At 41.7% G+C, this 129,758-nt stretch overlaps 2 protein-coding genes and 1 pseudogene across 2 annotated transcripts; 2 read left to right on the plus strand and 1 right to left on the minus strand.

Moving 5' to 3' along the window:
* The first annotated feature begins 4,433 nt into the window (after window positions 1-4,433).
* Window positions 4,434-71,375, plus strand: MARCHF6 (membrane associated ring-CH-type finger 6). The gene is made up of 26 exons (XM_024578640.3): window positions 4,434-4,686; window positions 17,416-17,512; window positions 18,439-18,512; window positions 20,974-21,117; window positions 28,542-28,614; window positions 32,755-32,923; window positions 35,004-35,193; window positions 36,808-36,869; window positions 37,667-37,699; window positions 39,858-39,909; window positions 43,561-43,619; window positions 44,864-44,944; window positions 45,182-45,250; window positions 45,330-45,404; window positions 46,266-46,400; window positions 48,189-48,308; window positions 49,211-49,311; window positions 50,352-50,489; window positions 51,482-51,686; window positions 53,346-53,415; window positions 56,515-56,696; window positions 58,416-58,550; window positions 62,252-62,341; window positions 64,522-64,654; window positions 65,739-65,874; window positions 68,190-71,375. Exons 1-26 carry the CDS (start codon window positions 4,668-4,670, stop codon window positions 68,278-68,280), a joined length of 2,733 nt encoding a protein of 910 aa, XP_024434408.1. The 5' UTR covers window positions 4,434-4,667; the 3' UTR covers window positions 68,281-71,375.
* A 5,341-nt stretch (window positions 71,376-76,716) lies between these two features.
* ROPN1L (rhophilin associated tail protein 1 like) lies at window positions 76,717-100,450 on the plus strand. The gene is made up of 6 exons (XM_045186178.2): window positions 76,717-76,838; window positions 77,034-77,188; window positions 80,402-80,525; window positions 81,425-81,586; window positions 89,909-90,084; window positions 95,748-100,450. Exons 2-6 carry the CDS (start codon window positions 77,058-77,060, stop codon window positions 95,809-95,811), a joined length of 657 nt encoding a protein of 218 aa, XP_045042113.1. The 5' UTR covers window positions 76,717-76,838; window positions 77,034-77,057; the 3' UTR covers window positions 95,812-100,450.
* Window positions 100,451-102,447: 1,997 nt separating this feature from the next.
* On the minus strand, window positions 102,448-109,631 carry LOC128779524 (small ribosomal subunit protein uS8-like; annotated as a pseudogene).
* Between the last annotated feature and the right edge of the window lie 20,127 nt (window positions 109,632-129,758).

Consider the following 129,758-nt stretch of genomic DNA (forward strand, 5'->3'; position numbering starts at 1 on the left):
TTTGCTTTTCTCACGTCCGTCTGTTCCTTCACTGGTGATGTTACCCGTGATTATATAGTCATGTTGATGCCTCCACTGTAAAGTTACTCTTTTTCTTTTGTAACTGTTGGAAAATATTTTAACAATGTGCCAAAACCCAGTGCCCCATTGAATTTTGCCCAGTTTTAGCCTCTATTGACAACTCAAGCCTGAATAACTATCATGTTTGGCAAATGATTTTCTAGTTACATCATTCTTTTTACATTTATTGGTTGACGTTATACTGCAGAGGAAGTAGTACAGACATGTGCTTTAATTCTGGTTCCTCTTCTACGTGTGTGGCCAAGAGCTAACTTAACAGCTATGAGTCTCAAATTCCTCATCTGTGAATGGGTATAATATTTATTTCACAGGCTTGCCATTGATGTTCATTGGACCTAATAGTGAGTTTGATTAATTCTTATTATAGGTAGTGCTCAAAAAATTGTACTGTCTTGATACACATGCCCTCTTGTTTATTTTATTGCTATAAGAAACCCAGCCCTGGCTGATGTAATATTGGTGTTCTCATTTGAAAACAATGAGAATTCTAATATAATGGACATCTATTGTTTTGTCCTTCTGTAATGGGGTGCAGCCAGGGCCCCTCCTCAAAAGAGGGATTTGTAACAGGGTCCAGAACTTGAGGTGTACAGGAATTATAAAATTAGGATATCCTCACCCCCACAAATCTGACCTGGGCGTGGGACACAAGAAGCAGGGCCCTTGAGAGTTATTTTGCATATCAACAGTGGGCTAGCTTCATACCTGATATACAAAAACGGTCATTTTACATATCTATAACAGCTGGCTAGCTTCATAGATAAGTAACTGTGGCTATGCTTTGAGCCAGGGGGATGGAAGTGACTTCGACCCAGGGCAAAACTGGAAGGCAGCTCCCCCTGGTTACAGCACCTGCATGAGAGCTTTGGAGATGATTCGCTCCATGCCATGGGGCCACGCCTGCCCGGACTTACCCTGGCAGCCCAGAAAAGCTCGGAAAAAAAAAAAAAAATGCGAGAGTGCTAGCAGGTGTAGCCAATTGTGGGAGGAGTCAGAAATGGGGTTGCAGAGGGACATTCTCAGGATTTAAACCCAAGCTCAGCAGCCATGAGGGGCTTACCACACAGTCTGGGGGGGAACCACACAGTTTTGGGGGAACCACATGGTTTTGGGGCTCCCTTAACCATGCAGCTTAGGAAGCATGAAAGCAAGATGTAGCAGCCATGCAGAGCTCTCTCCTAGCAGTTTGGAAGAACTCAGGAGAGACAATACAGGACTAGCGATGGGGACAATGTGAGACCTTGCAGAGCAGGAAAGGGGTGAAAGGATTCTCGTTGGTGGGCCATGAGAAGGTGCCACGTGGGTTTGGATTAAGGACTAGAGATCCCAGCGACACAGCTGATGGTGCTGGGAACTGCGGGAGACCTGCCAGCCAAGCACGGATGACTGAGAAGACCCTGGAGAAGTGAGCTGCAGACCTGTGTATTTTTCTTCTGGAAGACGGTACTTCTGACTGGCATGTTCTGAGACTGACCTGCCAGGGCAAAGTGGGGAAGGAAGGACTGTGTGAGTTTGTGGGTGTTTTAAGGGACTTTGGGATTTTAACAAAGACATTAAGTCATGACTCTAAGTCTGTATAATTTTGAATAAATAGTTCCTTTCCTTTTCACCAAATTCTGGCGTTGGGTGCCATAGTTCCAATTCCCTGGTGGTGGGCAAAGAATCCATAGTGACAGAGGGACCCCAGGTGGGAGGGAGTGTGTTTCAGTAACAGTACCTGGGCGCCTCCCCGCCCCCACCCCGCCCCTTCTGGCCCGGGCTGTTCTGTAACACTTCCCTTTTCATGGGAAATGTTTTTCCTTCACTTCAGTAATTTAGTCCAGTGGCAGCGGCCACGTTCTTTTGGTTCTTTTGGCAAAATCATTTGGTTCAGGAATGGGGGCCTCACTGAGTCAATGGACTGTTCTTCCCTTGGAATTTTTAATTTGGGACAAGAGATTATCACTCTCAATCTGTCTGATAGTGAGGCTGAAGATGTCACCTTGAGACCTATCAGTGGCCTTTTCTCCAGCCACATGGAGGAAGCTAGTTTGAGAGCATGAAGCTGATATGCAGTGAAGCAGGGCTTTGCGATGGGGGCAGCGAGGGGCACGCTGACTGAGAGCACTCCGTGACACCCAAAAGCCCACTACTTTTGTGAAAGTTTACTCATATCGACAGTGCGTTCATCCTGTTTGCTTCCCAGTTTATTTGGGTTCCTTTCAATGGCAACCAAGAGGTTGACTGACGCATCTCAAAGGGATGTTGATAGGACCAGTCCTGGGCATGTACCAGGGACTCACAAATGTTGGTTTAGTACTCTTACATTTAACCTCCAAGTGAAAACATATTGGGCAATTCTCGATTATAGAAGTAACTTTCCTTTGAACATCACCTAAAGACAAAAGGAAGGAGGCCCTCCACCCCCATCACAAACACACACATCCCTCCAATCCTAACTGGGCTTTGCTGACTGGAGGTTCACATACCTGCTTTGAAATATTACTACTTCAGTAAATCTCAGTCCAACCCTCTCTCAGAATCCTTCTCCCTTTCGCTACCCAACATCTGAGACTTGGTCTGGTGGTCCTGAATTGTGCCTCTGGCCTGAGCTGAGTGAGACATTCTCTGCCACAGGCCTTACAGGGTTTTAAACTCATGGGGGAGGGGTGATCTCAAGTTGGGATTGGGTGGAAGAGATCAGGATCAGGGAATGAGACTCTTTCAAATTCATCATGAAAGGCTTGAATATGCTCATTTCTAAAGGTTAGCCATTGAAAACAGTGGGTCTCTATTGTGTTAAAAATTTGCTTTCCTGCCCTGGCTGGTGTGGCTCAGTGGATTGAGTGCCTGCCTGTGAACTGAAGGTTCCCCGGTTCAATTCCAGTCGTGGCACATGCCTGGGTTGTGGGCCAGGTCCCCAGCTGGGAGCGTGCGCGAGGCAACCGACCGATTTTCTTCTCTCACTTCACATCGATGCTTCTCTCCCCTTCTTTCTCCGCTCTCTAAACATATATAAGTAAAATCTTTAAAAAAATTTTGCTTTCCTGCCTTGGCTAACATTACTCAAATCGGTGACATTAGTCTTCAACGGATGCTCTTTTTAGAGGACTCCATTTTCTTATTTTTATTCTTAGTTTTGTCCTGACTGGTGAGACTTTGGAGAGGAGTCTTCCCAATTTCTTCACTCACACAGATGGAAAAAAGTTTGCATCCTTCAATCTATCTGCATATTGGTTAAAATATATTAGGGTTAGAGACATCGTTGCTTCTGTTCAGGCAATTCAAGGTGGTGGCCTTTCTAATCTATATTTTCTAGTTATTCATTTAGAGAAAGAGCCAAGATTATGAGGAAAGGTGGCGCTATGATGGAGGCAGAGGTCAAATCTTTTATCAGGCCAAAGCGATTTAGGTAAGCATCCTTAACTCAGTATCTCAGGCCCTGTCCGCGTCCAAACATTTCTCTCTGGTTCATGTTTCAACCCCCAACCTACCCAGTTTACGGAAGTTATCCTAACCGCAAGCAGAAGTCTCTCTCCGTGGAATCTTGGTAAAGTTAACGCTTGTCTTACTTTCAGCACTACTTTAGCACTTCCTCTTACATTTCAGTGATATTTTAGTGCGATTTTCAACCTATGTATTGCAAGAGTATTTAAAACATGCAATACCTATTTAAGCCAGGGGGGCACTGACCCCTTTTCTCCTTGATTGTCAAATTCAAAAAAAAACAAAAACAAAAAACTCAGCCAACACAACAGTAGCCATCTGGTGTGAATCAAAATTATACCTACTTTTTGTCCGCTCAGTAAAAACTATTTTTTTGGTCTTCCTGCATAACTTTAGTAATTACTTTATGTGTGCCATGAAATGAAAAAGGTTTAAAATTACTATTTTTGTGCTTCCTCAAAACGTTCATCAGAAGTACCCTGGTGGTGAAAAATGCATCTTCTTGGGCCCACTCCAGGAATTGGCCCCTGAAACTCCGCGCGGGGGCAGAGAGGCACAAAACCCGTACTTTTACAAGCGCCCAGGGAATTCTTAAGCACCCCAGGGATGGTCTGTGGTTCCTGTTGGGGGCCGGCGCTGGGCTCCCCGCTTCACCGTCAGGAACTCGCACGCTGCTTTCCCCCCTTGTGCCCTCTGTCGCCTCCCGACGGGCCACCAGAGTTCAACCACTGCTTAGGTTACAGCCCTGTTGCCCCGCACAGCCCTCTGGACAAAGCCCAGATGGCCAGGTGCCTCCCGAGGATTGCTGCCACAGTCCACACACAGAGCTCATCGCCCCACGGCCGCCGGAAGTGACGGCCCTGGTCGTTGGGAGCATCCCGCCCCTTCCGGCCAGCGCCCCGCCCAGGCCTCGCCCCTCCGGTCTCCCGACCCCTCCCCCTCCCCACTCTCGCCCGCTTTCTGTCAGTCTCTCTCCCTCTCCCTCTTCCCCTCACTCCATCCTCTGGCTTCCTCACTCGCACCTGAGCACACGCACCTGCCCGGACCCAGCTCCGCTCTCTCCTCCCTTCTCCCTTCCCTTCCTCCCCGCCCTAGACGGAAGGCTCCGGCCTCCGCCGCGGGAGCCTCGCGGCTGCGTCACCACCGCCCTGCCAGACAAGATGGACACCGCCGAGGAAGGTAAGTCGACAGCGTCCGCGCCCTTGCACGGGAGCCCGGGGTCCGGCCCGCACCCCATCGGCCACGCTCCAGGCGTGAGCTGGGGCCCGGGCTGCACAGCGAGGCGCCTCCCCTCAGGGCGGGAGCGCGCGGTGACAGCGGTGGGGCCAGCGCCCGAGCCGTTTGCCCGTGGAGCAGTGGACGCGAGGGGCTGTGGACCGAGGTGGGCACGGGAAGGTGACCCCTCAGCTCCCCCCCCCCCCCCCCCCCCGCTGTTTCCCGCCTGTGGGCGCAGCGGTCAGGACCCGGCGGGACCTCTGGGCAGCAGGGACAGTGGCTGGCCCGGCTCCCCTGCCTCCTGCATCCCTCCAGGCCCCGGCGGGGGGACGGGGCGCTCGTGGCTGCTGTGAGTGTGGGGGCGTTTTTCACACCCTGCCCTCACTCGGGTTTGTCTTTCTGTTGTCTTGCGCATCGCTGTGCGGGGCCCTGCCCCACCGCAACAAAACTTCTTTGTTGACTGTGAAACTTAGCGAAAAATAGCCCGCCAGGCAACGGCCGAGTGGAGTGAATTGAACTGACCCCTATTTAAAAACCTTGCCTTCTGCTCGTGTGTCCTGATTGAAACGGGCAAGAGGAAGGTCCAGCTAGGGTATTCGAAGGAGGGAGGCTCTTTAGAGTTCTTTTGTTTTGGTGTAGTTTATTTTGTGTTTGATCCTCCCGACCCCGAGAGGCAGGGTTTCGTGTGTGCGCGTTTTGTCTTGTGAGTGCGTGTGTTTTGGATATGGTGGTTTTGGAACAAGCTGACCCTTGTAAACGGAGTACGTAGGTTTAAACACCAGAGTATTGAAATGCACTTGCTTATTGCTTATCTGGCTACCGAAGGTGGTAGGTTATTTTTAAGCAGTTACCTTTTTAGAGCCTGTCAAATAATTTAGTAAGTCTCTAGAGGAAATGCCTAAATTATCCTGTTTCTTGATGTCTTCTGGGTTGCGACTTTCTTTCGTGGTTTTGGATGAAACTCATGGAGCATTGTCATGGCGTGAAATAAATAATGAGTGATAAAATATTTGCTATTGTCTGTATATGTCATGAACTGATAGATTTCGATTTATCATTTTTTAAAGAAGTCTTTCATAAGCAGTGAGAACCTCAACTGTAGTAACGTTCGCATGTGACACTGACAGTTTACAAAGCATACTTACGTGCATTCACATTTGGTCTTCACAGGAGCCCTGTGGAATAGGTAGGTATTATCTTTTATAGACATGGAAATTCAGGCGTAGTTATTTTAATAGGTTGTCCAAGTTTCACACCCTAGTAAGAGAGCGATTTGAACCCGGGTATTCTGATTACAAGTAGAGTTTTCCTTTTATTATGCCTCCGTTGTTTGACAGACCCTTATTTTGTATTTATTATATGGAACTACTAGACATAAAATGAGAATGAATTTTAATACCTTTGATGCCTACTTTTGCAAAATTCTAAATTGGAAGTCTTCTGAAATTGTAAAAATTAATTTAAATTGGACTTGGAGAAACACTGGAAGGAAAGGGAGGATTACAGAGAATTTCATTATAAAAATGTTAGTCAAGATACCAAAAAGCTTGGAAACAACTGTTCTATTTGCTAAATTACAGATTATTTCTTTTTTTTTTACACTTTTTTAAAAAGATTCTATTTATGAGAGAGTGTAAGGGAAGGAGACAGAGAGGGAGAGAGAAAGTTGGTTTGTGAGAGCGAAACAGTTGCCTCTCATACGCCCCCAACTGGGGACCTGGCGCAGAACCAGGCATGTGCCCTGACTGGGAATCAAACCAGCGACCTCTTGGTTTGCAGGCCAGAGCTTAATCCACTGAGCCACACCAGCCAGGGCCAGATTTATTTCTTTTGTAAGAAATTATTTTAAATTTATTGATTTTAGGCAGTGAGAGAGAAAGGAAGGGAGGGAGGAGAAAGAGAAACATTGATTTGTTGTTTCACGTGTTTATTCATTCACTTACTCATTGGTTGATTCTTGTATATGCCCTGATTGGGGATCCAACCCGCAACCTTGGTGTATCAGGATGATACTCGCACCAACTGAGCTACCTGGCCAGGGTACAGATTCTTTCTTTTTTTTTAATTTTTTTTTATATTTTATTTATTTTTAGAGAGAGAGGAAGGAGAGAGAGAGAGAGAGAAATATCAATGTTGTGGTTGCCTCTTGCGCGCCCCCTACTGGCGACATGGCCAGCAGCTCAGGCATGTGCCCTGATTGAGAATAGAACCCATGACCCTTTGGTTCCCAGGCCCAGGCTCAATCCAATGAGCCAGCCCAGCCAGGGCAGACACAGATTATTTCTTAAATGAAAAAAATGCAGTTGGTATTTTTTCTGATTACAAAAGAAAGTCTTTTTGTAGTAGACTTGGAAAATACTGCTAAACATAAAATTAAAAAATCTCTTAATCCTATCACTTTATTAAACACTGATATTTTTATTCTTCTATTTTTTAATATGTTAATCTCAGCAAATGGAATCAGAATGCTACTAAAATATCAACTGTTCAAACATTGTAACTGGTTTTTAAAAATAGCATTTGCTTGCCTCTAGTGCTACCATATATTATGTTATAATGCTTAGAATATTTTGTATCTATACTAAATAGTACTGAATTCTGTTAGAACATTGATTAGTACGCAGATGGATTTTGGCCTTTCATATTATTTACCAGATTTTAAATATATCTAAAGTATTTAGTGTATTAAAATTTATTTTTCTAAAACCAACAGGTTTATAATATGTTTTCATAATACAAAGGGTAGATGAATCATTCTTATTGTTTGTATGAGTGCAGATGTAGTACATAAACTGTTGTCCACCATCAAATCTTTAAACTTAATAGCTGAGGAGACCATAGATATGGAGCTTCCTTGTTTTATGGATTAGGAGTCTGATCCTGCAATGCACCGAGATTTTTCAGTTTCTGGGGGAAAAAAATCTATCTTTTGCTCAAAGATAATTTAAAAAAAAAGTACCACATTATTTTTTTAGAATAGATGTTGCAAGCAAGTATTGATCTATGAAACTCTCATATGATATTAAATGTTTTGCCATCATAGTGCTCTCATTTAACCCAGTGATATGTAGAGCTGATTTTTTTTCATATTGCTAAATTATTCCTTATGCTAGCAGAACTTAATAAAAAATCTAATCAGCAGTTTTAAAAAAATGAAATGCCAAATCAATTGTTCTTTATGCTTTATGAACACATTCATTGGGAAGGTATGAAGCTGAAGTATATTGCAGTTGATCATGTTCTCTATTTACTACGGGAAAACCTGAGGTGATTTCCATATGGATGAGTTAAAAGGATGAGGTTATCAGAACCATACAGCTAGTTACCATCTTTCTAGAACTACATGGTTTTTCATCTCTATTTCCAGACATGTCTGCTTCATTCTTCTTACCACAAATCATCTTTCACCGCTTTGGCATGCTTATGACTAAACAGATACGCACTTCTTTGTCAAATATTTATTACCTGTTACAAGCCAGATGCACTATGTTATGCACCTGGGGTAGGCAAACAGCAAAATATACAAAATCTAAGACAAAAAACAAACCCAAAACCCTCCACAAAAACCATGTAGGAAATTATATGGCATAACTAGAAGGGTGTATGTGCTGTGGCCAACAGTAGATGAGGAGGGAATAAAGGGGTGTCAGGATATGAGGATTGGTTGCAATTTGAAATATGTCTCCTACCCACTGGGAAGGAGCAAAGGAGGAGAGGGAGTTAGACCTGCAATGAAAAGCTTTGTGGGTAGAGCATTCTAGGCAGAATGAATAGCCAATGTGAAATCTCTTAAGTTGGGAATATGCCAGGAATTTTCAAGAAATTAGTTGGGGAAAGAGTAAGCAAAATACGATGTCAGGGAGATCTTGGGGCCAGTGGGGAGTGTAGAGGGGGAGAGTAAGTTGGACTTAGTTGACTGACTTCTGGGAAATAGAGAGTCATGGGAGGGTTTTGAGCAGAGACAAGACATAAATTGTCTTGCCACTCTGTCAACTGGCTACTCCCTGAATATACAGTCAAACTTTGGTTCTTGAATGTCTCCCATCTCAAACAATTTGGTTCTTGACCAAGTTGTTCATGGAAAAAATGTCTCATTTATTGATCTGACAACCCTTTCATGCTGGTACCCATACGATCAGTCACACATCTCTCAGGCATGATTTGGTTTTTGAACAAATCACTTCTCGAACAGCCTTGCAGAATGAATAAAGTTCAAGAACTGAGGTTCCACCGTACCTCCTTCTGAATCCACTCTTATACCCAAATTTCTGGGAGCTAGAATCCGATTGGCCCATATTGGGTTGGTCAGGTGCCTACCTATGATTCAGGTAGCTGTCTAGGTGGTAGTTGGAAAGATAATGTAAGAATAAAAATCATGTTCAAAGGTACAAACTTCCAATATTTGACTAAATCCTGGGGATGTAATGTACAATATGGTGACTATAGTTAACAAATAATACTATGTTATTTATTTGACAGTTGAAAACAGAGTAGATCTTAAAAGTTCTCAGAATAAGAAAAATAATTTGTAACTGTGGTGATGCCTTTAACTAGACTCATTGCACAGTATATACATATATTAAATCTTTGTGTTGTACACTTTAAACATTTAAAAAATATTTTATTTATTTATTTTTAGGGAGAGTAGAAGGGAGGGAAAAGGAAAGGGAAAGAAACATGGATGGATTGCCTCTTGCATACCCCCAACTGGGGACCTTGCCTGCAACACAGCCACGTGCCCAGACTGGGAATCTAACTGACAACCTTTTGGTTTGTGGGACGATGCCCAACCCACTGAGCCACACCAGTCAGGGCTGACTGTGTATTCTTTAATGATAGGTTAACAAGGCATAATTTACACACAATATATTTACCTTTTAAAAACTTAAATTGTTTAAACATTTGTTATTTATTAATTTTAAAGAGAGACAGAGAAACATTGATTTGTTGTTCCACTTATTTGTGCATTCATTGGTTATTTCTCATGTGCCCTCACTAGGAATCGAACCCACAACCTTGGCATATCAGGATGATGCTGTAACCAACTGAATACCTGACCAGGGACAAAATTTACCCTTTTTAGTGTGCTGTTCTATTATACCACTTCTGAATACAATATTTGGAGATTCCTTGTCTTTGCTTTCTTTTCCATTTACCAAATAATTGAATACCTGCTATGTACTTAGGCCCTGTGCCAACAGTGTTTCCTATAGAAGTTTCATTTCCCCCACTCTCAGACATTGCAAAGTTCCTTAGTATCACTTTTATTGAATGGTACAATTTGAAGACCATTGGTCTTAGGATTCCTTTACACTCTTAAAAATTGAAGACCCAAAGGACTTTTGTTTAGGTGGGGCATGGGTGTGTGTGTATTTTACTATATTTGAAATGAAAACAACTTTAAACATGACACATGTAAAAATAACTTTATGATAAGTGTTTTTTAGGACAAACAGCCTTAATGAGAAGTAGCACTATTTTAATTTTTTGCAAGTCTTTTTTATGTATGGATTATTAAAGACAATTGGATTCTCATTTCTGCCTGTACAGTTACTATGTTCTCATATGTTTCGGTTCAAGTAGGTGAAGATTTGACCTCACACAGTTAGTTTGAAAAGGGAGACATATTTTCAGATAATTGGGATAGTTTGATATTTTGCCAAAACTCAACAAGTAGTAGGTTCTTAAGCAGCATTATATCTGGAAAACATATCAATCAAATGTTGAAAAATTAAATTAACTTAAAATACATTGGTCTGGTGGTTCAGGAAGGAAAGTCCAGAAATAGACCCATTGATATATGGACAATGGATTTTTGACTAAGGTACAAAAACAATGCAGTAGAGAAAGTATAGGTTTTCAACAAATGGTGCTGGATAATTGAATATCCAGTGGCAAAAAATGAACTTTGAGTCATACCTTGTACCATGTACCAAAATTAAGTCAAAGGGATATTAGACCAAAATGAAAAAAAACTAAAACTATGAAATTTCTAGAAGAAAATATAGGAGAAAATCTTTGTGATTTTGGGTTAGGTCAATATTTCTTAGGCACAAAACTAAAAGTATAAACCATGCAAGAGGAAATTGATAAGTTGGATGGTATAAAAATTCAGAACATCTTTTCTTTGAAAGACACTTTTAAGAGAATTGAAGACAGGCCACAGAAAGTGTTTGCAAAACATATGTCTGATAAAGGATTTATTTAGAGTATGTAAAAAACTCTCAAAACTTAATAAGAACATGAATAAGTGAATTTGAGAAATGGCCCAAAGATTTGGACAGACACTTCACCAGATAATATATACACATGGCTAATAAGCACATGAAAAGGTGATAAGCATCATTAGTCACTAGGTACATACAAATCAAAACTATAGTGAGATAATTCACACCTACTAGGATGGCCATAATCAAAAAGGACAGATAATCGGTGTTGGTAAGGATGTAAAGAGATTAGAACCTTCATTCATTGCTGGTGATAATGTACAGTAGTGTAGCTAATTAGCCTAAAAACATTAAACTCAGTTAACATATGACCCCACCAGCACTTTCATTCTTAAGTATATACCTAAGATAATTCAAAATACATGCTCATAAGCCGTAGAAACAACACATTGTTCACCAGCTGATGGATAGATAAGCAAAATGTGCTATATATATAAAATGGAATATTATTTGGCAATACAAATGAATGAAATGCCACTACTTGAATTAAACTCACAAACATGCTATGTGAAAGAAACCATTCATGAAATAACACATTTTATATGATCCAGTTTGTATGAAGTGTCCAAAATAGGCAAATCTTCATGAAGAGAAAGTAGGTTAGTACGAGGGCTGACAGAATGGGTATTAACTTTATATTATGTAAATTATATTTCAATGAAGTCGTTAAGAGGAAAACTATGAGATATTACTACATACCTGTTAAAATGGCTAGAATGGAGGCAAATCACACATCCATGTCTAATTTCAAGGTGGCAGAGTTCTGTCCTGCCATATACACAGAAAGTGGAATTCCAGAAATATTCGATGACCAATGCTAATGATTTCTATAGTCCCTTTAATTCTTACCTGGTTGGATGAAATGAATGTGCTCATTGGGACACATTTCATTCTACAGCTTCATTAGACTGCATTTTAGAGAGGGGGCAGTTTTTTTCATGTTGTCATTTGTTATTTCTTCCCACATGTATATTTAAACATTACTATAGGAAGTCTTGTTCTTTTAAGTTGAAGTATACTTTAAATACAGTAAAATTTACCTTGTTAATGTTCCTGAGTTTTTGACATACGCATAGTCACATAACCAGCACAATTAAGGTATAGAATAGCTCCATCACTCTCTAAAATACCACTGTACCCTTTAATAGTTAATACCACCCCCAGACCCTGGCAACCACTGGTCTGTTTTTATCTCTATAGTTTTGCCTTTCCCAGAATGTCATAGGTGGAATCATACAGTATGTAGTTTAACTCTGTAAACTTATGCCTTGTTCCAGATTTTTCTGTTGGAACATGGATTAGCAGGGAAGAAGCTTTCATTCCTTCTAGACTACACACAGATTAGCTAAAGAAATTTAGCTGAGGATATAGAGCCTGAGTGGGTACAACCTCTCTTCAGCAGCTTTTCCTGGCTACCAGTTCCCTAATAAGGTGCAGATATGCCCATGACACAGTCTAAGGAGGGCTCAGGCCTGCCAAACAGCCAAATATTTGCCTTACAAGTAATTAATAGCTAGAGCTTATCACCATTGTAGTTGATTTACACCAACAATATTTGCTTTTCCATTTAGGGGAATATTTATACATAAAGTCCTCTTGAAACAAAGCTCATTTAGTCACATCAGTGGGAAAAACAGTTGATACTGCAACAGAGATTTGTGATATTGTCCTTTAGAACAAATTCCATATTTGAGACACTTAGAGTAAATGGTTTTATCTTTTAAAAATGATTTATTTTCAGAGAGAGGGGAAGGGAAGGAGAGAGGGAAAGAAACATCGATGTATGAGAGATACTACATTGATGGTTGCCTTTTGCATGCCCCTAGCTGGGGACCTGGCCCACAACCCAGGCATGTGCCCTGACTGGGAATTGAATGCAGACCAGGGCTCATTCCACTTAGCCACACCAGCCATGGCCAGGTTAAATGGTTTTAAATTAGAATTGGGTGGTTGGTTGCTTTTATCTGCTTTTTTCCCCTGATGAAGATAGTGAAAATTTTATCACATTTTAAAAAACATAACCAGTGAAATAAGAAAATTGCTAATGTGAATTTTCAAATTTGTGTGCATGTTATATAAATCTCAAGCTAAGCCCTCTTGCTAAAGAACTTCATTGATAAAATCGGACTTGGTAGTGTCAGTAAAATAAAAGTTCAGCTATGATATTTGCAAATTGCACGTTTAACTTTTGTGTATTTAAAAAAGTTTTATTATGTAAAATTTTTAACACTTACAAAATAGACTAACTTAATAAACCTTCATATAACCAGCATCTAGATTCAACAGATACAAGCATATCCCACCTCCCTCCCCCACTTTGGATTATTTTAAAGCAAATCCAAGATATGCTATCTTTTCATCTGTAAATATGTATGTATTAAAAGAAATAACTTCTTAAACACATAACCACAATACCACTATCATACTGCTTATTGCTTTTATCCTTCAAGTTTTAAAATACCCATCAATGCTGTTATTAACATAATTGCTGAATTCTGCTTATGATTTCTTTGCAGTTCCTTCTATCTTAGAATGTAGCCTATTCAGGGTGTATGATCAATCATATTACTGTTTTAAAGTCTCTAAAATAATTTTCTTTTGTGGTTAAGTTTGATATGCATAGGTTCATTTGTTTGGTATTGATTTGGGTGTTGCTTATTTTTTCATTTTTATATGTTTGTTTTATAATTATGTAAAAGATTTCTATGGTTCTAAAGCAAGGTGATTCAAATACCTAATATTCTCTTTTCTTTCCTTTTATAGACTTAGTGGAGGCTTGTGGAGCCTCTGATAAAATAATGAAAAATTTGTTTATGTGTGTACTTTTAGAGAATCATAGTTACTCTGATTTTTCCCCAAAGGTTCCAAGAGCAAAAAACGCATTTGAATCACTACTTTGGAGCAGTAGTTCTTGAACTTTTTTGGTTTCAGGATCCCTTTACACTTGAAAACATGAAGTCTAAAAAGGGCTTTTATTTTCCATATGAGAAAGTAGAACAAAAAAATTGGAAATATTTATTGATTTACTTACCATACCCATTATTTTTTAAATAAACTTAAAAAAAATTAAAGTAACTATATATATTCTAAAGCCAAAATATTGGTGAGAAGAGTAGATTTATTTTATATTTGCAAATCTCTTAACTGTCTGGTTTAATGGGAAGCATCTGGATTTTTTTCATCTGTGGCTGTATTCAGTCAGCTGTCTTAACGTAGCATCTGGAAAACTCCACTGTACACTGGCAAGACAATGACAGTAAAAGACAGACAATGTCTTTCTGTTACAACCAAAATAGTTTTGACCTTGCAGAGGCTGGGTGAGTCCCAGTTTTTTTAGCTGGACTGTGTTAGGCAGAGCCTTGGGATTGATTTAGATTTGTTGTGTTTGCTTAGTTTTGGTTTGTCAGTTTGTCATTCAGAAGGATGGTCTTCTGAAAATCTGTGTCCCATTTTATTTCAGGTGTGTTACTCAGTCCCCTAAGTGGAGGTCCAGTGTCTCCAACCTCTTTTCCCTAAGCTGGCTGTTACGTGGTGTTTGCCACAATTCCCCCCAGCCACACGAGGCTGGGTGCCCTGGTGGATCTTGTCCATATCATAGGAGGAGCCCACCTGGATATGGTTCACACCTAGGTGGATATTGTTCCCAGCATTGCTCATGCATTCTGATGCCAGTAGTGTGCCAACAAGAAAAATCCCTGCCCTACCCCAGTACATTGCTTCATTTGTGGTGGCCTCAGTTTCCATGTTTACGGAGGACTATATGACAACTCTAATTTGTGTGATCGCAGTGTCCCATTGCCTTCTTCCTCTGCACCATGTTCTGCCTACGGGATACCTCCTTGCCACGCTGTCACTGCTGTGCTCTACCTACATCCACAGCTACCCTGAGAGCTGGCTGGGGAAACAGGCAAGGTGGGACTGCTTCACTACGTGTTTGACCAGCCCACCTCCATTTGTACCCAACTCATCCTGCTTGGTTGATCTGGCAGTAGTAGCATGTGCCTATTGCTCAAGTTAACCCCGGGCATCCAAATACTTGTGGCTGGTTGGGTGATGTTGCCAATGGCTTTGAGCGCTTGTTCCACTCCTACCTGGATAACTGTGGTAATGTTAGAACAAACACATGCCCACGGGTACCAGTGGCTCTGATAATTCTAGATCAGGGGTCCCAACCCTGGGCCGTGACCTGTTAGGAACCAGGTTGCACAGCACTAAGTGAGCAGTGAGCCAGTGAATCTACGCTCGCATTATCGCCTGAGCTCTTCCTACCTGTGCCCCCCTCAACCCGATCTGTGGAAAAATTGTCTTCAGCGAAACTGGTCCCTGGTGCCATAAAGGTTGGGGACTGCTGCTGTTTGAGATAATAAGATCGATTGAGAGTCCTATGGTCCTATAAGCTGTTTTAGGTGGAAGTCGTAGTGCCTAATGGTGGCGACTACGGTAATGGGGAAATCTGGTGATTGGGAATTGGGTTTGGTTCTGTGGAGAGAACCTAATAATCGACTATCCCAACCAAGGAAGGCAGAGACGTGAAAATTACCTATTTACGACTTGGAGAGCAGTGGCAAAAAACAATACTGGATTTCTTTGAGATCCTGTAATTGGAATGAATCCACTTTAAATCTTTCAAGGAGGATCCATTGCATGGCAAATCTGACCCTGGCAGCTGGGGTAATTCCGGCTTCAGTGCAGGGTATTGAATTCGTTGCAGTTAAATTGCTGTGCTTGGATCTCTGGCGCCGGTCCATGGTAGGGGGAACCTTGGTCCCCATCCCTGCACCCTGCCTATGTGCTCTCCTGGCTCTTAGCTGAGTTTCCTTGGGCTGAAGTGTGCACTTAGAGAAAATTAGAGTGCTCAAAGCACATGCAAGCCTGCATGCTGGCACTAGGTATCATGCAATGCAAGCATGATTCTATTTTTTTCTGTGTTGGGACTTCGTGGAAGCTGATTAGGCTGGATGGCTGGAGTGTTTGTTCTTATTGTACCACTGGCGCTCAAAGTCTTAGATCAGTGCAAGATGGATCAGAGTGGAAGCTTTTTGCCAAGAATGCTTTAATTAATCGAGGATGAAGGTGAAAGTGGGAGGTTTGAAGAGGTGCAGATCTCGTGTAGTTCTGAGTATAAACCATGCAAACCTCCCATATTATTCCCGTGACCTGCCAGCAGCTTCCAGGAAACCAATATCCTTCGGGTGGTGGTAGCTGGAGGTTCTTGTTCCAAAGCTGAACTGAAAGGCATGGCAGTGGAGTCTGTACTTAATTTGATATAGTGTAGACAATCTTCACCCCATTCCGGCAGGGACATGATTGGCACATGTATGGAAAGCTCTTCCGTGGGTTTCCTTTGCGGAGTGATTTGTCTGGCATATTGATAAGCAGGAGGACTTCCCTGCTTACCATTTAGGCTACGCTGAGTGCTCAGTGTTCCTCAACTTCAACAGGTTGTGTTCAGCTACCCGAGATTGAACAGTCGTAAGTCTGTGATGCTCTTAATGTCTGGGACTGCATGCCGTACTACTCAGTGGGCGCCGGGGCCTGTTAAATCTGTTAGTGATGGGCTTGGGTTGCAGTTACTCTGCATTAAGTGGAGTTCCCTGTAAGAGAATAGATCAAAAGTTGCCTTAAGTCCCTGCCCCTTGTACACACTGCTCCTCACCCCTCAGATTGTTCACTTGGAATTGGCACTTGACCCGCGCAGATCGCAGAGAAAATGGTCCAGAGTTCGGTAGGTGGTCCTGCAGGAGGAGCATTAAGGAGTGAGTGAATTTGATGAATCTGTTGCGATTCCTTCTCTCACACAGCTGTGTCCAAGAGCTACTTGGGGCAGTGGTTGGGAGGGTGAGGGATGAGCTGCTGCCCTCTGACTCTGGTCTCCGAAGCCCTGCGCTCGGGTAGCTTCTGCTTAAAGTGGCCTCTGGCTTGTCTCTCCCTGGCCTGGCATCTTCCTGATCTTGGAGTAACGCCCCCGCCACCCCCCAATTGCGTGTGTTTTTGTGTCCTGTCTGTCCCTCTGGTGGAGTGAGGTAAAGCTAAAGGAATGTCCCTCGTGCTGCCCACTGCTGTTACTGTGTTAAGTCCTTAGATGTGTTTTTATACAGTGTTAACTGTTAGGACTAGATTTAGGACTTAAGCTATTAGGACACTAATGTGACTTGATTTTGCATATTTTTACTTAGTATTTGTTAGTTATGAAGAGTGCAGTTTTAAATAAAAACTCATCTTCAACTTTGATGTACTAACAGACTTCATAAAAGGAACAACTGACCTTTTTATATATTAAGAAATTGTTTAGTTTCACATATATATTTGATTATCATCTAATGACAGTTTTTTGGTTTTCCATGCTTTTGATTAATGTTTTACCAAGTGATAGGCTCTTGCTTTAACAGGAAATATTTTAATTTTTGGTGGTCTATTTTTTAAAATTATAACCAAAGATAATGCAGATTTTGTTTTTCATTAACAGACATATGTAGAGTGTGTCGGTCAGAAGGAACACCTGAGAAACCTCTTTATCATCCCTGTGTATGTACTGGCAGTATTAAGTTTATCCATCAAGAATGGTGAGTTGTCCTTTTAGAAAATTTTATGTCTGAGCTTTAGTTTTTGTCATCTACATAAGAGGGATTGTTTCAGTTAACTTTTTCTATAATTAGTTATTAAGAAATTTTTGTTGTGAAATTTGTAAATTACCCATATTCCTTATTGCTGTGCTGTGTCATTTGGTATATCGTTTTCTAGGTGTATGTGAGTGCTGTTCATTTTATTTCTGCCATGGAGAGAGTTTGTTCATTGGAAACATTAGGTTTTCTAGTTTTGCTTGGCATGATAATAGCTTACATTGGGAAATGTTTGGTGCCAGGTAGTGCTCAGTGCTTTCACATATCTTACTCGTTAATCTTACAACAAAAACATGAGGTGGAGTAGTTACTATTATGTAGATGAGGAAACTGAAGCGTAGAAAGGTTAACTGACTTGTGCTAGGTCACACAGCCAGCACGTGAGTGACAGAACTAGAATTCAGACCTACATCCCAGGGTATTATCAGACCAGAACTCCTGTTGATGTTTGGAGATTCTTTCATATTCAGTTAGCTTTGAGATTACAATTTAAATCAGTCTGTTTTGATAGTAGGAGTACATACTGTTTTTACCTTTACTATTAATGTTTTGTACCTTAGAAGACATCTGTTATTAAAACATTTCGGAATATTTTAAAGTGTAAAAGCCCAATGAAATGTAACATATCAATAAAATAGAACATTGCCATATTTTGCCATGTATAATGTGTACTTTTTTGTCCAAATTTTTGAGGGAAAAATAAGGATGTGCATTATATGTGGGTATAATAATGGGTATAATAATCCCATGTGTAATGAGCACAAAAACATGAGTGCACATTATACATGGCAGAATATGGTCATTTTTAATTGAATCTTCCTATTTCCTTGTAATAAATACTGTACTTATGAGTGTATTTGTAATTGCAGCTTAGTTCAGTGGCTGAAACACAGTCGAAAAGAATACTGTGAATTATGCAAGCACAGATTTGCTTTCACACCAAGTAAGTTCTTTAGGAGTTTACACTGCTTTTTTGGGTTATAACTGGTCATATGAGGGTGTTTAACGAGTATGTAACAACTCCTGTTTTCAATTAGTTTGTCTTTGATAGTAATGGAAAGTATTGCTGTAGTGTTTTAGAAAATATTTTCAAAAATACGTATCAGCTCTTAACATACATACTGAGAGAGAGATTGATGTTTCTTTTTCTTTTTCTTATGGACAGGTTCAGATGTATGCAAAGCTATAGTGAGCTCACATGGACACATCACTCAGTTTGATCCGTTTTCATCTAATGGCCTTTACATGGCATTACTTATGCTCTTATTCTCCACCTTTCCATCCTTTTTAGAGCAAATGCCATTATTTATAATTTTATTGGTACATATTTTTGTATGTATCTCGAAAAAGTTAGGGTTCTTTTTGAAAAACATTAACTGTTATGTTTATGAAAATTAATAATGCCTTGATATTATCAAATATATCACTGTTCAGATTTGGGATATCTTTTGAGTTAAAAGTGTATAGGTTGAAATAATAATAATAATAATAATAATACAGACAAAGTTTTAACTCACTTTTTAAAAAAGATATTATTTATTTATTTTTAGAGAGAGGGAATGGGAGGGAAAAAGAGAGGGAGAGAAACATCAATGTCTGGTTGCCTCTCACATACCCCCTACTGGGGACCTAGTCTGCAACCCAGGCATGTGCCCTGATGGGGAATCAAACCAGCGACCCTTTGAGTGCAGGCCAACACTCGGTCCACTGAGCCACACCAGCCAGGGCTTAACTGACATTTTAAAATGAGACTTTTTAACCTCAATATTTTGTAAGCATATAGATATATGTAAATATTTTGTACGTGTTTAAAATTTCAATTATATTTTATAATTCCTGTACCTGTCGATTGTATTTAATGTTCATTGTAAACAATTAAGGGACTCTACTGGCAAATTATCAAGAATTTGAAGCATAATTTTTATTCTGGGATCCCTGTACATTGCCCTCTTTCCCCATACTTTTTAAAAAATTTGTTTGTTTGTTTTTAGTATCTTGAGTTGCTGAGTATAAATTAGTATTAGTTTTACTTTGTTTTCATGTGGTGAGCACAATTTATTAAAGTCATAATTTTACTTTTGGAGCTTAATATTCATCACCATCAAAATATCAGTTCTGTTGTTTCATAGTCTTTTATTGCAGGGCATAAAGACTTTATAGCTTAATTTTTTAGCAAACTGTAAGACTAAATAATTGAATGTCTTTATGAAGTTCCATTAGAAATACCTGTGAACTTTTTTACTTTGAGGCCAATAAATTTTAGTTTTCATTTGACAGTCATATGCTGTATTTATCTTTCTCAAAAACGGCCTGGTTTAATGACTTGTTATGTGTATCAGATATCTTCTTAAAGTAAGCGATCTTTGTGGGTATGTTGTAAAAAGTTGCTGTTTGTTGATTGTTTATTCCTTAATGTTTGTAGCTGGGAACAGTTTTATGATAGTATGCTCATAAATCTTAGACATTGATTTTAAAACTTTACACATCATAATTCTTATTTTGGCCTCACTGGAGAAAGATGTATTCTTTTACGTTCTTTTGCAGATACCTGTGTTTGAGCAGTGGTTTACATTTGACCATTTAAAAATGAAATCTTTCTAAAATATGGCAAATCTGCTTTCTCTCAGTGTATTCAACAATGTCTTACAGAGAGTTGGGGAGACCTGAATTTACATTTGCAGTGTTAACTTTGCTAACAGTGAGGAGTAGGTGGCTAACAAATGCCAGTTATCTGTTTGCTTCACATAAAACAAATCTGCTGCAGATTGATGTGCTTTTGAGTACTATCTAAGGCTTGTAATTGGAAGGAGGGTCTATTCTTGATGACCTGTCATCAGCTTCACCTTTTACTCCTGTTTACTTTATCTGCTTTTTTATAATTTGGGAAAGCAGATAATTATATTGGTTGAATGCTAAAGTATGTGTAAATTAGCTTTTCATGAAGTTCATAGCTATGAGTGAGGGATGCAAACTTCTCTTGAACTTTTTTTCTTTCTCATAGGTCTTTTTTTGTTTCTACATGAATGTGGTATTATTACAAGTATGTGTTCATTTTCTTATAGGGAAAATACTAAGTATAATACAAATATTGAAAGTTAAGCCCTAACTGGTATGGCTGAGTGGGATGGGTGTCCTACTGCAAAGCTTAAGGTTGCTGGCTTGATTCCCAGTCAGGGCACACGCCTTGGTTGAGGGCCAGGTCCTGGTTGGGAGTGTGGGAGAGGCAATCAATTGGTGTTTCTCTGGTACATCAATATTGTTCTTCCTCCTTTCCCCTCTCTCTAAAATTGAATAAATAAAATCTTTAAAAAAATTTAAGATAATTTCACATGCCTATTTTATATTTATGAATTAAGCTATATTTCAGTCTTTGTGAAATTATATGTACTTTTTTCCTATAATAGTTTATTCCCCAGATATGCCTTCACGGCTTCCAATCCAAGACATATTTGCTGGACTGGTTACAAGTATTGGCACTGCAATACGATACTGGTTTCATTATACACTTGTGGCCTTCGCATGGTTAGGAGTTGTTCCTCTTACAGCATGTGAGTATTCATTCCTCTGTGGTTGGAGTTAATTAAACATTGCATAACTGTTTAATAATACAGAGTTATATTGCATCATATTTTTGTTCAAATGATTTTTAATTATTTGATGTCATAATGTTATATATTAGGAAAACCTTACTTAGGAAAAAACATTCACCTGAATTAAGTATTTTTTAACAGGTCAGTTTCTTGAATGAATGTAGGAAATAAAACTATAGCATATAGAGGTTGACAGTAAAAGTTCATGAAAGAATTGAAAAAGCAAAGTCAACCCGTAGTTGGAAAGAACTTAAATTTTACCCCTTGGGCTTTGTTAAAGCTTTCAGGGATTGAAAAAGATGGGTTCTTTTGAGATTTCCCCCTGCTTTTAAGAGTCACTTGTATCCAATGGTCTTAAATAATTGGGAGGCTTATCTTTTAAATACAGGAAGGTTTCAGGAAGGTTGATACACTAACTCTTAATTGGTACTTTTTTTGGTTCTTTGTTGTTCTTGAAGACATGGAGAGGGATATATGATACCAGAGTATATAGATATGTTTCTTTTGAGTTACTTGCAAGTGATATATTTGAATAAATATTATTAATATTTTCATGTCTCCTTAAAATAAAATAAACTTGCTCATTTGTGAAAATGAAAATCTTGGGAGATATACCAAATAGCTGAAGTAGGTACTATTTATAAGAGATTAGTGAACTAGAACATTGAGCAAGGAGTTCTCTAGGATGTAACTCAAAGAGACAAGAATTTGAAGTATGAGGGAAAAACTGAGAGCTAGAGGCTACATTGATTTTTTTTTTTTTTTAGTATCTGATAAGTAGTTCCAGAATAAAAGAGATAATGGAGATGAGGAAATGATAGATGTCTTACAGATTGATAGCTGATCGTGATAAAAGAAAGAGACTTAAAATCCTAAATACCTTCTAAAGTTTTCCAGTTCTGAGTAAGGTGGTGAATAGATGTTTCACTTCCCACAAAGTAATTATCCCACAAAGTAATGAAAATCAGGTTAATGTCAGGCTTAAAGCAATGATTTTTCCCCTGAAACCAGAAGAAAGCATAAACTTGAAATTGAATGCTGGAAGACATTCAAAATTTGTCAAAATTTTTGAACCTAAAATCTTCTACCCACAAATTCTCAGATGGAAGGGCTGTATACAGACATTTCAATAGATGCAGTGCCTTAGAAAATTTATCACCTCAAACTATCTATGAAAAATGTATGTGAGAATATACTTTCCTTAAATGAGCAAGGAGTCAAAAAGAGTGAAAGATGTGAACTATAAAGAAAAAGAAACAAGTGTATTTTATAGCTAAATTGTAATTATTAATCTATAATAATTAATAACTTTTAGGTAACAGCCTGGAACTAAAATTCTAGATGATTTAACATGGGAAAAATTGTGAGGGTAGGATAAAAATGAGAGGTTTTTTTGTCTTATTTATGGGAGATGGGCTAGATGTAGATAGGAAAAATATAGTGTAACTATGCATTAAAAATATAGATGTAACCAAATAGAGTCCAGAACTAGACCCACACTTGCATCGCTACTTGATTAACAATAGCTGCTACCACTGTTGAGTGGAAAAGATGGTGTTTTCAGTAAATGATATAGCATCATTTGAATGGCCCTGTGGGGGGAAATGAATCATATCATTGTATCATACCTCACACAAAAACTAACTTGACATGCATCATTAGCCTAAATGTGTAAAACCAAAATCTTTTAAACAGTATAGAATTACAATAAAAGAAAATACTGATAAATTAGACTTTAATTAAAATTAAGAACTTTCTTCATGCTCAGATAGATACTCTTATGAGAGAAAGGCATGATACAGAGAGAAAATATTTGCATTACACATATCTAGCAAAGGACTTGTATCTAGAGTTCATAAAGAACTCCTATAAATCAGTAAGAAAAAAGTAGACTACCCAGTTAAAAAGTGGACAGAGGATTTGAGTAGGTGTTTTTGGAAAGATTATCTAAATAGCCAATAAACACAAGCAAAGGTGCTCATCATTGTTGGTCATCAGGGAAATGCACAAGATCTGTTACGTACTCAGCAGGAATGGCTGAAATTAAAAGACAAGACAATGCCAAGTGGTTCTTAGGATGCGGAGCATTGGGAACATGTGTACATTGATGGTGGGAGTATATATGATATAACTGCTTTGGAAAACTGGTGGTATCTCGCAATGCTAAATATTACAACTACCTTATGATGTAGCCATTCCTGGGAATATAGTTAACAGAACTGAGAGCATTGTATCTGCTAAAAGACGAATGTATAAGAATTATCGCAGAAGCTTTGCTAATAGTTGTTTAAAACTGGGACCACATGAATGCCTACCGAAAATAGTAGAATGGATACATTGTGATTTATCCAATACAGTGGAGTACTACATAGCAGTGAAAAAACAGCTGAGTATTGTGACATGGAATAGCATGGATGGATTTTACTTCTTTGAGAAAAAGAAGCCAGGCACAAAAGAGTATGGAGTGTATGATTGCATTTATGTGAAATTTAAAAATAGGCCAAATTGGTTTATGGCAATAGAGATCAGGTTACCTCTTGCCAGAGATAATGACTGTGAAGGGGCTTGAGGGAACCTTCTGGGGAGCTAGAAATGTTGAATATCTTGATCTGGGTGGTGGTTATCCAGATATGTACATACCGTATTTTGCTGTATATAATGCTTTCCTGAGTATAATGTGCACCCCTATTTTTGGCCCAGATGTTCAGGGAAAAAATCTTTTAATTTTTTTATTCAATTATTTATTTACATTCAGAAACAAAACCAATTCTTGTATTCCAAGGTATTTTGCATACAGATATTGTTATTGCTTTCTAGAGTCACACTTTTAATGTGTAAGCATAAATAAAAGAATTAAAATCATCCATGTAGATACGGAATTAGTATTACACATGTATAATTCACTGTCCATATTTTTCCCTCAAAAATTTGGGCAAAAAAGTGCACGTTATACATGGCAAAACACAGTATATAAAAATTTACCTGAATGTATACTTAAGGTTTATGTAAATTCTACTGTAATAAAAAGTAACAAAACTTAAAGGTTACTGCTAGAAGAATAGAAATAAGAAGATCAGTTTTTATTCTCCAGAGTGGGAGTAGGAAACAATAAGTAAAATATGTAAAGTCCAACAAAAGACAGGAAAGACAGGAAGAGAGGGCAGAGGGAGGGAAGTAAAAGAGAGGAAAGGGTAAGATTGCAACATTTGTGATAATAAGAGTTTAGATATCTCTTATGTGAGATAGCACGTCACAATTGTATACATTTAAAAGTGTTCCACTAAAAGTGATAATTATACTTCAAATTCCACTACAAATGCTAACAAAATGCAGGGAGAGTATTAATTAGCTAGATACATTTAAGATGAAAAGCTTTAAATGGGGAAAAGCCTAATAGTTCATATAAATAAAAGGTATAGTTCACTAATAAAATAAAACTTAAGAACTTTTATATACCAGAAAATAGGACTTAATAAACATGTAAAACAGAACTTCTGGTCAAGATGCAGGTGCAGGTAAACATGGCTTGCCTCCTCACACAACCACAGCAAAAATTACAATTAAAGTACAAAACCACTATCACTCAAAACCATCAGAAAATGGGGCTCCATGGAAGTCAAACAATCAAGGAATTAAAGAAGTCACATTCATTCAGATGGGTAGCGGGGGCAGAGACTTGGAGACATGGAACTAGCTGGTCCCACACCCATGAGTGGTGGATAAAAATTGGGAGGAATATCTTGGGAGCAAGAGATCCCAGCCCCACACCAGACCACCCAGCCCAGGGTTCTGGTGCCAGGAAGATAAGTCCCCATAACTTCTGGCTGTAAAAACCAGTGGGGGTTGGGGCTCTGGAAGAAACTAGGATTCTCAGGCATCTCTTCTTAAAGGGCCTGCAACAGACTTACTCAGACTCACTCCCTCTAGTCTCCAGCACTGAGGCAGCACCTGGAAGGGCACCAGTGGCATATGAGGAGGAACTGAAGTGTCTGGCATCCGGGTGAGAGTCGGGGGGATAGCTTCCTCCCAGACACAACCCAGAGTTCAGGTAGCAGCCATTGTTCCTTTTCTGAGCCCTCTCACACACAGAGCAGTGGTACCATATCCAAGACTCCATTTACCTGGTTGAAAGGAGTTGCCCTGCCCTGGTGATTAACTAAGGCCCTGCCCCATCCAACTTATAGGCCCACCCAAGTGGTTAACAGTGGCTTTTCTACATTAGGCGATGCTAGTAAGACAGGGAGTCAAAACACTTCTACCTAATGTATAGAAACAAACACAGGGAGGCTGCCAAAATGAGGAGACCAAGAAATATGGGCCAAATGAAAGAACAGAACAGAACTCCAGAAAAAGAACTAAACAAGTGAAGGTGAGCAATCTATCAGATGCAGAGTTTAAAACACTGGTCATTAGGATGCTTAAGGAACTCAGTGGGTACTTCAACAGCATAAAAATGATCCAATCAGAAAGGAAGATCACACTCACTAAGTGAAGTAAAGAAAAATTTATAGGGACACAACAGTGAAGTGGATGAAACTGAGAATCAGATCAATGATTTGGAACATAAGGAAGAAAAAAAAAACAGAACAAGAAGAAAAAAGAATCCAAAAAAACAAGGATAGGGTAAGGAGCTTCTAGGACAACTTCAAACATACCAATATTCACATCATAGGGGTGCTGGAAGGGGAATAGAAATAGCAAGAAATTGAAAACTTCTTTGAAAAAATAATGAAAGAAAACTTCCCTAATTTGGTGAAGGAAATAGACATACAAGTCCAGGAAGCACAGAGAGTCCCAAATAAAGTGTACGCAAATTGGACCACACCATGACACATCATAATTAAAAATGCCAAAGGTTAAAGATGATGAGAGAATATTAAAAGCAGCAAGAGAAAAAGCAGAGAGTTGCCTACAAAGGAGTTCCCATAAGACTGTCAGCTGGTTTTTCAGGAGAAACTTTGCAAGCTAGAAGGGACTGGCAAGAACTATTCAAAGTGATGAAAAGCAAGGACCTATAACCTAGATAACTCTGTCCAGCAAAGCTATCATTTAGAATGGAACGGCAAATAAAGTGCTTCCCAGACAAGGTAAAACTAAAGGAGTTCATCATCACCAAGCCATTATGAAATGTTAAGGGGACTTATCTAAGAAAAATGATAAAAAATATTGTCATTAAAATGGCAATAAATTTACAACTATCAACAATTGAATCTAAAAAACAAACTAAGCAAACAAGCAGAACAGAAACAGAATCATAGATATGGAGATCATTTGGATGGTTACCAGTTGGAAGGGGGGAGGGAGTGAATGGGGGAAAAGGTGCAGAGATTAAGAAGCACAAATTGATTCTAACAGAATAGGCAGGGGGGATGTTAAGAACACTATAGGAAGTGGAGTAGCTAAAGAACTTACACGCATGACCCATGGACATAAACTTAAGGGGGTTGGATTGCCAGAGGGAGTAGGGGATGCTGGGTAGAGGGGGGCAAACGGGGAAAAATTGGGAAAACTGTAATAGCATAATCAATTATATATAAATATATATATATATATACATGTTGTGTATGTATATATATATATAGACACATACATACGTGTATATATATAAACATGTAAAACATCCACAGTCATAGTGGAAAACTAAACACCTCTCTGAAATCAGTAGATCAAGTAATCAAAAATTAAGTTAGGACTTAACAGGATTTGAGTAACAGTTAAGAAGCTTGATTTCTGTTGTGACATGTTTATAAACACACACACAATCAACATCTAAATTATATCACACAAGTACATATTCTGTAACATTTTTTCTTTATGTTAGCAGTGTATCCTGGCTGTCTTTCCATGTAGGTACTTGTTGAGCTACCTTATTTTTTAATGAATGCATAGAATTGTTTAGTAAGGAAGCCTATTATTTATGAATTCATTTTCTTATCTGCAGACATGTAGTTTGTTGTCAGTTTTACAACAAACCGTTACAAGTTTGTTACAAGTGTACTTGCTTTGAATATTTATATACACATGTAAGTAATATCTGTTACAGAAACTTTTGACTTGGCTTTCGAAAACTGCCATTGAAGTCACTGAAAATTTATGATACAAGGCTATAGGGAAAGTTTAAACTAATTTACAGGTTCTGGTTTTACAGAAAATTTCAACTGTTTCCTTTTGGCCCCCACTTCCAAATCTATTCCTGCCTTTCCTGACTAAGAGGGTAAGGGGATGATGGCTGTACCTTCACCCATACCTTGTTTTTTCCCTTCATAGCCAGATTTAAGATTTTCTCTTTTTGAAAACTCTTGAATTTGTGGTTTTAAAAAATAGTTGTTAGTTTGCTGTTCATGGCATTGGAGCATGTACTCTTTTGAGAAGTCCCCTCAATTAGAAAAAATCTGTACTTCCAAAACAGAAATTCTTTAATTTCATGAGCCAGACTCAAGGAATTTTAGAATTCTAGGTTAAAAAAATTCTCTATATTGTTTTTGGAGATATTCGTACCTTAGATATTTTTGTCTTTTCAGACATTTAAGCTTTAAGCTTTCAATAAAAACAAGCAAGGGAATCCAAAATCTAAACTCTAAACATATTTGTGTAACTTTTTTCACTGTTGGTATTTTTATGCTTGACTATTTTTTAAAAATTTAGTATTTTGAGACTCATCCTTGCAAAGACTAACTTTATTTTAGTGGCATTCATGGTGTTACTTCACCTCTGTTCAGGTGAGCAACTGATGTGGACTCTGGCCAGCAGGGTCTATGTGTTGTGGCTGTGATGAACAAATTCATATGGACTTCAGAAGTCCTGTGGAGAAAAGGGCCTGCACAGCTGCTCCCCACAGGACTCTGACCCCTCTGAGAAAGGGCCCTGACCCCTCCCTGCCTGGACAGGCTTTTATTGCTTTTCTGGGCACATTACATTTATGATGGCCCTCATTTACTATGCACAGGTTGGCTTTAGGTGATGACCTTTTACAGATGACAAAGGAAAGAATGATGCTAATTATTTCAAAGAAAAGGATGTTGCAGATGCAAGGGGAAAAGTGGTTGAACTGGTTACACTCCATACTTGGGAGGTTAGCACAGATTTTAGGAAGTTACTTTAAAGATATGCAGTAAGCATTTGCTGCCTCAATTCAGAGTGAGGGAGTTTTAGCAAAAAGCAAGCCGCAAAGCAGCCTAGGTACAATGCAGGCCTGATTCCCCACGGGAAAACCGATATGTGGGCTTGGTTCCTGTGTGCCACCTTACTCCGCACCAGTTTTCCGAATCAGGCTGGGCTACATTCATTCGCCACTGCCATGCAGACTGGTTCCCTATAAGCAACTAACTGTGTGATTCATGACAAGAGCTGTGACTGTGTGCTGTTGTGCCCTTTTTTGGTAGGCCGCATCTACAAGTGCTTGTTTACTGGCTCCGTGAGCTCACTACTGACACTGCCTCTGGACATGCTGTCCACGTAAGTATGAACCTTGTGATGGTGGAAGGCTGCATTATGTATGTAGATGGTGCTTGTGTTTTCTCTGTGTATTTGTTATAACTTGAGAAGTTATTCTGTTCTGAGGTCAAATAATAATTTTTATATCTTATTTTAATAGTTATAGTACAGTAGAAATACCTCCTCTCTCTCTCTCTCACACACACACATACACACACATGTTCTTTGTTTTAAAACATACCTGTCTTGAGGGACTGTTTTGTAATAGACAACTTGTTAAATAGGCTGTCATGTGATGTGGGATATATACTACTATGTTCACATAGAGTTAATTTAAATGTGTTTTTAACAGTATAGATATTTGAATTCAAATTTATTTTTAAAATGTTCCTTGTGATTATTTGAGTATGAACTCTTAAAAACTTGTTCACTTGCTTTTTTTTCTGTATCATAATTTGACATTAAGCATTGTAATTGTGTTTTCTTCGGAAAGATATATGTGTTTATTTTTAAACAATCTAATTTAAAAAATTTATTTTTAGAGAGGGAAGGGAAGGAGAAAGAGGAAGAGAGAAACATCAATGTGTGGTTGCCTCTCATGTGCCTCCCCATACTGGGGACTTGGCCCTCGACACAGGCGTGTGCCCTGCCTGGGAATTGAACCAGCAACCCTTTGGTTCTCAGGCTGGCACTCATTTCACTGAGCCACACCAGCCAGGGCTATGTTTTATTTATTACGGATGTCAGAATTAGAAATACTGTAAATGATTGACTGTATCAAGATTGTTAGATTATTAGGCCTGCAAAAGATTATACCAGATTTGCCAAATCTTTTGTGCTCACCTTCCCTTAGTGTTCTGATCCTTACGTCAGTAAAGGTAAAGAGCAGTGGTAGACTCTTGTGGATCAGAAGCATTCACAGTATAGCACTATCAAAGTAGGCCACGTGGCAACAGAAGAAACAGGAGAGTATGCTACATTTCTCAGAGGACAGAAATTGAGGAGGAGATCTTTTAAGTCTTTTGTGTCTGTGTTATTTTAATCATGGTGGAAAATACTTAGAAACATTACCTGTATCTGCAACACATCTACTGGCTGCTTATATCTCTTTTTGGATAGAATGGGTGAGTCATGTTACATTTGTTTCTTTGACAGTGTAGGGAGCAGATAACATAAAAGGTTTTGCACTTCAACCCTATTTATATTAGAATTGTTTTTTGTTTTCATTATTGAAGAACAGCTTTGATTAAGTTAATATTTAGAAGTGGACACAGGCCTTGAAACTAGGGCACTGATTGGCCATGCAAAAAGGAGAATCAGTAATTTGACATACTTTAAAGGTTAGAAATGGTGGGAGAAGGTAACTCTTTGTATAAAAATATAGACCTTCTGTGAAGTGATGCAATAGAAACAAATTGAACAAAGTTCCTATTTCTAGACATTATATATATATATATTTTTTTTTTAATTACTTTATTGTTGTTCAGTTACAGTCATCTGCATTTTCTCCCCTAGACATTATATTTTTTATCTCGGCCATACACAGTCTTAGTCTAGAAGCCAGAAAAATCAGTCTTAAATGGCTCAGCTGTTATTCTTTGAATCTCTGTGTATATGACATAGTTCATCTTTGGCTTTCATCTAGGAGTTGTAAATAAAACAAAGATGTGTATCAGAAGTAGCAAGGGTGGTCAGAAAAAAGCAAGGGTGACTGCTGAGAGTGATGGAAGTTGTATTTTAACATCTATAAACCATTTCAAACAGGGCAGTCTTACTCCATTCTGTGCCGGGCTAAAAATCCAAATATCATTGTAGTTTTGAGAATACAATGTAGTAGCAAGTTAATATCTCAGTTGTCTAGAAAAGGTGACTTGAGTTTCCATGTTGCTTAATAAAGCAGAGGTATACGTGTATGTGTAAACACTGCATGCGAATTTTGAGCACTGGGTTAATGTATAGCAAAATTACCACGGAAGCTCACTATTGCTTGCCTTATGTTGGCAGGTGTCCCTTTTCTCTCTGACTTGGTTGGTTAGTGGGCCCCCTGAATTGCCTTTATGGGACTACTCATTCACATGGGAGGAATGCTGGAGGCATGGTGAGAATAGTCAAAAGAAATTGTAAACATGGTTTGGTTTTATAATCCCATGCTGCCTTTTACAGTTTGAAGAATTGAGCCAGTTTTTTCCTGAAAACATTTGTAACTAAACTACTTTATTTCTGAGTAATTGTTTCATTTTTTTCTATAGTATTAATTTTACTTTTGAAATTTTACTTTAAATTTCTTTTTTTTCTTAAAATTTTTTTTAATTATTATTTTTTAATTTCTTAATAACATAGCAGCTGATACATATTCTGTAGCTCAGTTCTTGATGTCATCTCAGAGCACAGCATATTGGTTAACTTGCTTCAAGATATACCATCCCTAAAACTTAGTGGCTTAAAACAATAGCCATTTTATTTGCTCATGATTCTGGAGGGCAGCAAATTGGGCTGGGCTCAGCAGAGTTCATCTGTTGGGTTTGCCTCAGTTACTCATGTGTTTCACTGGGGTTGGACATCTAAGATGGCCCTAGCTGGGATGCCTTGGTTCTCCTTCATGTAGTCTCTCATTCCAGAAGGCTCGTGGCACTTTTTTATGTCATGTCTCAGGGCAGCACTCTAAAAGGGTGAGAGTGGAAGTTAGCAAATTCTCTTCTAGGCTCTCGAACATGGGCAACATCACCTTTTTTCTAGGCAATTCACAAAACCAGCCCAGACTCAAGTTGTGAGGGAATAGGACTCTACAAAGTTTGTCATTTAAAATCAACAGCAGTTGTTATTCTTATTGCTGAGGACAGGGAAGGAGTAGAGAAGGGGGTAGTTTAGTTCAGCCTATCAAAGTTTTAATGGTTTGGAGGGTTCTTTAGAAAGGGAATATTAAGATTCCTCTTTTGATTCCTCTTAAGATTCCAGATAATAATGGCTGCATCAGTTAGGTTTGGAGCTGCTACTCCAAGGTCTCCCAGATTGACCCTTCTTAGGTTTTCCATGGAGGCAAAAAGTCGTTCATGACCGTGGATTTCCAAAATCTACCAAGATTCTTCAGTTATTCTTGAATTATTCTGAAATCAGGCATAGACTGGGGAAGGATAAGCCCCTTCAGAAAGGAAAAGAAAAAAAGAGCTCTTCAGTATCATAATACTCCATATATTTTCATGTATGATTATAAGGGAACCAAACTTCGTCTCTCTGAGTTTGTTGAACTATTGTAATACAGGGTCCAGCACAAATAATGCCCCTGTTTTTATTACAAAATCTTGTATTAGAAAATCATAAGCAGGGGGGAAAAAATCATAAGCATATAATTCTGTAACATAACAATATCACATTCAGGCACTCTATATGACACTTAAGGTGAAATGTTCAAATTAAAACTATAAATTATTACACCAATATTACTACCCCACCAACCACACTCAAGCATGTATTACTTCTACTGGACCCTGCATACTTTTGCTGTACTTGGCATTTAGCATCAAAATTGAATTTGCTTTCTAAGTGACAGATTTCTAAGTGCGTTACAGATACTTCTTTGTCTTACATGTGCATACTGAATAGTTTCTAGCCTCCTTTCTTTATGTTGTCATTAGGCCTTTCTGGGGATGCTTTCCCACCTTTCTGATTTGCTGATTTTCTTCTTTGTGTAGGCTCAGGTGTCAGCTAGCCACATTTGTTAAATTTTGTGTATAAAATAGGGACGAGGAAATTCTTAGGGTTGAGCAGACATTAGTTTTTAGTAAATTACATACATTCTTGGACTTTGTCTAGTTTTGGGTGTTTTTGGGTTTTTGCTTGCTATCTTCCTGTTTCTAAGCCACGTTCAAACAGTCAATGGATAGCTTATGTCTGTGTGGCTCTGATATTATTCATCTGCTATAGTATAAACACCTATACTAAAATTATATGTAAATAAGTATATTTGGCCAGCTTATAAAGATAGATTTTCATCATCCTCAAAAATAAAAATTTTTTGAGGAACTGATTTTTACCCAGAAAATTACGAGTTTTCTGACCGTTTTTCTGAGATTTTAGTGTAAAATGAAATGTTGCTTTGGTTTCTTCGGTTTTCTTAGGTGTTCTTTGCAGTAATTTCATGTAATTTTTTTAATTTTTTACTAGGGACAATTTATTGGCAGATTGTTTGCAGGGTTGTTTTGTGGTGACGTGCACATTGTGCGCATTCATCAGCCTGGTGTGGTTGCGAGAGCAGATTGTCCATGGCGGAGCACCGATTTGGTTGGAACACGCTGCTCCACCCTTCAATGCTGCTGGACACCACCAAAATGAGGTAACTCCCCTCCCCTTGAGTTCATTTTATTGGGGCAAGATATGAGAATTATCACCTTCTAAGACCCAAATCCTTGACTCCCATGTCCCTCATTACAAAGCAGAATAGTGAAAGGGTTTGTGAGAAGATTAAGGGAAATGTGGAAAAAAAAAAAAAAAAAAAGCTGCTGTGATTTGGCCTCTTAATTTTCTAGGAAGATTGGGAGCAATTTTAAGGGTGTACTAAAGTACTCTTTCATGGCCATTGCCTGGTTTAACTGCTTAACGCTGGCCTGGAAGTTAAGACACAGAATTCTTCCACATGCTTCTGACATGCTATGTAACACTAAGGAGTCAACTTACCCTCTTTGTTCATCGTTTCTTTGTATGTAAAATGCCTTGTCTTTGCTGTTCCCAGCTGGAACATTACTAAAAGGAAAAACATTGGGACACTATAACAATGGTGTGCAGTTTTACTTTTTCTTTATGAGAGATGACATGCTTAGATGCGAGAGCATTTGCTTAGAGGCATTAAGAGAAGGAGAACATAAATTATTTTTAGTATTTTGCTTGCTGAGAAATGATGGGGTTGAAAATGTCAAAAAAATCAGCTACTTACATGTGAAAACAATCTATACTTCATAAAATTTTGTTATGAAAAAATTGACTGTAAGATACTCAGAATGAAAAATAACAACTTAATTTTTTCATGTAATGACCTGCTTTTGTCAGTGTGCAGATTGATTTTATCAAATTCTGCCATATTGCTTTCTTTACAGAATTAGGTAAGAGTGCAACTTCTTTGAAAATCATTCATATAAAAAGTGGGGCTATAAAGAAAGGAAACTGTTCTTATCTAGCATTAATACTTTTATTATTGTACCTCATATTTTGAAGCATTTAATGTTGTTCTTTTTGAATCTCCATTAATTTCATGGGAGTTGAGTATCTTAATTAACTACAACTATGTCTTTGTTTGGTAGGTAGTTGCACTCAGGAAGAGCCAGAGGGAGATGCATATGGGAACTGATAAAGTCTATATGGACAGGTTTACCTACAGAGCTGTGTTTTCTCAGGTGTTTAACTGTTAACTGAGAATGCAGTTTTATATTTCTATATGTATAAACAAACAGATCCATAAATAAATATGTTTTTATCCTTGAGGTAGTCATTAAAGATAGGAGTTATATTTTAAAGAAGTATTATGTATGGAATGATATATTCAGAATAGTCAGATTGTTAACCCATTATTTGTAATGCTTTATGAAATGGTAGTCCCTAAATTATACTGAATGGGTATATGAGGCAGATCCAGGCCTGTGGGATCTTGTGTTGTGGTGGCAATAGACAAATACACACGGACTACAGAAATCTGGTGGAGAAAAAGGGACCGAGTGGCCACTCCCTAAGTGAGAGAGGGGGAGAGGGCTAGAGAGAGCCCAAGAGAGAGAACCAACCCCCAACTGGACAGGTTTTTATTGCTTTTCTGGGCACTGTACATAGAGGATGATCCTCATTTACTATGCACAGGTTCACTGTAGGGGATTACCTTTTACAGACAACAAAGGACAGAATACTGCTAATTACTTCAAAGAGAAGGATGTTACAGCTCAAGGGGGAAACCAGTCACACTCCATACTTGGGTGGTTTAGCACAGACTTGAGGAAGTTAAAGATAAACTCAGTAAACATTTGCTGCCTCAATTCAGGGTGAGGGAGTTTTAGCAAAAGCAAGTCTCATAGCAGTCTAGGTACAATGCAGGCCTGATTTCCCATGGGAGAACCTGTCCGTGGGTATGGGTCCTGCCCACCAACCTCGCTCCCCACTGGCTTTTCCGAGTGGGGGCTGGGCACATTTCCCACGTGTGGAACAGTTCCCCATAGATATATACACTGTGAAGTGAGTTTATGCCCTAATATTTGAAGTTGATCCAAAATAAGACACATTTAGAAAAAATGACTTTGAGAGGTGGGTTTTTAAAAAAAATTTAATAGTTTGTATTTGTTTGCTAGTTTGATTTTTTTAGAAGGGAGAGCTTGATTTGGAAATAAAGCAAAACCGAGACAAGTTAGCTAAATGTCTGGGCTCTTCTGTCATTTTAGGCTCCAGCAGGAGGAAATGGTGCTGAAAATGTTGCCCCTGACCAGCCTGCCAACCCACCAGCTGAGAATGCGGTGGTGGGGGAAAACCCGGATGCCCAGGATGATCAGGCAGAGGAGGAGGAGGAGGAGAATGAGGAGGAAGATGAGGCAGGCGGGGAAGATGCAGTGGAAGCCAACAATGGGGCCCAGGGTAATGGATGCTGGCTTGTTCTTACCCCTCCTTCTCTACCATGAGTCTATTCCCAAACTGTCATGGGGAGAAGGATTGAGTTTTCAAAATTCAATGGATTTAAAATTGTGTTTTAACCTGTTTTTACTTTATTTTGGCAAACTTGTATTCTATGAAGAAGGGCTCATTTTGTGTTTTAAAATCTTACTTCATCCCTGCCTGGTGTAGCTCAGTGGATTGAGCATGGGCCTGCGAACCAAAGGGTCACCAGTTTGATTCCCAGTCAGGGTACATGACTGGGTTGCGGGCTGGGTCCCCAGTTGGAGGCATGTGAGAGGCAGCCACACATTGATGTTTCTCTTCCTCTTTTTCTCCTTCCCTCCCCATCTCTCTAAAAATAAATAAATAAAATCTCTAAAAAAAAATCTTACTTTGGCAGGACTTGTGTAGAATGGATAGGAGGAAATTATGTGTAAGTTGGTGTAGTTCTTAGTTTTTTTAAGAAGGAATTTGATAACAGATTCATCTTATTCTTTTACCATTCTATTAAGTGCTTTTACTATCAAAGAAGAAATTTTGAAGTGTACACTGTAGGTTAGATGCCATCCAAAGAAACCAATTTCTTTTTTTCTAGCAGTGTAACTCTACAATGTAAAAGGAGATCTGAGACTAGGCCCCTCCCTCAGTCAGCTGTTAGTAGCTCAGTGCCTCCTTTTTTCTATTCCTACCCAGAGTTTTCCTGTAAAGCACTGGATTGTCTCTGGGCCCACTTGATATTGCTAATATCTGAGTGTTCCTGTGTGCCAGGCACTCAAACACCAGGGCCTACCCTCATGGAGTTTCTGGTCTAGTGATGACTATCCAAGTGAGTAAATTTATCATTACACATTGTGATAAACATTGTGCAGGTTGCTCTGAGGATGCTACTGGGGAGAGACTTATTTAGACAAGATGTCCCAGTAGCTCCGAGTAACTTATTTGAGCAGAGACCTGAAGGAAGAGAAGTGCGTTGTGTAACGAGGCCTTTGCCCGGGAGAGGCCCGTATCTATCTGTTCAAAGACCGAGAATGCAGCCTACTGCTACCCTAGTCCTGTCTTATCATTTCTGTCTCAGTCTAATGCATTAGCTCCTGACTGGTCTTCCTTCTTCCTTTCTTGCCCCACATGGATTCAGATTGCTCTCCTGTCTTTAAAAATATTCAGTGGTTTCCAAGATACTAAAGAACAAAATAAAATCTAGGCCTCACATTCCTTTCATATGATCTAATCCCTGTCTGACCTTCATACTATATCTCTGCCTTCTCCTCGCCCAGAGAATTCTAGTCCCCTTGCTTCTTTACTCAAATCTTCTGGAGTCATTCCTGATTCAGAGCTGTTGAATTCCTCTTTCATGTAACCCTATTTATTTCCTTTCTAGGACTTACCTCGTACTAGAATGACCTTATTTGTTTTATATGTTGTATTTATGTGTATGTATTCTTATTTATTGCCTAACAAGCAAATACTCATGTGGAAAAAGTTTTAAATGTGGTTTAGCTTCTCAACAACAGCTTACAAAACTGAATTAGAGGGTGCGTTTCATTATTTATAGATCAAGTTCCGTCAGTAATCTTTAAACTACAATTTTATTTCCAGACGACATGAACTGGAATGCTTTAGAATGGGACCGAGCTGCAGAAGAACTTACGTGGGAAAGAGTAAGACTTTTTTCTATCAAGCATCAGTGTTTTAATTCTAAAGTTTATTTTAAAGTTGGGCATATTTAGATTTATATGCTAATTTTGTAGTTACATTTGATAACACTTTTAATAGAGCTTTTAATTTCTAGAGAAAATTAAGTGATGTTTTTGTTTGTGTTGAAAATACTAGAAACATGATACAGATCTACTGATAACTGTTTTTCTATCTTCTGGCGTTTAAAATAAACTTTGCTGTACTTAGGGAATGTTAAACCTGAAATTATTGACTTTCAAAAAATGAAGTAGCAATTTTAAGTATTATTCTGATGCTTCAGTTGACAGTATAGAGTTGTATCATGAAATCTTGACTGGCATCATAACTAATGTAAGAGTGAAACCCAAGATGCAAATTTTTGACTCGAAAACCATGATTTGAATTAAAAGGAGACCCAAAATACAGGGTCCGGCACAAATAAAGTTCCCTTTTTATTACAAAATTATAAGCATGTAATTCTATAACAGAACAATATCACACTGAAGCGTACCACATGACATTTTAGGTGAAATGTTCAAATTAAAACTATAAATTACACTCATACTATTTCCCTACCAACCACACTCAAGTAGGCCTTTCTTCTGCTGGACCCTGTATAAAAGTCCCATATACAGGAATTTTTTACTCTCTGAAAATGATAGGCTAGAAAGTAGTGGGTAAAGATTACATTTAAAGATATTAAAAGGAAAATGAGCCTTTTTGATAAATAGAAAAAAATCCTGTTTTATCTTGAATTAATGCATATTATTATTCATTTTAGATGCTAGGACTTGATGGATCACTAGTTTTTCTAGTAAGTAAAGCTAATATTTTTTGAAAATAGAATTGTGACTGAATCATTTGTATTAGTGATTGAATGTTTTCAAATTTACAATATGTGTTGGTTTTTTATACTAAAGATCACAATGCCCTTTGATTTTTGACTATTTGATACGTTGAAGTAATTTTGTTATATGCACTGAAAATGTAGGCAAAGCATAAAAGTAATACTACTTAAAGGAAATTATTAAATTTTTGACTTTTAAAAAAGAAAATGAAATACAAAATGAATAGTAGTTAAGAACTTGGTCTTTTAAAATTCTACATTGTGATGTTTAAATGCCCACACTGGTGAAAATGGAGCAGTTTTGCGATGTTCACAAGGAGAGTCCCCGGCTTATCATAGGTTTTCACCTTTTGCTGTATCCTACCATCCTTATGTTGTTAGTAAAGAGTATAGCTCAAGGTGAGGAACAATTCTTTAACGAACCTGTTCTTTAAAGGAGAAATGATACTTTTTAAAGATTCTGTAATATAAAATCACTTGCCTTTTGGGATTTTGAATGGCTTTGGGTAGGAAGATGACTTTGGCTGCAGGTAGGAGAACCCCCAGTGACCAAACCCATAAGTCCAGAGAAGGGTGGGCTTGAGGAGGGCTTGATTCAGAGGCCCAACAGTGCCCTCAAAGACCCAAATAAGTCTGTCTCCTCTGCTGTCCACAGAGTTGGCATCTTCCTCAGGCTGGCTCCAGATGGGAGCCAGAATAGGAAGTTGAGGTTAGCAGTTATACTGAGGAATATACCTGGTGGTAATTCATAGATAGGGAGAATGTGATGTTAACGAATTCCTATTCAAAGTTTGAACAGTCAGTATAGAAGGTATTATTTGGCTACATACTCATTTATATCTCTTACCTCGTCAGTCCCTTATAGGTGAGTGACCGAAGTCACTGAGACAGTGGTGTTGACTCAAGCCCACTCTAATTTTTGGAAAAAAACATTTATAGGATGTCTTCATTCGTGGAAAAATATTTTTAGTATCTACTGTGTGCCAGCTGTTGTGGTAGACACTGGGATATTCAGAGATTAATGAAATAGGGCCTTGTCCTCAAAGGTGCTTTATAGTTTAGTAGAGAGAAGTGAACATGTGGACAAGGAAATTGAGAAGTACTGTGTGTTAAAGACTCAGTGACAGAAGGTGCACATAGGACACAGGCAGTACAGAGGAGGGCTTGGTTATTAGGTGTTTCTTAGTGGAGTTTTTCAGCAGGAACTAGACAAGATAACTTAGAGGTTGAGGCACAAAAGATGTTAGGGGATAAGAACAGTTTGGGAGCTCTTAAAGCAGGGAAATTGAAAATAATCAAGTGACTTGAGCTGGCATGGTGAGAATGTAACAGTCATCTCTTGGACAATCCACCCTTCTTGCCACTTGGATTTGTACCAGATTGGGGACTTGATCAGAATAATTTTTCTAAAAAGAAAATCTTACAATGTTGGCCCCCATGGAAGGATCATTAACTTGATGGGGCAGGAGGTGGTAGGCCTAGACAAATAGGCTGGGACTTTGTAGTGTCAGCACAGAATGTGACTAAAGTATATGTGACATAGCTGGAGGAATAGATGATAGCAGTCACTTTGGAGGTGAAAATACATAACTGTGGAAGTGGATCAGTGGCCCAGTGAGTGAGTATTCTAAAGCATGAGCAAAGAAAGCCAGGATACCATAGGGAGAAAAGGGACCAGAGAAGAAAAAGTGATCTTGCAGAAGTCATGAGAACAAAATGGACACTGAAAAGAAGCACTGTGCGTTTTCACATTAATATGTTGTTGGGAGTTTGTTGTGGTTTTCAAATTTTTCTTCTGTGGAATTTTTCAGTGTCATTTGACTTAATGCAGTCTGGCATTTATTTATGAGAACCTATGTAGTTTGTGGTGGATTATTAATTTCTGAAAAGGAAATGTTTATGGATTAATTTCTTCAATTCTTTTCCTACATGTAACATTATGAACTTTGAATTGTATTAGGTTTATTTTTATGAGCTATCTAGTGAAAAATTTAAAGTTGCATGTAATTTTTGGAATTAAGTCTCAATTATAGAGTGAAAATTTCAGTCTTCTAATTGAAGTAGAGTAGTCTAAACATATATCAAATAGGAATTGAATGTGTTTTGTTAATGTTCTTTCCCTTAGGAACATGTCTTCTGGGTGGTGTCTTTAAATACACTGTTCATTCTTGTTTTTGGTAAGTGGTATTTATGCTTTCATTTATTGTATTATGGTCATTTAGTTTCTAGGAGCCACCTTGTATAGGTTTTTGTTTTGTTTTTAAACAGGAATATATGGAACAGTTTTAGATAGTATCCTGTATAGGAATCCCGTACAGATACTTTCTTTCCTAAGCAATGTTGACTTTAGTAACCCGTAGTTACCTACCATCTCTGCCTCTGTTGGGCATTTCTGTATCTTTGTAGAAGCCGATTTGACTGGATTGAGAATATACAAAATTCCATCTCTGGAATTAATTTTGTGCTGATTATCTGTGTCCCTTCCATATGGCAGAAGATCTTCGTGTCCTGTATCAAAATCTGGACTGAGGCCTTACCAGAGACCCTAGCTTGGGAGCTGTCACCAGAGATGGGTGTAGGCTTGAGATAGTAACCCTTCCCCAAGTGTGAATTTCCCTTAGAACTAATTCTAGTAAATGTAAAGTCACTTCCAGATACTTTTACAACTACAGCTGTGAGGATTCTGTAACAACACACATGAGTGTGTGTGTGTGTGTGTGTGTGTGTGTGTGTCCGCCTTTGGGAGCAATTAGAGAAAGGAAGACAGGGTTGAGGAAATGCATTTGACAGGTTTTCTGCTTTGGGAAAGGTAAACTGAATCAAGTAAACCAAGACCTTAGAGTTCAATTCCTACGTTTCTCAAGGGAGAGAAGGTGGAGTCTGATACAATCAGGTTATTATTGGGCTGTGCTATGACTTGTGTCTCTTAGGAGGGAGACTACAGATCTCTCCACAGAGATGATCTTTGAGAAATTCCTTCCTTTAATGCATGTGAGTTACTCCTCAGATCTACTGAGGAGGGAAGGGTAGATTTCCCAAAGGCTCTTCCACTGAATTCCAAGTTATTTGTTCTGTGTTGGGGACCACATTGTGACCCAGAAAGCAGTTGTTTTCAACAGGAGGGAAGCCATCTGGTCACAAAGACACTGAATATGTAGATTGAGGATGAGACAAAAATTAATTTCTAAATATTACTGGTAAAGAGTAAAATAAAATTATAAGTAACTTGTTGAAACAAAATATCTTGCAAAAAAGATGATGCAAATTAGTAGAAAGCTCATTCTTTGTTGTTTCCCCTTGCATATGGGGGTAAAAATGTATCTGTAGATTATTCTATGCTTATTTTTCATATGTAAAATAATTGATATGTAGAGTGTGAAACTGTTTTGATTTTGATCAAATTTTATTTGAGAAAAAAACGACCTATAGAATTGTCTTTGCTCTTGCAAGAAAAGCTTAATGCTAAATTAATGTTTGGAGGAACAAGTCACCTTTAAAACTGGATTTACAGAAATAAGAACTCTTATTTATATAAAGGAAATATCATTAAATATTTTTCTAATCCAATCTCCTAAGGTTATATAAGCTTCTGTAAAGAAAAATTCTGTCTTAGTACACTTAAATACATTATACTTAGGGATCTCTTGAAATTAAACAGTTTTCTTTTTAGGAATATACTGTATTTCTCCTTTTAGGTAAACACAGTCTTTGGGATTAAGCACATGTTTTTTTCCTACTTGGGTTGCTCTACTGCAATTTTCCTCTGGCATTTTTTTTGACTCTTGTGGTCACATACTTTGCAGAAATATCACCTTATAACACTGCTGTCTCCTAGTAGAAGGGAATGATTCTGAGAAACTGACCTTATTTCAGGATACTTATCTGTAGTTGTGTGGAATTGGGTAGAAATTAATCATTACAATTGATAGGTTATGAAACTTGAAAGTTTGCCTTTCTCAGGGACCTTCTTGAGTCATCCTCAGAGTTGGGTGTGAGAACAAAATAGGAAAAATTCTGTGTATTTTTTGTAATCATTTAAAAATTTCTTGTGCTTTATAATATATACAATATATTAGTAAAAAAATACATGTCTAATTTGTAAATAAATTCAAAATAGATCTTAGACCCAAAATAAATTTCTACCCTTAGATTACTTGATTAAAACTGTTTGGTAGACAGATGCTATAGATTAACGTTTTTCTTAATGATTGAGTTCCCCTCCTGACTTCTCTAATCTATGCTGTTCATTTTTTTGGTGGAATTAAAAGATAATTAAATTTTATTATTGAGAAGAAATTAAAATTTTTATTAACATAGCAAGAAAGACATAGCAAGTAAGAATGTGAAAATTCTTACTATGAAAATTTTTAGGATATTTTCTTATTTAGCCATAATATCATTATCACACTTTAGAAAAGCCACCAGAATTTAATATTCCTAGTAATTCAACATATTGAAATTTCCTAGATTCTTTTAAATGTCATTTTATAGTTGGTTTGTTTGAGGATCCAGATAAAGTCAAGACATTACTTCTGGCTCTTAATCCTTTTGATCTAGAATATTCTTCTGCTCCCCCTTCCCCCTTTTTGCCATTGATTTGTTCAAGAGACTTAGGTCAGCTCCCCTCTTAAGTGCCTCATGTTCTACATTGTCTGAATGCTTCTTGATGATGTCTGTTACCTTGAGGGCCTGAATAGATTCAGATTCAACATGTTTGGGACAAATCTTTCAACTGGTGGTGCTTTGCCTAGTAATAACAACATATCAGGCGATATATGATATCTGGTTCTCCACCTTTCTCAGTGGTTCAGGTGATAGCATCTTGAAGTCTCTATTGGTGGGCTTCATTTTTCCGTTTACCATCAGAAAGTAAATGTGTGGGGGTAGTATTTTTTTTTAATGCTGGCCTCATTTTATTTATTTATTAAAAAAAATTTTTTAATCCTCACTCAAGGACATTTTATTTTCATTGCTTAGAGAGAGAGAGAGAGAAAGAAAGAGAGAGAAGGAAATATCAGTTGGTTGTCTTCTTGTATGTGCCCTGACTGGGCAACCTGGGTAGCTGCCCTGACTGGGAATTGAACCTCTGACCTTGTGGTCCATGGGACAAAGCTCCAACTAACTGAGCCACAGTGGCCAGGGCAGGGAATTTTAGTATCATGAAAACATCTAGTGTTTCATCAACATTTGACCTAATGATTTTATTATCCCTTATGTTACTTGCCTGAAATAATTTATTTTATTAGGCAGTTCAAAATGGTTCTTTTCAAATTGTCATTTTTCACATTTATTGGCTGGCTTTTCTATAAAGAAGAACTTCTTATTAGCTAGAGCTGTTTAGTAACCTGAACTTTTTTGTTCAGAAGCAGCAGGACAGGGGAGCAGTTCTTTCCCTTTAAATATCAGTTTTCAGGGTAAGGAATTGAGCTAACTTCCATTGGTGATAAAAGTGTTTTCTTTGATGTTTTTTTCCTTTTTGTTTTTCTTTGGCCCACCACTTGTTGAGTGTAATGAACTTACGGATTTCTATGTTTTGAGTGTGTTTCTGTTGGGTTTGGGTCACTGTTTTAGATGCTCATCTTTTTTTTGCCTGTGAGACCCTTTTTATAGGCAAAATGGTTCCTGGGTCCTTTGCTATAAGCTTATTAGACCTTGATAACTTTGCTGTTGTTTGGTTATAGAGAATGTCCCAGGAAATACTTGTCTTTAGCTCCAGTTCTGGAATGGTCCATTTCTTTAAAAAGCCTTAGTTCCTTTCAGTGGGAGATGGTACTGGGAGTGTTCATTGTTTTGATTTTGAAGTTTTCATTGTTTTTCCTCCCTTTCAGCATTTTGCCCTTACCACATCGGTCATTTCTCCCTTGTTGGTTTGGGATTTGAAGAACATGTGAGTATAATACATTTATAAACTTACTTTTATTGGTACCCCCCCAAATTTGATATTTATTGAGTAATTAATAATATTGTAAAGAGTTAATGTATTTCTCATTTTGCCTTATACAAAGGAGTAGTTATCCAGTACTGTCTTGTTCTTTTCTTTAAAAACTGACAATGAATCAAGACACAGGAGGTTATGTTGCCAGCTAAGGAAGATGTATTCTCAAATCCCATGATGCACTGCCTGCCTTCTTTTGGGTGGACCAGAGGCATTCTATGGGAAAATTTTCTTGTAGGCTGATTTATGACCCATGGCAATGAACCTCTGTACCCTCCTTCCCTTTTCACCTTAGTGAATTTAGATAAGTAACAGTATATCAGTTGATTAAAAAAAAAAAAGGTTAGTCAGTCTTGGAATGATGGGCTATAGAGTTTTCTACCAAAGAATTTGCTTTATTTTTGACAGTTTATCATCGTTAGAGGTGGATAAATATCTGGATGGACAATTACTGTTTTGGTGGGGGTACAGAAGGACTTAGCTTTTTAAGGAAGAGCTGACATATCTGGCTACTCTGTTCAGTTTGTGTATGTGAATCCTGAGAAAGAGCACATTTCGAAGTGTTCTGAAAGGACAAAGAGGTGTTTCAATATTTGATCCAGCTCTCCAAATTCTCACTAGTTGAATGCAAGGACTTGAAAAATTAGGATGAATTCTTTGATAAATTTTGACTTTCCAAACTATTGCTACTTGCTCTCTGAAATTCAGGAACCAAAAATATGGGCAGTGTTTGTCACTTTCCAAACTCTTGGTTCTGTAAATTGAGAATGGGACGGATTAGGAGAGCAAGGGAAATTTAAATAGTGCCTTCTAGTGGTAGGAAGTGAGATGGCTGGGATGCACTGGATAGGGGGACACCTTGGGCAATGTGCTGTTGCTTTTAGTGCTCAGCCTTTATTTAGCAAGTTCACTTTGGAATGGAACTTTACAGTGTTTCCTTTATTTTTGTAAAATTTAATTCACTCTATTTTGTCTGCTTGAATAAAGTATTATTCTTTAATTTTTTTCTTATCCTTTTATACTGCATAACAGTCAGTGGGAGAGTCTGGTTTTCAAAGGGTATTTTAAGGTTGTTTTCTAGTTGTAAATTGCCTAGATGGGTCACTTCTGGTCTACTAGAATTGTTTAATATATTGTTAAGCTGGGGTGGAGGCCATATGGTGCAGTTAAAATTTATTTATTTTTCTTATTTCCAGGTTCAAGCATCTCATTTTGAAGGCCTAATCACAACCATAGTTGGGTATATACTTTTAGCAATAACACTGATAATTTGTCATGTATCCTTTAACGAACCAACTTGGGTATTTAGTGATATTATTCGTACCAAAGAGTTATTCCTGTTACTGACAAAACTGTTTCCCCTTATCGTCTTAGTAAAAGGTATTTGTAGTGAGGTTAAGGGAAGACAAAATATGAAATAGATTCTGTCTGCTAAGTAATACTAAGCGTTACCTAAAGTATTGTGTTTTATCATACCTTGAAATGCTTAGTTTTTCCTTGACTAGATCCTGTAGGGCCTGGCAACTCTTGTTAAATTTCATAGGTCTCGTCGCTTGCTGGGAGTCTGCTATATTGTTGTTAAGGTAATTGTTGTTAAAAATTAAAACTGGAAATGATTTATCCCCATTTGGGTGATATTGATGACTTTTGTTTTTGCTTAAGGTCTCTTTGCTAGTGGTGGTAGAAATTGGAGTGTTCCCTCTCATTTGTGGCTGGTGGCTGGATATCTGTTCCCTGGTGAGTTTATTATTCATTATCATATAATTGGATAATTTAAAGGCTTCAGAAAAGACATCTTTAGAATGGATTTCTTTTAAAGGAAAGCCAGTATTTGATAATAACTTGCTTATTTTTTTTTCTGAGAATGCATCACGGTGGAGTCTTCAAGCTAATTTTTCTTTAGTACCTGATTTTTTTGAGACTTTGTGCAGATTTTTGATGTCAGCATATTTTGACTGGAACCTTTCTAATAATTGATGGAGAATTTTCTTATTTTACTCTTCTAAATGTTACAATAATGCCAAGACATTATGTACATAAAAAGAGCAATCTGATAAAAAGACAGTCTTTGTAGTAGTAAATTCAACCCTAACCATTTGTTTTAACTAAGATGCTCATTTTTTATTATAATCTTTAATGGCCATTGGTGATAATCAATTACTGACTTTTCAGAAATATTTTATATGTAGAAAAGCTACCTTTGGTTCTGAGATAACATTTTCTCCCATACTTTACTATTAAAACTTGTCATGAATGCAGACCTGTAACTAAGAAAAGAAGATACTATGTTAACCAAAAATGGTTCTTTTACAAGTAGTATTAGTAAAGATTAGTAAAGTTTTTACCTAGCAATTGGTTTTTCAGTCTTGATACTTATATTTAAAAATTTTGAAGTGTCATATACATTTTTGAAAGAGTATTTAACCTTACATCATTTATCTTTCTTTGATACCATGAAGTGGTATTAAGAGAACTGTGGTCCTAGAAGCTCAAAAACTATACGCATAGTAATTTTTATTCACTTCCTAGAAGATGTAGGTGTTAATTTGGCAAATGTAGGTGCTACAACTCTTGCTCACCTGTTCTGTTTTGATTTAGGAAATGTTTGATGCTACTCTGAAAGATCGAGAACTGAGCTTTCAGTCAGCTCCAGGTACTACCATGTTTCTGCACTGGCTGGTGGGAATGGTGTACGTGTTCTACTTTGCCTCCTTCATTCTCTTGCTGAGAGAGGTAAGTTCTACAGGGAAGTGCTGATGCTGTACATTCATGACAAGGACTTTTGTTTAATCACAAGTCGTGCCTCAGAGGTGATTTTCTAACTAAATAATTTTCTCTGTTTTATTTTCAGATGGAATAACTGATAGATGAGTTTGGCTTAATTGCTTTGAATTGTTTTCAGTCATTTGCCCGAAAAAATTGACAAGTTTTAGTATTTCTGCCTATAATTAGTTACAAATTTGACAGATGAGTAGATTGAGGAGAACAAGTTAAACAAAAATCTCTAGCACAACTTTTTGGAATTTTATAGGATCTGAGCCTGTCTTGGACTTCATCCAAGGAAATATAGTGCTAGAAATACCCAAAGGTTATGGTTTTACATAGGATCAAATATGTAAATGGTCTTGAAACAGGCACCTTAAGCGTAGAATTGGAGTTTAGGTCCTTTATGTTTCCAGTTCACTTGCCAGATGGGTACCTTACTAATCTATTTTTGGAATACAGTCTTTACTGGTTTGAAGACAGTGACAGTGAGGTCAGTATTTGATTAGTATACATCTCATACTCAGTCATTTTGGTGCAATAGGAAGTATAAAACTGGTAAGTGTACTCACCACTAGGCATTCCTTTTCTCAATATTACTGCATACTTACTCTGTGTTAGCCACTGTGCTATCTGCTAGGGTAATAGTGAAAACAAAGACAATCCCCGTTCTCCTTGATTTTATATCCTGGGGTTGAATACAACTGTTGAACCAGTCAGCTTACTCCTTTGTGAGAGCTTTGAGAGCAGCAATGGAGATGTTCAAGCAAGGGCCTGGAGGAATAGGCTGACTAATGCAGTTTAATGGAATTTAAAAGCACAGAGGCTTAAAGCTATTCTTAGTGTACTTTGCTGGTTGAAAATTTTGAGGAGTTGGGGTGGGGTCTGGGGGCCAGCATGTTCTCTTGAATTATATAGTGTAAGTTTATAAGTTTAGTAAATTCTGTTTTCAGATTAAGCTTGTATTCTTTCTTTGAAACAAATGATCGAGACTAAATTAATAATTTAAAAATATTGTAATTATATATGCCCTCTAAATTACGTTGTTAAGTGATAAAATGTGTATACTGAATTTTTTTCAATTTACCTATGTGGTTTTTTGTCGATACAGAATCCTAATATTTGGAAGTTAGATGGAACCTTAGAGGTCACATACATTATAACCCTGTTGTTTAGAAGCTGGAGAAACAGAGTTTGGGCATATGAGATGCTTTATACAGCATAACTCAGTTTCGACCGCCCAGGACTAATACCCACACTCATCCATTCATTGCCCCATTTCCCCACAGACTCTTTATTTTCTTATATTGAGAGAAGGGAAAAGATGTAGGTAGTAAAATCAAGATGTATAGTGAGAAGTGTTAGGCTTCTTAATTAAAATGACTCTTCCCAGAAAGTATAAGATCGAAGTCAAATCTATTTAGGACATTTAAAAATTGCAACCTAATGATACAATATAGTAACAATTTAAAAATATTTTTTATTTAGGAGATCTAAATTTGAAAAATTGTCCTTTAAAACATTTATTTTTCGTCAAATAATGAAAAGCATTAAAGGATTTCAAACACAAAATAATTCTCATTAAAGATTCTGATTTAGAAACTTATTTTCCCAGGAAAGCCATGTGAATTTTCTGGGTCTTATTTTTTAAGATGCCAAAATAACTTTAAGATATTATTTTTCTGTTAATATTTTAGCTCACATACAGAACCTTGAAGACATTGCTGAGTATTTATAGTGTTTAAAATATATTTGCAGGTACTTCGACCTGGTGTCTTATGGTTTCTAAGGAATTTGAATGACCCAGATTTTAATCCAGTACAAGAAATGATCCATTTGCCCATTTATAGGCATCTCCGAAGATTTATTTTGTCAGTGGTAAGCATGCCTTTTTATTGTTTTTGAAATAAAGTGTGCGACCCTTTAGATTTTTGGGGGGTGTGGGTCAGGGGTACTGGTACAGTAGATTGAATAACTTATGTTTAAGCCTGTGAAATTTTGTTGTTAAATAGCAGTTTTATTGGTTACTTTGATAAATCTAATAAAATGTTTACTAAAACAAAAAGGCTTTCTATTACTTTAGTAGTATACTTAATTACCAAATTATGAGTTTCTGAATTAAAATTAATTTGCATTAAAGCAATGGAGACTTGTTAATAGTTTCTAAATTAAATGCTTGCACTGGCCAGTGTGTGTGGCTCGGTTTGAGTGTTGTCCCGAAAGGTGGTGGTTTGACCCCTGGTTCAGGCGCATACGCAAGGCAACCATTTGATGTTTCTTTCTCACACTGATGTTTCTCTCTAAAAGCAATAAATAAATGTCCTTGGGTGAGGATTAAAAAAAAAAGAAACTCTTAACAGAAGGTCTCAGTTTCTTTCTCATGCAGAAGAAGAAATTACCTAGTTAAATCCAAATTTTTCCAAAATAAAATTTGAAGAACAGTATTGCTCTCTTGGAAACTTTTGTAGCCATTAATATGGGTCATGTCTTACAATGATTAGAGGTGATTTATTAAGTTGCAGACAATTCTGATCCTTCATTGTGAGTTTCCAGCTCTCCCCTCACATACCATGCAGTGATTAGTAGAGACAGATAGACAGAGGTGTAGCCATCTCATTCAGGAATACATTTTTTGCACAGAGTGATCCAAATATAGTGTGTTGAGTGAGAACACTCTAGGTCCTGGGTGAATATAGACTTGGATTACATATTGGTTGAGTATGTTCAGAAGTTCTCATAGAAATGATTTACAATGATGTATGCCTGTTATCTTACTGCAGATTGTCTTCGGCTCCATTGTCCTCCTGATGCTTTGGCTTCCTATACGTATAATTAAGAATCTTCTGCCTCATTTCCTACCATACAATGTCATGCTCTACAGGTAAGTTTTTGAAATTTGGAAGCTTTACTAATTTAGCTCTGTTAAGGATTTGATATTCAGAGTACATACATTTAAAATATACATTTCTTACTAATACTGAAAATTATCTGATAGTTAAATTTTGCCATGTTTGAGATCACATAAACATTAGTTTAGCAGTTACATTTTCCAAAGGAACACAGACTTTTATTTTTCTGTAAATGAAGTTTGCCTTTGTTTAGCATTGAAATGTTTGCCATATCAAATGAGAGTGTGTTAGTAACATCATCATGTTTATGTGAAAAGCATATCGTAAGGAATGTAGCCATAGCTACACATTTAATTATGGATTAAAAATAGGATGTAAGTTTATAGATGGAAACCCTTTTTTTGATTTAAAAACTTAAGTCACCTGCAAGCAAAGCTTGAGTCTGGTACCTTAGACCACTTGGCCATCCTGACACCTTTAAGTCATCTAGAAACCTAGTCTCTCATTCTTCTTACATTCCCTTTTTCAGTGATTCGCATTACCTTTTCAGTCACCTAAAGCAAAAATCTGCCAGGCAAATTGGATTTCTTCCTCAGTATTACTTCTAATTAGACTTTTAAGATCTTATCTAGTCCAACTCAGTTTATGACTTACTACCCTTAGTTTAGTCCTTCCTCTTGTTCTGTGTTAGTAATCCATCATTTACACCCTCCTCCTTCCTCTACATGATAATAATCTGGGTTGGGATGATGAAAGGGAAGAAGGTGTGTTGAATGAGGAGTGACCAATCTTGTAACATGCTACTAATACAGCAAGTGAGCTGAAGGTAAGACCTGACCATTAGATTTAACCACACGAAGGTCATTGGTAACCCTTGTAAGGAACAGTTTTGTGCAGCATGAGCGGTAAGCCTTTTTGGCCTCAAGAGAGAGTGGAGGAGAGGTGGTAAAGACAGTGGAGTGGGTTCATTCAACTCTTTAAGGAGTTCTGCTGTCACCCCTTTAAGTATTCCCATTTTACTTATACTGAAACAATGCACATTATAAATTATGGCTCTTTGTAATTGCCTTAGTGATGCTCCAGTGAGTGAACTGTCCCTTGAGCTGCTTCTGCTTCAGGTTGTCTTGCCAGCGTTACTCGAACAGGGACACACGCGGCAGTGGCTGAAGGGGCTTGTGCGAGCGTGGACTGTTACTGCTGGATACTTGCTGTAAGTGTGGTGTGGGCAGGCGACAGCGTGTGTGTCAGCGTAATCACCTTTCTGGAAAAGTATGTTCCGTGCCTCCCTTAGGAAAAATTAGTTTTAATAAGAGACAATTTAGTAATATCTGCAGGTATGTATAATACTTATTTCTAAAAATTTTTAATTAAAAAATTAAATCATTATGCATCCTTCTATGGAGAATGTATGCATTTTTTATCCCCTTATAGAGGTTTGCTGCTGGCCCAGGTTCTTCTGTTTTACTATACAGGGCAAAAAAAAATTAATTCATTAAAAACAAACCAATGTACCCTTGTTTTAAAAATCTTAAACCTGATACGAGCTCTTCTCAGATTTAGTTTCTTAGTCATTTATTTAGTCAGCATGTTGCATTGATTTTTTTCAAGGTTTATACGTTATATACTTACTTAAAAGTTGTATCTTTGTGATTTAAACTTTTTTTCAGAAAATAAGTGGCTATCTGTAGATATCTTAATGCGACATATTTATTTGGTTGTATTTGATCATTTATTCTTTTCTAATTTCCCTATGCTTTGCCCTGAGCCTCCCCCTTGCAACTCATTTTTGCCTTAAATGGTCTGTGGATTGGAGGTTTTAGTTGAGATACATGTCACAGCAGACATAGTAGCCGCCTGTAGATAGGAAAAGAAGTTATTTTTCCTTAAGATCTTCGCAAAGAATATCTTGTACGTTGTTCTTTTTTTTCCCAGTTAACTGATTTCTTCTCAGATACTGACTAAAGAAAACATTAAAAAATTGAATTTATGGGATATTCTGTATGTTACTTAACATTAAATTTGGAAAGGTTTACTTTAAAGCGAGCACCAACATTTAGACCAGCTTGAGGTAATAGTGCTATGTACAGATTCTACTTGTACATTTTCTATCCTAAGTAATAATTACTAAGAAAGTAAATGTCATGTCTGCTGTTTATGCTGATCCTGAAGTGAGAATTTTTCACTGATGTAATTTTTCCATAGGGATCTTCATTCCTATTTATTGGGAGACCAGGAAGAAAATGAGAACAGTGCAAACCAGCAAGTTAACAATAACCAGCATGCTCGAAATAACAATGCTATTCCTGTGGTGGGGGAAGGTCTGCATGCAGCCCACCAAGCTATACTCCAGCAGGGAGGGCCTGTTGGTTTTCAGCCTTATCGCCGGCCTTTAAATTTTCCACTCAGGGTAGGTACTCTACAGGCTTAACCAAAAGTCAAGGTTTTTCATATTTTTATTGAGAAATGTTTGTTGTTGTTAGCACATGGTCCTCTGTGTAAACACTTCTTATAGTCTCACGACAAGAACTCATGTTTTTAGGCCTTTCATTCTACAGCATAATATATGTCAATGTCAGATCAGTTTATCAAATTTTAGAGATGAATCATAGAGTTGGGATTCCATGTGCTTTTGTTCCATGCTGTTTGCAAGGAAGGATATAAAAGACTCCTAGAAGAAATAAGAAATTAAGATTATTGATCCATTTCAACTATGTATCAGGAACTGGAGTGGGCAGTCTAATGTTTTTCTCCCATTTAATTCTCATCCAAATACTTCAAGGCATGCATCATAATGTCATGTTTACATCTGATGAAATTGAAGACCAGATTGGTTAACAAAGAGCCTGTCCGAGTGAGACATTCCCCCAAACTCCACCAAAACTGTTCTTGACAAGCGTTACCAATGTTAAATCCTATGGTCAGGTCTTGGTCCTCATCTCACTTGCTATATTAGTATTATATTACATGGTTGGTCACCGCTTGTTCCACAAAATAATTTTTTCGAAGATGTTCAGGAATTTTCTTGGAGGTAATGCCTGAACTAAGTCTTTAAAGATAGGAGGCCAGGCTGAGAGAACCATAGAAAGGCAGGTGCTAGGACAAGAGGCAGGTAAGACTTGGTAGGTTTGAAACTAGAGGGAATTGAATATATTTATAGGGTAGGATGTATGTAGGCAGGTGGGGAGGGATTGAGGGAACTGGGAGAGATGAGGGAGAGCTAGGAGACATGAGGCTCTTGGATTGGCAAAAAGTACTTTCTGGCTTAGATCAGAGAGAGAATCATTAATGGGTTTCTCAAGCAGTGAAAGCTCACCAAACCTCACAGCCTCCTCTTGGAGTGTCCTCGCCTGTCCTTTTCAGTCTTCCCACCAGAGCTCTGCCTGCTGGGTTTAGGAAGGCTTGTACCTGCTCTGGGTCTGGTAGAAGGCAAGCAGTAGTCACTACTTTTCTGCCCAGGAAGCCGTGTGCCATTTATTACAATTTTATTGGTCAACCTTACTGCCATAAAATTGAAGAAAGGAAAACATATTTCTTGTAGATAACACACACACACACACAGTACAATTAAAATTCATTACTCGTGTATCCGCACCCCCATGTCAAGTACTCAGTACCCATGTGTGCCAGTGGCCCCTTTGTTTGGCAGTGCAGGTGGAGGCAGTTCTAATTGGACAGTACTGTTAGAAGCTTTCCCTTCATGAATAGATGTTTTTGAGAATTTAATTTTAAAAAGTGAGTATTTTTACTTTTAATTAATAGTGAGGGGCAATTTAAGCTGATTTTGTTTTATTTTTATGCTGGCTGATTAAAAAATATATTTACCTGTCACTCACTGATGTATCTGATTATGTGAAAATGGATGCTTATTTTCCTTTTGACTGATACTGTAGGTAATTTTACCTAAAATACAATGTCTTTTTAAAATATAAAATGGAAGGAAACCTAGAAATAACCAATACACACCATTTGTTTTTACTGGGAAAGTTGTGTTGATTGTTCGAGGGTGTTATAAAATGCATGGAGCTGATAGGAGCCATTTATGCACTCTCAGTGTTTTTCCCTGCAGATATTTTTGTTGATTGTCTTCATGTGCATAACTTTACTGATCGCCAGCCTCATCTGTCTCACTCTACCAGGTATGAACTTATCCTAGTTCTCCACTAATGACTTTGTGACATCATGAAAAGGTGCTGTGTTTTAAAATGGTGTATCTTAGGCCCTGATATGCCAAGGTTGCAGGTTCAGTCCTCGGTCAGGGCACATGCAAGAATCAACCAATGAGTGCATAAATAAGTGGAACAACATGTGATGTTTCTCTCTTTCTGTCCTCCCTTCTCTCTCTCCCTCCTTCCCTCCCTTCCTCCCTCTTTCTCAAATCAATAAAAACATTTTTTAAAGCATATGTCATGCTGAGGTATTGACTATTCATCAGATATGAAATTGAAATAGTTTTCCCCTCATTTCTGATTGAAGATAGGATATTGATTTACTTAAGGTTCTCCATCTCATTGGACTCCTTTGTATTGGAGCAGAAGGAGACAAAGTCAGGATATAATTTGTGATTCAAAGTACTTGTGGCCACTCAGTTTTTATGAACATTTTGACAGTCATTTTTGTGGCTTAAGTCATTTTTTCAAGCCACCCTTTTGATGTTAGTTGTGTTTGCTCTCCTCATGTAATTATTTTTCCAATTCACTGCATGATGTTGCTGGAGACCTTTATGGCGCCAGACTGCTTCCTTTTTATCATCTGATTTTCTCAAATAATCATCTTTAAATTTAAGTTAAACAACATTTCTTTATCGTATTAGAAGCTGTGGATGAATATAGTAGTTTGTCATCTTCTCCAGAGATCTGGGTAAATGGGGGTGGAGCCCAAAGCCAGTTACAATGTGGCAGGGACAGCTTGCTGTCCCCACCCTCCCCACTTACTGTTTTGAGCTCTTATAAGGCCTATAAACGTATATTAAGTTATTGTCTTGATTGATTATAACACTAAGTATAATTTTATAAGTCAAATTTGTATTAATAAGTACTTGAGTGTTCCCATGAGGGCTAAGGCCAGGAAGGAGCAAGTAGGACATTTTAATTTCAAGGGAGGCTTCTAAAATATATACATATTTTCTAATCTGTAGGAATTGAGATTTACTTTAAACTGTTTTTGCATAATAATTTTTGACCTTTAGAACTCTGCTCTTAAACTCACTACTCATCACAGCTATTAAAATGACAAAGTTTAACCATCAGGTGTAATGTAGTGAATATATTGCTGAGAAAACTTAGTTGTTGAACTTTGGACAGTTTGAAACTTCTGGTTTTTATGTTCCATTTTCATGTTTTTATCAGAAATATTAAGAAAAAGTTAAAAGAAGGAAATAGTTTTAGTGCTTAAATTTGGCAATAAAAATACTTTTAATTGCACTGAAGATTGTTAACTAAATATTTCCCTGTTAATCCAGTCCTACCATCTAGAGAGAATACAGTTATGTTTAATCATAGAAATGCTTAGTGTCATATAGTAAACATTTAAGGTGGTGAGGATGCTGTTCCCACCACCCCACCCCCCATATAGGTTACTTTTCTATAGCTACAATTTAATTGATGATAACTACAAACTAAAACCTAACCCTGTCCTCTCAAAAACTCTTTTGATTAGAAGTATATGAAGTATGGAATGGAAAATGGCCTTTAAATTTTTAAAAATGAAACACCTTGGAGTAGAAATATGTATATACATATATACACACACATATACACACAAACACTAGATATTTCTACAGAATTATCAGTGATGATTATTATAAATTTGAAGTAACGTGTATGTGTTTATGTCTTATAGCATTTATATGTACTTGTCTAAAAATGAAATTATCTTGCCCTAGCTAGTATGGCTCAGTGGAATCAGTGCCAGCCTATGAACTGAAAGGTCAACGGTTCCATTCCCAGTCAGGGCACATGCCTGGGTTGTGGACTGGTTCTCTCTTTGGGGGCGTGCAAGAGGCAACCGATGGATGTACCTGTCTCACATCGATGTTCCTCTCCCTCTAAAAATAAATAAATAAAATCTTTAAAAAAAATTAAAAAAAATGAATTATCTTCCCGTCCAAGCCATTCTGTAAGGCTACAAAGAAGTCTGCTTTCAGTATTAAGTCCTTTAAGACTTGACAGTTGCACAGGTTTAGTTTGATGGGGACAGTGTGGTTTCAGTAGTCAAGAGCATGAGCTTTTGTCATGTAGACATGAGTTCAAATTCAGCCTCTGCCCTTGTGTGACCTTAATTAGAGAAGCTTCTGTTGCTGAGCCTTGGTTTCTTACTCTTGAAAATGGAAGTAGTAGCTAAATTGCAGGGGTTGTAGGGAGGATTAATGAGATGATAGATGGAAAGTGCTTAGGATAGCTACTAGCTTCTGTCAAGTATTCAAAAGTAACAGATAAGCTCTATATTAAGTAGAAATTGGTTCATAGACACATGTACTTGTAAATTTGTGCCTTGCTATTCTCTCTAGCCTTATTAAGAAGTAACCATGTCAAGAATGTTACTAAATAAATGATCTTACCTAAGAGTTAGATTTTTTTTTGTGAGTACAGTGTACTCACAAAAAAAGTTATTTGTAATAACTCTGTATGTGAGAATGTTCCTGAGACAACTTTTAAATCTGTTTCCTAAGTGTCAGTATATTTAGACCTTAATTTTTCCACGAAAATTAATATGCTATTCTTTGGTAATTGTGTCCACTTCTTATTAAAATGAGCTTAGTTTTCTGTCTAGACAAAAAAGTCATTTGAAAGAAAATTATTTGTAATTCTTCTAAATATTAAAAGTATTTATACAAATAATAGAAAATCTCTAACTTTTGTCTTATAATGTGCTTAATGATTTCATTTGGTGATAAAAAACTGAAAACAACCACCCTCTCAAGTTTTTTCAGACCCCCCAAAACAAGTAATTGGCATGGCAAGTTAGGAGGGCTAGTCCCCAGTGATTAACTGTGTTTTGGTTGTGTTTTAATCAAATAAATTATGTTCTTTAGAGTTTGTGAGGTTTTGGGAGGGTTGTTTTTTGTTATTTTGTTTTTGGTTCATTTGCTTTTAATAAAAATATTGATATATCAAAATGTGCTATTTTTTGACTAATCACTAAAATGGTTGAAAATACCAATAGAACAACATTAACATCAAGATTATAGTTCTCTTTTTGTAGCCAAGTGTCTTATTTATCAGCCTTTCTATTTTCAGTATTTGCTGGCCGCTGGTTAATGTCATTTTGGACGGGGACTGCCAAAATTCATGAGCTCTACACAGCTGCTTGTGGTCTCTATGTCTGCTGGCTGACTATCAGGGCAGTGACAGTGCTGGTGGCATGGATGCCCCAGGGACGCAGAGTGATCTTTCAGAAGGTTAAAGAGTGGTCCCTCATGGTAGGTTTTTCTAATGAAGACTGATCTTGTCTAATAGGAGCAGTGGATATTTTTTCAATCATTTCTTTAAATCTTCAGTTTTCTTCATTATCTTGATAGTGTCAAGAGTTGATTTTTTTTAATCAGAAGGGATACAAGACCATAGCTTTCTGGTTCATTCTAAAAATCACAGTTAAATGTATGTAAGAGGTAAGAGAAACTTGTTATTAAGTGAGCCAGTAATGGCTTGAGTAAATAATACAATAGAAAACTTATTTTGGAGACTGATTACATTTTGAAGGAATAAGATATTCTGTAGAATTTAAAATTGGCTTTGTTTAATAGAAATTTTCTTTAATGATTTTTTAAAATTCATTTATTTATTTTTATTTAGTTACAATTATCTGCATTTTCTCCCCTTCCCTCCACCCCACCCCAGCCAGTTTTAATGATTTTTTTAAATCTATTTTTTTTATCTATTTGAATATGTAAAATCTTGACTTCAGGATTGAATCAGTGTTTTTCATATAATTGGAAGTCCTTTAATCACACAGTATATTGCTTATTCAGGAATGTCTTGGCTAATATGAAAATGTAGTAAATAATGGAAATTTTTACTTTCAATAAAGAACTTAACTGCCACAAAGGCGGAGGGGAAATGTCACTATAAGATGGTCCAAGTGTGACAATTTATTGATTGATTGTAATGTTAGCTATGACTTGTAAAATATAGTTAGGTAACTACTTATGTCTTTTCGCTTGTATAACCAACTCTTGTTTTGTATCTAAATTTATATTTTGGTTTCACTGAAAGTTTTATATTGATTTAATATTAATGTTGAAAGAAAACCATAAGAGATTCATTGTATATTATGAGTAGAGGGATAAATCTAATCCATAAGATAATGAAACATCTAACGATATTTAAAAATAAAGAAAGAAATCAGCTGATTCTAGTTTTCATTTGATGTTCTTCCATGTCATCAACTTGCCATTTAAAGTAACAGTGCACTGTGTCTTCATGCATACCATATTAGTCTCTTATTGAAACAAATGTACTCACTGAGGCTATCTTAAGAATAGTGAGATCATCAGACATTACGGCTGCTATAAAGACTTATTTCTTTGTCAGGATTTCGTAGTGGCCAGTATGTCTAAATTCTAGAGCTGCACTGTCTTCTACACAGTAGCCATGTGGCTAATGACTACCATATTGGACAATACAGATACAGACATTTCTATTAGCATAGTAAGTTCTGTTGGACCACACTGCTTTAGAGGGAGCCACTTTGATCAGCTTGATTAATTACCTTAATTAGGGCTATGCAGAGCCCTTCTGCAATACCAGTTCATCTCAGGGGTCACAGGTCAGCTTGTGGGTGGGTCACCATTGGATCAGTAGCTTTGCTTGGACAAATAAAAGCCTACTACTGAGAATGAGATTGAGAAAAGCAGCACAGCCGCCTGGTTAATACATGTAATAAAATGAAATTCTTATAACTTTATAGCAGCAAAGCATAGTAATATCATGTTTTCATTATAATTTGAGCTGTTACAGTTATGTATTCAAAGCTCATTTAAACATGTAGTATAAAGTATGTTTAAGTTGTTTACGGTAATATATTCATTCTTTTAGATATAAGGTCAAAGAAGAAAAATAAACTTCCCAATGGAATGAAGAGCTTGGCTAAAAGTCAGAAAGTCTTTTCATTAGTGACATGGCCTCTCATTTCTTAATAGATAATGAAGACTTTGATAGTTGCGGTGCTACTGGCTGGAGTTGTCCCGCTCCTTCTGGGGCTCCTGTTTGAGCTGGTTATTGTTGCTCCTCTGAGGGTTCCCTTGGATCAGACTCCTCTTTTTTACCCATGGCAGGTAAGTGTGTATCTTTTGCACTTGATACTACTTTATAGTTTTAGCATCAGAAAAATCCTTTATTTTTTAAAGTGATTTTAAGCAGTTTGTTTTGAAAGACTCCTTAATTCTACTTCAGGGAAGACCTTTGTAACATTTATTAAATAATGTATTTCAATCTATGACTTTCAAAGTATGTAGGTTATATAAGTCCTTTAGACCTTATTTTATAGGTTAAAATGTCACTATTCATGTAGGCTTCACCAGTGTTTAGTGATGCAAACTATCATGTGTTGACCTTTTTACCTTTTAGTTAGGGCAGGATATCTAGCTCCTTTGGCTTTAAGCAATTACTTACACTTTTGAATAATTATAGCATTTATCTCACAGAGTCATAGAGCTTATTAATAAGAGCATTTTGGAGAAACCTATATAGGTCACAGCAAAGATCTTAAAGCCTATGGGAAAAAATTTAATCTCACTGTAGTACTTAGAGCCTGAAGTTAATGTCATGGACGTTAAGTTTTTAAGAGATACTAGAGGAAAGAGCTAGGCATTGACTATAGTCATTCAAAGGCTATTTCAGCCTTGTTTTTACCTCCTCTTTGTATATTACAATGGATATTCTGGAAATGAAAATTATTTGGTATGTATTTCCCTTCTTTTGTACTTTCCAGACTACAAACTTCACCTAACAGCAAATATATACTTGAGTGCTTTTAATGTGTGCCAAAACCCTGTACTGCATAACTCAGGTGGAAATGAGGCTAATGCAGGAGTTTCTTGAGGACCTCAGGCTGGTGGGAATGATAGACAGTTACCCATGTAAACTGTGCTGTGATTGATATAAGCACGAGGAGCTATGGCATCATGTAGGAGAAGTATGGAACCAGCTTTGGGAGTTTCCAATAATGATTTTCTCTAGGAGATAATGTCAAAGCCATTCTACTAGAGTAGAGAGGAGTAGGTAAAAAATGAAGAAGTGTGTTCTAGGAAGGAGCGAGTGGGCAGACCCCAGAGTGAGCCAGAGGATGCATATATATTAACTGCCTCTAACCCAGTATGCTCATAAGTTTGAATGGGAGAGAAAAGTGAGAGTAAAGTAATAAGGCATATGTGATGCCTGTCTGTGAGAGCTGTGTTGCAGTGTAGTCAAAATGCATTAGTGATCAAAGGAAAGCATTTTTTGCAGAATGACATAGCTAATAAAGATAGAGGGATTCACAGATTAGAAAATCACTGTTTTGTGATAGTTAACAAAATAATTGATTCTAGCAAGAATTGTTAGTGAAATGAACCCTTCTGGAGGAGGTTGATGGGTCTTTAGTTACTATTTCTGCATAACAAGTTACCTCACACTTAGTGGCTTAAAACAAGTATTTGTATTGTCCAAAGACTTGGTGGGTAAGAAATTAAGAGGAGCTGAGGCATATTAGCTGGTCTCTGCTCCATGTTGTCTTAGGCCTGAACTAGAAACACTCAGTGACTGAGTGTGATATGACAGCTGTGGCTAGAATCACATGGAGGGATCATCACTGAGGGTCCATGCTGGTTGTTGGTTACACCCAATCTGGGCTGTTGGCTGGAGCCACTGGATGTACTTGGGCTTCCTCATGTACTTGGTAGCCTCAAGAAAGTTGGACTTCTTACATTTCACTTCAGGGAAATGAGTGTCCCAGCAAGTAAGGCAGAAGCTGCATCTTCCTTTAGGACCATATCTCAGAAGTCCAGCTTCATTTTTCACTATATTCTACTGGGAACAAGTCACAGAGGTTGGTCCAGATTCAAGGGAAGGGGAAGTAGACCCCTGCCCCTCAATGGGAAAAGAATTTGCTAGCATGCTTTGATACCACAATGCATGGTGGCAAAGTGATACCTTAGAAATTACTTGATAGTCTCAAAGAGAAACAAATCTTTACAGTGGAGGGGTTAGGTGAATGTTGCCTTAACCCAGTGATCACTGCAAATGCATTAAACAGAGATGGTCTGTGCCTCCAGATACTATGCAGGATGCAGCACTGAAAAAGCAAGGTAGCCCTGGCATCCAGGAGCTACCCTGGCACTATCAGCTAGGCCTTGGTGTTTTGTTGGGCATAAACAATTTCACAGAACATCAGCATTACATAAGGTCACTTTGACCATGATGGATCAAGACAAAAATAAGATCCTTGCCATAATCATGTCTGAACACAGGTAAAACGTGAGTATTGTCCAAACCACAATAATGACCAAATATCCCCTGTCCCGGCAAATATGATTGGCTGCTGCTTCATTACCAATATATAGTTTTGGCTTCATTCTGTCCCTCAATCTGATTTATTAATATACTCAATTATAGATTTTCTGCTTTCTAGTAACATCTGACACAGAGCAAAGCCCTGCTTCCTTAAGTCCCCTCCCGTAAGCTGAAATCCTGTACCTACCCCTTTCTAACATGCTGTTACTAAGTACTTCCAGTTCCCCATGCTGCGTTCTCCCTAAATGCAGCTTACTCAGTTACATGTGTTTTATTGGTGGTCTTGACAATACCCACCATTGTCATTTTGGAGAATTATCTGAAACTATTCAATTTTAAGAATGATTATTTATTGTGACCTAGCAGTTTTATTCTTCAGAATCTGCTGCAGATACATTTACACATGTGAGTGTAGAAGGAGGCAAGAACAAGGCTGTTTCTGCTATTATATCGTTTTTTTATAATGTCAAAAAAAAATCAGAAGCAACCTAGGTGTCCATCAATAGAGTGACTAAATAAAATGTGGTAGATCTTTGATTTGGAATTCAGTGCAGCAGTCAAGAGAATAAAGTAGAGCTGTATGTTTTGTTATTGGTATCTCTCAGGTATGTTTTTGAGTAGGGGAAAAACACAAATGGTAGACAGATATGTGCAGCATGATGTCCTTAATTGTAAAACCCCAAACTTTGAAAATGGAACTTGTTTTTTCTTGATTTCTGACTTTATGCTACTTGCCATTCCTGCCTCGTCCGGCTGCAGATCTGTGGGAATCTGAGGGATTTCAGCAGAGGAACTAGTGGGGTGTGTCCTCGCTATGGGAAAAGACTGGAAAGCAATGGATCTTGAAAGAGCTTTAACCTCACTCATCCCCTCAATGATCTCCTCAGGCATCTCCGGCAGTGAGGAGCCTGGTGTAGCAGGGGAGGTTCTAGTAACAGATTAGCAGAACTGTGAATGCACCAAGCTAGAAGCACTCTGTGAGCATTTGGGGTGGTTTCTTTAGGCCAAACATGGCTCCACAATCTTATTTTGATATGATCGACTGAGCTACATCCTAAGAATGGTTTGATGAAATAAAATCATGGCACTATTTTGTATTTATTTCATGAGATCTCCATTAATGTTCCTACTTTTCCTTATTCTCCATTAATGTTCCCACTTTTACTAAAATCATGGTACAATTTTATATATTTGCTCTTTGAGTTCTCCATTAATGTTCCTAGTTTTCCTAGTTCTCTTTTCCCAAAATGATACAGATTTCTGAAAGATGCAAGAATGACTTTTGATAGAAATGTTGAACTTGAGCCATTGAGGAAAAAAAAATTCCTGTATTTTCCAGCATATGTCAGTCTTCTGTAAAACTCTTAGTCATCCTGCAGGGCTTCAGTTTTGAAATGAAATAATTAAGAAAACTATATAGTGTCTATGTTAGGTTTAGTGCTAAAAAGAATGATACAAATCTGTTAAATGTTTTTTATTAACCTAGGACTGGGCACTTGGAGTCCTGCATGCCAAAATCATTGCAGCTATAACATTGATGGGTCCTCAGTGGTGGTTGAAAACTGTAATTGAGCAGGTAAGCAAAATCATTTTCAGCAAAAGACTGGGAATAATACTGATTACATTTAGTTGATGGGACCCATTTTTCATTTTTCAACTTTTCTATATCTTCTTTTATGAGCATATATAACTCTCTTTAAAAAAAAAGTTAATTTGCTCTTTTATCACCATGAATTTGTATCAACCACTCTCAAGAGTTACCTTATCTGAAGGTTAACCAGTAGTTTACAGTACCTAGAACCTTATTCAAAGTAAAGGCAAAGATGAGCATATGTGCTTTTTTTCAGGGCAGGAGTTCTGATGGAAGCTTGTTGTTTAGGTTTCTTAAACTTGTTTTAGGGAAAAAAAAAACAAAACTAGGCAGTGAATAAAAGGCAGAAAAAATGATAGATTAAAAAGGCAGAGTTGTTTGGCAGTATTTTAGCTTTGTAGCACCTAAGAGTATTTTTGTATTATGGAACCATCAGAGAATTTGGTCATTGTGGTCATAACCTTAAAAAAGATAGATGTGCTTCTGTATTCTGATAGTAAGGCTAAGAAGTATACAGTTCATTTTAGGAAGATTTCTGTCCAAAATAGCCAACATAACAGATTTTGGAATTTACTTAAGTTTTACTTATATCTAGAAAATGTTCTTGTGGGCAATCCTCTTACCCTTACCCAGTGCCAAATAAATAAGGTGTTACAGTTCTGTAGCAGTAAAGGAACATCTCCTTTTGATGTATAGGAAATAAAGGCAGTAGTTTTCAGCCCAGTCTACACAAGAAAAATTGTCAAAAAAAATTCCTGTACCTGGAGATTTGTGAGGGTGGGGAGAGCCAGGGAATCGCTGTGCTTTTGCATGCATCTCTGAAGTGCCGACTTTTTCTGTGAGTGCCCTGAAGTGAGGTGGGTGGATTGTGGGGTGCATGGCAGCATATACACTCGTGGTAGGAGTATGGGCCACTTCACTCTAGAGTCTCCAGGTAAGACTCCTTTGCCTTTGCCAAGGGGTATGGAGAATAAGCGTTTAATCACAGCTAGCAGCTGTGAAACATTGTTGATCTTTGTCATATGGAATATTTTGCTCTCTGATGCATTCTTTTCTCATACATATGTGTAAGTTTGAAGTGGTTGAGAAACACTGGGATGCCTTGCTACATGAGTGTAAATGCATCTGGGTTAAATAGCTTTCTTTGGGATCAGAAGCTGCCTTTAGGGGGCTAAGCCAGTTTGTCATTCTCTTTGGCCCTCACCTCAGGGATAGGGTGAGTTGTACTGTGAGGTGTGACTGTGGGCAAGCAAGGTTGAAGTGCTGGAGAAAAACAAGAATAACGCTAGCCAGTTTGCCCCTCTGCATGCCATCTTTATTTTCCATTATTCCCAAGGTTTTCCCACTTTCATCCATTCTTACCTCTGCAGTGCTATCCAGTAGAACTTTCTGGGTAAGATTATGGAAATGCTCTAGAAATGTTTGAGTTAAAAATTTATTCACTGTAGAATTCATTTGTACTAAATTTTTCCATAAAATACCTCTTGTTTGTTAAAATTTGATTATACAAGTTTTTCAGAAATATGTTCTTTGTTTATAATGTATTTTTAAAACTTTTTAAAAGATTTTATTTATTTGTTTTTAGAGAGGGGGAAGGGAGGGAGAAAGAGTTAGAGAAACATTGATGTGTGAGAGATACATCTATTGGTCGCCTCTCACAAGACCCCAACCGCAACCCAGGCATGTGCCCTCACTGGGAATTGAACCAGCGACCTTTCGATTCACAGGCCGGCACTCAGTTGAGTGAGCCACTTCAAGCCAGGGTTAATGTTTTTAATATTCAGATAAAATGAATGCAGTATTGAGTAGTAATAGATGACTTATGAAGTTACCTCAAGTTAATGTGGTCTTAAACTAATATTATTAGATGACATCTGGTATTACATAGTTCAAGGTTAGTATAGTTATGATTCTAGATTAGTGTTTTACTATTTCATTTCTTGGCAGAGTTAACTACAAAGTGTAAGGAGTTAAAAACTTGTGGGCCCCACGCTTATGTTTGTGTTTCAGAATTTGTCTTGACTTTGTATGGAAAAAATAATCAGTTTGAATCCTTTGGGCCTGGGAGACTCAACTCCCTGCAGCATGGATTCAGCAGAGACTGTTCAGTTAACTTGGAAGAATTGTTTTATATCCTTGTTCTGATATGTTTCCCCATTTTTCAGGTTTACGCAAATGGTATCCGAAACATTGATCTTCACTATATCATTCGTAAACTGGCAGCACCTGTGATTTCTGTGCTCTTGCTTTCCCTATGTGTACCTTACGTCATTGCGGCTGGCATCGTTCCTTTACTAGGTGAGTAATGCTGGCTGGGGATCTTGAGAGAGCACCTTTTTTGACATTGTTACAATGTTGTCACTTCTGGTATAGGCTGGTTGGCCCCAAATGCTTTATTTATAAAAACAAATTCAGCTAAAACAATTATTTCAAAAAGTCATTTATCTTAGATTTGATTATTCATGACATGATTAAAATGATCATGAAACCTTTTGGTACAGCTTTTTTTCTCTAGGCAGGTGAGAATGTATTGACATTTACTCTGTCCCCAAAATAGGCAGGATTTCCTTCATGTTGTCTTCTCTTGACTAGAAGTGCTGTGATCACATATTTATAAAATTACGGACATGTTATAATTAATTCTAAGCATGTTCTTTAGCATAAAAGGAAAACCCAAGAGGAGATGCTAATTTGTGATGCTGCGTCAACCAGAAATGATCAATTTTGTACTGAAGAACCTTCACAGGACCTTAAACCCCACATATATTTAGTTATAAGCACAAAGTTTTCCCCTCCAAATATTTTTCTTCTCCTGAAATTCCCTCTCAGTGATTAGGGTTACCATCCAACAAGTTGCATGAGTACGAAACCATGAAAGTCATTCATATCACTTGAGGCTGTCTGCTCTCCCTACTTAAACGGTCTTCAAGTCTCACTGATCTGCCTGCTGGAACCCGTTCTCTCATTTCTGGTGCCCTCACCCGTGATTCATTGAGGTGTGCATTATCTCTCACTTTAATGCCAATAGCCTCCTGTGTGGTTTCCCTGCTTCGACAGCTAACTCATTTTTTACACTGCGGCATCAGTGACCTTTCAGAAGACCGAATCTCATTGTTTCTCTTTAGTAAACATTCTTCTCTGGTTCCTCTGTGGCCTTCAGAATATAAGTCAGCTCCTACACTTAGTTCAAAGGCTCCCCTTCGTGCTGTGACCAGCTCCAGTTTGACCTCACTTGTTGGTTGCTTCACTTCATTTCATATGCAACAAGTTTTAGTTAAGCACCACCAACCAGTCCCCTCTTCTTGGTAAAAGGACAGGTTTTCATTTCACTGTCATTCCATATACACTTAATAGTTTTCCTTTTTTTTTTTTGGTTTTACAGGTGTTACTGAGGAAATGCAAAACTTGGTCCATCGGCGGATTTACCCATTCTTATTGATGGTTGTAGTATTGATGGGGATCTTGTCCTTCCAGGTCCGCCAGTTTAAGCGCCTTTATGAACATATTAAAAATGACAAGTAAGTCTAGACTTCCATTCATCCGCCACTCTTGATACGATTTCTCATCCCTTAATTTTTGTGTCTAATGTGATAAATCACAGGAGGAAAAATTGCTTAGATTCTGTATGTACATTGAGGTAGAATAGGGTTTGGTAACAGGTTGAGTGAGGGTGTGAAAGAGAGTGTTGTCAGAAACTCTGCTAGGCTGAGCTACTGGCAGTATGGGGTTGTCATTTATGTAGATCAGAGAATTTCAGCTTGTTCTGCAGGAATTTTTAAAACATGCAGTACCTGACTGTTTAGTCAGGGGCACTGACCCCTTTTCCTGTAGATTATCAAATGAAAAAAATGAAAACAGCCAACCAAACAATAGTCATCTGGTATGAATAAATCAAAATTATACCTATTTTCTCTGTCAGATTGTAAAAACCTGTATATTTTTGGTGTGCTGCAGAATTTTAGTAATTAGTTTATGTGTGCCATGAGATGAAATAGGTTGAAAATTGCTGATGTAGATGAAAAGACTGGGAGAAACTGGTTTGGGGAGGAACATTTTTTTTTAATGCCCATTTCACATAGTTTTCAGTCAAATGCTTTGATCTGACAATATATTAAGTAGTTTGAGATAAAAAGAAGCCTGTGTTAGGAATTAGCAGTACCTGCCTAAGCCATTCTTATAATCAAGAGACATTAGGTTACCCTGACAACTGCTGAGAGAGGCAGCAAAGTTACTACAAAAGCGTCGAGCCTTCTGTTTTGAGGATATGGTGACCTGACCTCAGTGAGAGATTGAGGACAGCCAAGGATAGATAATAGCTTTCGGGGATAACACCCATTTGACCTTCCATGTCCTTATGGAAGGCTGAGTTCTGCTCTGTTTCATTGATGTCTGGCAAAGAAGGTGAGTTTGTAACCATCCTTCCTTGCTTTCCTGGGAGAGTCCCAGTTTACACATGGTGCCTTCATGTCATCATTCACAGCACCCTCTTGACTCAGGAGTACCCCAGTTTAGACAGCACGTTATGTGCTCACTTTATGTCCTCTGAGGACTTGTAAGAGTAGTATTTTTAGGAATGAAATTTAAGAGTGTTCAAGGCTTCTCCAAAGCATTTACTGACAGTTGAAAACACAAGTACACTTTTAGGTGGTGGTCAGAGTACAGAGTCCCATCAAACGTGAAAGAAGGGGGAGGGGGACTTGAATAATGGAAGTTCATTTTCTCACTTCTCTGGTTTTGGTGAGGTCTTACTGGGCACTCCTTGATCTGCATTAATGCTCCCAAATGGGCACATGCACACTTGTACTCTAGGCCCCTCCAGCTCATTGCCATAGTTTTGTCACCCACTGGCTTCCAGGGCTCAAGCTCCAGGCCATTCAACAGTAAGGCATATGGCTTTTTGGCAGTGCCTGCCATTGTCATGGGAATGCAGTGTCCTGGTGGAGGGCCTCTAGTCTTGCCGTTTCAGGCAGTTACTTCTGTCGTTTTTTCTGCCTTCCTGCACTCTTGACCATAATCTCCCTGTCATCATGTCACATGAGTTAGGAACAAGTCATGGTCTGCTCTTGCACCATAACCTCCTACCTTCAGTCACTCACATACACTCACTTTTCTATTATCTCCCCTTCGCTGAAATCTTTGTCCTTTAATTTATCCTTTTCTCTAGAACTAGAGCTGTTCAGGTCTACTGAAAAGGGGTCTGGCTGGTGTGGCTCAGTGAATTGAGCCAAAGGGTCGCTAGTTTGATCCCCAGTTTAGGGCACATGCCTGGGTTATGGGCCAGGTCCCCAGCAGGGGGTTCGAGAGAGGCAACTATACATTGATATTTTCCTCTCTCCTTCCCCTCTATAAAAGGAAATAAATAAAATCTTTAAGAAAAAAAAAGGGTAGGGTAAGTCCTTCCTACCCAGCTTTCTGATTATTCTATTTCCAGTACATTTGTTCAGATCAGTCCACTAAGGTGTTTCGTAAAATACTATCCATACAGATAAATCCCCCGCGTAAGTTTACTCTGTCTTATTTACTCCTGGCCTCTTGAGTGTTTGAGTTCGCGAGAAGCCCCAACCTGTGGACTGGGGCATGTGCTCCATCGCACATATCTGAGGCCTTCTGACCTTTGCTGTTCAGGCCTTCCCACATATCTGCCCCTTGCTAAAGGTGCTTGCTTTTGTGCTTTTGGCAGGTGTTTATCTAGATTCTCTTTCTACCTACCTAGTCATGGAAGTAGGTGTGAAATGATTTGATTTGCATTTTTAAAAAGTATCACTGACTGCTTTTTGGAAGGATGTTTTAATATGTAAGATCATAGAGTAACCACCCTGATTTTACATCCTAGGTACCTTGTGGGCCAACGCCTTGTGAACTATGAACGGAAATCTGGCAAACAAGGCACGTCTTCGCCACCTCCACAGTCATCCCAAGAATAAAGTGATTGTCTCAACTACCTTGACCTTCCCCTTGCCTTTACGTGTCCTTTTCTGTGGACTTCTCTCTTTGGAGATTTTTCCCAGTGATCTCTCAGCATTGTTTTTAAGTTAAATGTATTTGACTTGTGTTCTCAGCATTTGGAGAGAGCCGTAGGTGAAGGCTCTGCTGCCTTTCTGCGTCTTCTGACATCACTGCTGTTTGAGATCTGTACATGTGTAAATAGAAGTTCCTGGATACCCTAAAACCTTGGATTAAACAGAATGTGCATTGTACATCTTTAAACAAATGTATATTAATTTATTAAATCTAGTTGTCACTTTATTTTGGACCTGCTGTGATCTTGACAGGAAACGTGCCACAGAGCCACAGAGCAGAGGCAAGACTTACTAATGACATCTCTTGGAGCACAATGTCATGGTGTTCCTATCAGTTCTTATTAAGTAAACTGTACATTCATTCTGTCTTGGCTATTGAGACCTTACCAAGAACATAAAAGGAAACATGGAAATCAGCAGTGGAGTGTCTGTGGTAAGAAAACATGAACTTTGTGCTTCACTGTCAATCGTTTTTGGAAGTTATTTTGTATAACACCAAAGCTGTTGTACATTTTCTACTGCCTGATTTTTTTTTTCATGTGTCTGTGTTTGTAATATTGTATAGTATCTTGTGCTAGGTGGGGAAATGGTTTTTAATTTTGATAATTTAATATTCCTAGTGATTAGCATTGGGAGTTGGGTTTTTGTGCTTATTAGGGGCATGACTATACTTAGAGGGAAAAAAAAGTCCAAAAGAAGATTTTCATTAGTCCCTTTACCCCCACTTTTCCCCATACACAGCTACCTTTTTTTGTTTGTTTTTGGCAGCCGTGGCTATATGTCATGCAAGTTCATAAGTCTTATAGAATTAACATCACCTAGGACCCTGCATCTTACTGGAATCACGACAACTCAGATGTCCCTTAAATGTAGATGTAGTTTGTGGGCCGAGATCAACAGCATTAGCAAAGACTGGTTAGAACACTTAGTCCTGCGGGTTAGTACGTTGTTGGGTGGGGATTAGGGAGTACATTTCTAGTTTTCCGTGAGTAAATCCCAAGGTTTCCAGAGCTTTTTGTTTACAGAGTAAAACCACAAACAAAACCAAGTTGATTTTATTTGTCCAGAAGGAACATGGCTGAGCTGGCTGTTTAATAGAGGAGTGCAGAATGTATTTTATTGGAAACATGCTGTAAAATCTGAGAACTGAACACATAAACTTGGTTTTCTCTTATAACCAAAGCTTCAAGTAGAACTTTAGAGAAATAGAACAGTTGGGCACATGATCCAAATATTTAATGATCATGGTTTATTGTATGGATAGTGCCTGTTTTTTAATGATAACCAAAAGTTCTCAGAGAAAATGAAAAGCGTAGTTCTTCAGAAACCATACAAGAATTTCCATATAGTATTAAAACCCATAGACTCAAATCTGAGGATTTTTAAAATTTGAAATTCAGCCAAACATAAGCTACCGAAATCAAAAGCAATGTATTCTGATGGTTTTATAGTTCAACAAATTTTCCCAAAGTGGTAAGCAATTACTTTAAAATATATTTTAAAATATCAGTATCAAAAAAAAAAAAAGCTTGACGTAGGATTCAGTGTTACACGTTTTGGCAGTCTGCAGTAGGCCTTTTCTCTTGTGTTTAAAGTAAGGTCTTTGCAAACCCTGCTTTCACTTAGAAATTTAGTCCAACTATGAAAAATAAGGAGCATTTTAAAATGTCACCTGCCATGATTTACGTCTGTACAGTAGAGAAACATGCTACAAAATTTGGTATATAATTTGATTATATTAACTTAGGTTTCTTTTTTAGTTTTTCAGAGACTTTGTAGATCTTGATATAAAGTCATTGAAACATATTTATCTGTTTTACCAGAAAGATATAGGCAGATACCACAAAAGATTAAAAGTTGTTATTCTACAAAATTTTAAATGAATCTTATCAGATATTTTGTAAAATATATATATGAATGGCCAAAAGGTTGCCCTGCATTTCACTTTCAGATAACTATCTTGTCTTATTTAATGATTTTCCTCTAGTTTTTCAGTTGTGCTTTGTCCTGTTTTCAAAAAGACAAATACTTTCATAGAAAAGCATCTCCTGGCTTACTGTTTACATGGGTAGCACCAAGATTTTACTAACCAGTCTTATAAATATTTAAAATCTTTAGTTTAGAAACTGTTAGTATTGCTGCCCTTCTTCATGTAGAATTTATTTTTAATAATAGTGTAGTTTTGCTTCATTTTACATTGGGCTAAAATAGTCTCCAAGGAAGTTAATTAGGAAAGAAGACCTTTTTGCTTTACTTTTATAAATTGAAGACAAGTCAACATTTAGGGTTACTTTTTCATGACCAGTTACCGAATGGTCATAGTATGAGGTGTACTACTGTTCATTATTAGCAAATTATGTTTGATTTTTAAACTATTAAGTACCGATAGTTGAGATGAAAACTGAAGAAAAATGCCAATGTGAAGTTTGTGTTAGCTAGCTTTAAAGAGCTCCATGTTTTTAGGTGATCTTTTCCTGTTCTTTAGAGAAACAGTGGGTATTGGACATCTCAATTCCAAATGTAAACAAAAGTAATTTTTATTTCAACATTTAATATAGCTGTTATTACTGTGGATTTTTGTCTTGTGTTTTTTTCTTGCCCTTATTTAAGAAATAGAGAATAACTTTTTGTCAGATGATTTGATCTCACATATGTAATTTCTTTATTGGCAAAATGTTATTACTAAAGTGTAATTCTTGAATTTAGGTTGAACTGATGACTTTTAAAAACAATACAAAGAAGCAGTGGACATTTCTACATTGTATTGCATTTACACGGCCATGAAACTGTAGCACCAGTATATGGACACTGGCACTTTTTAAAACTTTGCAAGTTAGCTACTTATTTTCGGGATTGAGTATTTTAGGTCCTCTACTTAACTGTAACTTTTTTTTTACATTGTAAAATTAAATAATTATGTTTAAAATTCTCCTGTAGAATGCTACCTAATGAATCACGATCAAGAAAAGACAAAAGTAAAATGCCTTACTACTAAAGTATTACCGGAAGCCTCATTTGTGGAGATTTCTCTGATTTACTTGCTGGCGCTGTCTTCTATCCTTTTACCTAATTTGCTCTCTCAATCAGATGTTTTCTCTTCAGCCCACTTACTACCCTATGTTTTAAAAAAAATTTTTTTTGTAATCCTCACCTGAGGACATGCTTACTGATTTTAGAGAGAGAGGGGAGGGGAGGAGGAGAGAGAGGGAGAGAAACATCGATGTGAGAGACAAACATCCCATCAGTTGCCTCATATGCACCCCAGCTGGGGACCGAATCTGTAGCTTAGGTATGAGCCTGACTGGAAATTGACCCTGTGACCTTTTGGTTTATGGGATGATGCTCCAACCAACTGAGCCACATTGGCCAGGGGTTTTGTTTTTGTTTTTGTTTTTTGTTTTGGTTTGTATTTTAACAGCCAGCATGAGCAAGGGCTACTTTCAAATAGTCCCTGACTATATCTCAGCATTAGTACAGGATAAAGATAAGACAGTATATCTTTGTTTTTATCCCCATCTGTTTCTTACGAGTGCCTCAATTTTTAGTCATGACAGTGTACAGTACCTTAAGTGAATATACGATGACTGTAAGGCCTAGACATGGACTACTGTAGAAGCTAAATAGAACACTTAGTTATTTGGGATGCCAATTTTCTATTAAAGCAAACACCTTAGATACCCGGACTGATTTTATGTATATATTCTAAGATGCACCCCTTTTTATGTGGTCATTTGTTGTCTTCTAAGTTGAGAGAACAAAACTGAATAAAGTGAATGTTAGTTAGCCTAGTTTTTTTGATTGGTTTTTGCTTTATTGCAAGATTGCTTCAGAATCACAGAAATGTGTGTTATTAGCATAAGTAGATTATCCAGATATTTTTTAACATAATTGTGGAAGAAAAAGAATTCGCTGAAGTTACATGTAGTTATAACCTCTCTGTTCTGTTTTAAGCATAAATTTAAAGTGATAGTTGTGGAGGACACAGCCCTCCTCTCCTCCGCCCCTCACTGTAATTATAGACCATCTTCACAGCGAAGGTGTAAAGCCCCTCATCTTGTGCCGCCCACCTCTGTGCCTCAGCTACAAGATCCGAATGTTGAAGCTTCACCAGGTTGCCTCTTTCAGGTGGATACTTGGATAGAGTAACACCAATCAAATCCATTTTACATAATTGCCCATAAGTCTCAGAGAAAAAGGAAAGGGCTGCATGCAGATTTTTTTCCTGCTGAGTGTCCTGTATGAAGATGTCCTTTTATTTCTAGTTTTTCCTTGTTTTTAGGTTCAACTCTTTTCTATGATTTTTTAAAATCATGTACATACTTATTTTAAATGTGGTGGTGGTGGGCAAAATGCTATTTGAACCACAGAGCATCTTTAATCTGTGAAGCTGAAATTTTACACAAAGGAAATTGCGTGGTGAATCTCAGAAAGTGGCTATTAATCCCCCTCCCACTCCGTAGTTTGCAGCCCCTCTCCTTGCAAACAGAACCCATACCAGAAGTGGATTAAGGGTCTGAGGAGGTAACATTCTGTCCTCTTAACCAGCCCCCCTGCTCCCACCTCATGCTTTTCTGGTGTGTGTTTTGTTCTCCTGCACTGTACTTAACACTATAGTTGAATGAACTATGGGGTCTGCCTTCAGGGAGCTCACTTCGAGTGGAAAAGAACAGAAAAATGAGCGAAGGGTCTATTAGAGATAGTAATAAAATGCCACAGGGGACACATAGGATCTGCCTGGAGGGGATTCTGTGATGACCTAGGTGTGTCCTTAATTGTTATTTTGTGTATATGGGCACTCTTTCCCCCTACCCCCATAATTCCTCTTTCAACCTCCTGCAGTCTACTTCCACTCCGTCCCACTCTTTGCCCTACTCAGTCAACAGCCGGCAACTAGAGTGGAGGTCCCTTGCACTTTACATTGTTTAATCATCTTTCTGAAATGTTACATAGGATAAGTGTTGTGTTTTTCTTGTTTGTTCAGTAACTAATGTAGGATAAGAAGCTTCATTCACAAAGTCCATTCATTCACTGGTTTTTTGCCTAAACGGATGAACCCCTTCTGCTAACTGCACAAATCCATTGGTCTAGACGATGGAGCAGAACAGAGTCTTTCTAGAAAGAGACCCACACTGGCATGTACATGGATGGCTGATTTTGTCAAAGGTACAAAAGCCAAACAAATGGTGCTGGGATAATTGGACATCCAGGTGCAAAATTAAAAATTGATCCATATCTCAATGTATGCAATAATTAAAATGAATTATAGCCCTAAATATAATACTCTATATAACTTCTAGAAGAAGACAAAGAGAAAAATGTTTAGCCTTGGGTTAGTCAAGGATTTAGATACAACCCCAAAAGCACAATCCATAGAAGAAAAATTTAATGGACTTTATCAAATTTGAAAATGCCTGCTCTTTGAAACAAACTGTTAAGAAAACAAAAAGACAAGCCATGGAGTGGCAGAAAATATTTGCCAAACATTTTTTGATAAAGGACATGCATGCAGAATAAAGAAATCTCAAAATTCTATAGTAAGAAAACCTACTTGCTGATTTAAAAAATGGGCAGAATATTTAAAAAGACTAAAGATGGTACACAGATGGGAACTAAACGCGCGCAGAGCTGATCAACATCACTAGTCCTTAAGGAAATGCACGTTAAAACCACAGTGTGATACCACCACACATCTATTAGGCTAAAATTAAAAATACTGATGGTGCCATGTGATGGTGAGGATGTGGAGGAACTGGGACTCTCATACTCTCGGGACGGAACAGAAAGTGGTATAACTAGTGTGGAAAATAGTTGGGCATTTCTTAAAAGGTTAAAATATGTACTTACCACTCCTCGTTATTTACCGAGAAAAGGAAACAAGTCCACGTGAATACAGGAGTGCTGTACAGGAGTGTTCGGAATGCTCCTTTGTAATAGCCTAAGGCTGGAAACAATCCACACGCTCATTAACAGGGGATTGGGTAAATGATTATCCATACAATGAAAAGCAACTATTGATGTACACAACATGCACAAATCTCAAAATAACTGTGCTAAGTGAAAGTAGACCAAAAATGTACTGTATACTTAATTTATGTAAAATTCTAGAAGATGCGAAGTAACCAACAGAAACATAGATCAGTGAGGGTGGTGAGGAGGAACTTGGAGGGATTTCCAAGGGGCATGATGAAAGGGGGGTGATGGATGTGTTCACTATCTTGATGGGGTCCTGGTATGACCATATCTACATATGTCAAAACAAATTGTACACTTCAAATTTATGCAATTTATTGCATGTTAAATACTCCTCAATTTCAAAAAGTAATAAATACTGTGTTCATATCGGCTCTCTATTGTACCGTTTCATACCTTTTTCCTCTAAGTGCCACTTTCTCCTCCTTTCTCATTTTTGGCTGATGACTTTTATTCCTGTTTCACTGAGAAGATAGAATCAATCTGAACAGAACTTTTCATAAGCCCACACCCTGTCTGACATATCACATCCTGTATTTACTGTTCCAGCCTCCCTTTTCTAGAACAGGTCAAACCTCAGGACCTTTGCCTTTGCTGTTTGCCATGCCTTAATGTTCTTTATCCAGGCTCTCCCCAACCTCCTCATGTTTTTACCCAAGCATCATTTTTAGTGAGGCATTCTGTCTCTTCTGCTGTATTTTTCTTTCATATTTATTAACGTACAATAGGGTTTATTTATCTTGTTGATATTGCATGTTTTCCCTCATTTGGATGTAAAAACAAATGATTAAAAACAACAATAAAACCAGTTGGGAATTACTACTGTATTCTAGAAACAGGCCTTGGGACATATTTGGCATTCAATATTGTTAAGTAAATGAATAAATGAGAGTCAAAATAATGTATTGTGATTAAAATGAAAGCGGGAAGCCCTGTGCCATTCTCCAGAGGTAACCACCGTCAGTAGTTTAGCATACGCTTCCAGACCGCACTCCGTGTATAAACACACACCCACAGACCCTTCGATCCCAGTCCAGGTGACGTGCTCCACAGACTGCGCAACACGGTGCTTGCTTTCACTTCATATTTTACACACATGTTCTTACATCAGCACTTAAGTAGCTACCCAATTTAAAAATTCTGACTGTCTTGTATTCTATTGTGTGGATAAGACTGTGGCGTAACTTTTCTGAAAGAATTAGTTAACCCATTTTATTACATGCTGTGGTAAACAGTTTTGTCCCTATTACTTCATATAGTTAGGCTAGAATTTCGGTAGGATAAATTCCTAGAAGATTGCTAAGTCATGAAAAAATTTTCAAGTGCCAAATTGCCCCCAAAATATACTAATTTACACTACTCTCTCATCAATTGTATGAGATACCTTGTTTTCCCACGTCGTCCTCAACATCAGTGACTATTTTCAGTTTTTGCTAAAGCTGTTAGTTTGAAAACGTGTGTCTATTTGGTGGATACGTTGGCCACGTAGAGGAGTCATGGTTGGCGCTTGATGACTTTAGGGAAGGAAGGAGGGTTTGTCATTGGACCCTCCTGGAAATAGCTCACTCTAGTTCTCCATCTCCCCGTCCACAGGTGAGCGAGGGGAAGTGGGTCTCGGGGCCTCTTTCATTCACTATGGGTGTCAGGGGCAGTTGCAGCAGCCAGCCAGGATGTCCCCTAAACCAGGGTTCACACCTTGCATACTGCCCTGATCAGCACCCGCCAGAACCGAACAATTTCTTCTACCCTTCCACTTAAAGCGCTTCTATCAGAGGTGGCTTATTTTCTCCTACACCCAGTGGCTGAACCACCCTATTTTGGGAAAACAAGTTAAACAGAATCTTATGGCTGGAAACTACCCACTGTCTAAACTCAAGTAGTTTATAAACAGATCTGAAGAATGAGCTCACTGAGGGAAAACAACTGGACAATGGGAACAGCAAGCGCTTCAAGGCGCCGACACTTCGAAGTCTTTTGGACAAGCTGCCAAGGGCACGTGCAGGTTGAACGAGGCAGTTGGGGAAGGCAAGGGCCAGATTCCTTCAGGGAGGCTCACGCTGACTGCACGGGATCACCCCTCGTGACATTAACGGCTTCCAAAAAAGTAGAACCCGAGTCGCCCCGTCCCTAAGTTTCCCGTTGCTAGAGCAAGGAGAAGGAGGAGGTGGTCTCTGTGAATTCGCTTCTCACTGTCGGCGGCGGGAAAGCGATCAAAACGCTCTTTTCTCCTAAAGTGAAACGATCAGCTCTGGCAGTGGGTCTGTAGCCAGCGTGCGCACGCGCATTGCCTCCCGGACTACCCACTGGCAACCCACCCTAAGCCAGAGGCGTGTGCGCGTGCGCAGCGCTAGGGGGCGGGGCCGCGCACGCGTCCCGGTTGCCTGGTTACTGCTGCGAAACAATAGCTCCGGCTTGCGCTCCGCAGCAGCTGGGTCTAGGCCGCTAGAGGGGGCGGTTGGCCCTCAATTTTCGAGGAGCCCGAGGAATAGCGGGTAAGAGTCCCCGCGGTCCGGGCCGCGAGAAACCGGCCTCTTGGCCAACCCCAAATCCGGGGCCCCGGCCCGGACCCGGGTTCCGGGCTCCGGTCCCGCCCAAACCCCGAACCCTGGCCAGGGCCCAAACCTGGGGGAGGGCAGACGGGCAACTCACCGCCTTTCCTCCGCCGCAGCACTCCTTGATTTTTCCAGCCTGATCCTGATCTTTGGAGAGCGATGCCGCTTCCCGACACCATGTTCTGCGCGCAGCAGATCCACATTCCCCCGGAACTACCGGACATCCTGAAGCAATTCACCAAGGCAGCGATCCGCACCCAGCCCGCGGACGTGCTGCAGTGGTCCGCGGGGTAAGCGCCCGGGACCTGCGCCTGGAAAAGACCGCGGTCCGCGTGCCCAGGCGCGTTAGTGAATCTTCCTTTCTGGAGCGGTGGTCCAACGCCCAGAACGCTTATAGAGTATCGGCAAGACTTCACTTTAGCATCGGTGGTACCTACACCTCAGTATCTATCTAGGAAGCATCGTGGTTTATTGACCATGGGAACAGAAATTACCGCACAATGCTCCTTATCTACAGAGTAGTGACAACCCCATTGTTGGAAAGTGATGTTTATGCAGATAGACTAAAGTTTAGAAAGCATTTGCTTCGGGTATAAAGTTAATTCATTGCGTTATACACCAATTACAGACCCATTTTATTTGTAAAGTGATTTTTACGAGGGGGAATCTTACGGCCATGTTCCTCCTCCTCAGGGAATCCTCTCAGGGCTAGGTCCTGGCAGACCCGCAACAGCAAAGTTACGTTGGGGTTCTCCAGCCCAAGGCTGCGGTAGGGCTCAACTCTGCCCATCTTAGTTCACAGCAACTGAGCTTTCAAAGTTTTTTGGGGCAAGCTTTCTAACTATTTCTAGAAACAGTCATTCCTAATTTTAAAGTTACAAGTCAACAGACCTTAGAATCATTAAAATAAACCCTTTTGATTTTACAGGAAAACTCTTTGCCCTTTTTCAACAAACAGAAGCTCAATTTTATGATCATACGAATCAGTATAAATGCAAATAAAATGTTTTAGTAACTAGCATATCAAATTTTGCTGACCTCAAAACTATATAACCAAGGTGAATTAGTTTCCTATGACTAGTGCACAAAATGTGATGGCTTAAAACAACTCATTTATTCTCTTAAAGGTCTGGTGGCCCAAAGCACAAAATCAGTTTCACCAGGCTGAAGTGAAGATGTCAGCAAGGCGTTGCTCTGTCTGGAGGCTGAAGGGAGAGTCCATCTTTTGGATTCTCCAGCTTCTAGAGCTTCATTCCTTGGATTCTCTGGCTCATGTCCCCTGCCTCTGACTTTAAAGCCAGTAGTGTGGCACCTTCAAGTCCGCCTCTTCTAAGGACACTTGTAATTGCATTTAGGACCCATCCAGATAACCCAGTATAAATTTTCCATCTCCAAATACTTAAATAACAGGCAAAGTCCCTTTTACCATGCAAAATAAGGCCCGCAGTTTCCACGATTGGGACCTAGATATCCCTGGGGCCCTTACTGAACCTCCCATACAAGGCTCCTACTTGTATATATGGTGCTTTGCTTTCTGACAGACACTTCGGTCAATTGCTTCTGAAATATTCTCTGAAGGTTTTTGCCCAGAAAAATCATGGCCTAAATAAAAGATAGTTGGGACTCATAAGATTTATTTGTACTCTGCAACATTCTAAGATTTAATAATTTTCTTGGAACATTAAGTTATATTTGGTAATGCTTTAGGGACAACTAATACTTTAAGTTTCACTTTAAAAGACTTAATTAAGAACTTTCTGAATGTTCCATGCATTCATGAAATTCTAATTTCAGAGTTTAGGAGAAAAGACAAGCGTTACTCGTTAAGCAATGTGTGTGTAATGGACTCGGAGGTGTTCCAGGTCTCTCAGAACAGAATCTGTTAGAATGTTGTTCAGAAGAAGGTGAATTGGTCTTTGAAAGATTTCGTAGGCAGAGATTGGTATTCTAAGATGAGGACACAGCATATGAACAAAGGGCCTGCGTCACGAAGATCAAAATAAAAAGAGCAGAAAACCAGGGTGCATATGGAAGTGACTGCTGTAGAGGACTCAAGTCCACGTTCAGGTTAGCATTCTTTTCAAGTGAGATTTACCAGCGGCAGAGGTAAGAGAGCCTTGCCCCCCAGCCTGTGTACCTTGCTGTGACATCACAGTGATGGCTGTGCCTTATTGTGTCTTTGAGTGGTTGGGTATCACACAGTAGGATGGAAGCCAGAATTGGTTGAGCGCTAAAACGCTACTTTCGCTCACACGTGTCTCCAGGGAACTACCAGAGCTTAGCACAAGCTGGTCTGGTCACTAAAGCAGGCTTTCTCAGTCTTGGCTTGTTCGCCACTGTGGTGGGGACCATTTTGGGGGTTAGAGAGGCAGGGGTGTAGGATCCTTAGCAGCATCCTAGTGTGTACCCACTAGATGGCGGTCCACCACCTGTGGTGACAACCAAGCTATCCCTGGGAACTGTCGGTGCCTTCTCAGGAAGGGGCAGGACCCAAATCGCCCCCTGCTGAGAACCACTGCTCTGCAGGCTCCATCCAGCTTGGGGACGGATTTGATAGGCTATGAAGAATAAAGTCCATGAGGTAGGTGAAAACCCTAATTAGGAACAAAGCTCAGCACCCATCCTTCAGCCTGGCACTTTAGGTCTCAGGGTCCGCACTTGTCTGACTCTCTGCTGCCTCGTTTTGACTCTCCCTCAAACCATTAAATAAACAAGAGACGACTGGGGTTGTCTTAAAAGCATGAAAGCAAAGTTGAATTTGATGGGTGGAGAGAAAGGGGATGAGTTACAAAATTTGTTTTAGCCTATCAACTATCTTTTTACTTATATTTTGTTATGTATTCAGAGATGTTTCTAATTATTCATATTTTTAAAATTATTACCTGTGGCCACCTCCAGCATGCTGGCCCAAAGGGAAGTGAGTTTTGCAGAAGAACCTGCCTGGCACTCCTTCCCCTCCCTCCCCACTAGCCTGAGGCTGGGTGTGTGCCCTCTCTTGACTTGTCACCCCAAACATTTCTGTGACCTCTCTTGTCCCCCATATAAGCAGCAATATCTGGGGCCCAGAAAGGATCAGTTATGGGAAAAAATACTAGAAAAATAAACAAAAAACAAACCAGGCAGGAAGAGTGAAGGGGAGGGGAGGGGCAGCCTCTGACTTAGCATAGTGGCTCAGCCCATTCCCAGTGGAGCAAATAGAGGGCATCCCTGACCTGCCTGCGTTAGAGTTGAATAGGCAGCAATGGCTGCACTCCAGCCCCTGGAAAAATAGCAAGGCCCAGAAGAGACTGTCATTATCCCAGGCTTGCAGACAGAGAGAGAGGCAGCAGGGAGGGGGAAGTAGGGGAGCTGAGTGGAGGAGTGGAGACTGACCTGCGCCTTGGGACTCCAGCGCTTTCCTCCCTAATCACTGTTGGGTGCAGGGTTCGTTTAAGAAAACGAATTGTTAATTGATTTGCTTTTTGTGTATTGTTGAGTCTTCAGAGATGTCTGTTGTTTGTTAGGTATTTTTCAGCTTTGTCAAGAGGAGATCCACTTCCTGTAAAGGACAGAATTGAAATGCCCGTGGCCACTCAGAAAACAGACACCGGCCTGACTCAAGGGCTGCTGAAAGTTTTGCACAAGCAGGTATAAGAGCGTTCGTAGTACCAGTCAGCCTTACTTGAGCAAAAGCCCTGCTGTCCCCCAATGCCTGGCGGAAGCCACCACCGCTGTCATCCTTGCACGGTGCTTTCCCCATCATAACCCTTTGGGTTTCATTCGAAGAGGACTCTGTTGTATTCAGTGCCTCTCTCTAGCTGAAAGAACCCAAAATAGTTACTCAGGATTAGATTGTAGAAAAGTGAAGTGTAATTTCTTTTAAATGCCAGATTAAGATGCTTAATCTGGCATTTTTAAAATTACAGGTGACATACAATATTAGGTTAGTTTCAGGTGTACAGCATCGTGCTCATTATACTGCAGATTTTGAGGTAGGGGAAAATGAATAGCCACCGAAAGGGGAAAGACATGCCAGTATTGCCCGAAGCTTTGCACACAGAATAGTGCTGGCAGATCACAAAAGTTACCCATTGTTATAGACTGTTTCAACATAGTAGGAGCTGTACATTTATTTTCAGTTTTAAGATTTCTCCCATGTAACTGTTACCATGTTTATGGGGTTGGATTTCAAATATTTTATTTATTGAAGTTAACTTTTATTGTGAAGTATTTCAGATAGATTGAGAATCATGCACCCAATATCAGCATGCCCATTTTATTAAGTTATAAAGCTGTACCATACTTGCTTCACAGTCCTTATTTAAGAAGTACATTGTTGTCGAGCTCGCTGTCCCCCTCCCCGCATGGGTGTCTCCCCCACCGCACATCCCCCGCCCCTCCCTCCCCAGGGCTAACTGGGTCATGAATTCAGAGTTCACCTGTCCCTGCGTGGGGTTGGCTGCTTAGGGTGTGTTCAAGTATTCACAGCATTATATTATTTTGTGGATTTTAAAACTTATATAAATTATACTGTGTTTTCTAAACAGTGTAGCCACAAGCAATATGTGGAATTAGCTGACCTTGAGCAGAAGTGGAAAAATTTGTGCCTGCCAGTTGAAAAATTCAGAGCTATCTTGCAGTTGGATCCTTGTGAACACAAAATTGAGTGGATGAAGTTTTTAGCACTTGGATGTAGCATGCTCGGCGGGGTACGTACCTAGAAATAGCGTTTTGGTGATTCTGTGTAATCATAGAATCACCTGGCTGAAAAATGACTTAGGTGTTTCAGCGACTGAAGGAAACACATTACTTTAGTAACTTTGTCTTAGAAAAGCAATGTTTTTCAGATATCTAATGTATTTTCAGGATTATGGTTATTTTAATTTGCAGAAGTTAAATACTTATGAATATCTCAATTTAAAAGATGTTAACAGTAGCCCTGGCCAGGTAGCTCAGTTGGTTAGCACGTTGTTCCCGATATACCAGAAGATATCAACAGTAGATAAAATATATGGATACCATTGAACTGTATGTAGGTTGTAGAAAAGATGACTTTTTATTAAATTACACATCATTTGGCAAAGATAACATCTGTTTTCCTAATCTGTGGAGAGAAGCACAGAACTGTTTTATACCTTAGTTACAATCTATTATTAGTAACTAACAGATACAGTGCAGCTCTGCTGATGTTAAAGTGTGACCCGAGGACTTGGGAGTGAAGACCCAGATGACCCTGCTATTTCTGAGGTGAGGGGTGCGTGAGCCTAGGAGCTCAGTTGCTTCACTCATCTTAGGTCCATGCATGAGCCTCTTTGATTTAGTTTTAATTTTTAAAAATTTATTTATGGAGTACTATCTAACACGATCACTAGCACTGACAATAACCCACCCCCTTGAAGCTAGGCTCTCCTGACCCCTACACTTCCCTTTTACCACATATACGAGGTTTGTCCAGAAGTCCAGCCATTGTTAATGTAACAAGAACAGTTTGTGTGACATGGATGTAACCTGTAGCCAAGGACAGTGGACCTGAATGAGCATGCGTGAATAATGATGACTTCACTGTACTAGTCAGTGGGGGCGCTAGATGCCATTGTGTGAGCATGCGTACTGTGTGGCTGTCGCATGCAAAATGACTGAGCGAGTAGAGCAATGAATCTGCATCAGATTTTGCGTTAAGCTGGAACATTCCTCTGTGGAAACTATTCAGGTGATGTACAAGGCTGCAGCTATGGGCAACTGGTGATCGACAGCTTCATCACTACAACGTGCCTGCTCAGGCATCATGTCTCATGCAGAGGTTTTTGGCGAAACGTCAAATCACCCAGGTGACTCAGCCCAGATTTGGCACCCTGTGACCTCCAGCTTTTCCCAAAACAAAAATCACCTTTGAAAGGCAAGAGATTTCAGACTGTCGATGAGATTCAGGAAAATACGATGGGGCAGCTGGTGGCAATTGGGAGAACTGTGTGAGGTCCCAAAGTGCCTACTTTGAAGAGGACTGAGGCATCATTGTCCTATGTACAGTTTTCTTGTATCTTCTTCAATTAATGTCTCTATTTTCCATAGTGCATGGCTAGATACTTTCTGGACAGACCTCATGTATACCCTGAGAAATACCTTACTGTGGTTCTGTTTATATTTATGAAAAGATAATTATGCTGTAGTAATCTTCTGGGACACTTTCATTCCCAGTTAGATTTCTACATTTATCCGTCTGTGTCATTGTAATGGGTGTGGATCATCTCCTCTGCCATGCAATACCCTCTGTGGGAACACACTGCAATTCACTGCCTATTAATGGCTCCAGCGGAGAAACCCTGAAAGCCCCGTCAGGTCAGGAGTCGGGCCGGTGGCTGCCTAATGTTGCTCAGTTTTGCTGTGTAACTGCCCAGAGGCGGTCAGCCACAGCAAGGGTGGTCAGCCCTGGGCTAATCGTGCCAAGGGCTGGACGCTGGCTGACAAGTAGGAAAGACAGCATCGGGGTCACCAGGGGAGTCGGAGCTCAGTGGGGTGTTATGGGGAAGGGCAAAGACAAGTACATTTAAGTATTTAAAAATTTCATGTTGCTTGGTTTCTTTGGAACTCTGTGAAAGCAAGATTTTAGTTATATGGAATTAGTTATATGGAATTCATATTATCAAACATATGAATTAATGTTTATGGGTTTGTGCCTCTTAGTTTTGATGAGAAAGCAGAATATTTCATATCTTGGGATCCATCTTTGTAATTTCTATCTCCCTGATGGTGAAAACGAAGCCCCAGATTTAAAACCACAAGGGACTGGTTTGGCAGATTGGGTCTCTTATGCATGTGCAGTGCGAGACACTAGATGGAGACATCTTGTCAAGGATGGAGCTTTATCTTCTACACTGCACATTGGGGAAGGGGTGTGGAAAACAGCATGCAGGCCTCTCTTCTTCCTGTCACAGGCTATGTGGGTCCAGCTCTGTCCCCTAATTAAGCCATTGCAGTGGCTGTGTTCACTGTTGGCCCCTGCCCTACCTCTCTCCTAAAGCCCCTTCCTGCTGTGGAAAGTCATGGCCCCTGCCTGCCATCAAGGATGAAGTTCAAGTGTGAAAGACTCAGAGTGGTGGTGGTAGTGGGGTGCTGGCTCTCCTGGGCCTGCCCCGCCCTATGAGATGCAGAGATGAGTTCAAACAGCCATTGGCGGCAGGGGCTGCAGGGGCAGGGAGACCCCCAAAGCAGGCTTGGACGTGGATGCAGGGATTTGCCTTATTGATGCCACTGTATACCCACGTTGGCAGGGTAGCTTGGAAGAGCACTGACTTGAAGCTGTGACTTCCAGAAGATGATTCTTGGGGTAGTTTGGCACCTTAACATTTATCTTTATGCTTAAAAAAAAAGACCTTCAAATAGGAGGAAATGAAGAAGTGAAGCAAGATGACGAGGAGTAAGTTAGAATGGACTACTGCCTCCTTTTTCACGTGGGATTTCTGTAAAATGGGAACCTGGTCTCTGTGCCTCCATGGCGGACGCTGACCTGCTGCTGCAGCCGCGTCATCTGCCTGGCTTGTGGCAGATGCTTTCTTTTTCCACGTTCTAGAGATTAGAACCACTCTAGTCAGGTGAATCGAGTTGAAGATTTCCACAAAGACTGGAGCCCGTTCCTCCATGCTGGCACAAACGCCTGTGCAGCACTGATTCGTGCGGAGGACTCCAGAGTGAACGAGAGAGGCCAACGCCCCTGCGCCCTCACCCCTGTGCCCTCGGAGCTGACGTCCTGTTATCTCTCGGAGCGCTGAGCTCTGCTCCTGCCGTTGCGTTGAAAGCTGCAGGCGGGGATCAGGGGCCTCGCGGGCTGCCTCAGGCAGGTTGGGAGTGGTAGTGCTTCCCGTCCTCTTGCCCTGTGCTGCGAGAGCTTACCTGGTGAAATAATTACGCCTATATGTTGTGACCTGTATCTTTACGTGTCTGCAGCACCATTGGTGGTTCTATGATGTCATTACGGACTTCCTCAGTCAGTGCTTGTAGGGAATGGGGGACTTGGTTCACAATTTTTTGATGCTCCAAAAATGATCCCCATGCTTAAAAAACAAACCAAAAAATTTTCATCCACTATTTTAATGCTTAAGAACATTGCTGGTGGCACCTGTCTCGGGTAGAGGGGGTGTCCTTGCTTACTACCCATTGCCTTCCATTCAGCATTCCCCAGTTGGCCTCTAAAGCGTATTCTGGATACAGCCTCCCTCGGTAAGTGAGGGCCTCCGGCCCAGACCTGTTTGGTGACTGAGGAAGGGACCACTCTTGGGTTTCTGGGCTCTCCTGTCCCCAGTACCACTTAGCCCATTACCGGGCCCAAGTCTCTCCCTCTGTGGGGAAGAGGAGAGGTGGGTGCGCTTTCCACTGGGGCTGTCTCTGTGCTCCCATCCGATCCACGCACGACAGTGGATGCTGGACATGGTGGTCCCTCCGTCCCCTTCCTGGACAATGCCAAGGGCAGTGTCCAGCCTGAACAGGATGGCTTCACTCTGGCCCCTCAGAGAATGTGGGTCTCCCACCCTCACCTGCCACAAGCCCCAGAACCGCGTTTTAAGTGAGAAATCCTGTGAGGATAAGAAAATGAAGTGAAAAGGCTCGTAGGCTTCCTAAACACGAGAGTTGGGGTTAACAGCACAGTTTGACATGACATCCGCCTGCCTCCTGAGCATGGTCAGGCCGCACCTCCGGGAGCAAGACCGTGTTTGTCCTCATTTTACCTGAAGGGGTTGGTCAAGACATTGTTCTCACCTTTGTTTCCATGCTCGCTAAAAGGGGCACTTTGGGGGCTTGGGCGAGGGGGTTCCGTGTGTCATCCTGATGGCAGCTAAGACTCCGAAATTGAAAAATGCCATAGAACTGCGTGTGGAAGAGGCTCAGGAACCGCGGGCGCCTCTGCACCCGTGTTTCCACACGTCTGCACGTCAGTTTCAGATGGCGGCTCGGGCGGGAGCGCTTGGCCGAGAAAGCGAGTGGGGCAGTCACCCCCTCCCCTGGGAGGTCGTAGGTACCTGAGAGTGAACTGGCCATGGCAGGAGGTCAGAGGTGGGCCACCTGCCGAGGCTGTGAGCAAGAAGCCTGACTACCTACCGCCCTTTGGAGTCAGCAATCTGCTTTTAAGAAACAACTCTCAGTGTGAAACCACGCGAGTTGCTTTGTGATTTCTTTCAGATGTAAAAATTACTGCAGATCTTACTGTCAGAAATGTTAGCACCGGTAATGTCATCGTGCCTTTGTGGAAGGCAGTGATGCTAGAACGTTTGGATGTATTTCTTTCCTTAAATACCTCCTCCTCAGGAGTGTTGGAACCTCCCGTCACACAGACCTCGTCTGCCTGCTCCTCGCCAGCCGCTGGGCCCCCGCCCTCGGGGGTGGGGCCCCCTTCCACTTGTGTCAGTTACAAAAGCAAAATCCAACATAACAACATGTCTTCGCAAAGTTTCGAGCAAGGAACACATAATGTAAAACACAACGTCAATTTCAGCAAGTTCTCTGCAGCACGGCCCTTTAGAGGACGGCTTTGCCCTTCCGCACAGAAGTGCAGCCAACAAGGGCCTCTTCCAGTGGAGCGTCAGGGGGCCTGCTCTCCACCCAGCCCCGAGTCCCAGCTGTCAGTGACAGGCGTCTGTTCCGCTCCGGCCTTCACCTCCTGCAGCCCAATGCCTGGAATCCTGGGAATGTGGCCCTGTGTCTGCCCTGTCCTTTCTGAGCCAGCCCAGCAGCTGTTAGTGCGGGGGAGTGTGGTAGCAGTGCCTGCCTCAGCTCCTGGCTGGTTTACCCTGAGTAAGTACCTTTGCCTCTCTGGGCCCCACTGTCCTCACCTCACAGTTATTGTGAAGAGGAAGGGGGATGCCTTGTCCAGCTCTGAGACGCTTCATCCTGTGCAAGAACCTCCTGTCTCGCTACCTTTTCTCCTCCCCCTGTTGGAAACACAAGGAGATTTTTCTCACACACGTGCTGAGAGGACCTGGTGGAGCTCCCTGTGCACTGGAGAAACAAGCTGCCACGTTGTGAGAGGGTCACGCGTCCAGGATCTGCGGGTGGCCTGTTGGAGCTGAGGGCAGCCACCAGCCAATCCCAGCAAGACCAGCTTACAGCAACAAGGAATGAGTGCTGCCAGTGACCCTGGTGAGGCTGCCACTGGTTCCCTCAGCACTGGAGCCTCTGCGTGGAAACCAAGCCCTGGCTCACACCTGGACTGAGCCTGACAAGGGGACCAGCTAAGCTGTGTGCAGACTCCCCACCCCCAGAAACTACCAGATAACAAAAGTGAGTTGTTTAAAAAAGAAAGAAAGAAAGAAAAGGAAGGAAGGATGGAAGGAAGGTAGGCAGGCCTGGCTCCAGCCATTTGCATGTTCCTGCGGGGGTCAGAGTGCCCCCCGCCCCGTACTGTCACTGATCCAGGCAGGCAGGTCCCATGGCTTTCCCTGCAGCTGCAGCTTTCCCCTGGGGACGGCCCTCAGGAGTGCCCCTGGGAGGAAGGCCCTCGTTTGCAGTGCTTGCCCATGGATGATGGAGATCTGCTCCCCCCGTAGCTGATTTCAACCTGCCCACAGATGGCCAACCATCGCACAAAATTCCTGGGAATCTGACACTGTCTTTGACACAGGTGATGGTCCCCCCACCCTGGATGTGTCTCCTCATGCCCTCGTGGCTTGAATGGCTTGAAGGGGAGGCTGGGCTGGGTCACGTGCTCTGGAGGCTTAGTGGTGTTGGGGGGAAGGCTTCCCTGAAGATGGGCACATGGACTGCAAGTCTAGGATGTGGACCACGCTGGGGTGAGGGTGCGTGGTGCAGGCAGAGGGACAGAGTGTGAGCCAGGTACACTGTGTGCAGTGGAGGCAGGCATGATGCTTTCCAGAACTGAGACAAGGCCCAGGGCAAGGGCGGGCCCTGCACAGAGTCCAATGGGCAGGTGGGCATCAGCAGGACCCTGCCAGCTCCCACCCTTCACAGGTGGCCCCTCTAATTGGTAACAATGTGCTTTGTCCCTAGGTATGTTGTGGGGCCAAAGGGGTTGAAGGGTTCTGCATTGGCTCAGGAGGTGTATCTTTATGTAATCAACTTTATGAATTTATTAATCAAAATACATAGAACCATATGTAGCGTAGCATCGTAAGTTTTTCAGTGATTTAAAATTCATTGTGATTGGCTTTAACATTATTTTTAGAACCACGTTGGATATGATTAAATATGGAGAAGCTTTGGACACTCCATATGGGAAGCTTTGGAACACAGGGGAGATATTAACAGATGTTCCAAATGGGAGAAACCATGCAAATAAGTGGGTTTTGAGTACCCGAGGAAAACTTCAGAGATTTTCGTTCTGTCTAAGGCTGGCATTATTGCGTTACCGAGGCAGTGTGTCTCAGCCCTCATGAGGAACAGTGGAAATAGGCAGCGGACGGTCAGGAGTAGACGGCACCCTCCCGGGTCTTTCCCATCAGCCCCAGTTAGAGGGCATCATCTCTGTGACTCTGGTAGGAAACACAACCATTATTCTTTTATCTTACCTCAATACCCAACTCCATACTCCCATGTATTTCTTACCCAGTTTGCCTTTTTCGGACCTTTGTTATGTAACTAGCAAGGTCCCCCAGATTCGAGGTAAATAAATGGGATCCAAAAACTATTACGTACTCAGTAATAGTAATAGTAATAGTAATACCCTCAGGTATGTGCTCCAATAGTACTTCTTTGCCCTTGACTTGGGAGTCACAGTGTGTCTTGTCTTGGCCGTAATGGCCTATGACCACTACACGGCTGCCTGCCAACCTCTTCACTACACAGTCACAATGCACCCTCAGCTTTGCCAGGAGGTGGTGCTCACAGCCTGTTCTGTGGTGTTGGCAGCGCCTTAACTGTTTGCTCCTTGACTTTGAAGTAGCCGAGATGTGGACACTGGGAGGTGGATAGTTTTTCCTGTGAGACGCTGGCATTAATCAAGATGGCTTAGGTTTATTAAAAAATCATTGAGTCTTTGTTTTTGCTTTTGGAGTGGTGTTTCTTCTAGTACTTCTATCACAAATTCTCTCGTGCAGTCATCACTCAAACTGCCACGAGGATCAAGTCCTCAGCCCGGCAGCATGAAGTACATACCAGCGGTTCCCCCCTCACAGCGGTCACGCTGTTTTATGGAGTAATAATTTACATGTACACGAAGCCACAGAATGGCACCTCCTGAGATGAAAGTAGGTTCCTTCCTCCCTGTCACGCAGTCACTGCCCCCAGCCTGGACCCATCTTTAGAAACAAAGATGTGAGGATTCGGGGAGCCAACAGTCGTTGCAGAGTCTGTGACCTGCAGAGGCTGCTGAATCTGCCGTCGGCCAATCATGAAAGCTGACGACAGCAGCTCAGCCAACTTCTGAACCTCGGTCCTCTGATAGATGAGGGAGGTGAAGATTTTGAAGAAGATAGTGATGGTGATGCACCTCTTCTTGCAGAACTTTGGCGACAGCATGGTTGGACCTGGAGACTATCATGCCAAATGAAATAAGCCAGGCTGTGAAAGACACATACCGTAGGATCTCATAACTGGAATCTAAGGAACAAAATAAACTAACCAGGAAAATAGAACCAGAGGCACAGAAACAAGGAACAGACTGGTAGCTGTACAAGGGGAAGGGGGAGGATGGGACAGGTTGGAAGAAGGTGAAGGGATTAGACGAAGAACATACATGCATCACGAAGAACATGCATGCATCACCCATGGACATGGACAACAGCGTGGGAGAGGTATCTTTAAGGAGATCGATATTCCCATTTTAAAAGTTATTTCTATTTTAATATAAAATCAGTGGACTAAAATTTTTCAGACCAGTTGCATCCTGATGAACCCTTTCCTTTTTATTTTTCTTTATGGCAAGTATACACTCACCTGGTCTTTAATTTAGATCAGGAACATAGTGTACTTTGGGAGAATTTCTGTAAGATATAATCAAGTGTTTATTCTGCTGGTGTCTTTGCCACCAGTTTCAGCAAATCCAAGCATTAATTGCCACCCCCTCCCCCTGTTTATGACATTTCTAGTCCTTGAATAGTGCAATGAAGCACCTGTGTGAGATCCTGACCAAAGACCCGGAGGGGGGGCCTGCACGCATCCCCTTTGAGACTTTCTGTTACGTCTACCGCTACCTGTCGGGACTGGACTCGGATATCCCTGCTGTGGACACGGAGGTCTACCTCACCTCTCTAAAGGAAAATATGTAAGTAGCCCTCTGGGTGTGCGGGCATGTTGATGATTAGAGGTCTTCCCCTCTCTCACCTCTTATCTCTGCTACCTTGGTCCCAGCTAATCTTGCTGTGACGTGATAGGAGAGAATCGTACCCACACAGAGTCACCAAGTTGTGCTAAGTCAGCTACGGCAGGAAGCAGCTTTCTTCCCACGGGATTCAGGGCAGTCTGGGGTTCGGTTCTCTTCAGACTTCAGAGGGAGAAAACTTGTCCTGTCTGTTAGAAAAGTTTATCTAAATGTATCTTGATTCTTAAGTGTAGTGTGTAAAGTGGCTTAAAACCATAGCATATTGAAAAGAATTCATTTCTCAATGATGAAATGCAGGAATGGATTACCGCAGGTGGAGGGCATGGCTGGGCTCATTGACGAAGTTTCGTCCTCTGTTCTGGCAACATTCGTGGGGTGCTGACTGTGTGCCCCATATTGTGCTAGTTGGTGAGGGGTGTGCAGAGGAAGAGCAGTCTGGAAGGCAGGTGGGGCAGTGGTGGCAACCCATTCCCCCCAAGTATTGGGGGCCGTGGCTTCACAGGAGAGGCTCCCTGACGGTGGTGGTGGTGCTCCTCATGGGCTTAAGCCCAGGAAGCCTGTTGATTACAGGGGAGGAGGCTCTAGATGAGGCAGGACAGACCGGCTCCCTCAGGCTTCAGGAGGAAGGGAGGGAGGGAAGGAGGGAGGAAGAGAGAGAGGGAGGGAGGGAGGAGGGAGGGAGAGGCTATGCTCCAAGGCCTTTCAGCACCTCCTGGGCCACTGCCCTCAAGTGCCCAAGCCTCATACCTCCCACCGGGAGCTGTTTGCCCCCAGCACATGTTCTCAGAGTGCCTACTCTGTGCCAGGGATGCAGTCCATGGGTCAGGTCACCCCAGGCCCCATGGAGTTGCAATCCTGGGGACACCAGATGCAGGTACGCAGACAGCAGGCGGGCTGGAGGGCCATGAGGACTACAGAGCCCAGGGATGGGGGCTGGACTAGGAGGATGCACATCCCCTTGGGCCCCTGAGAAGCCCCACCTGGCAGGTGCACGATCACTGCCCAGCTGCTCATCCCCTCCTACTCCCGCCAAACCTTCCACATCTGGGATGCCCCAGCGAACCCTGGGCCAAGTCCTCCCTCACTTCCTGCCTGACGGAACCCTGGCTACCCCCACAGTCCTCACTCTTTACCCTTCCAAGCCATTTCCTCTCCCTCCTTCAAAATCGTATCCCCTCTGAGGCCCCTGCCACCTGACTGTGCTTGCAGACTCCATAGTCCACTGTCTTTTCTCTCATCTGTCATCTGCCAATTTCGTAAGCACTCCCTTGTGGCTCCTCAGTTATTTCTTCCCCTCCCTGTCACTCCTGACACCAGCAGGCCCTTGGGTGGCCCAACACTCCACCCTCTTGGATCTCCATCTTGGCTCACACAGCCTCCTCCTCTACAGCCACCCTTCCCTTAGTCCCCCTGGGCCTCCTCCTCCCACACCTGTGCCACAGCCCCTCCTGCCTTCCCAGGGCCACCCCCAGGCCCTCAGCAGACACAGCCCAACCTGGAGCACAGGGCAATCTGCACCCTGCCCAGCATGTCACCAATTTCCCCCAGCCTGCCCTTCACACCACTGACAAGCCTCAGGAGGGAGACTGGTGTCGTCCTACCACCAGACCTGTTGGCTTCCCACATCTGACTTGGGGTCCATCCCCTCGGCCTGCTTCCCTCCTCTTGAGTGGTGGGGTGGTAGTCTGCACCCTCACAGAGAGCTGTCCCCACTGTGCCTGCCATGGGACACCACCAGTTTCCTCCTCACTCCTGCCTGGGCTGGAAAACCAGGAGCACTGGCTAAGGAGATGTCTGGGGTTAGTGGGGGTACGGCCAAGGGGTAGCATTGCCAGGACCTAGCCTGGAAGGCTCTGGAAGCCACTGGAAGTTTAGAGTAACCTTTTGTTGCCAGAAGGACCCTGGCCTGGTGTGTTCTACCTAAGGTATAAGTCCACATAAAATTCCACTCCGTGATTTTCTGCCATCACTTGGTTAATGGTGCTTCCCCAGCTGTGGACAGGAGCTCCAGATGGCCGTCAGTCTCTGTGGCTTGAGGAGAAGGATGGCAAGTGGTCAGGGTCAGGGTGACAGGCATCATTATCCAACGCTCCACTCTTCTCTCAGCAGCCACATGAGACTGCTCCACAGTGTGATTCCCCCGGGCCTGTAAGAGACGGCTGCTTTCCACAGTAAAATACGATTCAGAACCACGCCTAACTGTGCCTGCCCCTTTTACTTTTAAAATGTGAGCCCTAAAGACAGATCTCATTTTCCCCACTGACATTGAACGTCAACATTGTTATAGTTCAGTATTTTTACAGTGTATCTACTGATGTCAGCAGTAGAAGTTTACTTATGCCTACCGTCTTTCAAGAAATAAAATATCTAAAAATACGAAAATCAAGAGATACTATTGTGACTGCCAAAGCTTCATAGACTTAAGACAGTTCTTTAAATTTCACTGAACCAACTTTTTAAATGAAAGGATACCTTTGTTAATTAGTGACTGAAATTTGAGTTGTCAATAAAGAAAAATCTTTAAATATAGTGCTATTTTTTTTGGCATTTAAAAACTAAAGTTTATTGCAGTATTGCTTGAAATAACAGCAACAACAAAAGACAGGTGAGAAATATTTGTCAGAAGGATGCATGTGAAATTGGTACGTCCATACACAGGGATTCCATAGGGTTGTTAAAATGAGGTAGATTTGTTGTGCTTCGAGATACAGCAGTAAATATATAATGCAAGATACAGAACAGTAGAATAGCCCATTTGTGTAGTTAGAATCACTTTTATCGGAAAAGTAGCAAACAATTTTTAATGGTGATAATCTTTCAGGGTTAAGAAGATTAATTTACATTTTATACCTTTCTATACTGTTTTAAGTTTGTACAAATGTATGATTTATATTGATTTTAAAGGTAAACAACATTTCAATACTTTCAATGCACAACTAATAACATGGAAAAATGCTCAGAAGCAAGGGGTAAAGTAACATTTATATGATGATTGTTTATAGATAAATTTCTGACATATGAATAATAGAAAGAAGAAATGAAATAGAGGTACTATAGTCAAGCTGCTAAATTAACACCAAGTAGGTTGGGGCATGAAGAAACAATTCTATCTCTGTTTTAATGAGCCTGGGAACTTCAACGTTGACCTTGTCAGTCCTACATCAATGCCTACATATACACGAAGCCTCCAGATAAACCTCTGTTTACCCCTGCAGGACTAAGGAAAGAATGTTCACATATCCAGACTGCCTGAAATCCAGTACGCAGGCCACCAGTCATTTAGGGCATTGCCATCTTAGGCTAGAGACTAAGAATTCAGAACTGATTCTTCTCAAGAATGTACATTTCACAATAAGAACTCTTAGTTGCTCTTTCTTCTTTGGCACACTGGGTATTGCCTAACTGTTTTTCTGGTTTGTAAGCCCTAAGGCCCTTGAAAACATCTTTGTCATTTCTTTCTAACCAAAGCCTCCTGATGTCAGCTGTGCTCAGCTGACATACATGAAAGCTGAGCACAAGCTCAGGTTAACTCGCTTATCGCCAGGTAAGAGGCTTGTGGCTTACTTGGCGATAGCATGGTATAGTATACAAATATGGTATTTTTCCCTCACCGCCTGGCTTACTTCACTTAGCATAATGCTCTCCAGTTCCATCCATGCTGTTGCAAAGGGTAGGAGCTCCTTCTTTCTTTCTGCTGCATGGTACTCCATTACGTGTAAATGTACCATAGTTTTTTGATCCACTCATTTACTGATGGGCATTTAGGTTGCTTCCAGCACTTGGCTATTGTACATTGTGCTGCTATGAACATTGGGGTGCACAGGTTCTTTTGAATTGGTGTTTCAGGGTTCTTAGGGTATAATCCCAGCAATGGAATTGCTGGGTCCAAAGGCAGTTCCATTTTCAGTTTTCCGAGGAAATTCCATGCTGTTTCCCACAGTGGCTGCACCAGTTTGCATTCCCACCAACAGTGCACTAGGGTTCCCTTTTCTGAGCAACCTCATCAGCACTTGTTTGCTGATTTGGTTATGATGGCCATTCTGACTGATGTGAAGTGGTGTCTCAATGTGGTTTTAATTTGCATCTCTCTGATGGCTAGTGATGCTGAACATCCTTTCATATGTCTCTGGACCCTCTGTATGTCTTTCTTGGAGAAGTGTCTGTTTATGACCTTTGCCCATTTTTTAATTGGGTGGTTTGTCTTCCTGGAGTGGAGTCACATGAGTTCTTTGTATATTTTGTAGATCAAACCCTTGTCTGAGGTATCATTGGCAAATACATTTTCCCATATGGTTGGTTCCCTTTTCATGTTGCTGATGTTTTTTTAGCCATGCAGAAGCTTTTTATTTTGATGAGATCCCATTTGTTTATTCTTTCCTTTATGTCCCTTGCTCTAGGGGACATATTGGTGAAAATGTTGCTGTGTGGAACATCTGAGATTTTTCTGCCTGTGTTCTCCTCTAGGACTTTTATGGTGTCACAACTTATATTTAAATCATTTATCCATCTTGAGTTTATTTTTGTATATGATGTAAGTTGCTGGTGGAGTTTCTTTTCTTTTTTTTTTTTTTGTAATTAGTTGTCCAGATCTCCCAACACCATTTGTTGAAGAGGCTATTTTTACTCCATTTATGCTTCTGCCCCCTTTGTTGAATATTAATTGACTATAGAGACATGGGTTTATTTCTGGGCTCTCTATTCTGTTCCATTGATCTATGTGTCTGTTCTTATGCCAGTACCAGGCTATTTTGATTACAGTGGCCTTGTAATACAGTTTGATATCAGGTATTGTGATCCCTCCTCCTTTGTTCTTCTTTCTCAAAATTGCTGTGGCTGTTTGGGGTCATTTATGGTCTATACACATTTTTGAAATGTTTGTTCTTTATCTGTGAAATACGCCATTGGTATTTTAATAGGGATTGCATTGAATCTATAAATTGCTTTGGGTAGTATGGACATTTTGATGATGTTAATTCTTCCAATCCATGAACATGATACATGCTTCCATTTGTTTGTGTCTTCCTTAATTTCTTTCTTCATGATTGTGTAGTTTTCTGAGTACAGGTCTTTTACCTCCTTGGTTAGGTTTATTCCTAGGTACTTTATTTTTCTTGTTGCTATATTAAAAGGGATTTTTTCTCTGATTTCTGTTTCTGAGATTTCATTGTTGGTGTACAAAAATGCCTTCAATTTCTGAATATTGATTTTGTATCCTCCTGTTTTGCCAAATTTACTTATTAGGTTGAGTAGTTTTTTGGTAGAATCTATAGGATTTTCTATGTACACTATCATGCCATCTGCAAACAATGACAGTTTTGCTTCCTCCTTTCCAATTTGGTTGCCTTTTATTTCTTTTTCTTGTGTGATTGCTATGGCTAGGACTAGTACTGATTTTTTTACCTAGAAATAAATGCACATTTTTTATAAAAAAAAATAGAATGCTTTAATTTTTGAGGTAATAATGACTGGTTAGAGACAGTAATAATTTTAAGGTAAAATTTTAAAATTATATTGCATTTAAATTATACTAAATCATATTGTTTCATAAAATTAGTATTGTATTGTGAGAAATTATTAATACATGTCTTTATCTGTTTCTATTTTAGAGAATCTAGAAAGAATGGCATGATAGGACTTGTGGATTTCTTTATTCCACAGAGGAAAATTTAAAAAAACCTCAAACAGAAAACTCAGAAGACATGCCATTAATACAGAGAAGAACACATTTTAATGTCAAAAGAGTGCTTTTTAAAAACTTGGCACCAATTACAACTTGTCATTAACCACATACATACATCGTGTGAGTTTTTGTGGTAATGGAATGTGACCAGTGCATCCGGAGGGTCAGGGTCTATTTAATGATTGCTCTTCACTATGTTCTTGTAAAAACCTTAAAGGCAAATCATTTCCAGCAGTAAAATGATCTAATTGAGTAAGACTGTCTCTTTGGAAGCTACAGAGTATGGAGGGGGATGGGCAGTTTAAAAATGGCTGTCCTTTTTCTTCATTGGAAACTTGACCAGCAAGATGAAGATGCTCTTTACTCCGTGGTGGGTGCACCTAAGACAGGCCAGGAAGAGCATTTTCAGTAAATCTAGGTTTTCTCTGGGAAAGGCGGACGGACCTAGGAACTTGTGCTTGCTCAAAGGGCAGCCATGGACATGAAGCAAAATGGACAAACTATTGGTCCACTAAACAGGAGTAAGCATCCAATTCCTTTACTTGCATTCCTTATATACAGTCTTATACACAACATAGAACCAGTAGAGTGATCAATGTAAGGAAATACATGCATCTTGGATAATTTTTCTGAAAGCTTGGGGATGGTTTGGCTTGTTGCTTCTCTGCACATTGGCCACTATGCCAATCAATGGTATCAGTGTTCCAAGACTTGTGAAAACCCAAAGTCAGGAGAAATGTTTTCCTATTATCTAAAAGAGTTGTTTTTTGCACTGAGATGTTTAAAGGATATTTTCATCTCAATACTAAATGGCCTCATTTGAGATGATCATTTGCCTGGACTTTTGGTCACCCTCCCAGTAAATAGACAACACATAGAGATTATTCATAAATTTACAAGTTGCTTTTAGAGTTTTCAAAAGCTTTTACAATATTTTCCGTGCTTAAAACATTTAATAGTTTCTGAATGCTCTTTTTTCTTTTTTAAAGTATATTTTATTTATTATGCTATTACAGTTGTCCCAATTTTTTATCTCCTTTATCCCTCTCCACCCTGCACCTCCCTGCCTTCCAGCATTCCCCACCCCTTAGTTCATGTCCATGGGTTGTACATATAACTTGTTTGGCTTCTCCATTTCCTATACTATTCTTAATCTGCCCCTGTCTATTTTATGCCTACCAATTATGCTTCTTATTACCTGTACCTTTTTTCCCAACTCTCTCCCTCCCCACTGATAACCCTCCATGTGATCTCCATTTCTGTGATTCTGTTCCTGTTTGCTTAGTTTTTGTTTTTGTTGGTTTAGGTTCAGTTGTTGATAGTTGTGAGTTTGTTATCATTTTATTGTTCATAGTTTTTGATCTCCCTCTTTTTCTTATATAAGTCCCTTTAACACTTCATATAATAAGGGCTTGGTGATGATGAACTTCTTTAACTTTAACTTATCTGGGAAGCACTTTATCTGTCTTTCCATTCTCAGTGATAGCTTTGCTGGATAGAGTAATATTGGATGTAGGTCCTTGCCTTTCATGACTTTGAATACTTCTTTCTAGCCCCTTCTTGCCTGCAGGGTTTCTTTTGAGAAGTCAGCTCATAGTCTTATGGGAACTCCTTTGTAGGTATTACTCTCCTTTCCTCCTGATACTTTTGAGATTCGCTCCTTATCTTAAATCTTGGGTAATGTAATTATGATGTGTCTTGGTATGTTTCTTCTTGTATCCAACTTCTTTGGAACTCTCTGAGCATCTTGAACTTGCATGTCTAATTCCTTTGCCAGATTAGGGAAGTTCTCCTTCATTGTGTTTTCAAATAAGTTCTCAATTTCTTGCTCTTCCTCTTGTCCTTCTGGCACCCCTATGATTTAGATGTTGGAACGTTTAAAGTTGTCTGAGAGGTTCTTCAGCCTCTCCTCATTTTTTTGAATTCCTGTTTCTTCATTCTATTCTGGTTGAATGTTTATTTCTTCCTTTTGTTTCAAATCATTGATTTGAGTCCTTGTTTCCTTCCCTTCACTGTTGGTTCCCTGTATATTTTCCTTTATTTCACTTTGTATGGCCTTCACTTCTTCATTTTGCGACCAAACTCAACAATTTCTGTGAGCATCCTGATTACCAGTGTTTTGAACTCTGCATCTGATAGGCAGTCTATCTCCTCATTACCTAGTTCTTTTTCTGGAGTTTTGATCTTTCATTTGGGCTGTATTTCTTTGTCTAAATGCACCTGTTATGTTGTAAAGGGTGGAGCCTTAGGTATTCATCAGGGTGGAGCAACCCAGGTCGCTGTGTTGTGGTGCTGTATGTGGGAGAGGGTTCGGGGAGGGAACAATGCCACTTGCTTGGTTCTTGCCCCACTTTCTGTCACTTCCCTTGCTTCCCACAAGTGGATTGTGCCCTTTCAGCTGTTGATTCCCAGGTAGGTGGGCTTGTGTAAATTCTAGGACCCTGTGGGTCTCTCCAATGGACTCTCCTATGAGACTGGGACTTTCTCTGCAACCCCCACAGGTTTTTACAGCCAGAGGTTTTGAGGCTTTAGTTTCTCCATGCTGGAACCCTGGGTTGCATGGTCTGTCTTGCTCCCCAGTTGTTCCTCCTGGCTTATCTGCCCTCAAATGTAGGCAGTCCCTTCCACCAGCTGCGGCCTGGCTACAGTCCTCACTGCCCTGGCTGTCCATTTTTGCCCTGACATTCATCCTTGGCCTGGATGAATGTTTCTTCTTTAACTCCTTGGTTGTTGGGTATCCATGCAGTTTGATTTTTCTGGCAGTTCTGGTTGTTTTTTGTTGTTAAATTGGTTGTTATCCTTTTGGTTGTGTGAGGAAGTTAAGTGTTTCTACCTATGCCTCCATCTTGGCTAGAACCTATAATTTTAAAATTGCTTTAAGCCTTCTAAAAACTTGACTGTCCCAAAGAATTTAAATATTTCCCTCCTAACTGTAAGACCTCAAAACATGGGGATTAGAAGAAAAGAAACCTGCAATTTTGCAACAGTGCAGTTGTAAGTCATAGAGTGAATGAATGTGCCGAGAGGAAAACGCTGCAGAAAACGGGCTGTGCTGAAGAACACGAAACACCACTGCACACTCAGCTGTTCCTGCCCACTTGCTGCCGGCCGGATGAAAGGCACAGAAAGGGCCTTGTGTTCATTTAAGCCAGGAAATTAGCCACCTCAGGGGAACACATGGTGTGGAGTATACAAGGCAGTTTCATTTTATGAAGATACTCTAGCCTATCAGGAGACAGAAAAGGGAAACTTTAATATAATGAATCAACTGCTTTCCATCAGATTGGACAGCAAAGGAACTGAGGACTCAGGAGAGTCTCCCCAACCCCAAGGCTGGACCTGGGCTTCACAGTGCAGAGGTGTCCTGGAGCTCTCAGGGCTGCTGGGTTCCTCTGTGAACAAAAAGTGAAGACAAAGGCTGAAAGGGATGTGCGTTCTGCCCCTCTCCCTTTGCTTGTCCCTGCAGTGCTGGACTGTTGTCAAAGAGGAACATGGAACTAGCTGGCAAGGAGCTCTGGGACATAAAGGCCACAAAGAAGCTTGTTTGAACATGCAAATCCTTGGGGAATATGTCCCAACAAACCCTTCATGGGGAATCTGCTAGAGAAAGAGAGCCAGACAGCTGAAAATGTCAAAGAGGTCAGCATAAGAGCCATAGGGAGCATTTGGCATCATTTATTGCAGAACTAAGATGAGGTGATGGCTAAAAGGGGATATGCTATGGCATATAGTGGATGTATGCTCTGACCACATAGGCACGTCTATCAAAAATTTGGAGGCTGGAACATCTCCAAATGAAAAGAATCTGTTAAAACAATCTTTACATCAGATGCAAGAGAAATTTCATTTTCGAGCACACAGCATCCAAGAAAGACTAAGGGTATTACATAAAGATGCATATGGTAATCATTACAATACAGACCTTCCTAAATACCTAAACATAAACAGGTAGGTAAATAGGACAGCAGAAAGCTAAGCCGTAAAATAAATGTTATTGTGTAGGAGGTGGAAGGTGTGGGATGGAAGAGGCAGAGCTTGACGCTGGACTTCTCTGAATGTACCTTTGTGTTGATTTGATTTGGGAATCCTGTAAATATTTTCCATGATCATAAAGCAAAGTCATGTTTAAAAGACATGACTGAAAATTGAAAGTAAAATGAAATCACTGAACTTAACTGTGTATCCAGTCGCTGGTGTCTCCACAGGAACTATTCCAAGTGACTTTACAGCACAGTTATTTGAATATTCCTAGTGCAATATTCAGGGGGAAAAATTAGAGAAAAGTTAAAAATCCCCATCTCCTTTCAGTCACTCTTACTGGTGGTAATAGAAAATGAGTGACTATTTTGGTGTCGTTACCCTGGGTTTTTGGCATGGAAGAATGAAGATATAAAGTAAAATAGATAAGGTTAAATCAAAGCCCTGTAGTCCTGGTTTGTGACCGCAAGTGTCTGTATGAAATCATAGTCTCTGCGCAGAAGCAGTGACCCGTCCAGTCATTCAGGGAGCCCTTCTAATGGCCAGGCTGTGGGCCCTAGAGACCCTTCTCCATGGAAAGGAGCCAGGGAGTCCTTGACCAGGCCTGATTCAGGGCCTTGGGTAGGGAACGTATCAGATGAGGCCCAGAACATCGTGTCCCACTGGAATCAAGGTTCACGTCAAAAACTTGGGAGTCAAGCTGAATGGACTTGTACTTGCCCTGCTCTTCAGAAAGGCAGTCCCGAAGACAGTTCTGCTAGCAAGAAGATACACTGCCATCCCGGCCGGCCTCCTGGGTTACTCCATTTTCTCTTGTTTCCATCTCAAAATGTGCTCTCTAGAGCGGTCCGGGAGCATTTAATGGACTCTGCTTGCGGGGGAGGGGGGATGGTAGTGCAATCCCTCCCCAGGAGCCAGGAGCCTCTGCTTGCCCCAGTTCACTTGGCATGAATTTGGGATGAGATTTGCTTTCATTTTAATGATCTTTCAGGGAGGTTTTGGGGAGGAACACAGACCCCCTCATCATCCTGTTACTGGAGGCCACTCACATTCACCAAAAATTCTCATCAAATTGCTGATGGGCCAAACTGGCTTAGGTCCAGAAGGTATTTTTGGATGGAGTTTTATAAGACAGAATAGATAAATATTGTTGTAAATAAACTTGCTAATGTGAACGTTTGAACTCAAAAGACAAGTCAGGATACTATCTCATTCTATCAGAAAAGCACGTGGTGTTTGGGTAATGGAAGAAAATGAAGTGGGTGACGGATGCGTGGTCCACCTAGACAATGGAATGCTGTGCAGCTCTAAGAAGAAATCAGCTCTCAAGGCAGGGAAGACATGGAGGAAACTTAAACGCATATTACTCAGTGAAAGAAGGCAATCTGAAAAGGCTACGCACCTTTTGATTCCTACTACATCCTACATAACATTCTGGAAATGGCAGACCATGGTGACAATAAAAGAGTGGCTACAGGGAGGGGTAGGGATGAACGGGCAGATCACAGAGGTTTTAGGGCAGTGAAAAGTAGTATAATATTATAATGGTGGGTACATGCCATTATACAGTTGTATAAATCTGTACAATGAAAAACACCAAGGTGAACGCTACGTAAACTGTGCACTCTGGCTGATAATGCTGTGCCAATGTAGGTTCACCAGTTGTAACCAATTCCTCACTCTGGTGGGGAGCGTGGTAGTGGGGGAGGCTGCGCAAGTGTCTGTGCAGGGGAATAGAATGAGTAATGGAAATACTCTACAGTGTAAGCCGGGCCCTGCCAGTGTTTGTCCCTGGTCTCAAAAGTTGGGTCTTTCTTGAGAGTGACTGTCATGGAACTGGAGATGGAATTTCCTTAAAAAAACTGCAGTCCCCAAAATTGTTTTGGTCTGATTTAAGGTCCTGTGAGGGCCCTAAAATTCAAAAAGGACTTGACACAGAAACATGTACTGTCCTTGTTTAGCTGATACCACCTGAAAACAATATATCATCCCTGCAGGGTGGAGGCGGGAAGGGAGCCAAAATGCAAATTCTTTTTCTGAGGGTGAACACACATCTCAGCAGCCAGATCTAAGCTAGGTTTCCAGAACATTATTAGAGGCAACTCTCAGTCAGCAGAGTTGGAGGTAGATGTCCACCTCAGTCCTGTCCCCTCAATGCTGGCCCACTGGCTGTTCCAGTGAAGAAAACACGATGGAGTCAGTAGAGCTAAGCTGAGTTAAAATGGAGTCTGTGTAGTCAAGCTGGCAAAACTGGTTCAGACCAAATGGGCCAAAGCAGGAGGAAAAGATTTTCTTTTACTTAAGCCTGAGAACTTACAAATCTGAATTTTTCAGCTGTGCAGCAATGCCTAGAGATACATATATTCCTCCAGATTACCCCCTGGAGGTCTTAGGAAAGCGTGTTCATGTGCCCAGACGACCTGACATCTGGAATGTCACTATCTCGGACCAACCCAGCAACTAAGCATGCAGGACAAGCTGTTGTCAATAATGGGCTTTTTACCATAAGAACCCTCAGCTTTTTTCTTCAGACCCCTCTGGGTGTTACCTGGTAGCATTTTTGATTTACAAATCCTAAGACCTTTGAATAAAACTGTCATTCTTTTTGGTCCACTGAGGCATTTTACTTGCACGTATGTATTATATCCCTAGAAAAGGAATCCCAGTATTTTCCGTCCTGTGTGTTTTCGTCTCGCTGCCCGGTGGTCCATGACGCCCGCTGCGGTGGTCAGTACAGTGAAACCAAACCGACGGGACGGAAGCAGGTGGTTCCGCCCTTTTTCTAGCTCTCAGAGTTGTACTTCAAATCTGGGGCTGATTGCTCCACACTTGTGTCATCTGTCTGTGAGATTTACAATTTCCCCAGCTGTGTAGTCATCAGTAATTTCAAGTTCACCAATGTAACCGTGCTTCATCATCACTGTTCGAAACAGAGTGACTTTGGAGCTCGGCCTAATAACCTGGCATTTGTCTCTCTTTTTGGCATTGTTGATACACTTGAGAGCATCAGCCAGCACATGCATGTGCACCAGTTTGGTGGCACAAAAAGATGGAAAGAGAGACTGTCATTTTTTGAGTTTAGAAAAGCCTCCTGATTCATTTATGCTTGATCAGTACCAAGCAAGGGATATGGAGGCATCCCCTTAGGTCTGACCCCACACTGAGATCTTGGCGGTCTGTCCCTGCAGTCCCTCCCGAAACACAGTGTGGAATCTTCCTCTGGGTCCCTCAGCTCAGCTCTGGCCTCAAAGGCTGTGCCTTTCTGCTGACTGCCCCCACCGGGGTCCCCAGAGACGCTGGGCTCCAAAGAGGTGGAAAATGAACCAGTTTTGTAGTTAACCAAGCATGAAGGGGGAGGCTTTTCTGTCCCATTTGTGTCGGGGGCCTCCAGTATCTCGTTCTCGAACCTAGTTAAGGTACTTTGCTGCTCTGGGCCCAAATTGTATGGCTTACCCTCCATCAGCTAGGTGTTTAATACTCAGACACAGGGCCTCATCTCATTGAAGAGAACATGTTTGCCTTCTCGTGCTGAGCTGGACTCTACCTGTGACATAGTCGGATCATCTGTATTCTCTCTCCTTCAGACCCAGTTATTCCTTTTACAAAGAGCTGTAGGAAATTCGGCTTCCAATTGAATTGTTAACTGTCTTTGGGAAGCTCACTCAAATGGTTTAAATAATAACCACAAGCTTTGCTGCAAGTGTCATTAAGTAATCAAGGTGTTGGATAAAATAAACCATTCAAGTGACTGGAGTGTTTGAACAAAGGAGCTTGAAAGGAAGACCAGCAAAAACACTCCTTTGTTGCTGGGTTGGGGTGGGGTGGATGAGGACTCCACGGGACTGTTAGGGGCTCAGGTGTGAGGGACCAGGCTCTGTTCTGCACTCACACCAAGAGGGGGCAGAGGGACCGTATGGATTCAGCACCTCAAGAAACAAGATTTTCCTAATTAACATGACTTAAAAAATAGACTTTGACAATGATGGAGACTGAGCATTAATAAAATCTCTGGCGTTTGTGAGGTGTGGGTTTGGAAGATATCTGCTTTCTCTTGATTCAGGGGAGTGAGTTGGTGGAAAGCAGGATTGCAAAAGCCATAAGATGCAAATCAGCCAATGGTGACTTTGGCCTTACGACTTCAGGAATCGTCTGTCCCATTGAAGTTCATGTCTGAAGGCCTGGTCCCTGCAGCAGCAACCAGTGAATGATTTGGCTTTTAACCTAACTCTTATTTGTCAGCTTCTGTATTTTTCACCTTTAAAAAAGTGGTGGTTTTGTTTTGCTTGGCATTCATGATATGTAAGAAGAAGGGTGGAAACGCAGGTGACACTGGAAACGTGATTACCTGGCGTGACGGGGCTCTCAGGGCAGGGCGGGGCTGGCGATTTTGTACACTAAATGAGTTGGCTGTAAGTCGTTCATTTCATTTACTATTAGCTGTTACTTCCTGGCAATCTCTGGCACATTTGTGAGCTCTTGTGATGTGAGAAGATCTCACTTTACAAATGGTTTTTAAATGCAGTGAGATTTTTATGCATACTCAATTTAATTAATGAAGAATAAACATTTAAGTTAATCATTGATTTTGATTTTGCTGTTTCTATAATTTGCAGCCTATGGAGTTTTTTTCACGCCTTAGACATTTTCATTGGTCCTTGAAACGGACTGTAGGACTGAAGATCTGTGCCATGGACAAGGACAATGGGGTGGGGATTGTCTTTGGGAGTGGGGGCTGGGTGGGGCAGGGGAGAGCAATGGGGGTGGGGGGGAATGGGGATAACTGTAAGTTAACAAAAATAAAAAAAAATTTTAAAAGGAAAGGCATTCAGACACTCCCTGAGGAAAATCCTCTCTATTATGTTGCTTTGCAGAATTTATTCTCCGTGGTTATCAAAGGGGATTCTCACCAGAGGCCCAAGAGGTGGGCTATGGAAGCATAATTAATCCCTTTTCCTAGGGGACTAAATGAGAACTAAGAGGGCAGGGGCATCTTGGGTACCCCTCCTACCTCAGAGCTCAGGCCCTCCCGCCTAACCTCACATGTCTGTCCCTCTGGCCTCTCTCCACATCAAACATTTCCAGTATCTGCCCCATTTTCCAAGTGTTGGCTTTTCATGAGGCCCAACCCATGAAGTAAACTGGTTGGGTGTTGATGTGTTAGTGTGAGATCTTTCCTGGAATGGCTGGGTTTTTCCAGAAGCCTCATGGATTCTTGGCATGTGACCCCACTAAGATGGAGCAAGGGTTCCTTACTTCGCTGTGCTGAGATGGAGCCAGCTGGCCTGGGATAGAGGATGGCTCTCTTATGGGCACATGTTCCACTTAGTCGCCAGCCCAGACCTGAACCCCATGCTCAAACCTAACCTGAGGTGGAGTTTCCAGAGACATGACTAAGACGGCCAGATAGTGGACACAAAGTGCCCTGGCAAATGCAGTTCCTGGGGCCTCGGGGACATTTGGGTTGGGATAACATTCCAGCTCAGATGGAAATGCATTTATCCAGCAGCTGCTAAGCCTGGGCTCTTGGTGAGGGCTGTACAGCTCATCCGATTCTCGCACCGACCGCACCCGGGGCACCACCACTACCTGCCTTTCACCTGTGACGGCACAGCCCCTTGCCTGAAGTCGGTCAGGTAGAAAGTGGCGGGGCTGTGCCTGGACACCGGCAGTTGGACTTCAGAGCCTGGGGAGCCTCTGCGCAAATAAAAGGTAAAGAAGAATGTGGCCCTTGGTAGAGAGGGAGAATTTGTTTCTTGATTTTCAAGTGAAAAGTGTAGAGTGGGCCACTCGTCCAGTGTTTGAGAGGAAGGTTTCATAGAAGACTCTCTGCCCAAGTGTGGGGAGGGCTAAAGGGAACCTGTGAGAGAGGGGCAGGGCTGTGGGCCAGCTGCGTGGGGGCTTTATAACCCTAGGCCATAAAGGATGGGGGAGTTGTCCCTGGGGTCCAGAGAGATAGATGGCAGCAGTTATGGATTTGGTAGAGGGGTAGACACCCTCCAGAACCCCACATGTAGGCAGGCGGGGGAATAAATGCAAGCTCCTCCCATTTGCCTCCCACCCTCTGAGGTTCTGCCAGGGTCTCCTGTTGGCCAAGCACAACCAGAGGCTGAGGGGAAGGAAGCCCCCTGAGGCAGAGGTCGGCTGCCTCAGGCTTGGAGTGGGGTGGAGCAAGGAGAGGAGTGCTTGGAACAAAGAAATTGAAGATATTCAGGATATGATCATCTGTGTGAAAACAGGTGGGGCGATTCATATCTGTATCTCTACATATTTATATGCATGCTTTAGATGCATAATTTACGAGTATTTCTGGAATTATATGTGCACAAAAGAAACTGGTAGAAACTTCTGAGAAGTGGCCTACTTTCCACTGTGTAATTTTATCTACTGTTTGATCTTTACCTTGTGCACTTATTTTATATTCAATCCATCCATCCAGTAGAGGTATGCATGTGATCGAAGCTAGACCCATCATAGCGCTCCCCCTCCTGGCCACAGTGATTTGTCAAAGGTGGTTGGCACATGACCCACACTCAGCCAATCAGAGACTTTTCTGAGCTTGTCAGCGCAGCCTGTAGCTGGGAGGAAGAGAGGTCCTTTTCCTTTCCTGTGGATGAGGAGCCATCAGGATGTGGGTCTAGATAGTAGTAGCTATTATTGATAACAGTAGTTAATAATTATACGATAACATATTCTGTTAAACATATATATTACTGATGGACTCCATTTTTCATCTCCAAAGGAAATTTGATCTAGTTCAACCTATACATGCTGGACTCTCAGGGAGAGGGGTTTATGCAGGCATGTTCACCAGTGGGTGGGAATTAGGAGGCTGTCTTAGAATTCTGCCTACCTTACGTACATTAACTCATCTTCATAGCAACCCCATAAAGTGTATATCATTGTTATTAACCTCATACTATAAATGTGACAAGTGAGGAAGAGGGAAGTTAAGTAACTTGTCCGACATTGCACAGTGGGCTGCAGAGGCCACCAGTGTGCACCCGAGCTCCCCTCTTCTGTGTGCCCCAGTGTGGAGCACCGTCACTACACTGGGGTGGGATGTGTGCAGAGGAGAGGCTGAGCAGCAGGGTCCTGAGGGGCTAGGATCCTGGTCCTAAAGGCAGCACCACCTACCTAGGTTAGGCTGTCAAATTAGTTATACTCAGCAGTCAAGGCCCCTGCCGTGTTTTTTCAAGGTCAAGCAGAATATCTGGTCTTTGCAATGATATAATTGAACTTCTACATCTATACTTTCACCCATATAAGTGGCCCTTCAAAAGATATGTCCAAGTCTTAATCTTGGAACCTGTGAGTGTGGCTTTTTTGGGACAAAGAGCCTTTGCAGATGTAATTAAGCATCTTGATATAAAATCATCTTGGATTTATGGTGGGCCTTAAATCCAATGGCTGGTGTCCTTATAAGAGAAAGACAAAGGGAGATTTGAGACATAGGAACACAGGGGAAAAGGCCATATGAAAATGGAGGCAGAGAGTGGAGTGATGAAGCCACAAGCCAAGGGAACTGCTGGCAACCACCAGGAGCTGGAAGAAGCCAGGACGGATCCTAAACTTGAGCCTTTAGAGGAAGTGTGGCCTGGCTGATACCTTGATTTTGGACTTCTGGCCTCCAGAACTGTGAGAGAATAGATTGATATTTTAAGCCACCTTAGAGACTGATACATCCTATTTCCCTGAGTACAAAGCAGCATCAAAAATGGAGTACAGCTCTGCTTTGATCCAAAGCAAGATTTAGACTTGTTTTTCTGTTTATCTTAAAGAAGAAAGCCCTTTAGGGATTCCGGAAGGGAGGAGGAAGGGTTTGAGAATGGTGGAAGTGGAAGGGCAGTAAGGGAATCTTGGCTCATTGAAAAGATCAGAGAGATTTCTAGAATAGGAGTAAGATAGACTCACTCCCAATAAATTTCCCAGTTTTCACAGACTTTCTGAGTTTTTGTGGCAGGCAGGATTCTGAAATGAAAAAGCTGTTCCATGTACACAATGGAACACTACTCAGCCTTAAAAAAGAAGGCAATCTTACATTCTGCAACACATGGATGGACATGGAGCCTATTATACTAAATGAAATAAACCAGTCAGAGAAAGATAAATAGCATATGATCTCACTAATATGTGGAATCTAATGAACAGAATAAGCTCGGGGGTAAAGGTGGGGGGTAAATGGTTTTGGAAAGAGACATGACTTGGGATGGTGAACACACAATACAATACACAAATGATGTATCATAAAACTGTACACCTTAAACTTATATAATGGTATTAAGCAATGTAACTCCAATAAATTAAAAAAAAAATTCTGAGATGGCTTCCAAGGTTCTGCCCCCTGCTGTACCCACCCTGAAGAACCTCCTGTCTTTGAGTGCAGGCAGACCCGTGCATGTATTGGGATAGTTACACCTTTTTTTGCGTTGCATTACATAAGATACAGCCCTGGCAGACTACAGAGAGATTTTCTGCTGGCTTTGAAGAACTTAGCTGTTGTTGTGAGAGGGCCAGGTGTCGAGGACACGTGGGTGGCCTCTGAGCATTGAGAGTCACCTCCAGCTGACAGCCAGCAAAGAAATCAGAACCTCAGCTTTATGACTGTAAGAAACTGAATTCTGCCAACAACCTGGATGATTTGGAAGTGAACACTGAGCATCAGGTGAGACCTCAGCCTCAGCCCACAGCTCCATGAGGCGTCTCTGCCATGGGCGCAGAGGACTCACCTCGGATGCCCGACCCACAGAAACTTTGAGATAGTTAATGTGGACTGTTTTGAGCCACTGAGTTTGTGATAATTTGTCATGCAGCAGTTTCTGACCAGTTTCTCCCAAGTTGTAAATGAACAGACACCACTGAACTTGAGTCTTGATTTTATGTTTCTTATGACCTTATATTAAAAATGGATGTGTATTTTTGAGTTGTATATTTAGATGAATCACATAGTTTACAAAAAGTTTCAAAGATGAGCAGAAGTTTATTATTATGTATCCATAAACGTGTCCTAAATGTCCTGGGCTATCGCCTGCTCACTGTTCTTTGTGTGGCTGGCAGCTTCCCCCAATAGCCCCTCTCGGGTTTCATGCAGAGAATGTCCAGTGAGCTGTCTCTGCGTGAGCACGCTTTCCAGCAGTGCAGCTGCTTCCCTGCCATTCATTAACCACGGCCACATCTTCCCCAGTGAGATCTGGGTCTCAGCACTGGGGGGTGCAGCCCAGTCCTTGGGGCCATGGCTGATCCTTATATATCTATTAGGTATTCTTTAGTGTTTGTTTTACTTCTTACCAGCCAGTTCCTCGTAGCCCAGTCCTGTTATAGTTACTGATTCCTGCGTTAAACTTCCCTGTGGGACTTACCGTGTGGTTTCTCTCTTGCAACTGGACACAGACATAGGTACTCTTCCCAGCAGCACGTGGGCACTGGGTGCTAAGGTTGCATGAATAACTGCAGAGACCTGAGATGACACGGGCCTGTCTCCAAGGAGCAGACATGATGCCACGTGAAGTGGACAGAGCACAGGACTCTGAGCTGAAAGGCTGTCTCTAGACCTGGCTCTGCAGATGAGTGTGGGGTTGGGGGGATCACCCCAGCTCTCAGTTCCCTCATCTGTGACCTGAGGGGAGTGGACTCCATGGCCTCATGTTAATTAGGGTACAAGCTAAGCTGCTGTGACAGTGACTTAAAAAACACAGATGTTTACTTTCTCAAATAAGTGTCCTTTCACGAGGGGTCCAAGATGACAGGCTGCTCTGCTCCCCATGGTCATTCAGGGGCCCAGGTTCTGTCCATGTTGTGGCTTTACCATCACGTAGGGTGTCACCCTCATCCGCATGGTTTCAGTTCACGGGAAGGTGGAGGTATGGAGGAGCACTGCTCAATGCCTTAAGGCGCAGGCTCAAGAGTGGTGCCTGTCACCTCCATTTGCATTCCAGCAAGGTGCACGCAGTCACGTGAGCCCACCAAAGTGCACAGGAGGCTGGGATGTGGAGTCATGCCCAGCCACAACTGATCACATGGAGGAAGGGAGAGGATGGCGGGGGGTAGTGACCAATGCCCGTCATGTCTATTCCAGCTCTGCCAGGCTCCTCCACACGTCACCCCAGCTGCCAGCAGTTAAAGAAGGAAAATGTCCTTGTCCACGTGGGAAATCCGGGCTTCACTGTTCTGCTTTTGCTTTCAGAATCGAGATTCTTAGTGCTTGCAAAAATGTCTTTTAGTGCTGAAAAGTGTGGAGGTGGCAGCTGTGACTAACAACACAGTCTCCTTGTGCATCTGCTAGGGAATACATTTTTTTTTTCTCCAACGTAACAAATTAGAAGCCATCTGGGATTTGAGAAGTCTGAGCTAAGGTTTCCTGGATCTGTTTGCCTGTGAAGCAATAATGAAAAGTGAAGAAAACGATAAGTTTAAAGAACCCTTGTGTGTCAAAGAGGACAAAGGCTTGTGAGTTTTTGTACAGTTTACTCTGATGTAGGGCAGTGCTGTTTAAGGGTTTAGGGAGATTGAGGATTAAAATAAAGACCCGAAAACAATTTAACTCATCCGTAGTGCTTCTATGTGCCAGGCACTATTCCAAGCCTTAAAAATGATAATTCACCTAATTCTCACAAAAATATTTTGAAATAAGGACTATTATACCCATTTTAGAGATGTGAAAATGTAGGCAGAAGAAGGAGAAATAACTTGCCCCAAATCACATGGCTAGTAAGTAGTGGATCTAGGATGTGAAGTCAGGTAATTTGGCTCTAGAGTCTGTGCCTCTGTGTGCATATGGGAGTGTCCTCTCCTCTTCTTACAAGGAACCCCCCATCGGATTTAGAACCCTACTCCAGGATGACCTCGTCTTAACTAACTGTATCTGCAGAGGCCCTATTTCCAAATAAGGTCACCTTCAGAGGTTCTGGATGGATGTGCACTTGGGGTCGAGGGGCACTATTCAACTCACTATACCTCCCTACCCAGGTATTGCTAGGTTTTCATAGCTAAAAATGTGCTCATTGGGAGAAAAAATAAGGAACATTTTTTTTCTACTCATTTCAGGAGGGAGACAAGATGGTAAAATGATATTTTCAATTTTGTAAAGACTACGCTAAGTGTGTGTTAAAGATACCTGATGATGATATTTATATTTACATTAATATTTGCCACCTCCAGTCCTCACAGAGGCATTAAGAAGATTAACGCCTTGGAAAACTTCTATATTCTAGTGTTGCATTATTGTTGTTATGATTATGATTACCCTGGTGTTCCCATTTTTGAGGGAGCTGCTATAATTATGGTAACTTGTATGGATATATTAGCTTTCACAAATGATTAAGCTACGAATTAGTCACTTGGAGTGCGCAATGGTTCTTTCAAGTTCCAGGAGTGTAATGGCCGTGCGTGTGCAATGCACTTATGGTTCCCACATCATTCATGGAGAAGCGGAGACCTGGAGAATTCAGACTTGCCCATGTTCTTCCAGTGAGTTTGGGCTAGAAAATTCTTGAGCCCGGGCCCCAGTTTTGACAATGATCCTCTTTCAAATCTTTTTTTTTTTAACAAACAAGTTAAATATTTTATTAAAATTATTAGTGTATTAGAATATTAAAGCAAGATATAACTACTTTTTTCAATCTCATACAGTAGTGTAAATACACAAAATTGGCAGAGACTTTTTGAAGGACAATTTTGAAATCTTTATAAAAGTATTTAAAAGAACATCTATTTTGACCAAAATTTTGTATTTTCTTTTTTTTAATTGTTTTATTGTTCAATTACAGTTGTCTGCATTTTCTCCCCATCCCTCTATCCCACCCCAGCCAAACCCACCTCCCTCCCCTGCTTCCACCCTCCCCTCAAATCTTTTTACAGGAGTACAATGCAGGTTTGTGCTGAGCTCACATGCCCCGCATATTTTAGTGAGTGGGCCATAAACTAGCGTTTGGTCAAGTTCACTTGGCAGAGGTGCAAGGCCAGGGAGGAGACTCTACGGTTAACACCCACATGTTCCTCTCTGGGAGTGGAAAGGGAACTGGGTGTGTGGAGGTGGGGCACTTCCCCCCTGGCTCCCCAGAGGAAAGCGCTGGGACTTTTCCTGGGAGGCTGCTTCGGGAACGGGCTTACTGACTTCAGGGCTGCTCTTGTCCCCCATTTCTGCCTTGCGAATATTTCCTGGGGGCTGTGGGAAAGAAGGCCTCTACCCTGAGCTGCTGCCCCCACTGTCTCCTCCTGTCGAACGTGTGACATATGACATGACTTTGCAGTTTATAGGTGGGAAATACCAATTTAAAAAAATGATTTATTTAGTTTTAGAGAGAGGGGAAGGGAAGGAGAAAGAGAGGGAGAGAAACATTGGTGTGAGAGAAACACTGATCAGTTGTCCCTCATGCACCTCCTGGGGACCTGGCCAGCAACCCAGGCATGTGCCCTGATTGGGAATCAACCTTCAGTTGGCAGGCTGGTGTTCAGTCCACTGAGCCATACCTGCCAGGGTGAAAAATGCCAATTTCTTTTAAACTTGAAAGGTGTTTTTGAAAATGTTTTAATTGAGTTTATTGGGGTGAACTGGTTAATAAATTTACTGGTTAATAAAATTATGTAGGTTTCAGATGTACAATTTTATAATACACCATCTGTATATTGTGTGTTCACCACCCCAAGTCAAGTCTCCTCCCATCACCATTTATCCTGCTTTTACCTTCTTCTCCCTCCCCCCAGACCCCTTCCCCTCTGGTAATCACCATACTGTTGTTTGTCTCTGAGGGTTTTTTCCTTAATCCCTTTCCCTTTTTCACCCAGTCTCCCAACCCCTCTCCCCTCTGACACCTGTCAGCCTGTTCTCTGTATCTATGAGTCTGTTTCTATTTTGTCAGCTTATTTTGTTCATTGGATTTCACATATAAGTGAAATTATATGGTATTTGTCTTTCTCTGGCTGGCTCATTTCACTTAGCATAATACTCTCCAGGTCCATCCGTGCTGTCACAAAAGGTAAGTTGTCCTTTTTTACAGAGAGTAGTATTCCATTTTGTAAATGTCAACTTTTACAAAAAGGGAAATTGAAGGGAAAAAAAAATCCGTGCTTGAGGATGGGAGGTGCTAAAAATAGGAACATCTCAGCTTCCAGAAGAGCAGATAAATGAACAAATAGGACATAAACAAATGGTCCCTCTGTTGGGAGTTTTCCTTTGCTTGTCCCCTGGAGCTACAAAATACACAAATACAGGATGATAGATTTTTTACTAATTCAAAAAACATTTCTTAGACTCAGTGTATGGTCAGGGTGGTTGATGCAGTAGCCAGATTTCTGAGGCACTGGAGGTCGCTGGAGACAAACCTTCCTGGGAATGGAGATGAAGGCCATTGTGAGAACCCCATCTTCCATTCTGGAAAATTGCTGAGGTCCCCTGGGAGCATAGCCTCCAGTGTCCGACTTTGGTTGCTGAATTAATCCATACTTTAGAAAAGAGGCTGAGTGTGCCCTAAGTGGGTAGAGGGCAGTGGGTTCATATGGGACAGGTGGTGCAGGCACAGGCCTCAGGAAGTGCTTGCCCCATCCTCCAGGCACACTGGTAAATGTGAGACTTCTGTTGACTGTGTCCCAAGACCCCTGCACCAAATGTGGTCTGAGGACCAGCAGCATGGGAGCTTGTGAGAAATGCAGCGTCTTGGGCCCCAGCCCAGATCTCTTGAATCAGAAATGCCTTCCCACAGCCCCCAGGGGGTTCGTGTTGAGCATCAAAGGCTGGGAGGACATGCCCTAGATAGAATGGCCACAGCTGTGACTGACAAATCCCCTCTGACCTCAAACTTCCCTCCACCTTTTGGAGAAGCCAGAGAACCCTGCTCTCTGACCACTGATCTTTCAAGAGGATCTTTTTTCTCGCATGCAATTTGACCACAAGGTTGGAGTAAGTGTCCTCTTTGTTCCCAGATCTTCTGTTTCTTCCCTCACACGGCACAGCTCCTATGAACCATTGTGTATAGGGCCTGGGTATTGTCAGAACTGTGAAGGGTCTGACATTTTTTCTGCCTTCAGGCTCACAATGTAGCCTGGACTGTCAGTACCATGGATGCTCCCAAATGCCACAGGACTCCTGGGTCGGGGACAGAGAACTCTATTACTCATGGCACAGCAAGCAGCATGAGCTTTGCTTTAAAATGAGGTCTATTAATAGGAAATTTGAGGTATAGGAAGGCCAACTGATCAGAGAGGTTCACAGTTCCCAAGGGGTGGGACAGTTCCCAAGGGGTGGGGAGCATGCCACATCACATGGACCGCACAGGGAAGCAGCAGGGTAGGGCAGGGCAGGGGGAGCCATGGAAAAATGTAACGAGCATTTTTTTGTGTGGTTTCCATGGGAAGGAACAAGGTGGGGTAAGCAGGTTTAGGATTGGCTGCTTTGGTGCTCCGGGCCACAGGGGTGTCCCAGTCATCTGGTACCTGGCCCTGGGAGACTAGAGCAGACAGACAGTGGCCTGGAGTGTGGGACCCCTATGAAAGAGGGGTTTGGGAAGCCAGTTCTGGGTTGGTTGGTTTGTATTTGAAAAGCACACTCGTAGGAGAGACATTTATTATGTATAGGAATTAGCTGGCCCTGGAGGGGCGGTCCCTGCAGGGTTAGCAAGCCTCCAGATGTCACGGCATCGGAATTCTAAAAATACAAGACATGGTGAATAGAAGCTTAGTGATTGCATTGGTTCTCACGTCCCCAAGTCCCACAGGGCTGACAGGGAGGGCTCAGCGGAGGCTGCCACGCAGGGGTTTGCACCATTGTGGGGAGCCCTGAGCTCAGGGGTCACACATGTTTCTAAAGGGCAGTTAGCGAACATGCCCGGCCTCTGCCCCAGACACTGTCTGCCTTCTACTGGACAGTAGCCGCTCTCACCACAGAGGGACACACCGGCTGTGACCTTCCCTCAGAGCTGGCTGCATGGGTTTCAAGCCAATCAGCCCACCTCTGGCTTTAAAGGTGAAGAAGCCGGGACTCAGAGCAATGAATAGGGTCGCCAAGAACCTTCAGGAGTGCAGGGTACCAGGTGCAAGGGGAATGTTAAAGTGCTAGGAGCCCTGTGATTCGTTCTTGTGGTAAACTGACACGGAACGAAATTTTGCTCAACATTTGTACAGTTCTGAAAAAAAACTTCGTTGCCGACAATGTTTTGTCTTCTAACTCAGCAATTCTTGGACGCTGCTTAGGGGGCCCAGGACCTCTTTTCTTCTGGAAATACAGGAGTCACTGGGAGCGCAGGGGCAGGGAGGGCCAGGGTGCCAGCCGCCGGGGCCTCGCAGCCACAGGCTCATCCCGCACTCAGCAGTCTCCTGTGGAAACCAGTGCCGCCTGCCTATGCCAACTGTCCCGCACCAGCAAAGGCTTAGCAGCCCCTCCAAAGGGTTCAGTTCGGCCTGGAGTCAATGGAAGTTTTGTATTTTCAGTGTTTCCTTGCTTGCTTTTGCTGGTAATTCTGTAAACTGCACATGTGCAATGTGAGGTTTTTCCCTCTGGTAAGATTTGAAACTGATGCTTCACATTGCCTTTCATAAATTACTAAAAATTAAGTTCTAGAAGTCTCTGAGGTCACAGAGGTTAGCCAGTCTTAGAGTCAAAAACACAGGTTTTAGAGAGAGCTGGATATGAAACCAAGCTGCTGCGTGAACTCACAGTTTAATTCTCTGGGTATTGGGCCCTGCGCCCATAAAAGGAAGAATGGAACACTTGCCCACAAGGACCTGTGAGGCCAGACGAGAGGGTGTGGGCGGGGCAGACCTTACCACACAGTGCTGGCTCTTTAATAGTAGCTATGGTTTCACCCCAGGTTCCATGTCCAAGATCATGTCCACATCACTGGTCTCCTGACTTCACGTCAATCTTTCTGCCTCAGCCCGGCAGCCCTGACCTTCGCGGAGGCTGCCTTGAGACTCACCACCTCTGCCTGGAGGAAATGTTCTCTTGTGTCTCTGCACGTCCAGACACTCTGTTCTCTGCACGTCCAGACACTCTGTTCTCTGCGGGTTCCACTGAAATCCCACGTCCACCGGAAGCCTGGCTCCTCAGAGCCCCACCAGACTGTTTATTCTTGGTACAGGTTGTCCAGCGTGGACTCGGAGCTTGGGGTGCAGGACTCATCCATGATGCTGGCATTCCTGGAGAGCCAGGAGTTAGAAATTCATGAAAAACAGAGGCGGGAGGAACCGGATGATCTGATCCAAGTGTTTTTATCTGATGCTGCGCTTACTGCGGGCTGAGCTGGGATTGAATGCAGCCCCCGAGGGGAGGCAGGAATGGGGTTTTTAAAACAAGCGCAGAGTTTGTGAGGGGATAGGGGAGGGGTCAGTCTCTTGTTCTTCCAGGGGGGTGCCTCAGGGTTTCAGGATGTGAGGGAGGACAGTGGGTGAGGTAAAGGTCTGGGCTGTTCCCAGGTGCAGGAGGAAGGTCAGTCTCACCACCGCCCATTGCGCCAGATGTCTGCTGTGTGTGGTGGGAGAGAGTTTCTATGGGGCCTCGGGCTAGCAAGTGAGTGAGGACAACTGAGTCATGGGCAGCCCAGCGGGTCGGAAAACTGGCCTGACTGGGTCGTGAGCTGTCTGGAGGGCTGGGACACTGGCCTGACCCTTTCACCAGGCACACAGAAGTGAGTGTCTCCCACACCTATCAGGACAGCCTACTGGAAACTGCAAGAGTAGCAGGTGTTCGGTGGATGTGAGGAAACTGGAACCCTTGGGCACAGCTGCTAGGAGTGGAGAGTGGTGCAGCCGCTGTGGAAAACAATTTAGTCCTTTCTCAGAAAGTTAACATAGAATTACCACACGATCCAGCAGTCCCGCTCCTGGGTATATACATAGAAGGATTAAAAGCAGGATCTGAAAGAGATATTTGTACACTCCATTCTATGCAGTACTATTCACAACAGACAACAGGTGGAAGCAACCCAGGTGGCCATCAGAAGAAGAATGGATGAACGAAATGTGGTCTATCCATACAACGTGGAATGTTATTCAGCCTTACAAAGGACATTCTGACACGTGCCACAACATGGGTGAACCTTGAGGACGTGTGCCAGGTGAAAGAGACCAGTCACAAACAGACAAATATTATATGATGCCACTTGCAGGGGTACTTTGAGGAGGCAGTTCACAGAAGCAGACAGTAGAATGGGGGTTGCCAGGGGTCGGGAGACATGGGGAGTTTCATCTGGGGAAGATGGAGAAGTCCCGGAGACGGGTGATGGCGATGGTAGCACAGCCCTGTGAGTGGACTTAATGCCACTGCACGTACTGTACACTTGTAAATGGCCAAAACGGTAAATTTTATGTTATATGTATTTTACCACAGTTAAAAATAAAAACCAAACCAAACCAAAAATTCCCTAAAAGACAGATCTTTCTTATTGCTTCTGTTATTCCCTTCTGTTATTCTCATCAGGCCTTTCTGGTTTATTGCAGATTTGCTCCAGAGGTGGGGGGGGGCAGGTAGAAGTGGGTGTCACTTTATGACCTATTGATAACATCAATATTACATTCATTTCTTTCCCATACATTCTTGGGATTTTAAAGTGGTATACGGGAGTCCTTGGAATGGGAGATTAGATTTTTGGGGGGTGAGGACCCTGAACCAAATGGGCTTGAGTGCCAGGGACGTCATAGGGCATGAAAGCAAAGTGGGAGCATCACAGGACCAGGATCCTGGGGGTATAGAATGGGATATGGCAGTGGGTTGAAGAGTTCCCCTCAAAACTATGTCCATGTGGAACCTGTGAATGTGACCTTATTTGGAAATAGGGGTTTTGCAGATGTAATTAGTGAAGGACCTCTATTTAAAATCATGTCGTTACAAGAAGAGGAGGGGAAACAGAGAGACACACACAATGGGAAGAAGTCCAGATGAAGACGGAGGCAGAGATCAGAGTGATGTGGCCACAAGCCAAGGAACACCTGGCACCACCAGGAGCTGGCAGAGGCAGGATGGCTCCTCCCCTAGAGCTTTCAGAGGGAGTGCAGCTCTGCTGACCCCTGGATTTTGGATTTCTGGCCATCACACGGTAAAAGACTAAATTCCTGCTGTTTTAAGCCCCGCCTCCAAGACTGTGGTAATTTGCTAGGGTGGCCCTAGGAGACTAACACGTGCAAGTGGGCAAAGGGGCGGATCAGGGTCTAGGATCCAGGAATCCAGGAAGACGTGAAGAAGGGGAGGGCATTAGTCAGGTCGACTTGTTGCAGGATCAGGAATCCTGGCCTAGCCCATTGTGCAACACAGAGAATTTATCGGTTCTTGGTCTGGACTGGTCCGCAGATGTCAGTTTCAGAAGGGGCTGGATCTGGCCATTCAGAAAAAGTCATCTAGAACCTTCCTTTCTCCATGTCTTGGCTCAACTTGAGATTCTGGTAAGCTCAGGAGCCACTCTGTAGCCTGGCTTTGGGGACCTGCCCATCCAGGGCAATGACAGCTGGTGGGAGATGGGGCCTTTTGAGTGGCCAGGTCTGGGTTCACACCCTTGAATGGACACAAGGATGGGGTCCTTCCTAAGGAAAATTAGGATGCTGTTATTAAGAGAAGCAGACAGAAATAAAGACAGGCAAAAATACCAGAAGGATGTGACGAGGAGGTACTCCACATCTCTGCCATTTGCCCCCCACAATGGCAGTCTCCCCATGCCAGAGTGACAGCAGTAAGTTTCATTTTGAATGTTCAGTGTGTGAGATTTGGCAGGACGACCCAGCTGTGAAAAAGCCACATTCTAGATGTGTTGTCTCCTGCTGACTTTGGGGGTCCACCAGGAAGGACCCTGCCCTGACTTGGAGGTCCCTGAGCCGCCTACTTGAGGACAATTTAATGACCCACCTGTCCTCTCAGAGAGTAAATCCAGATGGTAGCAGTGACTGTTCATATGTTAATATTTACTAAGTGAATCTGACTGCGGGGATATAGTAGTCAGAGCAAAAACATACTGCACCAAAGGGAACGCATCTTTTTACCTTCCAAGGAAAAACCTTCCTCGGGCCAGGACGGAATCATGTGCTGACTCCCTCAGACACCACAGCTGCTGAGCTTCTGCCACAGGGTCTTAGGCTTGCGGATCCCACAGGATAAACTGCGGATTATGTCTAGGGGATAAGGGCACCAGCGCCCTGGGTCACCGGGCTGCAAATAGGCTCTAAATTGGGGGCGGTGGGGTGAGGGTGGACTGAAGCAAGCAGAATGGACAGAGTTGTGGGGTGCTTTTTCTACTTGGGGGGTATCTCAGCAGATCTCAGCTACCAAATAGGTAGCCCCCAGCATTTCTCGTGTGGCAGGCACAGGTGCCGGTGGTGTCTAGTAACCCCCTCTGCTGAGAGACAGAGAAGAGGTGTGAAGAAATAACAGAAGATGAGAAAAAGGAAGAGAAGTTGGGGGAAGGGAGAAATTGTAAATAACCAAGCAGATCCCCTGAGAGGCTTACAGTGGATGCCAGACACCATCCTAAAGGCTTTGTGGGCACAGAGATACCTGTGGACAAGCTCATGATGTGAAATTTATGAGGTCCTCCTTCTCATAGACAAGGACACCAAGGCACAGAGGAAGCGTATAGCCTTCCTGAGCATATTCATAAATGTTCACTGAAACTCAGTGTGTTCACAGACACAGAGTTCAAAAGCCACACATGGAGCTTGGGTGCTCCAACCACAGTATTTGCTAAGGATGTCCTGTGATTCCAAAATCCACTGGCCCCCAGGGCTACAAGGCCTACTGTCCCTCTGTGATGCTCACAGCCTAGGAAGGGGAAGCACAGATGCAAATTATTGCAATGCTGTTGTCCAGGTGCAGACACTGAAATATTGGGAGGAAAAAGAGGGCCTGCAATGTCCCATCACAGGCCTAAACTCTGGAAGAGTTCTGAGTGCAGAAGCTTTGCTTCCATGGGAGGAAGTGAGGGACATGGAGTTAGATGGCAGGGTCTCTGAATGCCAACATGAGGGGTGTGGCCCTGTCCCCCGGCATGGCAGCCATGAAGAGGTTTCAAATGGGCCCTGGCTGGTGTGGCTCATTGGATTGAGTGCTGGCCTGTGAACCAAAGGGTCTCCGGTTCAATTCCTAGTCAGGACACATGCCTGAGTTGTGGGACAGGTCCCCAGTAGGGGGCGTGAAAGGGGCGACCACACATTGATGTTTCTCTCCCTCTTTTTCTCCCTCCTTTCCCTTTTCTAAAAATAAATAAATAAATAAAATCTTTAAAAAAAAAGAGGTTTCAAGATGGGAATGTGTTAGGTCTTTTTCATTGCAAAAAACAGAAACCAAATTCAAACCAGTTTAGAGAGGAAAATGAATGTGGCAGGAGGACTTTGGAGAAGTGACTCCAATGACCTCAGGACTCGAATGGGGCTTTGGAGCGGAGCCAGGAATCCCTGTTCTGTTCTGACTCTGAGCCAGGCTTCTCTGTGCTTGCCGCAATTCCTCCCACTGCAGGTGGGCATTCTCCATGTGGCAGGGACCCTCTGGGGGGAAGGGTGCCATGGGACAGGTACCTCTACATGGCAGGCTGCCACGAGAGGGTATGCCTGGTGTGACAGTGCTGACTGACATTCCAGTTTAAAGATCCCTGAAGAACAGAGAGAAATTTTTTCCCAAATTCAGAATGAAAAGACCCAGGGAAGGACTTTGGTCTAGTTTCAGTCACATGACCAAAGCTGCACCAATTGCTGTGGTCAGGGGCACAGAGTACTTTACATAGGCAGGCTGGAGTCATGTGACTACCATGTGACCAGGGGCACGTGAAGGGTGAAGGGAGGAAGGTGAGCATGCTGTAATTGGAAGCTCCCTCCCAGGTGGGAGACTAGAGAAAAGGACAGAGAGTTACTGGTGGATAAACAACAGATGTTCCCACCACCAGGGCAGGAATCAGATTGGCCTTAGAGGTTACTGGGCAGGCTGCCGGGGAGGCTGAGTCTGCTGCTCTGAGTGCCTGTGTGAACTCAGTCAGGAGAAACACCTCTCAACTTTGTTAAACACAAGCTTGCCTTCCTCACCCCTCGATGAGAATAACAACCCAAGCTAAGTTTTAAAATGTTATTTGAAATTCAAAGTACATTAAGTATCAGGAAGAGAAACCAAGTGAGCGAGCGCTGCTTTGCTTCCAAATCCCACGCCCCTTTGGCAGTCCACACTCTCCTGCTGGGAGAGAAAAGACAGGGACTTGAATGGAGTGAGCAGTTGTACTGATGAAAAGGGAACGGTCTTAGGGTTTAGACCAGTGTTTCTCTCCCTGTAACTTGCTCAGGACCCCCTGGGGATTCTGTTACATTGCAGATTCTGATTCAGGAGGTCTGGGCCTGAGATTCTGCCTTTCCAACAAGCTCCCAGGTGATCGGCCCCACACCTCACTGTGGGCCCGAGGACTGAAGAGTGTAGAGTCACAGGACTGAATGAGAGTTGGATGGAGCTGCAAGTTAGCAGTCATGGAAGCCACAGAGATGGCCAGTTCGTGGTTCACCTGAGACAGGTGGAGAAGGGAGTGCTGGAGCCAGGAAAATGGATGGACTTTATTGGAGACTGTGCCAGTTTGAGCTCTCTGGGCCACTCAGACCCCCCCGGACACACAGAGAACTTCCAGAGAGCCAGCAGGGAAGGGAGGTGATCTGCTCTCACTCTTGGATTACGGCCGCAGTGGGGTCCCCCTTTGTTGCCTGTGGGGGATGAAAGAAGGAGGGGCAGAGCAGCCGGAGCTACTACCTGTCAGCTCTTCCTGGCAACAAGGATGGGTACCCCAATACCGCTGTGGGATGGTGAATAATGACCCCCAGAGTTGTCAGGTTTTAATCCCTGGAACATGTAAATGTGACTGTATATGGCAAAGTCTTTGCAGATACAATTAAGGTAAGGATTTTGAGATGAAGAGATTATCCTGGATTGCCCAGGTGGGCTCTGAGTTCCATCATGTGTATTCTTCTAAGAGGGAAACTGGGAGAGTTGACACAGAGGAGGAGAAGGTGATGTGACCATGGAGGCAGAGATCAGAATGATGTGGCCACAAGCCAAGGAATGCAGGCAGCCACCCAAAGCTGGAGGAGGTAAGCAACAGGTAGGTTCTCCTTCAGAGCCCCTTGAGGGAGTGTGGCCATCTGACACTTCATTTCAGATTGCTAGCCTCCAGAACGGTGAGAGACTCTATCTCTGTTGTTTTAAGCCACCCAATCTGTGGTACTTTGTTATGGCAGCCACAGAGAAAAAATGCAGGGGAGGGGCCAACCCCTTCTTTGCTGGCCCTCCACCACCTGCCATAGCCAGCACCCCAGGGGTGACCCTCTCTTCCTCCTTGGCACCCACAACAGCCCCCTGTACTGTGCCTGAGAATGGGTGACCACCTCGGGCAAACTGAGGTGAGGGTGGGGGTTCCACAAAGGAGCCATGATCACCAGGGGCCTGCTTTCTCACAGAAACACTTTGCTCTTCAAAGGAGGCGCCTAGGAACTCCAGGCTTCCCCGTGCTGTTGCCTGTGCCCCAGCCCACACTGGGGGTTTTGTAAGGAACCGCCTTTAGAACAAGGTGACAACCCACATGAGAAGACCAGCAATGTCACGTTGTGGCCACATTTTGAATTTGTCTCCTAAAGTGGAACTGAGTTTGGTTCCCCACTTCAGTCACCTGATTTGATTCTGAGTAACTTTTGACCACTTCCAAACAATACCACCAGCTGAAAAGGTGAAGGGCTGCCCTTTAAGAGACATGAAAAAGTCATCACATGTTTCTGGTGGCTCCCATCTGGGCCGCTGCCTCTGGCTCATCAGCCTCTGACTAATCAGCTGCTTCTGCACCTCTTTGTGGTCTTGGAAAGAAAGGAAATGGGCATTTCTGTTTGGTTAAGGTCTTTCTCGTCCCAGGCTGAAACTAGTCCATTGCGAGGGAGGCAAGGAAAGCTCACACTTTTTTCCCTGGGCGAGGCTAACTTCTTAATCCTGCTCCCATCGGGAATGACCAAAACTTCCCACTGAGATGCCCTTTCTCTGCATTTCTTCAGTCCCCTGCCTGCCGGCCGCCAGTTAACAGGTCTGTAATGGAAGACAGGTGAAAAATACACCCTGCTTCTGTCCTACTTTACATCTTCTTCATCCTGTTTCTACTCTGTCCTTCCTACATTTTGGGGTTTTGTTTGGTTTTGTGGCTGAATTAAATGTAATAGCAGGGGGAATTTTTACAGATTGCCTGACATCAAAATATTAGGAAAATAAATGCTCCTTTGTGAGATCATCCCATGGTGGGACGGCCGGCAAGCGTGAGTTCCCAGAACTTTTTGCTTTGAGTGGCTCAGGGGGGCTGGGCCCTGCCCTCATCCTCTCTCCTCAGTAGCAAAGAAAAGCTTTGGGTTGGAGCAGAGCGTCTCAGACTTGAGCGTGCAGTCGACTCACTTGTGCCAGGTTAAAATGCAGGTTCTGATTTGTAGGTAGGTCCTGGGTAGGGTGTGAGATTGTGCTGGTTTAACTGGCTCTCAGGGGACAACTTTGTTGCACTTTGCTCTCAGCTTGGGAGCACTGCACTTGGCTCTAAGCTTGGGAGCTTGCCCAACATGTGGAATCTCAGGCCCACCCCAACCTCTTGATCCCTGGGTCATCTGAATGCATTTCAGAATGTGGGGCTCAGTGCTAGACCACAGAGGAAGGGGACCCCTGCACATTGGCATCACTGGGGAATTTGAAAGCACTGATGCCTGGGTCCCACCACTGGGGTCATAATTTAATCGGGGAGGAGTAGCTTGGGCATCAGGAATTGTCCCAGCTCCCAGGTGACTGAAGTGGGCAGCAGAGTTTGAGGATCACAGAATTGGAAGATCCTTAGGCTTCAATCCATGATGCCATTGATTTCGCTAAGGGGATTCTGCCAAAATGGGCCAGGAAAGGCACTTGAGCAGTACCAATATATCTGTGAAAGGTTGCTTCTGAGTTGTCCCAGCTCCCTCAAAACTGACCTGGCTTACAGCAAATACAGGGCCAGCCCCTGGTAATATCATGAAATACATATGCACTGTTCCCCATTGCCTCTGTCTGTGGTTCCCTTCAACCTTCAGGGATCCTATGGTCCCTGCGCACTGCTCAGCCTGACCTCAGGAGACCCTCTAGCAGGAGAGGGTCTCATGTCATCCATTTACACAATAATGAAAACTAAAGTCAGTAGTTGTCCTCCTTTGGGGACAGGGTCCATATTTTATTGTCTCTAATTGTAGAACTAAACAGGGCAGAGTGGGAAGCAAGTGGGCTCTGGAATCCACCAGGCTGGATTTACAGTTTGGATGATGATGAGTTGTGTAGCCCTGAGTATGTCACATTGACTGGACGAGAGACTCGGTGTCCTCCTGAGCAATGCCAGCCTCACAGCTTTGGGGAGGTTGAACGGAGCGGAGAGTGGGCCGTCAGCCACGTCTGCTCCATTTGGCCCCTATCACTGCTTGGACTAGTTCTGGCTTCAGATCCCTGGAGGCTGGCGTCCTGGAAGAAAAGGGGGACCGCTGAAACCATTTTTCTAAGAGAGAAACAAGGGCTTAACTGATTCCCAAAAGCAAACGTATTAACTAGGGGAATGAGCATTGAAGGTGGGAATGTCACAATTCAGGGGACTGCTTGACCCTAGACTACCTTCTTTCTTTGAAGAGTTTTATTCCTGGCGTTGTAACTACTGTGTCCCGGCAAAACCTTCACTGGCCAAAGGGAGTCATTTGCTTGCTGTGTTACCGGCCTGCGGAGTCAGGTGGGTTGAGGAGCTGTGAGAGCAGTGGTTCTCAGCCCAGGTGGTTTGGGCCTTGTCTGGAGACATCCTGGTTGCCAGAAGTCGGGTGGGGAACAGTTACTGGCATCTGGTGGGTGGAGGCCAGGGATGCTGCTACATGTCTTTCAAGGCACAAGACAGGCCCTGCCCCAAAGGCTTATCCAATCCAAAGGGTCAGTAGTGCTGAGAGCCCTACTTGAGACACCGGGGCAAGAGCGATGGTATTATTTGTTTATATCTGCTTTCCTGGATGTTCAATCAAGAAATTAACAGCCTGAATGATTGCTCAGTCCACTGCTGATTAGTCAGCCAGGAGAGATCTCTGAGATTCCACAGGTACCCGGAGACTAGCAGCTTCAGAGGGGAATGTGCACTCTCCAGAGGCTGGGTGATACTCAGTTCCTGTACAGAAGGAAGGTATTAGAGTTTCCCCTATTCAGGGTTCAAACAGTCCCTAGGCTCTCCCACCACCCCCTGCCCAACCCTACCCCCTCTGCAGCATTCAGAAGGAGGAGCTGCTGCATTTGGCCCAACTGGGAGAAACTCCAAGGCATGTTGTTGATGGGAGATACAACGGGCAGAACTGGGCGTGCGAGGGCTGCCACAGAGTAGGAAGCAGAGCATTTCCTTTTGGGGGTGTTGTGAGACTGGGGATGGCACTTGACTCCCGACCAGGGGAGGGGTTTTGAAACAAGGCAGTGGGTGGGCAAGAAGCAGAGGTCGGACTCTGCACTCAGAGTGTGTGTGTGTGGGGGAGGGGCCTGAGGGTGGAGAGACACACTCACAGGAAGCTGCGTCCACTGTTGGGGGCCTCTGTTTCACAGTCCGACACTTCAGGTCTGGAGATGGCTCTGCATCCTTCTCTATGCGGTTGTTCTCCCTTGTGCGTGAAGCAGGTTGGTATAGATCATTCTTCTTCACTGTCACTCCAATCTTGGAGATACACCCCTGGAGGGTTGCCAGATTGAATGCAGGACATCCAGCTAAATTTGAATTCCAGATAATGAATTATGTTCCAGAGGAATCATGAATTTTTAATATAAGTACATCTCAAATATCATATGGGACACACACAAAAAATTATTCATTGTTGATTTGAAATTCACATTTAACAGGTGTTCTGTATTTCTAGTATCCAAATCTGACACTTCTACCCACTGGGCACTCCCTCTTCCACAGGCCTGGGACACTCTCTCACACACACACACACACACACACACACACACACGCGCGCGCGCGGGCAGAGGGCGGCTCTGTGCCTGGAGGAGCAGCTGAAGCCTGGGCGAGTTTCCGGGGCCCTGGCGCTGTGGCTGCATCAGGTCTGCTCACAGAAGTGGCCGGGGCAGGGTGGCCTGTGATTTGGTGGGGACCACAGCAACTGTTTAGTTACATCCTGCGAGGTACTTCCTACTTCCTTTCCAATTCCCAAGTCTCTGTAGAGTGGGAACCATTGCCTCCTGCTGAAAAAATGGGCCCGGAGCTCTCGCAGATGATCTGATTTCTAACTGCAGGAGGACATGTTATGCCCTTCATACTTGATGATGACAGTAGAGGGGTCCACGCCCTTTCCACAATTCTGAAATCCTAAACACCCTAAAAAGACATTTTTTGGTAAGTTTGGAGACAACACATGGCCTGGGCTGACGAATGGGCATCCGCCCTTTGGGTCGGGTTCTGGGAGCAGCCACAGCGAGGAACCGCTGGTGAGTGTGAGCTTGCATGAAGCCCATCTGCCAGGCCACCCCTCCCTCTCACCCCTCACGCAGACCACTGAGGAGGGCAGCCAAACCACCTTCAAGGGCAATTAGGCCTCGTCTGGGAGCCTGAAGACCCACCCCTATTCTTCCTTGGTGGAGAACATGTCTGCCCTGTTGTCTCCAGGCAGCTCAACCCCAGGGGATTTCTCTGGAAGGTGGAGAGGAGGGGTTGGTGTGCACATTCTTCGGCTGGGAGCACAGGACCCAGAAATGGGCTAAAAATAGTATAGCTTGTTGACCTTACATGAAGCTTTGATTACAGAGTATATTAGTTTACTGTGGCTGCTGTAATGAAGTACCACAGGCTGAGGGGCCTAAAACAACAGAAATCTGTACCGGCCCATTTCTGGAGGTGAGATGTCCCAAATCAAGCGGTTATAGCAGGGCCCTGCTCCCTCTGAAGGCTCTCAGAAAGGTCCTCCTGTCCCTCTTCTAATTCTGGTGGCCCTGGCAGTCCTCGGTGTTCTTTGATTTCAACTGCATCGCACCGGTCTCTGCCTCTGTCTCCCCCTGGCCTTCACCTTTGAGTGTCTGTGTGTCTCTGTCCAAATTTCTCTCTTTTCATACGGACATCAGTCATGTGAGCGTCAGGGCCCGCCCTCACCCAGCACTAGCCCATCTTAACTTGATTATGGCTGCAAAGACCCTCCTTCCTGGGAAAGTCTTACTCGGAGGTGCCAGGTGGACGTGACCTTTGGGAGATACTACTCAACACAGTACACAGAGTATCCCCTCTTTTGAAGTAATTTTTTTGCTCAATTCATTTTGCCACATTTAAGAATCTCCAGCTCCACTGTCTTGAGCTTGGATAGTACAGAAATTCAGGGAACACGTGTGGCTTAGTTAGTGTAATCTCTGTATCTTACTGGCTTTATAGAATGCAAATTGATTTCTCACGCATGTGAACTTTAAAGTGAGTGATCCTGACCAGCAGGTGGTATTCGCTTGAGCAGGGATTTGGGGACCGAGGGTCCCGAGCTCATCTGCATCAGTCCACAGAGGGAAAAGCTTGGAAACCATGTGGGTAGTTCTGCCAGGCCAGACCTGGAAGCTTTGCCCATCATGTCCACAAACATCCTCCAGGCCAGAACTTGGGCACAGGTCACACGAAACAGCAAAGGAAGCTGGAAAGTGTAGGGTGGCTATGGGCTGGGAGGAAGAAGAGAGGGGCTGGGGAAGAACCACGGCTGGACAGGCAGTTCAAGAAGGCAGCCGAGAAGGAATTTTTCTTTAGCTTCTTCTTCCCTTTGTTCTTCTATCTTGCTAAGCACCGGCTGGTCTATAGTCAGATGTTCTAGTGTCCCTACTTTGTAGGACAAAGGAGGAGCAGGCTTACTCCATTTCCATGAGCCTCCATTTTCTTGTCTGTGAAATGGGCTAATGCACCATTTTGTGGAGGAAGGGAAGGAGGAGGCTAGAATAGCTGCTTCCGTTTATTGAGTGCTTCCTGTTCAGACCTTGTTCTCAGCATCTGTGTGTATTACCTCAGTGCCTCTTTAAAAGATCCCTCTGAGTAAGGATTAGTGTCATTGGGGATTTTGTACAGACAAGGAAACTGAGGCACAGAGAGGCCAAGTAACTTGCCTAAGTGAACTGCTGTATATGAAAAGCCTGATACTCCCCCTCTCTTTCTCCCTCCCTTTCCTCTGTCTAAAATAAATAAAATCTTTAAAAAAAAAAAAAAAAGAAAGAAAGAAAGAAAAAAATGCCCTGGCTGGTATGGCTCAGTGGATTGAATGCCAGCCTGGGAAACAAAGGGTCACCGGTTTGATTCCTGGTTGGGGCACATGCCTGGTTTGTGGCCAGGTCATGTCCCCACTGGGGAGCATGTGGGAGGGGCAGCCACACACTGACATTTCTTTCCCTCTCTTCTCCCTCCCTTCCCCTCTGTCTAAAATAAATCAATAAAATCTTTTAAAAAAAATGACTGATACAGTGCTTGCATATAGTACTGAACAAATTTTAATTTCTTTACCATTAGTTTTGTTTCAAATGCTTTAAATTATCCTTAAATATAGGCAGATGGACCAGTTGGTGGATGACAGTGTGAGATGTTGGCTAGCAAACTGCCAGAAAGTAACTTTAAGAGAGTCCTGGAGGTGTGAGGTCAATCCCCCCTTCCCCAGCCCCTGCCACCCTGTACTTTGAAACAGTGTCTGCTCGCCCTGCTGCCCTGTGGGAGAATCCTGATTTTCAGCATCTGAGGAACGCTGTGGAGAACAGGGAGGGGGGGATCCTGCCTTCTGGCCCTTAGTGGAAGAGTCAGAAGTGGCTACCGGAAGGAGAGACATGGTGGGCATGGCTGTCACTACCCCGGTTTATTACAGGTTTGTAAGATTAGACACCCAGTGCTACTCTGTGCCCCAAGCCCCCCAAATCAGCGCCACCTCTAAGGATTCAACACTGCCTCTAAGAAAAAGCTTCGAAGGTTTCTTGCCTCTCTGCCCACAGTGGCCTTGTACAGTTTCTCCAGGAGAAAGGGCAGCCCCTCCAGGGGACAACAGAGTCGGGCTCCCTCAGAGGGCATCAGACGAATAATTAGACCAAACTGCAACAGGCAATTACGTCTTTGTTTCTCAGAAATTGTAAACAAAGAGCAAAGAGAATTTGCATCACAGTGTCTCAGGGGCACGGGGACATTTGCTCACAAAGCTGCAGCTGAGTAGTGTTTAACCCCAGTGGGACCATGGAAACGTTTCATCAGCAGTTACCAGAGGCGTTCGGAAGAAATCTCTCTGAGGAAGATGCTTCCACTCGAGGAGGTTCCTCCTTGCCCTGTTCCAACACTGGCTTCTTCAAAATAGTCTTTCTGTATCATTTAATTATAGAAGTACTTGGTGCCATATTTTCACAGTTTTTTAAAAATATAACTCATGACTTGGTTTGACTTTATCAGCAAAACTCAATAATTCACCTTGCTCAGTGACTGGTACATGTTGGGCACAAAATGAATGTGGAATCAAAAATGATGATAACTATAATAATATTCATAAATACATAAAAGTAATAATAAAATCAAAGCTGACTTGCTGTAGCACATTCTTCTGCCTCCTGTCGTGCCAGTGGGAACACCCCCGTGGGTATGCCTGTCTTGAGAGGGCTGCCTCCCCAGTTAACCTGGAAGGAGTGTCACTGCAAGTGTTACACTGTGGACCTTAGGGCGGGTGGAAGTGGGGGCTGGATGGGGACGGAAATCTAAGGAGCCTCGGCTGGGCATCCCGAGTCTGTCTCAGGGAGGAGAGGAGCAGGGGTTCTGTCCCTGAGGCCCATGTCCCTTCCCAACCCCAGTGGAGAAGAGAGTTGTTTCCCAGCCCAGAGGGCCCAGGTGCACCCTAGCTGCAGCAGATCCGCAGGCTCCAGAGACTGGGGTGCAGGGTCCCTAGACTATGGAATGGTGCCGAACACACTTGTCGCTGAGGGGAGTGGGCAGGCTCCTTGGAGAAGGTCAAAGGCACCCAGGCCAGGCTGAGGTGGCAGGAAAACAACCCTTCC

The sequence above is a fragment of the Desmodus rotundus genome, chromosome 1, assembly GCF_022682495.2.
Source record: "Desmodus rotundus isolate HL8 chromosome 1, HLdesRot8A.1, whole genome shotgun sequence".
NCBI lineage: Eukaryota > Metazoa > Chordata > Mammalia > Chiroptera > Phyllostomidae > Desmodus > Desmodus rotundus.

Bases quoted from the DNA above. Each gene is read 5' to 3' on its own strand.
- ROPN1L (XM_045186178.2), top strand. From the start codon at position 77,058: ATGCCGCTTCCCGACACCATGTTCTGCGCGCAGCAGATCCACATTCCC. The intron at 77,189-80,401 runs GTAAGCGCCCGG...GTTGTTTGTTAG, and splicing joins GTGCTGCAGTGGTCCGCGGG to GTATTTTTCAGCTTTGTCAA. The intron at 90,085-95,747 runs GTAAGTAGCCCT...TTTCTATTTTAG, and splicing joins ACCTCTCTAAAGGAAAATAT to AGAATCTAGAAAGAATGGCA.
- MARCHF6 (XM_024578640.3), top strand. The intron at 39,910-43,560 runs GTAAGTGGTATT...CCTCCCTTTCAG, and splicing joins ACTGTTCATTCTTGTTTTTG to CATTTTGCCCTTACCACATC. The intron at 45,405-46,265 runs GTGAGTTTATTA...GTTTTGATTTAG, and splicing joins GGCTGGATATCTGTTCCCTG to GAAATGTTTGATGCTACTCT.